Source organism: Oncorhynchus keta, chromosome 11, assembly GCF_023373465.1.
Source record: "Oncorhynchus keta strain PuntledgeMale-10-30-2019 chromosome 11, Oket_V2, whole genome shotgun sequence".
Lineage (NCBI taxonomy): Eukaryota > Metazoa > Chordata > Actinopteri > Salmoniformes > Salmonidae > Oncorhynchus > Oncorhynchus keta.
Genome location: NC_068431.1, coordinates 28,642,252 through 28,765,799, shown reverse-complemented (window position 1 = coordinate 28,765,799; position 123,548 = coordinate 28,642,252). Strand labels below are relative to the sequence as shown.

The 123,548-nt window shown below is 42.8% G+C and overlaps 2 protein-coding genes across 8 annotated transcripts; one reads left to right on the top strand and one right to left on the bottom strand.

The window, feature by feature from the left end:
- Positions 1-3,250: 3,250 nt before the first annotated feature.
- Positions 3,251-33,436, top strand: LOC118390018 (E3 ubiquitin-protein ligase CBL-like). 5 transcript variants are annotated; one of them, XM_035780131.2, is made up of 17 exons: positions 3,251-3,589; positions 3,705-3,802; positions 8,542-8,689; positions 10,046-10,293; positions 14,060-14,206; positions 14,361-14,517; positions 22,223-22,344; positions 22,576-22,713; positions 23,171-23,258; positions 23,555-23,686; positions 26,884-27,120; positions 27,383-27,499; positions 27,653-27,930; positions 28,667-28,825; positions 28,971-29,092; positions 30,879-31,058; positions 31,163-33,436. In XM_035780131.2, exons 2-17 carry the CDS (start codon positions 3,783-3,785, stop codon positions 31,477-31,479), a joined length of 2,610 nt encoding a protein of 869 aa, XP_035636024.1. In that variant the 5' UTR covers positions 3,251-3,589; positions 3,705-3,782; the 3' UTR covers positions 31,480-33,436. The 5 variants fall into 5 exon arrangements, with proteins under 5 accessions (XP_035636024.1, XP_035636023.1, XP_052385806.1 ...); XM_035780130.2 differs by having other exon boundaries at positions 3,251-3,607; XM_052529846.1 differs by having other exon boundaries at positions 3,251-3,802.
- Positions 33,437-34,341: 905 nt separating this feature from the next.
- On the bottom strand, positions 34,342-102,258 carry LOC118390020 (cell surface glycoprotein MUC18-like). 3 transcript variants are annotated; one of them, XM_035780135.2, is made up of 17 exons: positions 102,100-102,258; positions 101,356-101,498; positions 47,817-47,941; positions 47,307-47,541; positions 46,843-46,913; positions 46,658-46,745; positions 46,247-46,426; positions 45,422-45,549; positions 44,619-44,763; positions 42,248-42,363; positions 41,958-42,099; positions 41,580-41,710; positions 39,181-39,322; positions 38,491-38,526; positions 36,547-36,676; positions 36,179-36,296; positions 34,342-36,033 (listed from the first exon to the last, which is right to left on the bottom strand). In XM_035780135.2, exons 2-17 carry the CDS (start codon positions 101,417-101,419, stop codon positions 36,013-36,015), a joined length of 1,872 nt encoding a protein of 623 aa, XP_035636028.1. In that variant the 5' UTR covers positions 101,420-101,498; positions 102,100-102,258; the 3' UTR covers positions 34,342-36,012. The 3 variants fall into 3 exon arrangements, with proteins under 3 accessions (XP_035636028.1, XP_035636029.1, XP_052385805.1); XM_035780136.2 differs by lacking the exon at positions 102,100-102,258 and having other exon boundaries at positions 34,342-36,038; positions 101,356-101,545; XM_052529845.1 differs by lacking the exon at positions 102,100-102,258 and having other exon boundaries at positions 101,356-101,545.
- Positions 102,259-123,548: the final 21,290 nt, after the last annotated feature.

The following is a 123,548-nucleotide window of genomic DNA, read 5'->3' as shown; positions in this document are numbered from 1 at the left end:
ATAATAAGGCAGAACAGTTGAAACTGGAGCAGCAGCACAGTCAGGTGGACTGGGGACAGCAAGGAGCCTTCATGTCAGGTAGTCCTGGGGCACGGTCCTAGGGCTCAGGTCAGTTGAAACTGGAGCAGGAGCATGGCCAGGTGGACTGGGGACAGCAAGGAGTCCTCATGTCAGGTAGTCCTGGGACATGGTCCTAGGGCTCAGGTCCTCCGAGAGAGAGAAAGAAAGAGAGAAGGAGAGAATTAGAGAACGCACACTTAGATTCACACAGGACACCGAATAGGACAGGAGAAGTACTCCAGATATAACAAACTGACCCTAGCCCCCGACACATAAACTACTGCAGCATAAATACTGGAGGCTGAGACAGGAGGGGTCAGGAGACACTGTGGCCCCATCCGAGGACACCCCCGGACAGGGCCAAACAGGAAGGATATAACCCCACCCACTTTGCCAAAGCACATCCCCCACACCACTAGAGGGATATCTTCAACCACCAACTTACCATCCTGAGACAAGGCCGAGTATAGCCCACAAAGATCTCCGCCACGGTACAACCCAAGGGGGGCAACCCAGACAGGCCGACCACAACAGTGAATCAACCCACCCAGGTGACGCACCCCCCCCCCAGGGACGGCACGAGAGAGCCCCAGCAAGCCAGTGACTCAGCCCCCGTAACAGGGTTAGAGGCAGAGAATCCCAGTGGAAAGAGGGGAACCGGCCAGGCAGAGACAGCAAGGTTCAACACCATATAGTACCCTCAAAGCTCATCACTAAGCTAAGGAACCTGGGACTAAACACCTCCCTCTGCAACTGGATCCTGGACTTCCTGACGGGCCGCCCCCAGGTGGTGAGGGTAGGTAGCAACACATCTGCCACGCTGATCCTCAACACTGGAGCTCCCCAGGGGTGTGTGCCCAGTCCCCTCCTGCACTCCCTGGTCATCCACGACTGCATGGCCAGGCACGACTCCAACACCATCATTAAGTTTGCTGACGACACAACAGTGTCTGATCACCGACAATGACGAGACAGCCTATAGGGAGGAGGTCAGAGACCTGGCCGGGTGTTGACAGAATAACAACCTATCCCTCAACGTAACCAAGACTAAGGAGATGATTGTGGACTACAGGAAAAGGAGCACCGAGCACGTCCCCATTCTCATCTACGGGGCTGTAGTGGAGCAGTTTGAGAGCTTCAAAATCCTTGGTGTCCACATCAACAACAAACTAGAATGGTCCAAACACACCAAGACAGTCGTAAAGAGGGCACGACAAAGCCTATTCCCCCTCAGGAATCTAAAAAGATTTGGCATGGGTCCTGAGATCCTCAACAGGTTCTACAGCTGCAACGTCGAGAGCATCCTGACCGGTTGCATCACTGCCTGGTACGGCAATTTCTCGGCCTCTGACCGCAAGGCACTTCAGAGGGTAGTGCGTATGGCCCAGTACATCACTGGGGCAAAGCTGCCTGCCATCCAGGACCTCTACACCAGGCGGTGTCAGAGGAAGGCCCTGGAATTTGTCAAAGACCCCAGCCACCCCAGTCATAGACTGTTCTCTCTACTACCACATGGCAATCGGTACCGGAGTGCCAAGTCTAGGACAAAAAGGCTTCTCAACAGTTTTTACCCCCAAGCCATAAGACTCCTGAATAGGTAACCAAATGGTTACCTGGACTATTTGCATTGTGTGCCTCCCCCCAACCCCTCTTTTACGCTGCTGCCACTCTCTGTTTATCTTATATGCATAGTCACTTTAACTATACATTCATGTACATACTACCTCAATTGGCCCGCACATTGGCTAACCGGGCTATCTGCATTGTGTCCCACCACCCGCCAACCCCTCTTTTTACGCTACTGCTACTCTCCGTTCATCATATATGCATAGTCACGCTAACCATATCCACATGTACATACTACCTCAATAAGCCTGACGAACTGGTGTCTGTATATAGCCTTGCTACTTTTATTTTCAAATGTCTTTTTACTGTTGTTTTATTTCTTTACTTACCTACACACACTTTTTTTTCCCGCCGCACTATTGGTTAGAGCCTGTAAGTAAGCATTTCACCTGTTGTATTTGGCGCACATGACAAATACACTTTGATTTGAAGATACAATAGTTGTGATGACTGGTTGAGTAGTTATAAATATCACTGAAAACCCCTTTAGTAATAGTGGCTTTCATTTGCATGGTGGTATTGTGAAAGTGGGGTGTAATTTGACTTCATCACCCAATGAGGCACTACTCTTAATATGTATTCTTCAAGGAAGCAGATGTTTTTCTAAGGGACACCCTAGAAGCAACAAGGTGGTGCAAACTCCAAACATTTTAAAGGCACTGTTTCCTTCCCCAGTGTAGTTGGGAGGAACGGGGAAGACCGCATTACAACCCTTAAAGAACTACGGTTGTATGATGGCCTGGATAAAGAAGACAATATTCTCCTCATGGAACCATTCAGAGAGACAGAGAGATTAGGAGACGTGGAGGTAGTTGATGACAAGAAAATAACTGTCTTTGCCTCTTTTGAGGAGCAGGAATGAAGCCATGTTTGAGTGGTCAAACCTTGTTTTTGTCAGCTTTGTCAATTGTTAAATGTGTTATGTTTTTTAGTAAAGATGATGTAGTAGTCACCCGAGTCTTTGATCTCTTTGCTGGCGCTGGTATAACTTAATGTACAAAGCACATTCAGCTTGTCAGTATGTCTATATAGAATAGTCTGTCTCCATTCTCATTAGGAAAGTAAATAGCATTATTAATCAGGATGGGTAGTAACTGTGTGTATATATGCTCAATTAAATAATATAATTAAACACTTATCAACACAATTTTAACAGGACACAAGTCTGCTCACTGCGACAATATTAGTAGCTTATCTCCAATATAGCATGAAGCTAAAAGTGTTACAACACATCTGCAGGTACCACTTTATATAATATTTCTTACGATCTTCAAAAATGCGTTTGTATTCAACGTGTGCCTTGCGCATACATGTTTGTTGTATTCAGTGTGTGACTGTCAAACCTCAAATGGACAAAGGGTGGGCGGGGTCAAACGTTTGACTCCGCCCACATTGAGCCCGGCCCCGAATTGCACGCTGCAGTCAGGGGTACTTGGAGAGAGGGGCTAAATAGCTGGTGGGACCAACTTCCTGTAGTGTTTTTTTTAATGAATGGATTTCAAAATAAAGGGATTTTTCAAGATCTGAGTCTTAAGTGAAATCGTAGAAACGAAAGAATTATCAAATGTGTTTATCGGTTTATATACGCCGAAAATAGTGCTCACTCGGGGTTTAAGATTTTTAAATGAGGAACTGCACTGGGATTAAATTATAACTAGAAACTATCTTGCCTAATTGCTTTACTGGCTTGTGCCTGAAGAGTGAAATTTGATTGACAAGGAGTGGTTTATTTCATATGCATGTCCCGTGGGCTATCAACATATCTAGTGTTCACTATCACAAACGTCAACGGTCTACGATACGACCATTACTCAGTAGACCTATGCACGCCATTGTTTCGTTGTTATTCAAATATGTTAGGTGCTTGAACCAACTACAAATCGGGTTCCATGAGCCTTTCTTGGTAGTTGAGACGTATTATGTGCGCAGCCAAACTGACGTATGATGTAACATGCAAGTATTAGTTTACTAGATAAACTGCTTTGATAAAAATCCGTACATATGCTTTCTTTACTCAGGTTGTTTCAGGTCAAGCTTATGGTGCATAGCCTGCTCTACCTGACGCGGTGCAGAGACTATTGGAAAAGGTTGGATAGATGTTTGAGCACTGTGCAAGGTGAGTTGGTGTTTTAGAATGTAGCCTGGTAGGCTTTTATGTTATTTGTGTGTCACTGGTGGCACCTTAAATGGTGAGGACAGGCTCATGGTAATGGCTGGAACAGAATACATGGAACGGTATTAAACACTTCAAACATATGGTTTCCATTAGAGGTCGACCGATTATGACTTTTCAACACTATACTGATTATTGGAGGACCAAAAAAAGCCGATACCGATTAATTGGACGATTTTTCTATATATATATATCTTATATATATTTATATATATATTTATTTATATATTTATATTTATATATATTTTTATATATTTATATATATATTTATTTATATATTTATATATATATATTTATTTATATATTTATATATATATATTTATTTATATATTTATATATATATATTTATATATATTTTTATTTATTTATATATTTATATATATATATATTTTTTATATATATATTTATATATATATATATATATTTTAATTTTTTAAATTTTTTATATATATATATATATATATACATACATACATACATACATACATACATACATACATACATACATACATATATGGCATCCATAAGTCTAAATATTGCTGTTACATTGCACAACCTTCAATGTTATGTCATAATTACGTAAAATTCTGTCAAATTAGTTCGCAACGAGCCAGGCGGCCCAAACTGTTGAATATATATCCTGACTCTGCATGCAATGAGAAATGACATAATTTCCCTAGTTTAATATTGTCTGCTAACATGAATTTATTTTAGATTAATATGCAGGTTTAAAAATATATTCTTCTGTGTATTGATTTTAAGAAAGGCATTGATGTTTATGGTTAGGTACATTCGTTCAAAGATTGTGCTTTTTTCGCAAATTCGCTTTATGAGAAATCATCCCCCGTTTGGCGAAGTTGGCTGTCTTTGTTAGGAAGAAATAGTCTTCACACAGTTCGCAACGAGCCAGGCGGCCCAAACTGCTGCATATACCCTGACTCTGTTGCACAGAACGCAAGAGAAGTGATACAATTTCCCTAGTTAAAAGAAATTCATGTTAGCAGACAATATTAACTAAATATGCAGGTTTAAAAATATATACTTGTGTATTGATTTTAGGAAAGGTGTTGATGTTTATGGTTAGGTACACATTGGTGCAACGACAGTGTTTCTTTTGCGAATGCGCTTGTTAAATCACCCGTTTGGCGAAGTAGGCTGCGATTCAATGATAAATTAACAGGCACCGCATCGATTATATGCAACGCAGGACAAGCTAGATAAACTAGTAATATCATCAACCATGTGTAGTTAACTAGTGATTATGTTAAGATTTATTATTTTTTATAAGATACGTTTAATGCTAGCAAGCACCTTACCTTGGCTCCTTGCTGCACTCTCATAACAGGTAGTCAGCCTGCCACGCAGTCTCCTCGTGGAGTACAATGTAATCGGCCATGATCGGTGTCCAAAAATACAGATTGTTATGAAAACGTAAAACTTCCCACAATAAGTTTGATCCAAGTTAAACAATTTAAAGGCAAAGCTACCAAATACTAATTGAGTATATGTAAACTTCTGACCCACTGGGAATGTGATGAAAGAAATAAAAGGTGAAATAAATAATTCTCTCTACTATTATTCTGACATTTCACATTCTTAAAGTAAAGTGGTGATCCCAACTGACCTGAGGCAGGGAATTGTTACTTGTATTAAATGTCAGGAATTGTGAAAAACAGAGTTGAAATGTATTTGGCTGAGGTGTATGTAAACGTCCGACTTCAACTGTATTTGTATTATTGCTCTTTATGTTTTCCCCGATACTGTATTGCTTCACTTTATATGTGGGGAGGTTGATCCTATAGTGGAAGTTTCTCTTCATTGGGTTTGTCACAGCGGCAGCTCATACATTGCAAACCCTTGTCCCCATGCCGTTTGCTGTCTCTGACATGGTTTTTCACTGGATGGAGATGTGGTGCTCGTTCCTCTTAGGGCTTGTATGTTAGTGAACATCAGATATCCCATTTGGGGCTATTGCCCCTTGTGCCCAAATTGGAGATAGAGAGGGAAAATTACCCCATGTCCACCAGGTTATACTGTGGATTTGAAATGGTCTTCCGGCAGGTCATGTCGTCCTCAGCACTTAAGTGGATCCACTGCATGCTCCATTAGTGCAGGAGTGCACCACTTGAGGGTACTGTATATTTGAACACACTGCCTCGACTGGTAGGCGAGTACTGGTCATGTGGAAGTTGCCAGTTGTTAACACCTGCAGGAGGAGTTGTCCAATATGTTGGTCTTCTAACAGGTGTCCTCAACATAAACGCATCCACTACATACTTGTTAAGGTTGGCCTCCCGGGTGGCGCAGTGGTTAAGGGCGCTGTAGCGCCAGCTGTGCCATCAGAGACTCTGGGTTCGCGCCCAGGCTCTGTTGTAACAGGCCGCGACAGGCCGCGACCGGGAGGTCAGTGGGGCGACGCACAATTGGCCTAGCGTCGTCCAGGTTAGGGAGGGCTTGGTCGGTAGGGATGTCCTTGTCTCATCGCGCACCAGCGACTCCTGTGGCGGGACGGGCGCAGTGCGCGCTAGCCAAGGTTGCCAGGTACACAGTGTTTCCTCCGGCACATATTATTCTATTCTGCCTCAAAGCCAAGAGTGACTCCCATGGGCTCATAGACATATGTGTTACAATGTATGTAGGAAGCAAAACAAGTTGACAACAGGCTCTGACAGTCAAGCCAGCAGTGTGTGCTGGCTCTAGTCCACATCTACCCTCAGAGAGAGTATGGCTTCCGGGTTGGATGTGCGCTGTGTTAAGAAGCAGTGCGGCTGGTTGGGTTGTGTATCGGAGGACGCATGTACCTTCGTCTCTCCCGAGCCCGTATGGGAGTTGTAGCGATGAGACAAGATAGTAGCTACTACAACAATTGGATACCACGAAATTGGGGAGAAAAAGGGGTAACATTTTTTTTTTTAAAGGTTGTTACCGAGTGTAGCACTGGCTTTTGGCCCTGTTAACCTCACTAATGGAGGACGAGTCATCCTGGGTGGTCCAGGTACTACTGAGCATGTGCAAGAAAATTGCCGCACCCTCAGCATGTGACTGATAACCTTTGACCCAGACTTCCTTGGCTGCTACAGGAGTACTGAGTGACCGCCCAAGAGGGTAGACTTTTGATGCCCACAGGTGAGATGTGATAAGCTCCAGTACAGTAATGGAGAAGTGCACCTTGAGGGTTCCCGGCTCTTTGAACACACTGTCTCGTCTGGTAGGCTTTTTGTGCATATTCGTTTTTAGTTCTTCACCAATGTGTTGGTGTGCCGCTCCTTGTTCAATGGAATGTAAGTTATTGTAATGGAGGCCTAGTCAAAATGCTGGATGAGAACATTACGTTTGGAGGGCAGCTGTACCTCCTCCATCTGTACACTACGAACCTTACTGGTCAGCAAAAGATGAGACCTCTTTCTTTAGCCAGGCTGAGAGCAGGACATACTCTCTCTGAGGGTAGATGTGGACTAGAGCCAGCACACACTGCTGGCTTGACTGTCAGAGCCTGTTGTCAACTTGTTTTGCTCTTGAATGCTTTATCCAGAACACCATCCTCTACAGTTCCTACATACATTGTAACACATATGTCTATGAGCCCATGGGAGTCACTCTTGGCTTTGAGGCAGAATAGAATAATATATTGCACTGCAGCACTTGGAATCCTAAAAAGTAGGTTAGGTGACCCAACAGCTGCCAACACAGACATAGTGCTGTCGTAGTCCTCCTTTGTTAGTGATTTTGTAACATGTAAAATATGTGGAACATACATCTTCTTCCTTTTTTACAAGGCACATAACTACAGTACATCCAAACCAACAATTATGACTGACAACACATCTTTGTTGAATTACTGAACTCAGTATATATAAAAATGTATTTCTCATTATAAACTGGGTGGTTTGAGGCCTGAATGCTGATTGGCTGACAGCCGTGGTATATCAGACTGTATACCATGGGTGTGATGAAACATTTATTTGTACTGCATTAATTATGTTGGTAACCAGTTTATAATCGCAATAAGGTACCTTGGGGATTTGTGGTATATAGCCATGGTATATTGGCCAAGGTCTGTATCCAGGCACTCCGTGTTGTGGTATATTGGCCATATACCACACCACCTTATTGCTTAAATAAAGCATGAAGAATGTGCCTACGTTTTTGTCATTTGGTATTTTTTACATTTTTTTCTTGTTTTGATTGCATTGTAATGTTTGTATTCATTAAAAACGTAATTGTCAGAAGTGCATTGTTTCATGGGTTTCAAAATTACTTTTATTTTGACATTTGAAGATCATTCCAAGCCGGAAGTTAGCCAATTCACTCTACAGGCAAAAAAAAAAGCTGAAACATAGGAAGAAAACAGACAGTAGTTACTTTCCTATTTCGCTGAATGTCTGAAGATGTACGCCTTTGTATTTACCTGTATCCAAAGATAACAGACGGGTCAGAAATAAAATAAAAAACAGGCAGGAGATTGAGTTATGCAAACCCCTGTCTTTTCCGGCGAAATGAGAAGGCGGATGAGGACTTTAAATTAGCAAGCTCACGATGTTCTTCGTCTAGCAAGGTTTGTGTGATTATTACTCTTTTTATCAGATAACAATAGAGACAGTAATCACGTCAGTTGTCTGTAAATACGTGCCCAGAATTGTCATTCATTGACCGCCTCGGGGTTCTCCCCCGGCCGGCGACAGAAGCATGGCAGGAAATCCGAGGAGGGGCGCAGGTCTCATCGGATTGATGAAGGACGCATTTCAGCCCCATCACCAGCTTCTCCAGCCTCACCAACCTGCAGTGGTAGACAAGAAAATGGTGGAGAAATGCTGGAAACTTATGGATAAGGTAGGTAACAAGCCATCTCATTTCCTCTCTGGTCTTATGGGAAGTGCATTTAAATTGCAAGAATACTTAACATGTGAAATGCCAGGTTTACTGTAATGTCCATAGTGTAGCAATAACAAAACAATAGGTCACAGAATATAGGAGAGATACAGTTTGACAGTCTTTTTTTCTAAATGAGGGGAACAATTACCCCGACTAATCATGTAAATACTATTTATTCTGCAAAATGAAGCAAATGTTTTCAGACATTAGTTATTTTTCTTCATAAAATGGTATCCAATACGTTGTTCCCACAAATGGCCCGAATTTCACAAATTATGCTAATTAGGCAATATTTAGTATTTTGATTTCAACAGTGTACAAGTTGTCTTTGGCAGGAAGACTCTTGGCTATTGAGTTTCACAACTAAGTCTATTTTCAAATGTGTGATTGAACTATCACGTGTTTTTTTTCAATATTGATTTTTTGCTCACTGACTCCGTACCTGATCCCTGTGTCAAATGGCCTATTCAACCAGAACAACAATACCAAATTATTTTGTCATGTTTTATATATTTGTCATACAATCGTGTAGGCCTATCATTTGAGGTTGTATATGTTCCCTTTCCTACTACTGGTGTGGTAAAAATATCAACACTTACATTTTTGAATTGTATTTTCTCAAAAACAAAGATGAGGACTACTTGGTGTACTGTCATTAGACAATTGAGACCATAACAAGGGACTGGCAGGCCTGGTTGAATGAACCAGTTGAATTACAAACATCATCCAGACTGTAAATAATTGGTTTAACCACAAGCAGGAGCCACAATGTAAACGTTGAATTCTCCACTTGAATGTAAATCACCAGGTCACTCATACCCCAAATTTACTCTCACACTGTGTATCATGATATGCTTATTCTGTCTCTACATTCAAATATCCATCTTCCCCATTCATGCAGTTGGCCCACACAAGCAATAGAACATATTATCATAAATCATAAAGGCAGAACAAAACAAGTGCATCTGTATCCTGTGTCGTTGTTTTAATTCCATCCCAGTGTACGCATGATATTACTAGTGACACTTTCAGTTCTTGTAATTTCTAGAGCCAGACTTGCTCTCCTAACCACTTACCTTGAGCAATTATTATGACCCAAGACAGTTTTTTTTTGTCTTGACAAAGATCAAGTGTTGACACAGCCCATCCATAGACAGATGTAGAGCAGAGAATGTAAGCTTTCAAAAAAGCAATAAAGGGGTGGGGAAAAATAAACATCTGAGAACCCATTGTTATATGACCAGTCATTCTGGTATGCGGGACTGCTTTCTCCAGTTTCCTCCGACCTCGTCTCACCCTCCCTTTCCCACACAGGTGGTGCGTCTGTGCCAGAACTCGAAGGTGGCCCTGAAGAACAGCCCCCCATACATTCTGGACCTACTGCCAGACACCTACCAGCACCTCCGCACCATACTGTCACGCTACGAGGGCAAGATCGAGACGCTTGGGGAGAATGAGTACTTCCGGGTGGTGATGGAGAACCTGACCAATAAGATCAAGCAGACCATGAGCTTGTTCAAGGAGGCCAAGGAGCGCATGTATGAGGAGAACTCTCAACCCAGGTAAAATGGAGGGGTATATTGCGCCTGCTGATAGCCAGTCTGTTTCTGCTATAGCCAACATGTTGTTTCTTCAAGGCAATAGTTTATAAACCAAACCAAAATATAAATGCAACATTTAAAGTATTGGTCCCATGTTTCATGAGCTGAAATAAAAGATCCCAGAAATGTTCCATATACACTAAAATGTTATTTCTCTCAAATTGTGCACACATTTGTTTACATCCCTGTTAGTGAGAATTTCTCCTTTGCCAAGATAATCTATCCACCTGACAGGTGTGGCATATCAAGAAGCTGATTAAAACAGCATGAACATTACACAGGTGCACCTTGTGCTAGGAACAATAAAAGGCCACTCTAAAATGTGCAGTTTTGTCACACAACACAAAACCACAAATGTCTCAAGTTTGAGGGAGTGTGCAATTGGCATGCTGACTGCTAGAATGTCCACCACAGCTGTTGCCAGAGAATCTAATGTTCTTCTATCTACCATAAGCTTCCTCCGTCATTTTTGAGAATTTGGCAGTACGTCCAACCGGCCTCACAACCACAGTCGATGTGTATGGTGTTGGGTGGGTGAGTGGTTTGCTCATGTGAGCAGAGTGCCCCATGGTGGCGATAGGGTTATGGTATAGGCAGGCATAAACTAGGCACAATGAACACAATTGCATTTTATTGATGGTAATTTGAATGCACAGAGACACCGTGGCGATATCCTGAGGCCCAGTGACGTGCCATTCATCCGCCGCCATCACATTTTTCAGCATGAACGGCCCCATGTCGCAAGGATCTGTACACAATTCCTGGAAGCTGAAAATGTCCCAGTTCTTCCATGGCCTGCATACTCACCGGACATGTCACACATTGAGCATGTTCGTGATGCTCTGGATCAACGTTTACGACAGCGTGTTCCAGTTCCTGCCAATATCTAGCAACTTTGTACAGCCATTGAAGAGTGGGACAACATTCCACATGCCACAATTAACACCCTGATGAACTGTATCCGAAGGAGCTGTGTCACGCTGCATGAGGCAAATGGTGGTCACACCAGATATTGACTAGTTTTCTGATCCACACCCCTACCTTTTTAAGGTATCTGTGACCAACAGATATATATTCCCAGTTGTGAAATCCACAGATTAGGCCCAAATTAATTTATTTCAATTGACTGATTTTCTTACAATGCATTCGGAAACTATTCAGACCCTTCACTTTTCCCACATTTTGTTACATTAGCCTTCATCTAAAATGGATTAAACATATTTTTTTCTACATACAATACCCCATAATGACAACGAAAACAAGTTTTTAGAAAGCTATAAAAAGCATACCTGATTTACATAAGTATTCAGACCCTTTGCTATGAGACTTGAAACTGAGCTCGGGTACATCCTGTTTCCATTGATCGTCCTTGAGATGTTTCTACAACTTGGAGTCCACCTGTGGTAAATTCAGTAGATTGGACATGATTTGCAAAGGCACACACCTGTCTATACAAGGTCCCACAGTTGACAGTGCATAGCACAGTAAAAACCAAGCCATGAGGTCTAAGGAATTGTCCGTAGAGCTCCAAGACAGGATTGTGTCGGCACAGTTCTGGGGAAGGGTACCAAATAATTTCTGCACCATTGAAGGTCTCAAAGAACACAGTGGCCTCCATTATTCTTAAATGGAAGAAGTTTGGAACCACCAATACTCTTCCTAGAGTTGGCCACCTGGCCAAACTGAGCAATCGAAGGATAAGGGCCTTAGTCAGGGAGGTGACCAAGAACCCGATGGTCACTGACAGAGTTCCTCTGTGGAAATGGGAGAACCTTCCAGAAGGACAACTGTCTCTGCAGCACTCTACCAATCAGGCGTTTATGGTAGAGTGGCCAGACGGAAGCCATTCCTCAGTAAAAGGCACATGACAGCCCGCTTGGAGTTTGCCAAAAGGCACCTAAAGGACTCTCAGATCATGATAAACAAGATTCTCTGTTCTGATGAAACCAAGATTGAACTCTTTGGCCTGAATGCCAAGCGTCACATCTGGAAGAAATCTGGCACCATTCCTCCGGTAAAGCATGGTGGCGGCAGCATCATGCTGTGGGGATGCTTTTCAGCGGCAGGGACTGGGAGACTAGTCAGGCTCGAGGGAAAGATGAACACCGCAAAGTACAGAGAGATCCTTGATGAAAACCTGCTCGGGACCTCAGACTGGGATGAAGGTTCACCTTCCAACGGGACAACGACCCTAAGCACACAGCAAAGACAACGCAAGAGTGGCTTCGGGACAAGTCTCTGAATGTCCTTGATTGGCCTGGACTTGAACCCGATCAAACATCTCAGTAATGCTCCCCATCCAACCTGACAACTTGAGGATCTGCAGAGAAGAATGGGTGAAACTCCCCAAATACAGGTGTGCCAAGCTTGTAGCGTTATACCCAAGAAGACTCAAGGCTGTAATCGCTGCCAAAGGTGCTTCAACAAAGTACTGAGTAAAGGGTCGGAATACTTATGTAAATGTAATATATTTTTTTAAATATAAATATAAATTTGCTCATACATTTCTAGAAACCTGTTTTTGCTTTGTCGTTATGGGGTATTTTGTGTAGATTGAGGAGCAAAAAATAATTAATGCTAATGTAACAATGTGGAAAAAGTGAAGGGGTGTGAATACTTTCCGAATGTACTGTATATGAACTAACTCAGTAAAATCTTTTAAATTGTGGCGTTTTATTTTTGTTCAGTATAGTTGTTGATTGTATAACCAGGTGAGGTCAAAATTAGCGCAACGGCTAGAACCCAACTTGAAAAGTAGGCCTAGGTGATCCTATCAGATGTTTCCTTTCTTGTTGCCAAGATTACTGGTATGTCTTGTTTTCGGTGTGGTTTCTCATATGATGTCTTGGTTTTTTTAGTTAATGTGGGTCGTTACACTTCCCCGCAAGTGGTAGAAATGTTTAAGCGCAGTTAAGCTTCAAAACAGGAACCCCTCCCCCCCCCATAACCCTGGTGGGAGATGCTTTGTTATCAGTGTTTTGAATCTCCATGGTGGTTTGTGACAGGCAGAGTGCTGCATGCTGACTACGATTTCCAAGAAACTACCTCACACCTCAAACCAATGTTCCATTAATTAGGCACGTGTTATTTGAAGATATTTTTTGCCATTTTAGCCACAACAAAAAATACTAGAAAATAGGAATTGGGCATTTATTATTTAGTTGCAGGTCATGTTGCATAAAGGAAAGTGGGGATGTAAGAACCGCCTTAAGCTAAACAAACAGCTCTTTTTAGGGTATATTTCCTCTACTCAGAAATACATTGCTAAAACCCATCCTGTTTACTTTAGTTTCAGTTTAGCAATCATAAATATCTCATTCTAGTGCTGTGGAAGCAATGATGCTATCAGGGATTCTTCTAACTCACAAGTAGCACAAAAGCATGTGCCATTATAAGAAACTGACATGCTAGTACTCATACCACATGCAATAGTTTGGTCATAAATAAGCTTAACATACACATTGATTAGTAGTTTGGTGTTGTGTGCCTTTGCATTGGGTTCTCAGCAGATGACACTTATAAGAAGCTCATCACACATTCTTACAACTGAATGATTGTATACCAACCCCAACTCAAAGCCATCCAGTCCTGAAAGACTAGACTTATACTACCTAGCCTTAAATGTTTGACCTGGGGGTACCAAAGTCAAGAAAATACATTACTATTGGTCAACTTCAGGGATGAGGTTTGTCTGAGGACGCTAAGATGACATGCCTTTTCTTCATAGGCGGAACTTGACCAAGCTGTCGCTGATATTCAGCCACATGCTGGCTGAGCTAAAAGCCATCTTTCCCAATGGCCTATTCCAAGGAGACAACTTCCGCATCACCAAAGCAGACGCCGCCGAGTTCTGGAGGAGGTCTTTTGGTGACAAGTGAGTTTTTTTGGGGGGGCTCCGTTATCTTATAAAATTTCCTTAGTTGGGATGCCATATTTAAAAAGGGGTTAAAATGAAACAAACGCTCTAACTAAAAACATGCCTGGGGATAATTACTACTTTGTATCACTAAACCCTCTCCTCTCTGTAGGACCATTGTTCCATGGAGGATGTTCCGCCAGGCTCTTCATGAGTTCCACCCCATCAGCTCAGGCCTGGAGGCCATGGCTCTGAAGTCCACCATCGACCTCACATGCAACGACTACATCTCCGTCTTCGAGTTTGACATCTTCACCAGGCTCTTCCAGGTAATGATTTCTCAAACGCAAATAATGATGGATGGGTTTTAATAACTTTTCCAGGTGCCTAAAGCACTTTAGATTGAATGGTGGAAACTCAACTCATCCACTACCAAAATAGTTGTACACCCCTTCCACCACCAATATGTAGGGAATCTGCTTTCACTGCTCCCAATTCCCATTGCTGACCCACTCATTATCATAATACTTTGGATAAGAGCATCTCCTAAATGAATACAAAGTGACTTACATTAAGTCAATTCAGGACCACTTACTGTAGCAGTTATCGCATTCATAAGTAATGAACTACCTTTCATGCAGTCAAAGTTCTCTGAGGAGCCAAATGTTTACAGAGCTCAACTGCTGTGTAGATAGTTAATTGTAGAAGCTAACAAAACATGGGTACCTTTTATTCCATCAGAGGCAATAAAGACGTTTGAGTACAAAGCTAGAGATAGAGCAGCTATCATCATTTAGGGTGGGGTGGTTAAAGTACAGTCCGTACGTCCTCTATTGGATGTCTCTCAACTGGGCGGGGCCTTTACAGTAGTTCCTTCGACTTTGTGTGCACAGAGGCTACAAGTGTTGGCACAGTCTGTCTGGGCAGACAGAAACCAAAATTACTTCCTCAAATTAGCCTTGAGAATTGAGCTGGAGCAGAGTTGCCTGTATGTTTAGTTTGTAGTGCAGCAGTGGTTACCGGCCAGTGGACAAAAGGAACACCTATGTGAGAAATGCGATTCATTGACTACAACTCAGCGTTCAACACCATAGTGCCCTCAAAGCTCATCAATAAGTTAAGGAACCTGGGACTAAACACATCCCTCTGTAACTGGATCCTGGACTTCCTGACAGGTGGTGAGGGTAGGTAACAACACATCCGCCACGCAGATCAACAACACTGGAGCCCCTCAGGGGTGCGTGCTCAGTCCCCTCCTCTACTCCCTGTTCACCCGTGACTGCGTGGCCAGGCATGACTCAAGCACCATCATGAAGTTTGCAGACGACACAACAGTGGTAGGCCTGATCACAGGCAACGATGAGACAGCCTATAGAGAGGTCAGTGACCTGGCCTGGTGGTGCCAAAATAACAACCTTACCCTCAACGTAATCAAGACAGAGGAGATGATTGTGGACTACAGGAAAAAAAGGCCCGTGCACGCCCCCATTCTAATTGACGGGCTGTAGTTGAGCAGGTTGAGAGCTTCAAGTTCCTTGGTGTCCACATCTCCAACAAACTATCATGGTCCAAACACACCAAGACAGTCGTGAAGAGTGCACGACAAAGCCTTCTACCCCCAAACCATAAGACTCCTGAACCGCTTATCAAATGGCTACCCGGACTATTTGCATTGTGTGTGTGTGTGTCCCCAACCCCTCTTTTACGCTGCTGCTACTCTCTGTTTATCTTATATGCATAGTCATTAACTATACACACATGTAAACTACTGTCCAAAAGTTAGGGTTCACTTAGGAATGTCCTTGTTTTTCTTTCAAAAACATTTCTTTGTCCATTTAAAATAACATAAAATTGATCAGAAATACAGTGTAGACATTGTTAATGTTGTAAATGACTATTGTAGCTGGAAATGGTAGATTCTTTATTTTTTTGGGGGGCATACAGAGGCCCATTACATGGGCGTACAGAGGCCCATTACATGGGCGTACAGAGGCCCATTACATGGGCGTACAGAGGCCCATTACATGGGCGTACAGAGGCCCATTACATGGGCGTACAGAGGCCCATTACATGGGCGTACAGAGGCCCATTGCATGGGCGTACAGAGGCCCATTACATGGGCGTACAGAGGCCCATTACATGGGCGTACAGAGGCCCATTACATGGGCGTACAGAGGCCCATTACATGGGCGTACTGAGGCCCATTACATGGGCGTACTGAGGCCCATTACATGGGCGTACTGAGGCCCATTACATGGGCGTACAGAGGCCCATTACATGGGCGTACAGAGGCCCATTACATGGGCGTACAGAGGCCCATTACATGGGCGTACAGAGGCCCATTACATGGGCGTACAGAGGCCCATTACATGGGCGTACAGAGGCCCATTACATGGGCGTACAGAGGCCCATTACATGGGCGTACAGAGGCCCATTACATGGGCGTACAGAGGCCCATTACATGGGCGTACAGAGGCCCATTACATGGGCGTACAGAGGCCCATTACATGGGCGTACAGAGGCCCATTACATGGGCGTACAGAGGCCCATTACATGGGCGTACAGAGGCCCATTACATGGGCGTACAGAGGCCCATTACATGGGCGTACAGAGGCCCATTACATGGGCGTACAGAGGCCCATTACATGGGCGTACAGAGGCCCATTACATGGGCGTACTGAGGCCCATTACCAGCAACCATCACTCCTGTGTTCCAATGGCACGTTGTGTTAGCTAATACAAATGTAGCATTTTAAATGCTAATGGTCATTAGAAAACCCTTTTGCAATTATGTTAGCACAGCTGAAAACTGTTCTCCTGATTAAAGAAGCAATGAAACCAGCCTTCTTTAGACTATTTGAGTATCTGGAGCATCAGTATTTGTGGGTTCGATTACAGTCTCAAAATGGCCAGAAACAAAGAACTTTCTTCTGAAACTCGTCAGTTTATTTGTGTTTTGAGAAAACAACACTGTGCACTACTCCCTTCACAGAACCGCGCAAACGGGCCCTAACCAGAATAGAAATAGTGGGAGGCCCCGGTGCACAACTGAGCAAGAGGACAAGTACAGTCGTGGCCAAAGATTTTGAGAATGACACAAATATTAATTTCCACAAAGTTTACTGCTTCAGTGTCTTTAGATATTTTTGTCAGATGTTACTATGAAATCCTGAAGTATATAATTACAAGCATTTCACAAGTGTCAAAGGCTTTTATTGACAATTACATGAAGTTGATACAAAGAGTCAATTTTGCAGTGTTGACTCTTCTTTTTCAAGACCTCTACAATCCCCCCTCGCATGTTGTCAATTAACTTCTGGGCCACATCCTGACTGATGGCAGCCCATTCTTGCATAATCAATGTTTGGAGTTTGTCCGAATTTGTGGGGTTTTGTTTGCCTACCTGCCTCTTGAGGATTGACCACAAATTCAATGGAATTAAGGTCTGTGGAGTTTCCTGGCCATGGACCCAAAATGTCGATGTTTTGTTCAACGAGCCACTTAGTTATCACTTTTGCCTTATGGCAAGGTGCTCCATCATGCTGGAAAAGGCATTGTTCGTCACCAAACTGTTCCTAGATGGTTGGTAGAAGTTGCTCTTGGAGGATGTGTTGGTACCATTATTTATTCATGGCTGTGTTCTTAGGCAAAATTGTGAATGAGCCCACTCCCTTGGCTGAGAAGCAACCCCACACATGAATGGTCTCAGGATGCTTTACTGTTGGCATGACACAGGACTGATGGTAGCGCTCACCTTGTCTTCTCCGGACAAGCTTTTTCCTGGATGCCCCAAACAAACAATCAGAAAGGGGATTCATCAGAGAAAATGACTTTACCCCAGTCCTCAGCAGTCCAATCCTTGTACCCTTTTCAGAATATCAGTCTGTCCCCAATGTTTTTTTCCTGGAGAGAAGAGATGGTTTTGGCGCTTGCTGCACTTTCTTGGGTGCCCTGAAGCCTTCTTCACAACAATTGAACCGCTCTCCTTGAAGTTCTTGATGATCCAATAAATGTTTGTTTGAGGTGCAATCTTACTGGCAGCAATATCCTTGCCCGGGAAGCCCTTTTTGTGCAAAGCAATGTTGACTGCATGTGTTTCCTTGCAGGTAACCATGTTTGACAGAGGAAGAACAATAATTCCAAGCACCACCCTCCTTTTGAAGCTTCCAGTCTGTTATTCAAACTCAATCAGCATGACCGAGTGATCTCCAGCCTTGTCCTCGTCAACACTCACACCTGTGTTTAGAGAATCACTGACATGTCAGCTGGTCCTTTTGTGGCAGGGCTGAAATGCAGTGGAAATGTTTTTTGGGGATTCAGTTCATTTGCATGGCAAAGAGGCAATTAATTACAATTCATCTGATCACTTTTCATAACATTCTGGAGTATATGCAAATTGCCATCATACAAACTGAGGCAGCAGACTTAGGAAATGTATATTTGTGTCATTTCTCAAAACTTAGCCACGACTGAACATTAGTGTCTAGTTTGAGAAATCGATGCCTCAAGTCCTCAACTGGCAGCTTTATTAAATAGTACCCGCAAAACACCAGTCTCAACGTCAACAGTGAAGAGGCAACTCCGGGATGCTGGCCTTCTAGGCAGAGTTCCTCTATCCAGTGTCAGTTCTTTTGCCCGTCTTAATCTTTTATTTTTATTGGCCAGTCTGAGATGGATTTTTATTTGCAACTCTGCCTAGAAGGCCAGCATCCCGGAGTTGCCTTTTCGGGTACCGTTGACGGGTACAATTTTAATGAAGCTGCACATCTTTTTGTGCATATGGAAAATGTCTGATCTTTTTTTCAGCTCATGAAACATGGGACCAACACAGCTCATGAAACATGGGACCAACACATTGCATGTTGCATGTATATTTTTGTTCAGTGTTATAACCAGATGCAATCATTTTCTGTTAGTGAGAAGAGCAAAAACCTAATTTGATCTATTTCCTGTTTGTTCTTTTTCCACGATCATTGCAGTTTAAGTTCTACAACTCTTCTGATGGTTTCATACTCTTAAAATAGCCATTAGGCCTACAACAATTTAAGATGGGCTACCATTTGTCCCATCTCTCATTTAATTGAACCCACTTCACAGTAGGAAATAGATAATCTATTTTAAAGTATTTTGGTCTATGCTGTCCAATCCAAAGCGCAGTAGAACAGACTGATTTTTTTTCTGAGTAGAGAATGTTTCAGAATTTATGGGCAGTGCAGCTTAATTAGGTTCTGGAAAAAGTAAATGCAAAACATAATTGAATTTGATTGATCTGTTTACAGGTGCACAACAATTTAATTGTTTTTGTCTTTCATAAACTGTCAAGCTACAGCAAATGTAACTGCAAAAGAAAACATTTTGCCAACACCTCCGAAGGCATTTAATCAAGTTTGCCATAGCTATTCCCTTTAGATACTACCAAAGTATACAAAAAATAAGGACCTTCTTGTCACCATAAAAACTGAAGGGTGTTTTTCAGGCAGAGTTGTTATGCTTGTTCACGGATACAGTTTGACGACAGGTCTGATTTTATAAACAGAAAACATGCGTGTTCATGGCATGTGCCAAATGTATAAATCTCAATATTTAGTGTAAAATGTACACAACGGTTGTAAATGAGACTGGGTGTGAAGGCGTTTTGTTCTCAACCATCACTACTAGAGGTCGACCGATTAATCGGAATGGCCGATTAATTAGGGCCGATTTCAAGTTTTCATAACAATAGGAAATCGGTGTTTTTGGGCTCCGATTATATATATATTTTTTTTATACCCTTTATTTAACTATGCAATTAAGAACACATTCTTATTTTCAATGACTGCCTAGGAACTGTGAGTTAACTGACTTGTTCAGGGGCAGAACGACAGATTGTCAGCTCAGGGGTTCCAATCTTGCAACCGCACAGTTAACTAGTCCAACACTCTAACCATTGCACTCCACGAGTAGCCTGCCTGTTACGCAAATGTAGTGGAAGCCAAGGTAAATTGCTAGCTTGCATTAAACTTATAAAAAACAATCAATCATAATCTCTAGTTATAACTACTAATCCAGTTTAGCAGGCAATATTAACCAGGTTGAATTGTGTAATTTCTCTTGCGTTCACTGCACGTAGAGTCAGGGTATATGCAACAGTTTGGGCTGCCTGGCTCATTGCAAACTATTTTGCCAGAATTTTACGTAATTATGACATTCATTGAAGGTTGTGCAATGTAACAAGAATATTTAGACTTAGGGATGCCACCCGATAGATAAAATATAGAACGGTTCCGTTATTTCACTGAAATAATAAACGTTTTGTTTTCGAAATGATAGTTTCCGGATTCGATCATATTAATGACCAAAGGCTCGTATTTTTGTATGTTATTATGTTATAATTAAGTCTGATTTGATAGAGCAGTCTGACTGAGCAGCAGCAGGCCCGTAATCATTAATTCAAACAGCACTTTTGTGCGTTTTGCCAGCAGCTCTTCACAAGCACAGTGTAACGGATGTGAAACGGCTAGCTTAGTTAGCGGTGTGCGCTAAATAGCGTTTCAATCGGTTACGTCACTTGCTCTGAGACCTTGAAGTAGTAATTCCCCTTGCTCTGCAAGGGCCGCGGCTTTTGTGGAGCGATGGGTAACGATGCTTCGGGGGTGGCTGTTGTCATTGTGTGCAGAAGGTCCCTGGTTCGCGCCCCGGGTATGGGCGAGGGGACGGTTTAAAGTTATACTGTTACATTGATGCTGTTGACCCGGATTACTGGTTGCTGCGGAAAAAGGAGGAAGGTCAAAAGGGGGGGTGAGTGTAACGGATGTGAAACGGCTAGTTTAGTTAGCGGTGTGCACTAAATAGCGTTTCAATCGGTTACGTCACTTGCTCTGAGACCTTGAAGTAGTAATTCCCCTTGCTCTGCAAGGGCCGCGGCTTTTGTGGAGCGATGGGTAACGATGCTTCGTGGGTGACTGTTGTCGTTGTGTGCAGAAGGTCCCTGGTTCGCGCCCGTGTATGGGCGAGGGGACGGTTTAAAAATTATACTGTTACAACAGCACTGTTTGACTTCAAGCCTATCAGCCTAATGGCTGGTGTAACCAATGTGAAATGGCTGGCTAGTTAGCTGGGTGTGCGCTAATACTGTTTCAAACGTCACTTGCTTTTAGATTTGGAGTAGTTATTCCCCTTGCGCTGCAAGGGCCGCGGCTTTTGTGGAGCGATGGGTAACGATGCTTCGAGTGTGGCTGTTGTCTGTGTTCCTGGTTCGAGCCCGGGTAGGGGCAAGGAGGGGGACGGAAGCTATACTGTTACACTGGCAATACTATAGTGCCTATAAGAACATCCAATAGTCAAAGGTATATGAAATACAAATGGTATAGAGATAAATAGTCCTATAAATACTGTATTAACTACAACCTAAAACCTCTTACCTTGGAATATTGAAGTCTCATGTTAAAAGGAACCACCAACTTTAATATGTTCTGAGCAAGGAACTTCAACGTTAGCTTTTTTACATGGCACATATTTTACATGGCACACATTTTTACATGGCACATATTACTTTCTTCTCCAACACTTTTGTTTTTGCATTATTTAAACCAAATTGAACATGTTTCATTATTTATTTGAGGCTAAATTTATTTTATTGATGTTTTATATTACGTTAAAATAAGTGTTAATTCAGTATTGTTGTAATTGTCATTATTACAAATGTAAAAGAATCGTCAGATTTTAATCGGTATCGCTTTTTTGGTCCTCCAATAATCGGTACCGGTATCGGCATTGAAAAACATAATCGGTTAGCCTCTAATCACTACACATCAGCTTCAACTAGAAATCAATTGATCATTAAGGCATTGAGGAGATTTTAGAGCTGGGCTGAAACAAAATTATGCACGCCCCGTAGTTCTCCAGAACATCGTTGGTGACCACTGTTGCCGTGAATATCAGGTGAAGAACACAAGTTCTTCTTTGTTAACTAGGATAAAGATTTGTTGTCAATACAAAGACAAGCTGTTGTTGCTTAAGGGTTCTGACTGTGGTGTGTGTGTGTGTATTGTGCAGCCGTGGTCATCTCTACTGAGGAATTGGAACAGCCTGGCTGTCACACACCCGGGGTATATGGCCTTCCTCACCTACGACGAGGTTAAGGCCCGACTGCAAAGGTTCATCCACAAGCCTGGCAGGTGAGACACACACACACACACACACACACACACACACACACACATACACACATACACACATACACACATACACACACAATGACACATACACACAATGACACATACACTTGACGCTGAAGTAAATATTTTGACATGTACACTTGCATTCAAAAAAACATCACAGACCATCCAAGTACATCAACATGTACACAACTTCTCTCACACCACACATCTTTGGTCTGCCTCTGTCAGTTATATCTTCAGACTGAGTTGCACTCGGCTGGGCCAGTGGGCCATTGGCTACATCACTGCAGATGGGAACATTCTGCAGACCATCCCCCATAACAAGCCCCTCTTTCAGGCCCTCATTGATGGATTCAGGGAGGGATTGTGAGTATGACATATGTAACGGATGTGAAACAGCTAGCTTAGTTAGCGGTGGTGCACGCTAAATAGCGTTTCAATTGGTGATGTCACTTGCTCTGAGACCTTGAAGTAGTGGTTCTCCTTGCTCTGCAAGGGCCGCGGCTTTTTTGGAGCGATGGGTAACGATGCTTCGTGGGTGACTGTTGTTGATGTGTGCAGAGGGTCCCTGGTTCGCGCCCGGGTATGGGCGAGGGGACGGTATAAAGTTATACTGTTACACATAGTTAAGATGAAAGAATGACCAAATACTAGCTTTTCTGGTTCAGTCAAGGCGTTTGTAAAATCTGTTGTGTGACGTTTCCTCTGTAGTTTGTAGTCAAACTGATTTCAACCTCTTTCAATCATCACATAATTGCTCATTTAATTAGCCTCTGGCTTCAACTGGCCATTGAAATGTTTAGACTTTTTGCTCGCTCTCCAGCTACCTGTTCCCAGACGGCCGGGCCCAGAACCCAGACCTCACAGGGCTGTGTGAGCCCTCCCCACAGGACCACATTAAAGTCACACAGGTCAGACACATTCTCACATCCACTAAGTTCATAACATTCACTACAGGTCGTAATTCAGACTTCAGATGCACTTGTGACTCAAACTTTTGCCTAATGTAATTTTCAATTGCTTACAATGCCCTAAACATACATTTGTGTACTTGTCAGAATACTGTCTGTTTAGATGGATGTTTCCTAAAATCAGAATTGGGCCAGAAAAATATTTGTCCTATTGAAGTATCTCATACACTGAGATGACAATTCTGATGTATCATTTACTTGTGTGATACTCATCCTTTCTCTTCTCTGTGCTACAGGAGCAGTATGAACTCTACTGTGAGATGGGCTCCACATTCCAGCTATGTAAGATCTGTGCCGAGAATGACAAGGATGTGAAGATAGAGCCCTGCAGCCACCTCATGTGCACCTCCTGTCTCACTGCCTGGCAGGTATTTCCCAGAATTATGTCATCTTGCAAGAGTGTCTAATGTTTCACATTCATTTTGTACATTTTATTGGTCGGAAGTGCTGAGAATAGACATTTTGCTCCTACTCTGGGTAAAATGAGAAAAAGAAACCCGCACTCTGCTCTTTAATAAGCTTTATGTATCGGTTCCATGGCCTTCGTCAGAGCTTTTGAGTTTTTTAAAATTGGCACCCTCATGTAGACCTAGCCCCACCCACATCCGTTCCACCCATAAAATTGGGTTTGAGTTGAGGGAAAACAAATAAGTGCTACCAAATATAACAATATGCATTTCATAAATATTTAAATAAAGTGTGTACATAAAACGTATTAAAGATGTCTGTAAAACCACAATGAGGACATCGACCTACCAAGCAAATTTTCATAAATCGCTGCGTACAGCGCAAGAAAAACATCAAGAGTAATCTGAAATAGGGGAATAATTCATGTTCACATTTACAACATAACATACATCATTAAGACCTTCAGGAAATAATGTCTGGAGAGTGAAAATCCCAAAACATTCTCCTTTGCTCAGAGTATTATTTTGATCACCTCCTCTGCCTCATATCTTAACTTTGTCTATGCCACAAAATCTAAAGGTAGAAATGTAATGTTTTAGGTCATTAAAATGTACTGCGACTGGATAATCCCTGTCGTTTCTCCTGATTGAACTTATGTTCACAGATTCTCTATGAGAGAACGAGAGGTTATACCTACATAGCACATCCTACTCTTATGGGTAAAACTAAAAGCAATGCATGAAGCTTCTTTAGTCAAAGGCTAAAAAAAATAAAGAGAATACTCAAACAACACAATGTAACTCCAAGTTAATTACACTTCTGTGAAATCAAACTGTCCACTTAGGAAGCAACACTGATTGACAATAAATTCCACATGCTGTTGTGCAAATGGAATAGACAACAGGTGGAAATTATAGGCAATTAGCAAGACACCCCCAATAAAGGAGTGGTTCTGCAGGTGGTGACCACAGACCACTTCTCAGTTCCTATGCTTCCTGGCTGATGTTTTGGTCACTTTTGAATGCTGGCGGTGCTTTCACTCTAGTGGTAGCATGAGACGGAGTCTACAACCCACACAAGTGGCTCAGGTAGTGCAGCTCATCCAGGATGGCACATCAATGCGAGCTGTGGCAAGAAGGTTTGCTTTGTCTGTCAGCGTAGTGTCCAGAGCATGGAGGCGCTACCAGGAGACAGGCCAGTACATCAGGAGACGTGGAGGAGGCCGTAGGAGGGCAACAACCCAGCAGCGGGACTGCTATCTCCGCCCTTGTGCAAGTAGGAGCACTGCCAATAGCCCTGCAAAATGACCTCCATCAGGCCACAAATGTGCATGTGTCTGCTCAAACGGTCAGAAACAGACTCCATGAGGGTGGTATGAGGGCCCGACATCCACAGGTGGGGGTTTTGCTTACAGCCCAACACCGTGCAGGACGTTTGGCATTTGCCAGAGAACACCAAGATTTGTAAATTCGCCACTGGCACCCTGTGCTCTTCACAGATGAAAGCACTGAGCACATGTGACAGTCTGGAGACGCCGTGGAGAACGTTCTGCTGCCTGCAACATCCTCCAGCATGACCGGTTTGGCGGTGGGTCAGTCATGGTGTGGGGTGGCATTTCTTTGGGGGGCTGCACAGCCCTCCATGTGCTCGCCAGAGGTAGCCTGACTGCCATTAGGTACCGAGATTAGATCCTCAGACCCCTTGTGAGACCATATGCTGGTGCGGTTGGCCCTGGGTTCCTCCTAATGCAAGACAATGCTAGACCTCATGTGGCTGGAGTGTGTCAGCAGTTCCTGCAAGAGGAAGGCATTGATGCTATGGACTGGCCTGCCCGTTCCCCAGACCTGAATCCAATTGAGCACATCTGGGACATCATGTCTCGCTCCATCCATCAACGCCACGTTGCACCCCAGACTGTCCAGGAGTTGGGAGGATGCTTTAGTCCAGGTCTGGGAGGAGATCCCTCAGGAGACCATCCGCCACCTCATCAGAAGCATGCCCAGGCGTTGTAGGGAGGTCATACAGACATGTGGAGGCCACACACACTACTGAGCCTCATTTTGACTTGTTTTAAGGACATCAAAGTTGGATCAGCCTGTAGTGTGGTTTTCCACTTTAATTTTGAGTGTGACTCCAAATCCATACCTCCATGGGTTGATAATTTTGATTTCCATTGATCATTTTTGTGTGATTTTGTTATCAGCACATTCAACTATGTAAAGAAAAAAGTATTTAATAAGAATATTTCATTCATTCAGATCTAGGATGTGTTATTTTAGTGTTCCCTTTATTTTTTTGAGCAGTGTATTTAGGATGCATCATAAGCTGCCCTGACCAGTTAAGAGTTCAACAGGTGTCTTGATAATAGAAAGATTCAGCGAGTCAGTGTTTCCTGTGTCACATGCAATTGCTTTTGAGTTGTTCAGAATGTTTTGATATTTCATCAATCCATAAATAATCTAGACCTACTTGTAAAAGTATCGCTTGCACTTTTGACAATTTCACAAGACATGTTTTATATGATGTGCCTAAATACTTAACCACTTGATTATTTAATTACCTACATGTTATTTAAAGTTATCCGTTTGGAATGCAACATGTTATAAAAAAAAATCTAAAATCTCTAAATTGGGCATGCCGAAAAGTAGTGCAATTGAAGGCATATATAGTGCGTGTGTTAACTTTGATAGTGTTGTATGCAACATTATCGCCAAGTGACTTGATGCCTACTGTGCCAAAGTGATTTAGAGTTGTTCAACGGGAGTGACAACGAGTGTGTGTTGATAGCAATAATATTGTGAAAATTAACTTTTAACCATATAAATTTGATTAAAATAAATGTTGTGCATGTTAACATTAGGCGATAATTAAGAGTCGGTAAAGTGATTGTCAGGCAAAAATGATAAAACATTTTACCATTACATTTGATGTATAGAGTCACATTCACTGTGGTCTGAAGCATGCTATATAGAATTCACGCTGGCGATGCCGCATGTCTAAGCAGTGTCTTATCATCCTAAAACTTACTCTTGAGCTGGGAGGTTTTTTTCCTTCTTAAAACAGGTTCACAGGATTCCTTGGACCTTTTCTGAGATGCTTTGTGGATATCAGCCCTTTGCCCGATTTTATTTTAAACTGCAGTATTGCTCTCTCCCAGGAATCGGAGGGGCAGGGCTGTCCGTTCTGCCGCTGTGAGATTAAAGGCACAGAGCCCATCGTGGTAGACCCCTTCCACCCCAAGAACAGCAGCAGCGGGGCCTCCTTTGCCAGCTTCCAGGGGCCCTACGGGGTGGAAGGAGGGGGCTCCCTGTCAGTCTCCCCCAGCAACGACGAGGACGATGACGACCGCCTGGAGGATCCCCACCTCATTATGAGCAGGCTGGCCTGCACCAAGGCAAGACCACCAGCCACCATCTATGACCAGCTAGGCTTTGTCATGTTCTCTCTATTTCTCCTACACACACCATCTCACATCATCATTGTGTCCTTGTGGTAAAAGTGAAAAGACGATCTATAAAGACTTGGTAATTTTCAGAATTCGCCAATTAGATACACCACCCAGTAAATCAACAACTAAAAAACCATCTCCCTCCATCTTCATGTTTTAGAAACAAGCTCACGTATTACTTGTTTTGATGTCTCCCCTGTGTTTTCAGGTGGAGCGCCCGCCCTCCCCTGTGACGCCCCTGCCCCCCGTGCCCCCCAGGCTGGACCTGCTGCAGCAGAGGCCCCCCAGCTCCCCAGGGGCCCCGGGCCAAGGAGCAACAACCAAGGCAAGTGGAAGACCTAATCAAATTCAAGCTTTCTTTATGTATATAATGGTGTGCCAATGCATGTCATGTGATTTTTACATTTGACTATTTTAGCAGACACTCTAATCAAGAGAGATAGTATTGCATACAGTCATTAATATCTGCTCTCCCCAGATTGCAGCCCTCCACAGAGACAAACCTTTGCCCCTCCCTCCTGCCCTGCGAGAGTTACCCCCACCTCCCCCACCCGAACGCCCTTCTCCCCTTGGACCCCCAGAGGGCCGGCTTCAAAGGAGACCTCTGCCAAGCACCCCTCCAGAGCCCAACTGGGCCTCCAACTACATGGTTCCCCGGCACGTAGCCAAGGCCCCCCCACAGACCAACGGACCCAGTGACAGTGACTGCATCCACAGAGCAAAGCCCCTAGCAGCTATCTACTCCCTGGCAGTCGGGTATGGCATTTGTATAGAATTTGATAAAATGTGGTATGGATGTAATGTAGATGTTCAATAGAGAGAAGTTACTCTTGCCCTGAAGAGTTATGGGAAATGCTGATTTTCATTCTAGTCCAGCACTTAAACAATATATTTAAAAATATATATAATAAATAAATAAAGGTCAAATATATATATATTGTTTAAGTGCTGGAAGCCTAGTGGTTAGCGTGTTGGACAAGTAACCGGAAGGTTGCAAGATCGAATCCCCGAGCAGACAAGGTAAAAACCTGTCATTCTGCCCCTGAACAAGGCAGTTAACCCACTGTTCCTAGGCCGTCATTGAAAATAAGAATTTGTTCTTAACTGACTTGCTTAGTCATTGAAAATAAGAATTTGTTCTTAACTGACTTGCTTAGCAAGTCAGTTAAGAACAAATTCTTATTTTCAATGACGGCCTAGGAACAGTGGGTTAACTGCCTTGTTCAGGGGCAGAATGACAGGTTTTTACCTTGTCTGCTCGGGGATTCGATCTTGCAACCTTCCGGTTACTTGTCCAACGCACTAACCACTAGGCTTCTTGCCACCCCAAATGTAATGGTGTCCTTCCATTCCTGACGTGATTGGTTGAATCAGAGGCTCTCTGGGACTTAGCTTGTCTATATACCCTGTAGTAACTCATGGAGTGACTGATTGGTAATTCATTGTGTTGTATGTATTACCTGGCTCAGTCTGTCTTGCTCTCTGTTGTTAGACCTCAACAGGAGTCTACTGGTGAGAAGTCATCTGGAAGTGATGAGGAGAATGAGTACATGAGCCCCACCTCTCTCCCTGCAGCAGGACCCTCCTGGGCCATGGCAGGTGCTGTCGTGCCCTCACCACCACCGTTCCAACCCACTAACCGCGACTCACGGTGAGTGCTCAACACTGTCACTATGAGGTGACCTTGTTGATTATGATCAGTACAGGGTCCTGACTAAGGTTTTTCTGATGCCCCTCCCTCTGCCCTTTATCTTCTTCCATCCCTACCTCTCTCTCCCCTCCCCCTTCTCTCCTAGGACTGTGGCGTGTGATGTGGACTGTGAGGACCCTCAGGTGTATGAGTCCATGTGTAACATCCAGGCTACTGCTACGGAGCCCCTCCCCCCGCCCTCCCTGCCCCAGCAGCCACCAGAGTCAGGTACATGGAGATGGATGAAGGATCTCTATTCTCACTTTTCTGATTGCACATGAAGTTACATAAGTCATCCCCTTTGTACAATCAGAAAACCATCATGAAACTTGAATCACACTGGCGTCTTTTGCATGTCTACACCTGCCAAGAAACATACTATTTCAATGAATGTGGCCACAATCCGATTACAGTTATGTATCTCAGCAAGTGGAAAATGCACACTACTGTTCAAAAGTTTGGGGTCACTTGGAAATGTCCTTGGAAGAAAATCTATTTTTTTTTTGTCCATTATAATAACATCAAATTGATCAAAAATACAGTGTAGACATAGTTGTAATTTACTATTGTAGATGGAAACAGCTGATTTTTAATGGGATATTTACATGAGGGGGTACAGACGCACATTATCAGCAACCATCACTCCTATGTTCCAAAGGCACGTTGTGTTACCTAATCCAAGGTTATCATTTTAAAAGTCTAATTGAGCATTAGAAAACCCTTTTGCAATTATATTAGCGCAGCTGAAAACTTGTTCTGATTAAATAAGCAATAAAATGGGCCTTCTTTAGACTAGTTGCGTGTCTGGTGCATCAACATTTGTGGGTTCGATTACAGTCTCAAAATGGCCAGAAACAAATAACTTTCTTCTGAAACTCGGCAGTCTATTCTTGTTCTGAGAAATCAAAGCTATTCCATGCAAGAAATTGCCAAGAAACGGAAGATCTTGTACAACGCTATGTACTACTCTCTTCACCGAAGAGCGCAAACTGGCTCTAACCAGAATAGAAAGAGGAGTGGGAGGCCCCGGTGCACAACTGAGCAAGAGGACAAGTCCTCAACTGGCAGCTTCATTAAATAGTACCCGCAAAACACCAGTCTCAACGTCAACAGTGAAGAGGCGACCCCGGGATGCTGGCCTTCTAGGCAGTTGCAAAGAAAAAGCCCTCTCTGACTGGCCAATAAAAAGAAAAGGTAAAGATGGGCAAAAGAACACAGACATGGGACAGAGGAAGATTGAAAAAATGTGTTATGGACAAGTTTCTAAGTTTGAGGTGTTCGGATCACAAAGAAGAACATTTGTGAGACGCAGAAAAAATTAAGATGCTGGAGGAGTGCTTGACACCATCTGTCAGGCATGCTGGAGGCAATGTGATGGTCTGGGGTTACTGTGGTGGTGGTAAAGTGGGAGATTTGTACAGGGTAAAAGGGATCTTGAAGAAGGAAGACTATCACTCCATTTTGCATCACCATGCCATACCCTGTGGATGGCTCTTAATTGGAGCCAATTTCCTCCTACAACAGGACAATGACCCAAAGCACACCTCCAAACTATGCAGGAACTATTTAGGGAAGAAGCAGTATTCTAACGGAGTGGCCAGCACAGTCATCGTATCTCAACCCTATTGAGCTGTTGTGGGAGCAGTTTGACCGTATGGTATGTAAGAAGTGCCCATCAAGCCGATCCAAGCATGGGGTGAAATCTCTTAAGATTACCTCAGCAAATTGAATGCCAAAGGTCTGCAAGGCTGTAATTATTGCAAATGGAGGATTCTTTGACGAAAGCAAAGTTTGAAGGACACAATTATTATTACAATGGAAAATCATTATTTAGAACCTTGTCAACATCTTGACTATATTTCCTATTCATTTTGCAACTCATTTCATGTATGTTTTCATGGAAAACAAGGACATTTCTAAGTGACCCAAAACTTTTGAACAGTAGTGTATATCCTGTGTTCAGGGTATTCAAATCACTCTTTTTATCCCTTCAATCCTGTTGTTCACCCTCCAGACCACCTCATCCCTCCCCCTGCGGTTCCCCTGCACCATATGGTAGAGGAGATGGAGGATGAGTATGACTACCCCCGACCCCAGGCTCCCCCAGCACCCGCCAGGCGTACCCTCTCTGACGTCACCGGCACCTCGGCCGCCTTCAGCTGCCTATCAATGGACAGCCCTACCATAGATGCCTGTATGTAACTCAGCATTAGTTTTCAGTCCTTTTCCTCTCTTGCTTTGTCATGTTAAGAGTTATATTTATCAAACACTACGAACATGTTCTTTCCTCTCTCCCAGCTACGTTTTCATCAGGTCAGGACTCCAAGTGCCCCCCTATGCCCCTCCCACGCCGGGTCAACTCAGACCACCGGCCCTGCCCCCTTACCCCAGAAGCCCTGCTCCCCGCCGCCAGTCCATCAGCTGGCTACCGAGGGGGGCCCGTTCCCGGTGTGGCGCTACCCATCAACGGGGAGATAGAGCATCTGATGAGCCAGGGCTACTCGTTCCAGGACATTCAGAAGGCCCTGATGATCGCCCAGAATAACCTGGAGACGGCTAAGAACATCCTGCGCGAGTTTGTGTCCATCCCCTCCACGGCCCACATCCTCACGTAGCAGCCTCAACACCACACCCTATATCCTTTACCCACTGTGCCATAATGGATAGCATTTTTACTGTGCTGGTTGTGACCGGTCTGGAAGCACTGTAAATTGTAAGGGGAAGAGGACTCGTTCCCATGCACAGGCATCTAAGTAAGAGGGAGAATGCTTGACGTGGCCTCTGTATGGCCAAGCTTTTGACCCTTGTATGGTTGTTTGTGCTTGCCTCCAGTCTTATTGTGCGGCTCTAAGCATTTCCTTGTTTCTGAGTGCAAGGTAGAGTAAGCCGAAATTCACACGGTGTGCTTAGGCTGCAGTAAGGAATAGTTATGGACTTATTGTGCAGCAGCAGTAACTGTTGTTGGGGCATACCTGATTCATGATTCCCACTCCCTCTTCACCCTAATGGTGACCATGTTAGTTTTGATTGTGTCATAGTCGTACATACAGTTTGTAGCTAGATACGACAGGTGGAGACTAAACCATTTGATTCTGTGGTTTGTGCTAAAGCCAATGAATGTGAACATTTTAGTTGGATTGCAGTATTACAGGGCTCCATGTCATGCATTTCACTGTAATTGCAGTAGGTGAAGTAACTATTTTTTTTTTAAGTAAGCAAAACTCCAAATTGCTTTAGTTCCTGGTTTACTTATAATATATAAGCCTGAATGACGTGTACGTAATCTCAGAATGTATTCAGTGTAGTGCTAACATTGACTGGTGAACTAATGTAACATTTCTGATGTCATCATTCACTGTTAGGCCTTATTGTTAATTCTGTGAATAGCTTATATTTTAAAGTGAGTGTCCTTTTTTTAATGTCATACTTAAAAATAAAGGGAGTATATCTGCATTTTGCTCTCTGCTAATCAGTGTGCAATTTGACTTCTGCTTGTAAGGGTTTGTTTTTTCGGATCCATACTATTCATTTTCCAGACAATATATTGATTGGGCAGAGAAGACAAAGTGATCCAAGTCATGTATATACCATGATATTTAGTGAAATTAAGTACTTAATTGGCACTACCTCAGACTTGCTTTGCTGCCTCTGGGAAAGAACACTTTGTACAACGTTCTTGTTTATACGTTACAAACAGAATATGGCCCCATCTTAAGGTGGCTCAGTATGTGTTTTGAACTAATGTATTTTCTTTGTACCTACGTTGATTAGGATTGTTTTTTTTCTCCCAATGATGTGGCTTCGACACATTTGAGAAATCTGTTATATATATATATATATATATATATATGAATAATTTAAATCTCTTTCCTTTTGAATTTGAAACCCCGTTGAACATGGAGTTTTTGTCATTGTCTTCTGGACTCGGGTACAACAGACTGAACAATGTGCAGTAATATGCCAAGGTTATTTGGGGACTCACACCAGAAATGTTAGGTGTTGGATTCAAAGCCAAATATTTAAATACAGGTTTAAATCACATTATTAGTTGTAAAGAATGGCCATGATATTTCTGCATCTTTTTGTTTCGCTTGAGTTCAATACTGTTTTAACTTATTTCAAATTGTGATGTACTTTGACTGCAATTCCTTGATCATCAACTTAAGTGCCACTCCTTGTAAAATCATTTGAGAATTGACTTCATGCCTCTGCTTTCCACTGTGTCGCTCATATGTGGACTCACCACAAGAGGACGCTCTGTCATAAGAGATTGCTGTGGTCTCATAAGCCACACTAGTCATTGCTCAATAGTTGCAGAATTTACTGATGTACGGAAGCACAGTCGGTGCTTTGTCGTTCGATCGAAGATAACAATGTGAAATTGTATGTTAGAATTCATTGTGCGCCTCACCTGTACATACAGAGAGAACTAACAACTTTTTTCATTGCCTTATTGCATGTGTAGTTAAAGTATTTTATTTATTCATTTGAATGTACTCAGCATTCATTATGTTGCCATGTGTTCATTCCTCAGCCATTAAAGATTTTAAAAATAAACAATATTTTCTTTAACATTTGATTGGCATATTTTATAGAAAATGTTAATACTGTAAGATATAGTCCATGTAGCTCTTGTTACAAACCTAATAACTAGCCTACTAATATTGTTTTGCACTTTGTCTAGGGGTCCCAGGCCTAGTTACATGGTCTGTCACCTGAATGAATGTGCACATTTGTGATTAATCAGCAATTTGAGGACCGTGCTGGTCCTCACTAACCCCCCCAATGTGCCCAGGAGACAGCGACTTACTGAGTTCAGGGCCAGCTCTGTCTTGTTTTGCCTGTATAAGCAGATTATTATTAGTTCAGATGGTGACAAAACATATCTGTACAAAAAGGAAAAATTCTAAAGGCATGGCCAAACAAAACCAACAACCTCACGGCTTGCAAGCTGGGACAGACTGACGATCACCTTAATTGCCAGTACCTGATGTGTGCTTAACCAGGCTCAGCACCAGGACAAGGTTGCCTCCTGGGGGAATGTAGTGTGGAAGTGTAACCGTCTGTCCTAACACTAACCTCCTGCCCAATATCATACTACTAGAAGAGAACAGTTTCCAGTCTGGTAACTGGAAGAGCATGCTGTTCTAACATATCTAGACTGTGTTGAACATCCTCTTCTTCCCACCAAGCCTGCACTCTGGAAATCTGAAGCTATTGTGCTACTCACTCCAGGAGACAGCATAACAGTGGTTAGATGGGAGAACTCACCCCTTTCCCCTGTCGATCACATTCTGGGTCTCTGTTATAGACCATAGTGAGGTGTAGTGTGTCATGATCAATTTTGTCTGTTGTGAATTAAATCTATCAGTGGAAATATGTATTTTCAGTCATGCTTTAGCCATTGAAATGAACTTGTAAGTTTGCATTTCTCTATGAACTTTTATTTAAATATTTAGTGTAAAGAATGAAAAAGATCAAATGTAGCTTTTTTATTTGGCATTTTCTTGCAAAAAATAATTATAAAAAGGCAAGCATCAAATCACAAGAACTGTACTTATTTTACACACATTTGCAAGATCAGACCATTATAAACCAATAATGAACTGTGCAGGTCCAAACATTCCTGTCCAACGGTAGCTGTTTCATATAGTCAACAAAAACACACTCAAAGAAAGCGGTTGGGGTGGGAGGAAGCCGGTAGAACTGTCCCCTCAAGAAAAGTTTCTGTTTTCTGAGCCAACTGCACAACAAGCTGTTTTTACTGTTGGTGGTGGCCAACAGTGAACCTTTTTCACATAATGATGAATGATGGCCAGTCATCCACATACTGGCATCAAAAAGCGTTTCCCGTGTTGGGATCTGTCTTTGGGCAACATGAATGTAATTCAAACAGTGTTATTAAGTCCAGACCTCTTCCTTCCTTAAGCATCAGAACACTACACTACAACACAACTAAACCAGACTGAACATAAAAGGCACACAGTTGAGAGCAGTGTCTTTACTGGAGTCATACTACCAAAAGTCCACTATCTGCAGTCCTATGGCCGGATGTAAGCAGGCTGAACAAAATGGGTCATTTCAACTAAACATAATGACCACTAAAATATTACCTTGAAGGCAATATTTGGATCACAACATACAGTATTTGTACCAATTGAACTCTCCCCTTTGTGTACAATATCAAAAATCATAATACCTTTAACATATCATTCTGTAAATGATGCACGTCAGGCAGTCTTTGCGCTAGCAACAGCTTCTTCCATGCACATAACTTACAGTAAGCATCCAAAATGTATCACACACAAAATGAGCTTCAGGTCTCCTTGGCCCTCACCCAAATATAAAGAAATAAACAGCAAATCATAAAATAAGGAAACATTTCAGTGTATCTTACATCAAAGTGAGACAAATTTCCACAGGCACTGCAGATAACACAATAGGCCATTTCAAAAAAGACAATCGAAGGCCACAGCTACAAACGGTTCTTATGCCACGATTATTTACAAACAGTACAAGAGCTTGACAGTAATTCACAAGAGAATTATTCTGAAATTATGAGTTTTGCTGAGAAAATGTTGACGTGGCGTTTCTCCACGAACATATTGGTTGTCATTTATGGCCAGAGTACCTCCATAAAACAATGTAGAATCGCCAAATCAAGGACCATGGATGGATAGCTAAAGTAAGTGACACCATAAACTTATAATACCATACCAAGTCTGAATTTGAAAGGTCTGTGTCAAAATATCTTAAATAATGAAATATATATATATAATATATACAGTTTATAAAGTCTATAACGCACAGTTAATGAACGTCATCATCGTACACTTGAAACCGGCAAACGAGAGAGTAAAAAGGCTTCGGGGAAACAGTGTAAAATTACAACGGGTAAAATGGAGCAATCAAAACATCCTCCAAACACCTTAAAATCAGTTGTGTGTGTTCCTGTGTGGTTTTGGCCAGATTTGGTGAATACTGCTGAACACAAATGTGGGGAAAGTGATTGATTGGTTAACTCCTAATTAGAGTCCTAACTAATTTTACCCAAGGCTTCCAGTAGTCTAGCCTTGGCTTGTGGGTGGATTTGGTGGGGTGGCGAAGAGCTTCGGCTGGCTACGTCAGAGCTCAGCCCTCTGCATATATCACTTCCTCAGGTCCATGTACTTTACTCCAGGGAAAAGCACACAGGGAAAGAGGAAAGGGAGAAAAAACACCAACAAATGTCAATACAGTGGGCAATGCAAGATTCAAGAAAGACAGACAGTAAGCTACTTCTGTTTAGCGTATAGCTTTCATATTCATAGTTACCTGGTCGTTGGGGCCATTCTTGTCACCGTTAACGCCCTTCAGAAGAACAGCCTCCTCGGTTTTGGTGTCAGTCTTCATCTCTACCACAATGCCATCTTTTTTGGGGTTCTCCTTAGTGCTGTGGATAGAGAGCACAAACTCAGTTTCCTCTCAATACTCCTCTCCAGTGAGGACAGTATCACATTATTGGAGGCAGAAAGAGTCAATTATGGATGAACATATGGAATACATTTACATAACACTTTTTCAAGTGCTCAGAGTGCTTTACATTGTAATTCACCCTCATTCACTACCTATGTGTAGCACCCACCTTATAGAATTAGACACAAAACCTGGCCCTAGACCAGTTGTTGAAGTAGAAAACTCACATTTCCTGCTTGCCAGAGCGGCCACAGGGGATCTTGCCCTTCTTGTGGAGGAAGTAGAGCACACTGCCCAGGACGGCCAGCAGGAGGACACAGATGATGACGACCACGATGATCACACCATTTCCTTCAGCTATACACACAGACAGACAGGGAGAGGGGAGGGAAAACTCAGGTTAATTCTTATACCTGATCATGGAGAATCATCCGGACATGATATGTGTAAACATTTCCTGGTTACCTGTGCTGCCTATACATGTGTGACCAGTGACCCATAACCCCATGTGAGAGTGCCCCTAGCATACAAAACAAGTGAAAACATCCCTTGACAGACAACATAAGGCCAAAATGACTCAGATTTGTCTACATCAGCAGTTATCAAAGCAGTTGTGACAACTTTTTACATCAGCAATTGTCACAAAGTGTTTGCAGTAAATAACCCGGCCAAGACCCGAAAGAGCTAGTAGAAGCAAAATCAGAAGCATAGTGGCCAGGAAAAAAAACAAGAAGGAAGAAACACAGAGAGGAACCCAGCTCAGATAGGAAGCCCATCTTCTTCTAGTAGGACAAAACATAGGAAGATGTGGAGGATAACCACTAGCCAGGACAGTCCACTCAGTAACACATTACATTTTTTCCAGGGAGTCCTGGGATCCAGGTTGTAGAACAGTGTTAGAGTATGATGATATTGGTCATGATTTATGGGTCAAGTCATAAGAAGCAGATGGGAAACAGATCAAGGGCTCAATTCAATCCACATCGCAGAACTTCAGCTTTACAGGGTGATTGAAATTTAAAGACAATGTTCCTGCTTTAGCAGTGACTGCATTCACGGTAAACGCTGCATATGTCAGCACAATCGGAAATGACCCTTAAATTTATATGCAGAATCAAAAATATTAGTTAAATGTTGATATTTGGTTGGGTTGTCAACAAAACAATTTAATATAACTTTTGTATTACAGTAAATAGCATAACGTTAAGGCTATCTTACAAACGAATGTAACGTTCAACCTTAAAATGTGTAACACATCCATGGCCACATGTTTAAGTTACTATAACTATACATTTCTTATTAAGTAATCAGTAAAGTGTGCATGTTCGAGAGAGCATACATCGCAGGGTTGTAGAGATCGTCACAATTACTGTAATAATGTGAAACAGCCCTGGCCTGCCCCTCTGACAGAGCCATTAACACTTCAGTGCAATCCCCCCAGGAGGAAATTAGTTAGTGCTCCACCCTACCAGAACTACTAACTCCTCTCTTTAAACATGGAGTAAGCCCTTGTTAAAAGGAACAATATGGGTTTATGAGAACTTCTATTGCAGCAGCTCAATAAAAGCAGTGAGACAGCGTATTAACTTCCCCCAAATTTAACTCAATATATGTGCTTTTGGCACTCAACCACTTCAAAACATTTCTTGAAATGCTAGACAAACTGTAAAAAACATTAGGTGTTGGACATCCTTATATTTTCCTAAGTGTTGTCTTGTTCTTTTTTTCCTATTTTTCTGTCACACAATTTTCAATGTACCCACAGGCGATGAGCAGAGCCAATTCTCCCGCCTTTTCCTGCAAACACTATGCCCGTATGAAAATCATGAATTATTTAGTTGCCTTGTTGGCTAATCCTTCATGGTCTGGATTGGTGTGGATTCAGAAATTATTTTTTTAAAAGTTGAGAAAAAGCAAAGAAACAATCTAAAAGCGCTTCTCAACTGGATCAGAGTGATTCAAAGGTCAAGAAGAAGAGAAACAGTGCTGGAGCGTTATCCATAGTGACATGGGTACGAATCCCACCCCACAAGTTCATGCTGTTTCCTTTCTATACTCCGTACTCCGTCTAACTTCCAACTGTCTAGGGTTAGGGTTATCCTCCTTGCGTGATCAAACACGCTCCTGTTCTAATCAGCAAGAATACAATAATAGCAAGATCTCTGTCTTACCAGGTGTGTAGGGTGCAGTTGAAGTGACCATGGGAACTGTGGACAAGCAAAACAACACTTAAAATGTAAGAGGTTCCCATCATCAAATATATTTCCACATAATATGCCCATATACAGTATTCCATACATTCTAAATACAAAACATTAGGAACACCTGCTCTCTCCATGACATCAGGTGAATCCAGGGGAAAGCTATGATCCCTTATTGATGTCACTTGTTAAATCCACTTCAATCAGTGTAGATGAAGAGGAGGAGACATGTTAAATAATGGGTTTTAAGCCTTGAGACATGGATTGTGTATGTGTGCCATTCAGAGGGTGAATGGGCAACACAAAATATATAAATGCCTTTGAATGGGGTATGGTAGTAGGTGCCAGGTACACCGGTTTGAGTGTGTCAAGAACTGCAACGCTGCTGGATTTTTCACACTCAACAGTTTCCTGTGTGATTCAAGAACGGTCCACCACCCAAAGGACATCCAGCCAATTTGACACAACTGTGGGAAGCAATGGAGTCAACATGGGCCAGCAACCCTGTGGAATGCTTTCGACACCTTGTAGAGTCCATGAGGCTGTTCTGAGGGCAAAAGGGGGTATAACTCAATATTAGGTGTTCCTTATGTTTTGTACACTCAGTGTGTATGCCTATATATTCCTATGTAGTGTATAGTATATGGCAGGGTGGCTTACTGGCACTGATGCTGAAAGACTTTGCCTCTGTGCCCATCTCGTTGGTGGCATTGCAGAAGGCTGTGATGTCAGAGGTCACTTTGATGGACACCAGGCTGATTGTGCTGTGCTCCGTGGCGCTGGTCAGCACCTCGCGCCAGCTCTGTCGACACACAAGCATACACACATGTCATGTCACCAGTCACACCAATATGCATTGGAACAGACACACCAAGAAAATTAGATGTTAATGTTTTAAAATCATACATTCATGCCATGTACAGTTGAAGTCAGAAGTTTACATAAACTTTAGTCAAATACATTTAAATTCAGTTTTTCACAATTCCTGACATTTAATCATTTTAAAAATTCCCTGTTTTAGGTCAGTTAGGATCACCACTTTATTTTAAGAATGTGAAAAGTCAGAATAATAATAGGGAGAATGATTTATTTCAGCTTTTATTTCTTTCATCACATTCCCAGTGGGTCAGAAGTTTACATCCACTCAATTATTATTTGGTAGCATTGCCTTTAAATTGTTTAACTTGGGTCAAACGTTACGGGTAGCCTTCCGCAAGCTTCACACAAACAGTTCTATTTTTGTTTCATCAGACCAGAGGACCTTTCTCCAAAAAGTATGATCTTTGTCCCCATGTGCAGTTGCAAACCGTAGTCTGGATTTTTTATGGCGGTTTTGGAGCAGTGGCTTCTTCCTTGCTGAGCGGCCTTTCAGGTTATGTTGATATAGGACTCGTTTTACTGTGGATATAGATACTTTTGTACCTGTTTCCTCCAGCATCTTTACAAGGGCCTTTGCTGTTGTTCTGGGATTGAGTTGCACCTTTCGCACCAAAGTACGTTCATCTCTAGGAGACAGAACGCGTCTCCTTCCTGAGTGGTATGATGGCAGCGTGGTCCCATGGACTTTATACTTGCATACTATCGTTTGTACAGATGAACGTGGTACCTTCAGGCATTTGGAAATTGCTCCCAAGGATGAACCAGACTTGTGGAGGTCTACAATTTTTTTCCGGATGTCTTGGCTGATTTTCCCATGATGTCAAGCAAAAAGGCAGTGAGTTTGAGGGTAGGCCTTGAAATCCATCCACAGGTACACCTCCAATTGACTCAAATGATGTCAATGAGCCTATCAGAAGCTTCTAAAGCCATGACATCATTTTCTGGAATTTTCCAAGCTGTTGTTTTCCAAGCTGGCACAGTCAACTTAGTGTATGTAAACTTCTGACCCACTGGAATTGTGATACAGTGAATTATAAGTGAAATAATCTGTCTTTAAACAATTATTGGAAAAATGACATATGGAATGCACAAAGTATATGTCCTAACCGACTTGACAAAACTATAGTTTGTTAACAAAAAATCTGTGGAGTGGTTGAAAATGTAGTTTTAATGACTCCAACCTAAGTGTATGTAAACTTCAGACTTCAACTGTAAATATGCCCACATAATCTATAAATACAAAAGTATGTGGACACCCCTTCAAATTTGTGGATTTAACTATTTCAGCCACACCTGTTGGTAGACCAAAATTGGCAGTATAATGACCTTAATGAACAGCTCAGTGACTTTCAACGTGGCACAGTCATAGGATGCCACCTTTCCAACAAGTAAATTCATCAAATTTCTGTCCTGCTAGAGCAGGACAACTGTAACTGCTGTTATTGTGAAGTGGAAACGTCTAGGAGCAAGAACACCTCAGCCCAGAAGTAGTCAGCCACACAAGCTCACAGAACTGGACCGCTGAAGTGCGTACACATCGTCTGTCATCGGTTGCAACACTCACTACCGAGTTCCCAACTTCCTCTGGAAACAACGTCAGCATAAGAACTGCTCGTCGGGAGCTTCACGAAATGGCTTTCCATGGCCAAGCAGCGGCACACAAGTCTAAGATCACCATGCTCAATGCCAAGCTTTGGCTGGAAAACTTATTGTTATTTTATTGTGTTACTTTTTATTACTTTTTCCTTATTATTTCATAAATATTTTCTTAACTCTTTCTTGAACTGCACTGTTGGTTAAGGGCTTTTAAGTAAGCATTTCACAGAAACCTGTTGTATTCGGCGCATGTGACAAATAAAGTTTGATTTGATTTGAACACCATCGAACACCTTTGGGATGAATTGGAACGCCGACATCGAGCCAGGCCTAATCGCCCAACATCAGTGCCTGACCTCACTAATGCTCTTGTGGCTGAATGGAAGCAAGTCCCCGCAGCAATGTTCCAACATCTAGTGGAAAGCCTTCCTAAAAGAGTGGAGGCTGTTATAGCAGCAAAGGGGAACCAACTCCATATTAATGCCCATGATTTTGAAATTAGATGTTCGATGAGCAGGTGTCCACATACTTTTGGTCATGTAGTGTACGTTAACTGCCCAGTGCTCTGCCAAGCCCTGTTTTACCTGGCTGCCAGTGACAGTCCAAGAGATGGTGGGCAGGGGGTGTGCATGTGCCTCACAGCTCAGGTTCATCCACTTCCCAGCTCCCTCCTCCATCTCCACCTCCCTGTCAGCATCCTTCATCTGGGGAGCACCTGGGGGACATATTATAGACCCTGCTAAAGACCGCTTGTTAGGTATGAAAACATCTGATCTGACAAACTCAGTGTTTCTCAATCTATTCCTGGTGGGAACCCCAGGGTGGAAGCACATTTTTGTTGTATGCCTTTACAAATTACACCTGATACAACTAATCACCAAGGAGTGATAGTGTTGGGCTAAAGCAAAGATGCGTACCCCCTGATGGGGGAATTCCTCAGAAATGATGGTTTGGTGACTAACCCTGGACGATGATGTGGACAGAACCAGAGGTGTGCAGTCCAGGCAGAGAAGGAACAGTCACCTCACACACATACTCTCCTGCTGTGTCATAGGTGGCATCCTGCAGAAACAGCATGTGGCCTGTGCCAACCTTCTGCCCATTCTTCACACAGGAAAAAAAATAGACTAAGTCCACAACTGAATAACAACACATGATTAGCTACATTTGGCAAGCGACATGTTTATGTCAGTCTTATAATTGTGTTGCATTTAAAGCACTAAGTTGGTGCTTATTACAGGGTGCATTGTACCTTGAACCAGACAGTGAAGGTTTCCAGAGAAGACAGAGCGTTGCAGGTAGCAGTCAGACTCTCTCCTTTGAACATGATCTCTGAGTCTTTGGGCACCACCAGGGCTGGGTCCAGATCTGGAGAGAGAAACATGATGTGAAAAAGAAACATGGCTAAGTGACATGCTGGTGTGTGGTCCATGCAACCTTATTCCAATCAAATGTTTTCTTGATTTGAGTTACACCACTGCAAATCATAAAATGTATCGACTGTGAAAATGTTGACATCAATTATATGATCATAGCCCTTTCCTGCAATCAAATTACCTAGTGGAATCATGAGTGGAATGTTATTCATATTTTTCATAATTTCATAATTAATAAACATTTGTTTTTTTTACGCTGAAAATCCGGTGTTTCTATGTCCAACAGTTTTGTTATATTTCAGTGTTCAGTGATGTACAGTGTCGGTCAAAAGTTTGGACACACCCACTCATTCAAGAGTTTTTAAAATATTTTTCAAAACTATTTTATACATTGTAGAATAATAGTGAAGACATTAAAACTATGAAATGACACATGGAATCATGAAGTAATCCAAAAAAGTGTTAAACAAATCAAAGTATATTTATATTCTTTAAAGTAGCCACCCTTTGACTTGATGACAGCTTTGAGCACGCTTGGCATTCTCTCAACCAGCTTCACCTGGAATGCTTTTCCAACAGTCTTGAAGGAGTTCCCACATATGCTGAGCACTTGTTGGCTGCTTTTCCTTCACTTTGCGGTACAACTCATCCCAAACCATCTCAACTGGGTTGAAGTCGGGTGATTGTGGAGGCCAGGTCATCTGATGCAGCATTCCATCACTCTCCTTCTTGGTAAAATACCCCTTACACAGGCTGGAGGTGTGTTGGGTCACTGTCCTGTTGAAAAACAAATGATAGTCCCACTAAGCCCAAACCAGATGGGATGACGTATCGCTGAAGATTGCTGTGGTAGCCATGCTGGTTAAGTGTGCCTTGAATTCTATATAAATCATTGACAGTGTCACCAGCAAAACACCCCCACACCATCACACCTCCTCCTCCATGCTTCACGGTGGGAACCACACATGCGGAGATCATCCGTTCACTTAGAACCAAAAATAAAAAATTTGGACTCATCAGACCAAAGGACAGATTTCCACCAGTCTAATGTCCATTGCTCGTCTTTCTTGGCCCAAGCAAGTCTCTTCTTATTGGTGTCCTTTATTAGTGGTTTCTTTGCAGCAATTGGACCATGAAGGCCTGATGTGTCTGTTACTTGAACTCTGGGAAGCATTTATTTGGGCTGCAATTTCTGAGGCTGGTAACTTTAATGAACTATTCCTCTGCAGCAGAGGTAACTCTGGGTCTCCCTTTCCTGTGGCGGTCCTCATGAGAGCCAGTTTCATCAAAGCGCTTGATGAATTTTTACTTCTGCGCTTGAAGAAACTTTAAAAGTTCTTGAAATTTTCCCTATTGACTGACTTTCATGTCTTAAAGTAATGATGGACTGTTGTTTCTCTTTGCTCTGTTCTTGCCATAATATGGACTTGGTATTTTACCAAATAGGGCTATCTTCTGTATACCACCCTTACCTTGTCACAACACAACTGATTGGCTCAAACGCATTAAGGAGGAAAGAAATTCCACAAATTAACAAGACACACCTGTTCATTGAAATGCATTCCAGGTGACTACCTCATGAAGCTGGCTGAGAGAATGCCAAGAGTGTGCAAAGCTGTCATCAAGGTAAAGGGTGGCTACTTTAAAGAATATGAAATGTATAATATATTTTGATTCGTTTAACACTTTTTTTGGTTACTACATGATTTCCATGTGTTATTTCATATTTTTGATGTCTTCACTATTATTCTACAATGCAGAAAATACTAAAAAGAAAGAAAACCGTTTGAATGAGTCGGTTTGTCTAAACTTTTGACTGGTACTGTATATTAAGTGTAATATTGGGATGCACACTAAATTAAATACATTTCAGCTCTATAGCTGACATGGTACAGTTGTCTTCTTTTTTGTAAGCCCCTAAGGTGTATATACTTTTGTTTCAAAGTAGATTTGTTTAAGACTACCAAGAAACACTCTGTGTCACCCTGATTTAGCCCACTGAAATAAAAGGTTAATGAGGAGTTCAGTGATGCAGTGACAGTGAGTGAGTGGAAGACAACAGCAGAGCTGTCTATCTTGGTAATCAAATTATCGATGGTGTGAAACTCAGTCAAGCAGCTGACGGACATTGATACTCTTAGTATAAATCTCAGAGAAATTCAACTACTTCCAGTCCAAACCAAAAGAGCATAAATACATGTGTGTGCATGCACATGTTTCAGTGTGTGCGTGTGTTAGCTAACTCACAGTGGACAATGAGCTGCACGTCTCCCATGACCTCCTCGTAAGTGTCCAGATCCAGTGAGCGGCACTGGTAGACCCCACTGTCCCCACGCGTCACCTCCCTCAGCACCAATGTGTCATCGCTGGCCTCCAACGCTGTCTCCTGCTCCTGAGAGGGGACGACATCAGGTTTACACAGGTCATATTACAAGATCTACATTTAGGCTAATCAATCTTTGATTTTGGGATGAACTATCCCTTTAAGTCACACCCAAACAACAGCTGAATTAGTCTGGTTACTGTGAGCTACATAAACCCTTTAACATGTTCCCGTGACCCTCTAAATGTTTATTTATTTACCTTTATTTTACTAGGCAAGTCAGTTAAGAACAAATTCTTATTTTCAATGACGGCCTAGGAACAGTGGGTTAACTGCCTGTTCAGGGGCAGAACGACAGATTTTGTACCTTGTCAGCTCGGGGATTTGAACTTGCAACCTTTCGGTTACTAGTCCAATGCTCTAACCACTAGGCTACCCTGCCTGACCAAACCATGCCTCTATCCACATCCCAGTCTTGAGACCCAACAGGGGAACCCCCCCAAATGTGTTGTTGTGGTCAAATGAACACACAGGAATGAGAAATGTTGATCTCCAGTCAGTCACAGACCTTGAAAGGGTCTAAAGATTTATCCCAGAGCCACAGGGTCAGACATGATGAGCTCCTGTTCACAAGGTCTACACTTCTACTCCAACACTGCATATAAAAAAACATTCACAGATAAAAAAACATATAAAAAACATTCACAGAAAGGAGGGCCCTTCTTACTTGTTGTCGGTTGAACGTGAAGGGCGGTGGGGGGTTGCCATCACCTTGGCAACGGATCTCCACAGTGTCCCCCTCTTTGACCAGGCCCTGGGGGGATTCCTTCCACAGCTCGACAACGGTTGTGGGGTCTGCGGGACAAAACCCATACATCAACGTGGCTATGCAATGCCTGGTAGTCACTAGGCTAATCAGCTTTACAAGCCAGTCATTTACTCAGCATTGACAACAGCAGAGTTTGTGTTTTGTCATTGCTGTCATGGTATGCAAAATTGGTTCAAACAACACTAGATATATTGAGAAAATATTGTGGGCTAAAATTGAAGAGCGCCAAAGATGGGTGGGTTTGGGTTACATTAGTTGGCCTACTACTTTGACAGCCCAGAAGCTGTTGACATGTTCGAGGTAGGCTGATATAATTTCATAGGCTTTAACTTGGGTGTTGTAGAGAGATACATCAGTGACCATCCTACTAGTTTCATGGTAGGGACAGTCATAAAAACAATTGGAGAGCACCATTAACACACTGAAGTAGTATTAGCTTTAGCATTACAGTCAATTGATTATTTTTTATTTAACTAGGCAAGTCAGTTAAGAACAAATTCTTATTTACAATGATGGCCTAGGAACAGTGCCTTGTTCAGGGGCAGAACGACAGATGTTTTACCTTGTCAGCTCGGGGATTTAATCGAGCAACCTTTCGGTTACTGGCCCAACGCTCTAACCACTTGGTTACCTGCTGCCCGAAAGCATGCTGAGTCAGCATAAGTTGTGTGGTTAGAAATAGCATATCTGGGGTATAAGATATGGAGTTAGTTGGGTCCTTACAGTGCACAGTGATGTTGATGCCCTTGGACTCAGCCGTCCTCACAGCTCCTGGGACGTAGTAGCTGACCTCACAGGAGAACAGGACATCCTTGTCCTCTTTGGCAACTTTATATTGCAGCTCACTCTGGACCGTGTAGAAGCCACTGGACTCACGGGTCACCAGAATTACCACATTGATCTCTGGGAGGGGTGAGAAAACACTGATTTAGCTACCATTACAGGCTGGTAGATAGATGATATCCGGAAACAATTCTTCATGTAACGACAACATGTAGTATTTCAGTGACAGTTGTGAGTATCACCACATGGAGTCAAAACAAGATAATTGCTAGTCCATTAGTGAGAGTGGCAGTGAAGATGTTAAAACTGCTCTAAGATCGGTTAATTTGTATTGGTATTCCTGCTACTTACGGCCATCCGTGGGGGTCAGTGGGCTGATGCCACGGTACCAGGTGATGTTGGGTCTGGGGAAGCCATTCCTTGCCTCACACGACGCAATCTGTACACACACAGAGAATAAGATTGCTTGTTCAATGGTGCTTTCATGGACTGAGAGCTAAATTGAGATGTACTCAATTGGACTGCCTAATGCCTACCCTTGATGGCAGCTCGTTGGTCACAGAGATTCCAGCATGGACACCTTCAATTACTGGGGCCATTGGAGGATCTGGAATATAATATAAAATGGTATTATCAATGCAAACAAGCATTCTATCAATAACCACTGAAACACATGGTAATGGGCAGAGCATGTACTCATACTGTGTGTGCTGTAACCAAATCCTCTATCATTGGGATAACAAGAAATTCACACACAGAGATGAGTTGGGGCTCCTGTGTGGCTTTCAATGCCAGGGTTAAGGGTTAAATTCCCAAAGGGGACAAGTAGGAGAAAGAAGTATGAAAATGTATGCACTCACTACTGTAAGTCTCTCTGGATAAGAGCTTCTGCTAAATGACTCAAATGTCAAATGGTCAGTAAAGAGATGAATTGGATCAAGTACAAACAGATCTGGACCCCCCCCCAGGCTTGGAAGAGATTGATGCTCCAATGTCTTACCGAACACCCTGAGGTGAGTCTTGCCTTCTCCGTTGCCTGCAGCCATGCCGTTGACCTGGCAGAAGAACTCCCTCTCGTCAGTCAGCTGGACATCCTGGATGGTCAGCAGCACACCCTCCTTGTCCCCGATGTTGGACACCGTGATGCGGCCTGTGAAGTCTGTACCATCGTCCACTATCTGCTGTGCATTGTCACCGTAGTAGATCCGCTCCCGGCTACTGCTACTGGGATTCCTCTGTAGGGAAGGAGATAAAAATAATAATAATAATTTGGGCGGTGCTGATATTTGTTCTGTTATACACTTGTACAAGCGAAAGGGCCACCAGGCATAGGTTGAGTTAATTTAATTCAATCTAGAAGATGAACTAGGTTGAATGGCAAAAACACCTTGCACCGTACATTGAAACAAATTGGTGTTTGTGTGAGATACATAGAAAGAGAGAGATAGACTGAGGGGGTGGCTGGGTGGGTGAGTCAGGGGGGTGCAGATAATGGTCCAGAAGTACTCACCACAAACCACTGGATCATGAATGCTCTGGGCTGCTCACTGAAGACGTACTGGCAGGGGATGCCTGCTGAGTCGCCCAGGTACACCTCCACACTCTCCTCCATGGTCATGTCCACCTTGGCCCAGGCTGCAAAGAGCAAACACAACAACCCAGTCAGTATCTTGTCTCATCAAGGACCACAACAACATATCTGGCAGGCAAAAAGCAGGCTTTGAATATTCATGTTTTAGCATTCAGTTCAATGTTTTATCTCCAAAAAAGTGATTTCAAAATACTATTATTTATTGCCACTTTTGTTCCATACTATAATGACACACAGGCAGTGTGGGAGCCAGAATGTTTACTCTATTGCAAACTGATGGATCATCTATGGATCAGTGGGACCAGTGTTTTAACCGCTCTAACGGTGTGAGAACTAGACTCTGGAGCTGGCTAGCAGAGGGGAGAGATGTTACAATGTGTGGAATGTGTGAAGCAGGGTCCACCCTGGTCCCTCCAGCAGCACTGGGCAGTGTCCAGCACTTAAGCGAGTCAGCCGCCAGCACATAGAAAAGGCTTGATTTACACACAGATTGATGAATTACTGCAATGTTCCCTGTTAACCTGCAACAGAGCCAACAAACTAGCATAAAACTGTCCCATAAGAATCGTCATGGGAACCACCAGACACAAGACAGAGTTTGACCTATAACAGTTATAAAGACAACTGTTTTTATAGGATGTGGAATCTAGCACTATTCTTGCCAGATCTAGGAAGTTGTGTAGGGTCACAGAGCTACCCAAAGAAAAGTTCTATGGGTTGCTATTGCAGGGTTTTGTAATTTGAAGTAACAATGAAATATGCAATAGTAATTGAATTGTGTTATAATCATGTTTCAGACTCATGTCTGTTTTTTTTTTTATTGTTTTTTTTATTGTACCTTTATTTTACTAGGCAAGTCAGTTAAGAACAAATTCTTATTTTCAATGACGGTCTAGGAACAGTGGGTTAACTGCCTGTTCAAGGGCAGAACAACAGATTTTGTACCTTGTCAGCTCAGGGATTTGAACTTGCAACCTTTCGGTTACTAGTCCAATGCTCTAACCACTAGGCTACCCTGCCGCCCCTGGTTTGAAGGTCCCTTAAAACATTTGCTGGTAATGTCAAGCTTCTTCCCACGACATTGGAGCTGAGCCACACAAACACTGTCTGAGACAGGCTTAAAATACGTGTTGTTTTTGTTTACCACATTGTTATTGTGTTCTCCAGTAGGTAGCCTCCTCCACCCAGATCTCTACAGTGATACCCTGTCTGAGCCAGACAGACGGAGACATGCCCCAAATGAAGCCTCCCATTCATGGTGGAGAGATATCCTTGGTGCAACAGCAATCCAACAGACTGACTTGTCAGATATGACCCCTACTCTGTTCTCTCCCTCTCTACCCCTTACATTCCCCTCTTTCTGGCTCAAAGACATATATCTAGCCTGATCCTAGTCCACTGGGGCCCCATGCCCCTCTACACCCCCTATTCTTCTAATTCTTCTCTCTCTCCATCTCAACCCTACCCCCCCACCCCCCAACCCTCTCTTGCCTTTATCTTCACTTCAGCATGGAGAGAGGTGTAGAGACTTGAGAGAGGCTTCCTGTTAATTGGTAACGTGGGAGATGGGGGCTGGTGCTGGTGGGGTGCCGTGAAGAGCAGACATTGGCAGGGGTTAGGGGGTGAAGTTGGTACAGTGAGTAGTCTAAGAGTAGGAATGCCAATGTCAAAGACTAGGGGGGCCAGGGGGGGTCCTGGGTGAGCAAGAGGGAATGGAATTGGAATCGGCCTCGTTCATTGTTTGTATGGTGTGTGGGCAGAGGGTGTGTTGCGGGGGCGTATGTGTCTGAGTATATCTGTCTGTGTCCAGGCCCATAAGCCACAGAATGTTGAAGATTTGCACTTTCTGGAAGTATTTTCAAACTTGTTTTGTATATTCAGATCTGTCATTATAGATCACACAAACACACACGCGCAAGCGCACACACACGTGCAAGTGCACACGCACACACCCCTTATTAAACTCACAGTCACATACCGGTGATCCTATTGAGCTCTCCCACCAGCATTGTCAGCCTGCTTTTCCCTGACTACCCCTTCTTTATCCCATCCACAGCGCAATGCAACCAGTCTGCTCTTTGTGTCCATTCTCTGTCTCTCCTCTGGTCTCTCTCTCTCTCTGTCCTTTGCTATGAGCTGTGAGGCTCAAGGCTGTGTTCAGCCAGCCGTGACCCTAAGACGCACACGCCATTGTGCTCTTCAGAATGCATTTTTCCATCTCAGAGGTTAGAGGGAGTTTGTTATGTACGGCAGCAGCGTAGCCTAGTGGTTAGAGCGTTGGACTAGTAACCGAAAGGTTGCAAGTTCGAATCCTTGAACTGACAAGGTACAAATCTGTCGCTCTGCCCCTGAACAAGGCAGTTAACCCACTGTTCCTAGGCCGTCATTGAAAATAAGAATTTGTTCTTAACTTGCCTAGTTAAATAAAAAGGGAGAAAAAAATGTACCTCCTGAACTGTGGTGGTTTAGCTCATGATGGAACAGGAGAGGAGGTGAAGTTGATGTAAAAGATTGTGTCTCTTGGGACTAATCCGGTTAACATGGGGACAGAATATCTACTCATCTGGAGATTTGACTCCAAAGCCAACACGAGCTGCCTTATCTACAGACACACCAGCAGAATACCTGACCTATAGACATGGGGCATCACAGCTCCCCAGCCAGAGTGTTAACCCTGTTAACACAGAGTCTGCTGGCTGACGAACACTCCACCAGTCTGGAAACAGCCACAGGATATTTGGACGTGTTGACAGGGCCTGTAATGAAGCCCAAAACTGCTAGGCTGTCACAGAGGCGGAGGGGGTGTTTGTGTGCATGTGTGTGTATCGAGGAGAATTACAGTTTGTCCCGTTCTTAAAGAATGTTGCCCATTGAGTCCAACCTGCATTGTTAACGGATGGGGCCTTGTAGACTATAGCACTGAGACAATGGGAAGTGCTGCCTGAATTGTTTGAGGGGAGTCTTGCATACAGTCGGTCATTATGCAGACAATAGCATCAGACGCTAATCACAGTAGTCACAACATTAGCTTATGTGCACCGCCTCTCTCTCGCTGACAAAGCAGATCAGCTTGGGTTGAAGGCCCAGCTGAGCTCCACTAAAGCTCCAGCTGTTCCTTGTCATCCTCTTTATCCATGGCAACAGACCCACCATGCCTCTGCCAACAACACACATAATCATCTGTAACATGAGAAATTAAAGTTATTTAAATGGGAGATATAGCATAATCCCTACATGTCTAGGCAGGCATGAAATGGTGCCCTATGTATGTTGTGGCTGATAAACAGTGCCCTATGTATGTTGTGGCTGATAAACAGTGCCCTATGTATGTTGCGGCTGATAAACAGTGCCATATGTATGTTGTGGCTGATAAACAATGTATGTGGGGGTAGGCCTATAACGTTTATGTGCCTAGGGTCTCATGTTGGTTTTTCTTGGCCCTGACTCCCTGAGCCTGTTTCTGCTTAGAGGCCTTGCCTGCATCAACTCCTCATATAGATCATGGACACACCTTCCAAAGAGGAGTTGTTGTGCTCAGGCTTTCTATTGATTCCTATTGACGTGTGATCCACTTAATTCCAAAACATTGTTCTAACACTCACATCTTTAGAGTCACCAAAGCCTATCCAGGCAATGGTGATTCCTTCTGTCGTTCTTCAAACTCCAGGTGTTCTATGTGGTGTGGTTTGAAAATGGCAGCCCTGGTAGTTCTAAACCATCTCAGGGAGTCAAAGGGGTCAGTCGGTGGGGTTGGTATGTAACCTGGGCTGACAGTTAGGCAGTGCTAACCCTCTCAGAACTATGAACAGCACCCCCTGGTTCCTCTGAAACACCTGGGGGAGTCCACATAGTACCCACCTGAGATCAAAGAGAGCCTGAGCTCTGCTCTGCAATCTGAGTGCTGTGTGATGCACACACACATTGTGAAAGTACATATCCCTAGACTGGAGTAATAAGACCCCTTGACCTACTGAGCTCCCCTGGCTTTGTGAACTACACTCTGGCACAAATCTCCCCAGGAGGGGCATTCATTCAGATGGCAGCAAAGAGAGGGTTAACGTCAACTCTTTCCAAGAGAAAATACTCGAAGTGGTGGTCTACATCAAACATGTAAATCCCTCAAAGCGGGCAGGCCGCCGTGTGTGCACATGAACTTGACACACAGAATCCCCTTGCACAGGCAGGCAAGCACATTTGCAGCCCCCATGCCAGAGCCAAGCGAACACACACTCCAACACAGCACAAACATACACTCTCTGTCACACACACCAAACATCCTTCTCAGTCACACCCCTTACAGAAAAACCACATGATTTTACATAGAAATCACATTTTCACATTACATCATGTGAAAATCTGTTTTTGGAACATTTCACATGTGTAGTTTCATGTTATCACGTTGCTTAACACATTAACGTCACATAAGATCATGTGATCACATGAAAATGTGTTTTTGGAACACTTCACATGTGTTTATGCAAGGGACACCACAAACAGACTCTTTTTCACAACTTAAATGTAAACATCAACCTCGACGTGCACATAAGCCCTTGTCACGAACCTGGGTGTCAGTAAAGGGTTTATGCAATGACGGTTAAACCGTGGAATACCTTGCAATGACGGTTGAACCGTGGAATACTATGCAATGACGGTTGAACCGTGGAATACCTTGCAATGACGGTTGAACCGTGGAATACCATGCAATGACGGTTGAACCGTGGAATACCTTGCAATGACGGTTGAACCGTGGAATACCATGCAATGACGGTTGAACCGTGGAATACCTTGCAATGACGGTTGAACCGTGGAATACCATGCAATGGCGGTTGAACCGTGGAATACCATGCAATGGCGGTTGAACAGTGGAATACCATGCAATGGCGGTTGAACAGTGGAATACCATGCAATGGCGGTTGAACAGTGGAATACCATGCAATGACGGTTGAACAGTGGAATACCATGCAATAACGGTTGAATAGTGGAATACCAAGCAATGACGGTTGAATAGTGGAATACCTTGCAATGACGGTTGAACAGTGGAATACCATGCAATGACGGTTGAACAGTGGAATACCATGCAATGACGGTTGAACCGTGGAACCATGCAATGACGGTTGAACCGTGGAATACCATGCAATGACGGTTGAACCGTGGAATACCATGCAATGACGGTTGAATAGTGGAATACCATGCAATGAGGGTTGAATAGTGGAATACCATGCAATGAGGGTTGAACCGTGGAATACCATGCAATGAGGGTTGAACCGTGGAATACCATGCAATGAGGGTTGAACCGTGGTTGAACCGTGGAATACCATGCAATGACGGTTGAATAGTGGAATACCATGCAATGACGGTTGAACAGTGGAATACCTTGCAATGACGGTTGAACAGTGGAATACCATGCAATGACGGTTGAACAGTGGAATACCATGCAATGGCGGTTGAACCGTGGAATACCATGCAATGGCGGTTGAACAGTGGAATACCATGCAATGGCGGTTGAACAGTGGAATACCATGCAATAACGGTTGAACAGTGGAATACCATGCAATGACGGTTGAACCGTGGAATACCATGCAATGACGGTTGAACCGTGGAATACCTTGCAATGACGGTTGAATAGTGGAATACCTTGCAATGACGGTTGAACAGTGGAATACCATGCAATGACGGTTGAATAGTGGAATACCATGCAATGACGGTTGAACCGTGGAACCATGCAATGACGGTTGAACCGTGGAATACCATGCAATGACGGTTGAACCGTGGAATACCATGCAATGACGGTTGAATAGTGGAATACCATGCAATGAGGGTTGAATAGTGGAATACCATGCAATGAGGGTTGAACCGTGGAATACCATGCAATGAGGGTTGAACCGTGGAATACCATGCAATGAGGGTTGAACCGTGGAATACCATGCAATGACGGTTGAATAGTGGAATACCATGCAATGACGGTTGAATAGTGGAATACCATGCAATGACGGTTGAACCGTGGAACCATGCAATGACGGTTGAACCGTGGAATACCATGCAATGACGGTTGAACCGTGGAATACCATGCAATGAGGGTTGAATAGTGGAATACCATGCAATGAGGGTTGAACCGTGGAATACCATGCAATGAGGGTTGAACCGTGGAATACCATGCAATGAGGGTTGAACCGTGGAATACCATGCAATGAGGGTTGAACCGTGGAATACCATGCAATGACGGTTGAATAGTGGAATACCATGCAATGACGGTTGAATAGTGGAATACCATGCAATGAGGGTTGAATAGTGGAATACCATGCAATGAGGGTTGAATAGTGGAATACCATGCAATGACGGTTGAATAGTGGAATACCATGCAATGACGGTTGAATAGTGGAATACCATGCAATGACGGTTGAATAGTGGAATACCATGCAATGACGGTTGAATAGTGGAATACCATGCAATGAGGGTTGAACCGTGGAATACCAAGCAATGAGGGTTGAACCGTGGAATACCATGCAATGACGGTTGAACCGTGGAATACCAAAACACAATGGCGTGCCAATGTGTTTTGCTACTTGTTACGCATATTCAAATGTGTTCCTGCCTTCAACAAATATTGCGGATCCTAATGATTTTTAAACAGCTGTAATTACTCCCGGTGGGTTAGTAACGTCTTAAGCCTCGACATTGCTTCTTGCCCGTGGCGAAGCCCTCCTCCTTGAAGGAGCAAAATAATGTTTTATTTACACTTCTAACTAACATGCTCCACTGTGAACGATGGGTTCCAGGCCTCATCAATATCAAACCCCCAGTGTTTCTGAGGTCAGACATGCATGTTGGTTAACTATCAGTGGGTGCTTATAATTAAAGGTCATGGATGTCCATAATATGTTTGAGTAACATTTTTAAGGTTGTTTAAGTGTAAATTGGTTGACATCTTTGATAGGCTTACATCATTCATCTTTAAACCTTGACTCTGAATAGACTTTCTTCTCCAGCTTCTTGGTCCTTTTGGCTTTTCTCAACATTTTGCAAAGCATAGTCTCCCCAGAGATCATAAATATAGCCACAGGTCATATGATCCAAAAAGGGTCTGATAAATGTATGGCAGTCAAGAGTGACATTCATATGCGTTTCCAGGTAGACGACCCGAAGCTGATTAAGGTGATTCTATCTTGAATTAAAATCACAAGGAATGACAGACAAGCTTGACTGACATTAAAGCAGAAAGGTCAGGTGTCCCATTGCAAAGATACAACATATCAGACGTTGGCTTGTGATGTTATTACAACCCTATAAATAGAATCCCTGCTTCACGTCAGCTCTCACAGAAACCTGACAAAAGAGATCCTTGTGTCTGCCCTCAGGCCAGTGGTTAGCAACATAATAGCTACTCTCAGAGAGGTCCAGGAGGAGAAAATAAAGGGTGGTCCAGAAGGAGAAAATAAAGGGTGGTCCAGAAGGAGAAAATAAAGGGTGGTCCAGGAGGAGAAAATAAAGGGTGGTCCAGAAGGAGAAAATAAAGGGTGGTCCAGGAGGAGAAAATAAAGGGTGGTCCAGAAGGAGAAAATAAAGGGTGGTCCAGAAGGAGAAAATAAAGGGTGGTCCAGGAGGAGAAAGCAAAGTGTGGAGGTGAGGAATAAATCCCACTGGCCTTAGGTGGCTTTATCTTTACTTTGGAATAAGTATTCTATGCATTTTTGGCAGGGAATACACTGAAAACCATCATTTGGACAAGATATAAAGAGCACTATGATTTTCAATACAACCTTGCCAATAATCTGACTCCAACCCCTCTAGCACTTCTCCACTATTCCCAGCACACACACACACACTGCTGTCTGCCTGTGTGTGATGCTACATCAACCAACTAAACCCTCTTGTCCTGACAGAACTCTCAGCCCACTTCTACAAGTCACACAACAAAGGCCCATCTGCATTTACCCGTTCTTTTATCCCATCGATCAGACGTCAAGATGCTGTCAGCCAGGCAGAGCCACACCCGAGACGAGGATCAACCAGCAGCATTTCTGCAGTCCTCTGAACCCCCCGCAACGAGGGCTTAATGCCCTCAAAGAGAATAGCAGAGTGATCACACGTGCACTACAACGTTAATAAGGGTACCCCCAACCCAACCCCCCCATTCTCAAACTCCCAGCTGTCAGCTAATGAGAGCCTTGGCTAGTCTGAATTCTAATCTTTTATTTTAAAGGGATTCTTTAAATGGGACTTGAGATAAACCTGTTTTTGTGGATTATGGATTTTTCACTACCTCATCACATGCGCTGCTGTTACTGTTTATTGTCTATCCTGTTGCTTAGTCACTTTATCCCTACCTACACTGAGTGTACAAAACATTAGGAATTACTTCCTAATATTGAGTTGTACCCCTTTTTGCCATCAGAATAACCTCAATCCGTCGGGCCATGGACTCTACAAGGTGTCGAAAGTGTTCCGCAGGGATGCTGGCCCATGTTAACTCCAATGCTTCCCACAGTTGTGTCAAGTTGACTGGATGTCCTTTGGGTGGTGGACCATTCTTGATGCACACAGGAAACTGTTGAGTGTCAAAAATCCAGCAGTGCTGCAGTTCTTGACACATTCAAACCGGTGCACCTGGCACCATACCCCGTTGAAAGGCACTTAAATATTTTGTCTTGCCCATTTTTAATATTTTTTACTTTATTTAACTAGGCAAGTCAGTTAAGAACATTCTTATTTTCAATGGCGGCCTAGGAACAGTGGGTTAACTGCCTTGTTCAGGGGCAGAACGACAGACTTTTTACCTTGTCAGCTCGGGGATTCGATCTTGCAAACCTTTCAGTTACTAGTCTAACGCTCTAACCACTAGGATACCTGCCAGCTCATTCACCCTCTGCATGCCACACATACACAATCCATGTCTCAATTGTCTCAAGGCTTAAAATTCCTTCTTTAACCTGTCTCCTCCCCTTCAACTACACTGATTGAAGTGAATTTAACAATTGACATCAATAAGGGATCATAGCTTCCACCTGGATTCACCTGATCAGTCTATGTCATGGAAAGAGCAGGTGTCCTTAATGTTTTGTACACTCAGTGTATATGTACATATCTACCTCAATTACCTCGTACCCCTGCACATCGACTTGGTACTGGTACCATGTGTATATAGCCAAGTGGGGCTGGGAGATATGGTCAAAACATCATATCACGGTATTTTTTAAAAATATGACGGTATTTTATGTTTTTGAAATTTGCTTTGAGTAGTACATGACCCTTGGGTGGCAACACATACATTCTAAGTGATCGTTTTATACCGTTCAATTCAACCCAAAGAAATGTTCAGCATTTTCATCAATTTCTGCATTTCCTGCACTCTGAGATCATTTCCACATTGCCACGTAGGGCTGCACGATATGGGCAAACAATCTAGGCCTTGTTTTAAACAAATGTTGCAATTGCGATTTGACTTGCAATGTAGAGCAAAACACTGTGGTGAACTGTTGGAATCATAGAAATAGAATGCTTATTCTCATTCTAAAGTTAGAATATAATAGTGGGCACTTTGAATACAGTGTTGTTTGACATGACAACAAATGAAAATGCCAGGGAAGAGTTATTGTGAAAGGGTATGAACTAAAGTGTTGATAAGTGTTTCCTAGGAGACCCTATAATCTTTGGCTACATTGAAGTTTTTTTCTCTTAGCTACTTCATGTAGCTAACATATTCATGCTTTGCGTATTCCTCTTTGATTTATAAGATACAGTTGCATAAACAGCATGCTAATTTAGGTCTACACCATCAATGGTATTATCAGGCTGTATAGCTAATTACTTTTGCGCTGACACATTTAGGCAGTGGTGGGCCGTCAGGGCCAGCAAGGCCTTCTCTGCTGGCCTAAACATCATCAGAATATAATTTAAAAAATATATATTTTCCCACAAATATGTATTAAATTATTCCCCAGAGTAAGAGTTACAATCTTAATTTCATAGCGTTCCTCTTGGTTGCACTGCTTCCAGCCCCAGGTTGAGATTTGGAGGGCTGGTCTTTATGTTAGATCTTTTATCCAATCATATTCAGCCATCATGTGTTTCCAGGGGTCTAAAATCTGCCCTCAGGCCTTCAGAATCAACAGTGCGGGCGCTTGTAGCTTAAAGTGAATGGAAATTAAAATTTAGTGTCAACCAATCAGCTTTGGAGTTGGCTATTGTACACCTGCTGGCTGGCTCCAGTGTTACACAGGAGCCAGCTAGCAGGCGTAGTGCGTGCACGTCTTTTGATTGGATTACCAATATTGAGAGGCAAGTCCTATATGGGCAGGTCTCAGAACTAGGAAACTGAAATTTATCAACAAATTAATTTGCGTACTACTAAGCTGTTTTTTCAACCCACAATGGTGGAAGGAGAAGATATCGATTTGGTCGAGGATATAATTATAACGCCATTCTCAAGACAAACTTTTCAAGAAAATTTAGACATTGTCAGGAGAGGTAGACGCCGACGCTACAAAGCCTGTCACAGGCGGGAAAGGGGTTTGTTCGCCACTTTCAACTATGAATGACTCACAGGCTCCGAGAAGCACTGCAAACTGTACTGCTGGGAATGCCTATTATTTGCAAGTGATCGATTTGGTGTTTGGAGCCACACTGGCTTTGCAAACCTGAGTTGTCTAACCAAGGCAGCAACGAGACAACAAAGTACGGCTGGGCACTTACAAGCAATGGTGCTTTTGAAAACTTTTGGGGACACCCGAGTGGATCTACAGCTCAACGAACAAGCGCGCAGGGCAACGAAGCTGCACAATGAAAAGGTACTGTACTCTTCCCCTGCAATTCTCTGAATAAAAATGTCAATTTCAAGGTGACGCAACGCCTGGTTATACTGCGTTTCTGTCTAAATGTATAGTGTCTAGTGCCATGGCATCATAATGATGGTAATAAGAGGTGGATTAATTCAGGTGGGACTGTGTAGGACTTCACTGAATGCCCAGGCCCCAGAACCACGGCACGCTACTGCATTTAGGCTAGCGATTAGCGTTGGTGGCTAACACGATTTCGGCCCAACTTGCTAAGAAAAGACTAGCTGTTTGCAGATGTAAGAAACACAAACAAATAGTGTAATTATAGAACGCTAGTGGATTTATACTGAGAAGCAAAGTGAAAACAGCATCGTTGTCATCAAAATTGTTGTATGTACTGCTTTGACCATGCAGACTGAATGCAAGTGTCTCGTGGTCAAGGAACAACAAATGCGCTGCATTGTTGGGAAAGGCCCGTAAATTAGCATTTCACTGCTAGTCTACACCTGTTGTTTACAAAGCACGAGACAAATAAAATGTGATTTGATTTGAGTAGATTAGTTATTTTTGTGTTTAAATTAAGTTAAGATGTGCAGTTTTAGAGGTACACAGTCCCAAAACAAACTGTGCTTTGGGAGACAGGGCCTGATTAGGCTTTCGAATGGCTCGATTTGGACTGAAATAGTAGCTCAAGCTCGACAGGAGAATTAAGTGTTGTAAATGTTCTGAGGTTTGGCACGGGAAAGGTTTGTGTGTGAAATCCTACTGCCTGGAGCAGTTTCAGCTGCCTACCAATCCCAAGCCTCGCTCCCCACCAGCAAGTGAAAAAACAACTGTTGGTTTCCTCCGCACACCCCTCAGTGTATTATACTCTTCGTCCCCAGTTCGCACTGTCATCTCTCTAAAGCACTGTTCACAGCAGCCACAAACAGCCTAGCACTAAACGACAGGACTAGAAGTCCTACAACGACTTCTGTTTTCACAACCAAGTACCAACTGCCCATGTTGCCCATTGAAACAGATTCTCAACTCCAGGAACAAAAAACACAGCCTCCTTTACCTCGACTAAATCCACTACCTGTCAGACAAAGTCAAGCTCAATGACATATCAACTGTTTTCATAACTCCAAGCCACGGACTTTCATATCAGAATGTTGAGTGCTTTCCCTTTCCTATCTACTGTATATCTAGATTTGTGATTGGGACTAAATCCTCTGTGGAGGGAATAATAATAACAGCTCTTTATTGACTGAGTGCCGTGCCAAGACCTTGAGAGGTCTGCTGGGTGTCCGCTGGGTGACCCGTGTCACGCTGTGCCGGGAAAGAGGACAGAGTAGTCCTGGATTAGATAGAGAGGTGGAGTTCACGCTGACATGGGCAGCTGCAACAAAGGGAACATCTGTCAGATTCACATGCTAAAGATAGGCACAGCTGGGGACAGGGAACTCTCTTATTGACACCTGCCGCCTGGCCATTTGTCAAGTGATTTAGTGGGAAACGGTAGAGGGGGGATTGGGGGTGGTCAGAGGGGGAACAGAGGTGCGAAAGTAGAGGAGAGGCAGTAGACCACACACAATGACACACTGTTCTTTAACAATTTTTGATGTATCCTCTCCCAAGCCTGCCCCACCTGTGCCCATAACAAATCTTGCATTTCCTTTCCCCCTCATTCAGAGGGCTCAGTTCTGAAGTTTCTCTGCAGAAGTCTGGGTCATGGAAACTGTCTCTGGGTAATGTCCCTGCTGGGATGTCAACAGCAGGTGCACTGGTGCCTTTAACTGGATATGCCTTTTGCACCTTAGGCCATAACTTTGATTTAAGAGCAACTTTATGTAGCCTTCTGTTTTGTAGCATTTGCATACATAATGCATAGCTGCTGTTCTGTTTGAGTATGTCCTTACGCAGTCATAGGATAAGGGCTAGTCATTATATATCCTTTTCAATACTACTGAACTCATGAACAAATTCAGTCTATCAGTCTTGTTGAGTTAATTCAGCCTGGTTTGAGTTACGCCAGTGAGTACACCTGTTCCTATTATTCTTTAGTTTCACACTCAAAGACTCTTTTCTTCAGTACTGCAAAAAGTCAAACTTACATTGGTTCCCATGTATTTATTGGGGATCCTCATTAGCTGCTGCCTCTTCCTGGGGTCCAAAGATATATATATATATTTATTTAACCTTTATTTAACTAGGCAAGTCAGTTAAGAACAAATTCTTATTTACAATGACTGCCTACCCCGGCCCAATTGTGGCCACCCTATGGGACTCCCAATCACAGCCGGATGTGATGCAGCCTGGATTCAAACCAGGGACTGCAGTGACGCCTCTTGCACTGAGATGCAGTGCCTTAGACCAGTGCGCCACTCGGGAGCCCAAAGCACTTACATTACATATAAAACAAAAGCTAAACTACATCATATAACATTATTACACCATTACATTTCTACAATAAATGTTTAATACCACCATACAACAATATCACGATGTATGCATGTGTCTGTACCTTTGTGTATCTCTTCACAGTCCTCATTGTTCCATAAGGTGTATTTTTACCTGTTTTTAAAATCTGATTCTACTGCTTACATCAGAACTGATTCTACTGCTTGCATCAGTTACCTGATGTGGAATAGAGATCCATGTAGTCACGGCTCTATGTAGTACTGTACGCCTCCCATAGTCTGTTCTGGACAGTGGAGAGACCTCTGGTGACATGACTTGTGGGGTATGCATTAGAGGTCGACCGATTATGATTTGTCAACTCCGATACTGATACCGATTATTGGAGGACCAAAAAAGCCGATACCGATTAAATCGGCCAATTTTTTTATTTGTAATAATGACAATTACAACAATACTGAATTAACACTTATTTTAACTTAATATAAAACATCAATAAAATCAATTTAGCCTCAAATAAATAATGAAACATGTTCAATTTGGTTTCAATAATGCAAAAACAAAGTGTTGGAGAAGAAAGTAATATGTGCCATGTAAAAATGTGTGCCATGTAAAATATGTGCCATGTAAAAAAGCTAACGTTTAACTTCCTTGCTCAAAACATGAGAACATATGAAAGTTGCAGGTTCCTTTTAACATGAGACTTCAATATTCCAAAGTAAGAGGTTTTAGGTTGTAGTTGATATAGTATTTATAGGACTATTCCTCTCTATACCATTTGTATTTCATATACCTTTGACTATTGGATGTTTTATAGGCACTATAGTATTGCCAGTGTAAGGCTGTTCTGAGCCAACTGCAAGTCCCTCTTTGTGGCACCTAACCACACTGCTGAACAGTAGTCTCGGGGAGTCAAAACTCGGGCCTGTAGGACCTTCCTTGTTGATAGTGGTGTTAAGAAGGCAGAGTAGCAATTTATTATGGACAGACTTCTCCCCATCTTAGCTACTGTTGTATCAATATGTTTTGACCATGACAGTTAACAAGCCAGGGTTACTCCAAGCAGTTTATTCACCTCAACTTGCTCAATTTCCACATTATTCATTACGAGATGTAGTTGAGGTTTAGGGTTTAGTGAATTATTTGTCCCAAATACAATCCTTTTAGTTTTGGAAATATTTAGGACTAACTAACTGCAGCTCTTTGTGTTGCAGTCATTTCAATTGGTGTAGTAGCTGATATAGTGTTGAGTAGTATATAGTTGAGTCATCCGCATTAATAGACACACTGGCTTTACTCAAAGCTAGTGGCATGTTGTTAGTAAAGATTGAACAAAGTAAGGGGTCTAAACAGCTACCCTGGGGAATTCCTGATTCTACCTGGATTATGTTGGAGATGCTTCTATTAAACAACAAAATCTGTGTTCTGTTAGAAAGGTTACTCTTTATCCACATTATAGCAGGGGGTGTAAAGCCATTACACATACGTTTTTCCAGCAGCAGACTATGATCGTAAAGGGGGCTTTACTATTCTTGGGTAGTGGAATGACATTATCTTCCCTCCAGGCCTGAGGGCACACACTTTCTAGTAGGCTTAAATTGAAGATGTGGCAAATAGGAATGGCAATATCATCCGCTATTATCCTCAGTAAGTTTCCATCCAGATTGTCAGACCCTGGTGGCTTGTCATTATTGCGACAACAAACATTTTTTTCACCTCTTCCACACTGACTTTACGGAATTCAAAAGTACAATTCATGCCTTCCATAATTTGGTCAAATATACTGTACTTGGAAGTGTAGTGTTTGTTGCTGGCATGTCATACCTAAGTTTGCTTATCGTGCCAATGAAAAACTCATTAAAGTTGTTGGCAATATCAGTGGGTTTTGTTATGAATGAGCCATCAATGAATGATGAGCTGAGTTTGCCTTTTCCCCCAAAATTTCAATTAATGTGCTCCAAAGCTTTTTACTATCATTCTTTATGTAATTTATTTTTGTTTCGCAGTATAGGTCATTTTTCTTTAGTATAGTCACATGATTTATTATTTTGCAGTATGTTTGCCAATCAGTTGGGCTGCCTGACTTATTTGCTATACCTTTTGGCTCATACCTCTCAACCATACAATTTTTTAAATTCCTCATCAATCCAAGGGGATGTAACAGCTTTTACATTCATTTTCTTAATGGGTGCGTGCTTATTAGTAACTGGAATAAGCAATTTCATAAATGTGTGAAGTGCAGCATCTGGTTGCTCCTCATTGCACACCACATTACAAAACCTATTTGTATGAAGTTTGTGGGGTCACCTGATATGATAATGGGATAATGGGAGAATTTCCAAAATCCTGGTAAAAATAAATAAATAAATAAATAAATATTTTTATCATTAAAATCATTAAAATCGAAAAGTTAAAATTCAATCAGAGATCGTGGATCAGGCCGCACTTGACCTTTGCACTTGAATCATTCACACTGTCAGAACAACTCAAAAACTCCCCACTTTATGCTCTCTCTCTCTCAAATGGACGTTAGCTGTGAGGAACGAGGTGCCCATGCATTTACTTTTGTTCGCTCCATGTCGGGGGATGCTCTTTACGAGGACATATTGTTCAGTCTCATGATTCCCGAACATGAAACGGCTCAGGTGATGTTCAGTGCACTGCGTGGCTATATTGACGAAAAACAGATTCCATGGGATCGAATGGTGGGCTATTGCACAGATGGGGCTCTATCACAGGAGGGCGGGCAGGCCTCTGCACAATCTAGTTATGAATGTGTCTCCCTCTGCTATATGGACAGATTGTATGATACACCCACTGAGCTATAATGGATACATAACTGGCGGCAATAGAGCTGAGCGCAGAACTCTGAGATATGCAGCAGGTAACTTTGATTGTAAACTTATAAGGGCACAGGGTGAGACCCAGATGCAGACACTGGAGGCAGACGATTTGAGTCTCTGATATTTATTAGTATCCAAGGGGCAGGCAAGAGAATGGTTGTGGACAGGCAAAAGATCATAACAAGGTCAGAGTCAAGGAGGTACAGAGTGGCAGGCACACTCGAGGTCAGTGCATGCAGTATGGTCAGGTAGGCCGGTTCAGGCAGGCAAGGGTCAAAACCGGGAGGAGTAGCAAAAGAGATAAGAAAAAGAAGGCGCACGGAAAAAACACGCTGGTTGACTTGACAAGACGAACTGGCACAGAGAGACAGGAGAAACAGGGATAAATTCACCTGGGAAAATAAGCGACACCTGGATGGGGTGGAGACAATCACAAGGACAGGTGAAACAGATCAGGGCATGACAAAACTACATCGTGCACGCCTGTTTGCAGAACTATGTGGAGATATGGGATCAGAGCATGACAATGATCTATTTCACTTCGAGGTTTGGCGGGTATCAAGGGGGAGTGTTGGAAAGATTTTTTAAATTGAGAGACAAACTGTTGTCATTCGCAATGGATGTAAAGAAAAACACATTTCTATGTAATGAAAAGAAAATACGACTCCTTGCCTATGTAACAGACATATTTGGGAAACTGAATGAACTGAACGCAAGCATGCAGGGGAAATACAAAAAAAGATATACAGATGAGTGACCGAATCTACGAAATCCATTTGACTGTGATCCTGCCTCAGTTGACATGCCGGTAAGTGAAATCGAACAGTTGGTATGTGACCGAATGCTGCAGACAACGCATTCACGGGTCACTATGGAGGAGCTTTTGCTCTGGCTCCGAGCATTAAAACTCATAGTATGGCAAGATGGCGCGGGAGGAGATGGCTGCCGTTTTAAGGTCTCCTAACCAATTGTGTCAATACGTCACCCCGCTCCTCCGCTCTCTCCACTGGCTTCCAGTTGAAGCTCGCATCCGCTACAAGACCATGGTGCTTGCCTACGGAGCTGTGAGGGGAACGGCACCTCAGTACCTCCAGGCTCTGATCAGGCCCTACACCCAAACAAGGGCACTGCGTTCATCCACCTCTGGCCTGCTCGCCTCCCTACCACTGAGGAAGTACAGTTCCCGCTCAGCCCAGTCAAAACTGTTCGCTGCTCTGGCTCCCCAATGGTGGAACACACTCCCTCACGACGCCAGGACAGCGGAGTCAATCACCACCTTCCGGAGACACCTGAAACCCCACCTCTTTAAGGAATACCTAGGATAGGATAAAGTAATCCTTCTCACCCCCCCTTAAAAGATTTAGATGCACTATTGTAAAGTGGCTGTTCCACTGGATGTCATAAGGTGAATGCACCAATTTGTAAGTCGCTCTGGATAAGAGCGTCTGCTAAATGACTTAAATGTAAATGTAAATGTGTCATTATGTTTTTTTTCTCCGCGATATTTGTCAATTATTTTGTACATAATGTTTCTGCAACCGTATCTTACGGCAGGAAAGAGCTTCTGAACATCAGGACAACGATCACTCACCTCGCGTTAGACAAAGATTTTTTCAACAACAACAACAAGCAGGACTCACACGATATTCTCCAAACACCCCACAGGGAAGACATCCCAATTATTCGCAAAAGGAAGTGATGCAGAGGAAGAGCCGGATGCCTCGTCCAGACCCACAGAAGGCGAGTAGGAAAGCTGCAGTTACCGTCAATCTTACTCGCCAATGTGCAATCATTGGACAATAAACTAGACGAGGTACGATCACGAATATCCTACCAACGGGACATCAAAAACTGTAATATCCTATGTTTCACCGAATTGTGGCTAAATGACAACATGGATATTCAGCTAGCGGGACAAATACTGCACCGGCAGGATAGAACAGCACACTCCGGTAAGACGAGGGGGGGGCGGTCTGTGCATATTTGTAAACAACAGCTGGTGCACGAAATCTAAGGAAGTCTCTAGATTTTGCTCGTCTGAAGTAAATATTGTGATAAATTGAAGGCCACACTACTTGCCTAGAGTTCTCAGCTATACTTTTCGTGGCTGTTTATTTACCACCACAAACAGATGCTGGCACTAAGACCGCACTCAGTCAGCTGTATAAGGAAATAAGCAAACAGGAAACCACTCACCCAGAGGCGGCGCTCCTAGTGGCCGGAGACTTTAATGCAGGGAAACTTAAATCAGTTCTACCAAATCTCTATCAACACGCTAAATGTTCAACCAGAGGGAAAGAATTCTAGATCACCTGTACTCCACACACAGAGATGCGTACAAAGCTCTCCCTCACCCTCCATTTGGTAAATCCGACCACAACTCTATCGTCCTTATTCCTGCTTACAAGCAAAAATTTAAGCAGGAAGCACCAGTGACTCAGTCTATAAAATAAAAGGTCAGATGAAGCAGATGCTAAACTCCAGGACTGTTTTGCAATCACAGACTGGAACATGTTCCAATGACATTGAGGAATACACCACATCAGTCACTGGCTTTATCAATAAGTGCATCGAGGAAGTCGTCCCCGCAGTGACTGTACGTACGTACACCAACCAGAAGCCATGGATTACAGACAACATTCGCACTGAGCTAAAGGGTAGAGCTGCTGCTTTCAAGGGGTGGGACTCTAACCCGGAAGCTTATAATAAATCCCGCTATGCCCTCCGACGAAGCATCAAACAGGAAAAGCGTCAATACAGGGCTAAGATTGAATCATACTACACCGGCTCCGACGCTCGTCGCATGTGGCAGGGCTTGCAAACTATTACAGACTACAAAGGGAAGCACAGCCGAGAGCTGACCAGTGACACGAGCCTACCAGACGAGCTAAATCACTTCTATGCTCGCTTCGAAGCAAGTAACACTGAAACATGCATGAGAGCATCAACTGTTCTGGATGACTGTGTGATCACGCTCTACATAGCCGATGTGAGCAAGACCTTTAAACAGGTCAACATTCACAAGGCCGCTGGGCCAGGACATGTACTCCGAGCATGACCAACTGGCAAGTGTCTTCACTGACATTCTCAACCTCTCCCTGTCTGAGACTGTAATACCAACATGTTTCAAGCAGACCACCATAGTTCCTGTGCCCAAGAACACTAAGGCAACCTGCCTAAAAGACTACCGACCCGTAGGACTCACGTCTGTAGCCATGAAATGCTTTGAAACGCTAGTTATGGCTCACATCAAATCAAATTTTATTTGTCACATACACATGGTTAGCAGATGTTAGTGCGAGTGTAGCGAAATGCTTGTGCTTCTAGTTCCGACAATGCAGTAATAACCAACAAGTAATCTAGCTATCAACACCATTATCCCAGAAACCCTAGACCCATTCCAATTTGCATACTGCCCAAACAGATCCACAGATGATGCAATCTCTATTGCACTCCAAACTGCCCTTTCCCACCTGGACAAAATTAACACCTATGTGAGAATGCTATTCATTGACTACAGCTCAGTGTTCAACACCATAGTGCCCTCAAAGCTCATCACTAAGCTAAGGAACCTGGGAATAAACAGCTCCCTATGCAATTGGATCCTAGACTTCCTGACGGGCCGGCCCCAGGTGGTAAGGGTAGGTAACAACACATCCGCCGTGCTGATCCTCAACACACGGCCCCCTCAGGGGTGCGTGCTCAGTCCCCTCCTGTACTCCCTGTTCACTCATGACTGCATGGCCAGGCACAACTCCAACACAATCATTAAGTATGCTGATGACACAACAGTGGTAGGCCTGATCACTGACAACGATGAGACAGCCTATAGGGAGGAGGTCAGAGACCTGGTCGTATGGTGCCAGGACAACAACCTCTCCGTCAACGTGATCAAGACAAAGGAGATGATTGTGGACTACAGCAAAGAGATGATTGTGGACTACAGCAAAGAGAGTACCGAGCACGCCCCCATTCTCATCGTTGAGGCTGTAGTGGAACAGGTTGATAGCTTCAAGTTCCTTGGCGTCCACATCAACAACAAACTAACATGGTCCAAGCACACCAAGACAGTTGTGAAGAGGGCACGACAAAACCTATTTCCCCTCAGGAGACTGAAAAGATTTGACATAGGTCCTCAGATCCTTAAAATATTTTACAGCTGTACCATCGAGAGCATCCAGACGGGTTGCATCACTACCTGGTATGGCAACTGCTCGGCCTCCGACCACAAGGCACTACAGAGGGTAGTGCGTATGACCCAGTACATCACCGGGGCCAAGCTTCCTGCCATCCAGGACCTCTATATCAGGGGGTGTCAGAGGAAGGCCCTAAAAATCGTCAGACTCCAGCCACCCTAGTCATTGACTGTTCTATCTGTTACCGCACAGCAAGCGGTACCGGAGCGCCAAGTCTAGTTCCAAGAGGCTTCTAAACAGCTTCTACACCCAAGCCATAAGACTACTGAACAGCTAATTAAATGGCTACCCAGAATATTTGCACCCCCCATGGCTGCTACAACTCTGTTATCATCTATCCATAGCCACTTTAACAACCCTACCTGCATGTGCATAATTATCTCAATTACCTCCATACCAGTGCCTCCACACATTGACTCTGTACCGGTACCCCCTGTACATAACCCCGCTATTGTTATTCACTGCTGCTCTTTAATTATTTGTTTTTCTTATCTTACTTTTTTCATTATTTTACATTTTTTAGGTATTCTCTTAAAACTGCATCGTAAGTAAGTATTTCACTGTAAGGTCTACTACACCTGTTGTATTCGACGCATGTGACAAATAACATTTGATTTGATCATCTCATCTCTATAGAGCTGCATCCTATGCTGTCTGTCAAAATCACTGTTTGAGTAGTTCTTATTTATAGTAGTAATTAAGGCATACTTTTATGACAAGATGAATACCACCTATCCATCACTTAGATCGTGTATTTTCAGGTAGAGATACTGTACTTCGCAAAGCAACTGCACTATCCCTATCAATCACACGTCTTCTATCTCTTCTCTCCCCCTCCGTGTCTGCCACACACAGACCTAATCTATGGATTTCACATAACTGGGCAGGGGCGCAGCCATGGATGGGCCTGAGAGGGCATAGGCCCACCCATTTGGGAGCCAGGCCCACCCACTGGGGAGCTAGGCCCAGCCAATCAGAATGAGACTTTCCCCACAAAAGGGCTTTATTACGGACAGAAATACACCTGATTCATCAGCTGTCCGGGTGGCTGGTTTCAGACGATCCCGCAGGTGAGTAAGCCAGATGTGGAGGTCCAGGGCTGGTGTGGTTACACGTGGTCTGCGGTTGTGAGGCCAGTTGGATGTACTGCCAAATTCTCAAAAAAGACATTTGAGGTGGCTTATGGTAAAGAAATGAACATTCAATTCTCTGGCAACAGCTCTGTTGGACATTCCTCCAGTCCACATGCCAATTGCACACTCCCTCAAAACTTGAAACATCTTTGGCATTGTGTTGTGTGATAAAACTGCACATTTTAGAGTGGCCTTTCGTTGTCCCCAGCATAAGGTGCACATGTGTAATGATCATGCTGTTTAATTAGCTTCTTGATATGCCATACCTGTCAGGTGGGTGGATTATCTTGGCAAAGGCTAAATGCTCACTAACAGGGATGTAAACATTTGAGAGAAACTTTTAGTGCTTTTGGACATTTATGGAATCTTTTTTCAGCTCATGAGACATGGGACCAACACATTACATGTTGGTCCCATATTTGTGTTCAGTATAGTTGTTTTTAAACAATGCCAATTGCATTTATAAACAACTATACTGAGTCTGCATTATCCTTTTAAATGTTTTGAAACATTACTACAAGATGTTTTAACTGATAAGTCTCATATGTCTTTGTTAGTATAAGAACGTTGTGTGACTAAGCCTAAAACATACATGTAGGACATACAGTACTAATACGTCGTCCACATTTAGACGGACTGCAACAGCGTCAGACATTAATCACGTCACACAGTGATAAGTGGACATGCCAACATCTTACTGAATGTAGGCTACATGTATATGCATCTCCTAAGACCTGGGCTTGATTTGTATGTGTATTCTGATATGTGTACTTAAGAGACGTGTGAAGCCGTTCATAAGTTTGACAAGGCGGGCTTGAGTGTGTGATTAAGTGCCACACTCCCTCAGTGTGCCCTGACCCGCCGCAACAAAACAAGACCTCCCTTTAAGTCCTGTTGTCAGGAAAGACAAGCCAGATATGAAATCTGGGAGACCGCTGGGAGGAAACTCAAGATCAGTTACATGGAGCTGCTCTCTCTAAGTCCCAAAAAATTGTAAACTTATGTTTTACCTTTGCTGTTCAAGCAGCATGCAAATCTATTTTCATTCCAAATGATAAAAGACACAGAGGTAAAACACATCAAGCAGCTATGACATGAAACCAAATAAACTGATTGAAGTTGTCAGTTCTCATTGGAACTTAGAAGCATTGTATTTCCAAGCAGTGAGTGCTTGCATTGCTAAAGACAAATGGATACAAAGCGTCTGGTGACCACAAAGTATTGGTCTCTGCTGTCAAAAATGCACTATTGAATGTATCACACTATTTTCAGGTCTCCCCAGAGATGTTTGATCAAAAACAGGTTATTATTTTTGTTGTTCATTTGAAATATCACATTTCCTGGCTCTGGCTGGGCCACTCAAGGCCACTACCAGTTTGAGATCCTGAGTGCTCTGGAGCAGGTTTTCATCAAGGATCTCTCTGTACTTTGCTCTGTTCATCTTTCCCTTGATCCTGACTAGTCTCCCAGTCCCTGCCGCTGAAAAACATCCCCACAGCATGATGCTCCCATCACCATGCTTCACCGTAGGGATTGTGCCAGGTTTCCTCCAGACGTGACACTTGGCATTTAGGCCTAAGAGTTCAATCTTGGTTTCATCAGACCAGAGAATCTGGCTTCTTATGGTCTGAGTCTCCTTTAGGTGCCTTTTGGCAAACTCATAGCGGGCTGTCATAGCGGGCTGCCTTTTACTGATGAATGGCTTCCGTCTGGCCACCCTACCATAAAGGCCTAATTGGTGGAGTACTGCAGAGTTGGTTGTCCTTCTGGAAGGTTCTCCCATCTCCACAGAGGTACTCTGGAGCTCTGTCAGAGTGACCATCAGGTTCTTGGTCACCTCCCTGACCAAGGCCCTTCTCCCCCAATTGCTCAGTTTGGCTGGGCGGCCAGTTCTAGGAAGAGTTTTGGCGGTTCCAAACTTCTTCCATTTAAGAAAAATGGAGGCCACTGTGTTCTTGGGGGCCATCACTGCTGCAGAAATGTTTTGGTCGCCTTACCAAGATCTGTGCCTCGACACAATCCTGTCTAGGAGCTCTACGGACAATTCCTTCGACCTCATGGCTTGGTTTTTGCTCTGACATGCACTGTCAACTGTGGGAACTTATATAGACAGGTGTACTGTGTTGTTATGTGTTAATAACATTTAGACTATGTTACCCAGCAGGCTATGCGGGCGGGGCAGGTGGTTGAAGAATGCCTTGCATAGCTAAACAAGGAGTTTTCTAACTGAAGTATATGTGTATTAAAAGTAGTTGACAAACATAACATGGTGTCAGATTGGTAGTCACTATGATGAGACAGAGAAAAGAAAGGAGTAACTCTGCAAATGTCCGCGATGAAAATTGAACATTCTACCACAAGTCAAGTGAAGTGAGTAGTCGAAGATGCTAGCTTGACAGAGCGAGGGCAACGAGCCGCAGCAGCGAGAGTGACAGCAGTGAGAGGGAGGCTGGGCTGCATTGGAATCTGATTGACGAGCAAGTTGATGAGCAACATACTGAAGTAAGAGAAATTGACACTGTTCCTGTTCTCCGTCATGGATAGGCTTAGTCCTCCTATTCTTATGCAGTTAGCAGGCAATCTAGCTGACAATTGGAAACGTTTCAAGCAGAGATTCAATATCTACATAGCAGCCAGTGGTGCAGGGGGAGATGATGACAAATTGAAAGCTTACATTTTTCTGCATGTTATTGGAGAGGACGCATTGGACATTTACAATAGCTTTCAGCAAGATGAGGCAAACTTGACATTGACTGTGCTAATGGCTACATTTGAGGAGTACTTTGTACCAAGCCAGAACGTCACGTTTGAGAGATACAAGTTTCTCACGATCAGAAACAGGGAGTCAGTTTTGACCCGTATTTGGCTGTGCTGAATACACTGAGCAAAACGTGTGAATTTGAAAATCTGAAAGACTCCCTAGTGAAAGACAGGATAGTCTGTGGCATACTTGATAATGGAATCAAGGAGAGATTGCTGCGTGAGCAAGATGTAACTTTGGATAAAGCAGTGAATGTGTCGAGCAGCTGAAAGGACCAGAGCACAAGCTAAAGAGCTGCGCAGGGATGAGACATCTGTACATGCAATAAAAAGAGAGGAGCACCACACACAACGCCTTACAAAACAAAAACAAGCAAGAGAGAATTCAAAACACTACATGTGGAAAATGTGGATTTGTCCACAAGCCAAAAAATTGCCCTGAATATGGCAGATGTAAAAAAAATAATAATAATCTCAAAATGCTGCAAAGCTGAGGCTACAAAGAAAAAGGTTCACACAGTCAAGGAGGATATTGAAGAATTCTTACTTGATTCTGTGGAAATATGAAATACAGTAAAAGCTGAATGGATTGTGCCATTGACTGTGAATGAAACTATAATACCATTCAAGCTTGATACTGGAGCACCTGTTGTCGCTGGATGACTACAAAACAATGAAGGTGAAGAGCAAAATACACCCGGTGAAAATTAAGGTTACTGGTTATACTGGGGAGAACATACCAGTCAAAGGAAACTGCATAGTAACTTTACAGCACAAAGGAAAACCGTTCAGAGCACAGCTGATGATCGTGGAAAAGAGTGTACAGCCTATTCTAGGAATCAATGCATGTGAAAAGCTCAATTTGTTGAAAAGAGTGTATGTCGTGACATCACAGACTGAAAATGACCAAGTATCGCTACTGGCTGAGGATGAGGATGTCTTTGAGGGTCTTGGATGTTTACCAGGAGAACACAATATGTACTGATTACAAAATTACTCCAGTTGTGCATGCATGCAGAAAAGTTCCATTTGCACTGAGGAAAAAGCTCAAGGAGGACCTCGGACGCATGGAAAAGATGGACGTCATCACAAAAATGGATGAACCTACAGACTGGGTAAGCTCACTGGTTATTGTGGTGAAAAATAACAGGCAGGATAATCGCAGGATATGTCTAGACCCGAGAGATCTCAACAAAGCAATCAAGAGAGAGCATTTCAAGTTGCTAACCAGAAAAGAGATAATGTCGCAGTTTGCTGGAGCAAAGTGGTTCATTAAGCTTGATGCCATATCAGGGTTCTGGCAAATGAAGCTAGACAATACAAGCTCAAGGCTATGCACATTCAACACACCTGAGGGCAGGTACAGATTTCTTCATCTACCATATGGGATTCTCTCAGCTCCAGAGGTCTACCACAAGACAATCCACATGATCTTCGAGCACATTCCAGGGGTGGAGACCATGATGGATGACATCATCGTCTGGGGGTCCACAAAAGAAGAACACGACGCGAGAGTGAGACAAGTGCTGGACCTGACACGGAAAGTCAAACTAAAACTAAACAATGACAAATGCGAGTTTGCTGTGAAAACACTTACCTTCATGGGAGATGTATTTGTAAGTCGCTCTGGATAAGAGCGTCTGCTAAATGACTTAAATGTAAATGTGAATGTACTTTCAGAGGATGGAGTCAAACCAGCCCCAAGGAAAACATCAGCCATCAACAACATGGAGCGCCCGAAGAACAAGGACGACGTGAGACGCTTCATGGGCATGATCACCTACCTTGCACAGTCCGCTCCACTCAGATGACTTCTGGAACAGAAAAATGAATAGGAATGGTCCCATGAACAGGAAAACTGCTTCAAAAACCTAAAGAAGACAATCACAGAAGAGCCAGTGCTCAGGTTTTATGATCCAGAGAAAAGCACAAGTGTTTCTGCAGATGCGTCACAGTTTGGCCTGGGAGCAGTTCTTCTGCAACAGCATGACGACACAACCTGTCGCTTATGTGTCCAGAGCCTTGGCAGGCGCAGAGACAAGGTATTCACAAATAGAGAAAGAACTACTGGCGAGCACATACGCTTTCAAAAGGGTTCACCAATACATCTACGGACGAGACTTCAAAGTAGAAACCGACCACAAACCATTGGTGTCAATCATGTCTAAGCCACTGAATGATCTTCCAATGAGAATCCAGAGAATGTTGATCAGACTGCAAAAGTATGATTTGAAGATGATCTATACCCCGGGAAAGTTCATGTTCGCCGCCGATACTCTTTCTCGAGCAGTCGACAAGAAAGAGAGCTTTGACACATAGAAAAACACTGGGATTCAGGCCTACTCTCGACATGATCATAGCATCACTTCCTGTGTCTTCTGAGAGAATGGAGCAGATCAAAAGGGAGACTGCAGCTGACGAAACAATGACAGAGTTGATAGAACACTGATAGCATGGCCCGCACAGATAAACAACTGTCCAAGGAGAATACAGGATTACTGGATGTGCAAAGCAGAGCTCTCAGTTGCAGATGACATAGTGTTCAAAGGCAACAAGATCGTCATTCCCATGACACTACGCAAAAAAAATCTACAGAAAATACAAGAGGGCCATTTGGGTGAGGAAAAATGCAAACGACGAGCACGAGAAGTAATGTACTGGCCAAGAATGAACCAGGAAATCAGCCAGACCACTACTTCATGTGAACTGTGTTTGACCTACAGGCCAAAGCAGCAAGCACACCCTACAAAGTTGGAGTTGACCTTTTTTGACTTCAATGGCAAAAGTCACAAATGTTGATGGAATGTCGCATCAGAACCAACCTACCCATCCATGAGGACTTGCTAACACCCAGAGGTGCTCACAAAGTCAAACTCGCGAAGGAAAAACAGAAAGACAAACAAAAACAGCGACATGACAAAAGCGCAAACACTTACCTGAACTGAAACAGAAACCTGGATGCAGCAAGGGTGTGTGCATAGAGAAGTTGCAGCGCGATTCTATGAGATCCAGACGGAGCACAACTGAGACGAAACAGAGTGGATCTAAGGCTTCAGCCATTCACTCAAGGAACTGAGGATCATCAGGAGGATACTGCTGAAGCGTCAAATGCCTTTAGAAATGGACAATTCAGTCAGAACACCCTGACTGACAACAAACGCTGTCCAACTGTTTCAGGAAGCACTTTAGCAGAATGACCAAAAAGGACTGTCAGAGCCCCTGAAAGGCTTACTGAGAATTGCTATTTAAAAAAAGTTTTTAAAAAAAAGGGTCACCTGGACTGAATGTTTTGTTTAGTTGAAAAGAAATAGAGCCACAATAGAGTATTGTTAGACAGACTATATTTAGTAAAAAAAAACAAAAGAACATCACAATATGTGTATTGCCTCAAGTGATGAGAGACATGTAAAACAAAAAAAATGGGGGGGAAAGTAATGTGTGTTATTGAAAATTGAGTGTTATACAGGTTGAGTAAACAAATGTTATGTGACGTGTAGTTACATAGAAAAGTAGTTTTCTTTTAAAGGAAGGAAGATCTGTTGTTATGTGTTAATAACATTTAGACTACGTTACCCAGTAGGCTATGCGGGCTGGGCAGGTGGTTGAAGAATGCCTTGCATGGCTAAACAAGGAGTTTTCTAGCTGAAGTATATGTTCATTAAAAGTAGTTAAACCTACACCCCGGTTTGTCATTATATAAGGAACAAACATAACATGTGGTCCTTCTGTAGCTCAGTTGGTAGAGCATGGCGCTTGTAACGCCAGGGTAGTGGGTTCAATTCCCGGGACCACCCATACGTAGAATGTATGCACACATGACTGTAAGTCGCTTTGGATAAAAGCGTCCGCTAAATGGCATATATTATTATTATTATTATATTATGTGCCTTTCCAAATCATGTCCAATCAATTAAATGTACTCCAATCAAATTGTAGAAACATCAAGGAGGATCAATGGAAACAGGATGCACCTGAGCTCAATTTTGAGTCTCAAAACAAATTATACTTATGTAATTAAGGTATGTTTTTTTCTATATAAATTAGCCCCCCCCCCCAAAAAAAAAAAATACTGTCTTCACTTTGTTATAATGGAGTAGTGTGTGTAGATTGATGAGGATTTTCTTTTTTTAAATACATTTTATAATAAGGCTGTAATGTAACAAAATGTGGAAAAAGGGGTTTGAATACTTTACGAATGCACTAAGTTCCACTTCCAGGCTGCTCCTCTGTGTCTAGGCCTAAATCTGTTAACACCACCTGCCTCAGTTTATTATAACATTTCCTGAACACTTCAAAAACTTTCAACTTAAATGGAACTCTGAAGAAAAACAGACACACTTGGAGAGCAAATGTCCTCTCAAGTTTACTCCAAACTGGCTGAGTTGAGAGTAGTTTTGTGCACAGAACCTCTGAAGCACCCCTGAACAGTTGCCTACATAAACTCCATTAGTAACGCCATACTATACAACACATTACCAAGTCTGTCATAACCTAAAGTGGTTACTAATATGGTTACATAAAGTCTTCTCTAAAAGCTAAGTTTTAGTGACTCCACCTCACACTTAGTGACATGGACTCCATAATGTAATTGGAAATACACTAGGATACATTATCAGTAAAGGGTCATGGATGAGCTCTGAACTGACTAACTCAGGGAAACCTTCACGAAGGCAGGTGGCTTTGCATCTGAGAGACAGTGTGCGGCTAAATCCTGAAAAGAATAAATTATTTTCTTCATCCCATTTCATTATTTCCTTTCCTTCAATTTTGTCACTATAAGTCTGTTTAGGTCCAAATAGTGTGGTATTTCTGCTGGTATTTTATCAATTACTTCCCTAGGATGAGTGGGATGAATGAATGCATATTTTGATTATAAGATGTAAGATTCCGGTTCCCCTTGGAAAATCAGCTGCACTGGATGGATAAGAGGGTGCATTGTCCCATATTCATCGACGCGTCACATGCTAAATGTCACCAAATGCTGGATGGAATACCTACAGGAAAGGTCTAAAAAGAACCACACAAAACATGTCAGCAAACATTGTGGAACTGGAAGCCTGTCTAGAATGAATGTATTCACATACTCATACAGATTTTAGGGAGACTTCAATATACACTACCGGTCAAAAGTTTTAAAACACCTACTCATTCAAGGGATTTTCTTTATTTGTACTATTTTCTACATTGTAGAATAAGACATCAAAACTATGAAATGGCACATATGGAATCATGTAGTAACCAAAAAAGTATTAAACAAATCAATATATTTTATATTTTGTGATTCTTCAAATAGCCACCCTTTTCCTTGATGACAGCTGTAATGGTATTCATTGTCTGAAGAAGAGGAATCATCGGACCAAAGCGCAGCGTGGTAAGTGTTCATGCATGTTTTATTAAAACTGAACACTATAACAAAAATAAACAAGAGAATAACCAAAACAGTCCTTTAAGGTGAAAACACTAAACAGAAATTAACTACCCACAAAAACCATGTGGGGAAAAGCTACCTAAGTATGGTTCCCAATCAGAGACAACGATAGACAGCGGTCGTCCCTGATTGAGAACCATACCCGGCCAAAAACAAAGAAATACAAAAACATAGAAAAGGGAACATAGAATGCCCACCCAAATCACACCCTGACCAAACCAAAATAGAGACATAAAAGCTCTAAGGTCAGGGCGTGACAACAGCTTGGCATTCTCTCAACCAGCTTCATGAGGTAGTCACCTGGAATGCATTTCAATTAACAGGTGTGCCTTGTTAAAAGTTAATTTGCGGAATTGATTTCCTTCTTAAAGCGCTTGGGCCAATCAGTTGTGTTGTGTTTCCAGAAAATAGCCCTATTTGGTAAAATACCAAGTCCATATTATGGCAAGATCAGCTCAAATACGCAATGAGAAACGACAGTCCATCATTACCTTAAGACAAGAAAGGTCAGTCAATACAGAACATTTCAAGAACTTTGAAAGTTTCTTCAAGTGCAGCCGCAAAAACCATCAAGCGCTATGATGAAATTGGCTCTCATGAGGACCGCCAAAGGAATGGAAGACCCAGAGTTACCTCTGCTGCAGAGGATAAGTTCATTATAGTTAACTGCACCTCAGAAATTGCAGCCCAAACGTTTCACAGAGTTCAAGTAACAGACAAATCAACATCAGCTGTTCAGAGGAGACTGTGTGAATCAGGCTTTAATGGTTGAATTGCTGCAAAGAAACCACTTATAAAAGGACACCAATAAGAAAAAGAGACTTGCTGGGCCAAGAAACACGAGCAATGGACATTAGACCCGTGGAAATTTGTCCTGGTCTAGAGTCCAAATTAGAGATGTTTGGTTCCGACTGCCGTGTCATTGTGAGACGCGATGTGGGTGAACAGATGATCTCCGTATGTGTATTTCCCACCGTAAAGCATGGATGAGGAGATGTTATGGTGTGGGGGGGCTTTGCTGGTGACACTGTCTGTGATTTATTTAGAATTCGAGGCACACTTAACCAGCATGGCTTCCACAGCATTCTGCAGTGACACACCATCCCATCTGGTTTGGGCTCAGTGGGACTATCATTTGTTTTACAACAGGACAATGACCTAACAAATAAAAGAAAATCTTATTTTTCACATGCGCAGAATACAACAGGTGAAATGCTTACTTTACAAGCCCTTAACCAACAATGCAGTTTTTAAAAAACAAGTAAAAAATAACAGTAACAAATAATTAAAGAGCAGCAGTAAAATAACAATAGCGAGGCTATATACAGGGGGTACCGGTACAGAGTCGATGTGTTGGGGAACCGGATAGTCAAGGTAATTGAGGTAATATGTACATGTAGGTAGAGTTAAAGTGACTATGCATAGATAATAAACAGAGAGTAGCAGCAGTGTAAAAGGGGGGTACAATTCAGAAATGCTGGGTAGCCATTTGATTAGCTGTTCAGGAGTCTTATGGCTTGGGAGTATAAGCTGTTAAGAAGTTTCTTGGACCTAGACTTGGCACTCTGGTACCGCTTGCCATGCGGTTGCAGAGAGAACAGTCTGACTAAGGTGGCTGGAGTTGTTGACAATTTTTAGGGTTTTCCTGACACTGCTTGGTATAGAGGTCCTGGATGGCAGGAAGCTTGGCCCCAGTGATGTACTGGGCCGTACGCAGTGTAGTGTAGTGTCTTGCGGTTGGAGGCCGAGCAGTTGCCATACCAGGCAGTGATGCAACCCGTTAGGATTAGAGGTCGACCGATTATGATTTTTCGACGCCGATACCGATTATTGGAGGACCAAAAAGGCTGCTGCCGATTATTGGAGGACCAAAAAGGCCGATACCGATTAATCGGCCAATTTTTATTAGAAGTTTTAGGTTGTAGTTATTATAGGAATTATAGGACTATTTCTCTCTATACCATTTGTATTTCATATACCTTTGACTATTGGATGGTCTTATAGGCACTTTAGTATTGCCAGTGTAACAGTATAGATTCCGTCCCTCTCCTCGCCCCTAACTTGGCTCGAACCAGGAACACATCGACAACAGCCATCCTCGAAGCAGCGTTACCCATGCAGAGCAAGGGGAACAACAACTCTAAATCTCAGAGCGAGTGACGTTTGAAACGCTATTATCTAGCTAGCCATTTCACATCGGTTACCCCAGCCTAATCTCGGGAGTTGATAGGCTTGAAGTCATAAACAGCTCAATGCTTGAAGCATTGCGAAGAGCTGCTGGCAAAATGCATGAAAGTGCTGTTTGAATGAATGCTTACAGCCTGCTGGTGCCTACCATAGCTCAGTCAGACTGCTCTATCAAATCATAGTCTTAATTATAACATAATAACACACAGAAATACGAGCCTTAGGTTATTAATATGGTCGAATCCGGAAACTATCATCTCAAAAACAAAACGTTTATTCTTTCAGTGAAATACGGAACCGTTCCATATTTTATCTAACAGGTGGCATCCATCAGTCTAAATATTCCTGTTACATTGCACAACCTTCAATGTTATGTCATAATTACGTAAAATTCTGGCAAATTAGGCGGCCTGAACTGTTGCATATACCCTGACTCTGCATGCAATGAACGCAAGAGAAGTGACACAATTTCACCTGGTGTCATGGCTGGCTGAAGGACTGGACCAAGGTGCAGCATGGTAAGCGTACATTTTCTCTTTATTAAAAATGATGCCGACAAAACAAAGAACAAAACCAAACTGTGAAGCTTTGGTCTATGTGCCCTGAACAAAGTCAAAGTTAACTTCCCACAAAACAGGTGGGGGAAAAGGGTACCTAAGTATGGTTCTCAATCAGAGACAACGATAGACAGCTGCCTCTGATTGAGAACCACACCCGGCCAAACACATAGAAATAGAAAACCATAGAACAGACTGCCCACCCAAATCACACCATGACCAAACCAAAATAAAGACATAAAACGCTTTCTACGGTCAGGGCGTGACACCTGGTTAATATTGCCTGCTAATATATACTTCTGTGTATTGATTTTAAGAAAGGCATTGATGTTTATGTTTAGGTACACATTGAGGCAACGACATTCCTTTGTCGCAAATACGCACCACATCGTTTATATGCAACGCAGGACATGCTAGATAAACTAGTAATATCAACCATGTGTAATTATCAAGTGATTATGATTGATTGATTGATTGTTTTTTATAAGATAAGTTTAATGCTAGCTAGAAAGTTACCTTGGCTTACTGCATTCTCGTAACAGGTAGGCAGTTAGAGCGTTGGACTAGTTAACTAAGGTTGCAAGATTGAATCCCCGAGCTGACAAGGTAAAAATCTGTCGTTCTGCCCTTGAACAAGGCAGTTAACCCACCGTTCCTAGGCCGTCATTGAAAATAAGAATGTGTACTTAACTGACTTGCCTAGTTAAATAAAGATTAAATAATGGTGTAAAAAATTATATATATATATATATATATATAAAAACGGCCAAATTGGTGTCCAAAAAGATTTCCGATTGTTATGAAAACTTGAAATCGGCCATGATAGTTTGTTGGTGATGTGGACAACAAGGAACTTGAAGCTCTCAACTTGCTCCACTACAGCCCCGTCGATGAGAATGGGGGCATTTTCTTGTAGTCCACAATCATCTCCTTTGTTTTGATCACGTTGAGGGAGAGGTTGTTGTCCTGGCACCATACGACCAGGTCTCTGACCTCCTCCCTATAGGCTGTCTCATCGTTGTTGGTGATCAGGCCTACCACTGTTGTGTCATTGGCAAACTTAATGATTTTGTTGGGAGTGGTGCCTGGCCGTGCAGTCATGAGTGAACAGGGAATACAGGAGGGGACTGAGCACGTACCCGAGGGCCCCCGTGTTGAGGATCAGCATGGCGTATGTGTTGTTACCTACCCTTACCACCTGGGGTCGGCCCATCAGGAAGTCCAGGATCCAGTTGCAGAGGGAGGTGTTTAGTCCCAGGATCCTTAGCTTAGTGATGAGCTTTGAGGGCACTATGGTGTTGAATGCTGAGCTGTAGTCAATTAATAGCATTCTCACATAGGTGTTCATTTTGTCCAGGTGGGAAAGGGCAGTGTGGAGTGCAATAGAGATTGCATCATCTGTGGATCTGTTGGGGCAGTACGCAAATTGGAGTGGGTCTAGGGTTTCTGGGATAACCTCCAGGCTGTGTAAGAGCTATTTTACCAAGAAGGAGAGTTGTTCGCTGCATCAGATGACCTGGCCTCCACAATGCCCCAACCTCAACCAAATCGAGTTGGTTTAGGATGGGTTGGACAGCAGAGTGAAGGAAAAGCAGCCAACAGGTGCTCAGCATATGTGGGAACTCCTTCAATAGTGTTGGAAAAGCATTCCAGGTGAAGCTGGTTGAGAGAATGCCAAGCGTGTGCAAAGCTGTCATCAAGGGAAAGGGTGTCTATTTGAATAATCTTAAATCTAAAATGTATTTAGATTTGTTAAAACACTTTTTTTGGTTACTACATGATTCCATATGTGTTATTTCATAGTTTGTCTTCACTATTATTCTACAATGTAGAAAATAGTACAAATAAATTTTAAAAACCTGAGTAGGTGCTCTAAAACTTTTGACCTTTAGTGTATAAACACAAACAAATTACTGAGTGCAGTAATATTTTGAATGAATGATATTACTTAATCATCAACACCCCCCCTCTTATTCCATCCTACCCCATCTCTGTCCTCTTTCTCATGATCCCCTTGTGACACACTTAAACAAAGAGGTCTTTCCCATGGGTGCCTGGGCCAATGACATGGTGGATGAATAAATGCCCTGAAACTCATAGAACGTCCACCCAGCCAGTCCATGAATAATTATCTCATGTTATCTCAAAGTTGTTCAGCCTAATTTTGCCCTTTTTCACTGCATGTGTGCTAGTCAAGAAACCATAGGGCAACCTTAGAGTTAGCAATAACATCTAACCACCACGGTGCTGCTGTTTTTTACTTTCTGCTCATGATTGCATGGCATGCAAGTGCAATCCAGGCTGCAATTACCTTTGAATCAGGGTGGGTGGTTCCTCTACAAGAGTCTGCACAACCCTCTTTGAACTTGTCCTGCTGTAGTTAGTGTCATGTTGTGCCATTTGTTCCAGTATTTAAGGATAATTTGCTCTATTACATACATAACATTTGGAATGTATTATGGTCTACCAGGATACAAGTTAATGTTGAACAAGCAAATCTATTGGAGACACTGAATGATTGAACTATTTTGACCATTTGTGTCAGATCATGGTGGATGTCCAATTTTTTACTTCTGGAAAACCGATCCCTCTGCTGTCACAAATAGTCACTTTGAAGCAACACCATTCCACAGATGACTGTAATGAATGTACTATAAGCAGCATTTGCTAATTACAGACCAATCCCATCTCTGACAACAAAGGAACCGATGGAGCATCTCATAAATTGACACCCTATCCCCAAACATTCCGTCACTAAGATACTGTATGTCAGATTCTAGGTGTCCTGCAGTCTCATTCCAATGAATAAGGTCACTTCATATCATCATTCCTAAGGGGCCACCCACAAAATACCATAACCCAAATCATCTTGTCAATGGTAAGGACAGTAGGCCTTCTTCAAAGAGCCAGTGTAAACATGAATATTTATGTGCATATGCACAGCCTTTATGCCTATCTTTAATTTTGCTGCCAAAGCTGCCATTACATACTCACTAGGGACTCATTTTAATTAGATGGGACGCATGTAAATGTATGGGATGAGAGCTGCTAGTGGCAGGAGGTTGGCATGGCACCATGCTCTGCACCGACAGCCAATTTACCAAGGGCTTAAGACGGAGCCAGCTAGAATCTAAGAAGCAGGTTAGCATGGTTATTGTTATTCTAGCCTTTACAAAACTCTTTCCTCTGGGGTTCTTGACAACTCACCGTCTTGACAACTCACCATACCCTTGCTGAATAGAGTTCTAAGTTTGGTTTGGCTGGCGATATCAAAAAGTGGGCAATTTCTGTGAGTTCTGTGACTTATTTGTTGTGTGTATGTACTGATGTATGTGTAACTGATAAACACACACACACACACACACACACACACACACACACACACACACACACACACACACACACACACACACACACACACACACACACACACACACACACACACACACACACACACACTACATGTATGTCAATTGTAAAGTCTTTTGTCTGTCATTTCTTCGTCGTTATGTGTCGGACCCCAGTAAGACTAGCTGTCGCCATTGGCGTTGGCTAATGGGTATCCTAATAAATCAAAGTTCTGCAGATTTCCTAATGTTTATTTGAAAAACTGCCTCGAGTGCAGAACTGAGGAAAACCACTGCCAGGGCTATGTTCAGATATAGAATATTCATGAAGTACAAACCTGCAATGAACCGGGGAGAGAAAATTCAGCATTTTGAGCCGAGCAACTTCTGGTAAAAATACTCAAACAAATACTGTTCTAAAATTGGAATTGGAGACTATTTGCGAATCTGATAGCACATTCAAAGGTGAAAGAAAGTGAGTCATTGGTTAACAAAAGGAACAAAAGGAGTTATCAATGACTTGAGGAATGTGCCTTTGCTAAGGTTTGAGGGTATGTTCAGAGAGATCATTCAGAGAAGAAGGTTGGCAGTTGCATTGTTCTATGAGGAAACATTACCATATCTGTTACAATATAGAGTCCAGACCAAAGATGAAAGTAGAACTTCGATCTTATGACATATTGCCTTGTTAGAATTTCACCATTCCTCAAGTGTGTCCCTTGAGCATTAAAAGGTAGGAAGCATGAGTTTTTACTAACCAAAGTAACAACATAGTGTGGTCAGAGACTTAGTAACTTAGTTGTAGTCACGATCTGGTTACTAAAAACATCATTATGTTTCAGTGTTTTCACATAATTATTCATTACTTATCTCAATGTCATATGAAAGAAACAGTGTTTCCTAGCTAGTTCCAGCTGACTAATATTAGCTACTAGCCATGCTAGCATGTAATTACATTCCAAACCAAGTGTTGGCACTGTTGAGCTACTATGTACATCCATGAAGAAGAAACCATATAAATGAATGCGAAAAACTGCAACTATTTTTTCTCCTGTGTGTTTGGTAGTGGTAGTCGAGGGAGCAAGTAAGTCTTGTAATAGTTTTCCATAATTTTTAGCTAGTGCAGCAATACCCACATAGTGCAGTCATACTCACAACGACGGGGTTACGAATAATTTGTGGTCCATAAACGAGAAGCAAACTTTGAAGTCGGAAAGGTTTGTCCAGTTGAAGCAAGCAGATTGGAGTATTGATGGCTAACCAGTGGAAGGCAGGATTTGGAATGAGACTGACTGAAACCAGGTGCAGTGCCGAGCGTGAATGTGAAGCCTGCAACCTCTATTCCCTAACGACCTTCCTGGACATCACGAGTGTCAGCAGTGATGGAGATAAACTGGGTAAATTCAATGTTGATTTACCTTAATATATCGCTATAGGATTACCTAGCTGAATCTCCCTCTGAAGGCCTCTACTTGGCTCTTCTTTGACTTTGGTAGCTAACTCAGCCATCAATCGGTAAGTCATCGCTCTCTACTTTATACCTGCTGGATTTATTTGTTTTGTTCCGTGGGTTCCTGCATGTGCTAGACTAATTGTTCCAAATATATTTATAACTAACCCCATTTGTGGTTGTTCTCTAGCTTACCACTTAGCTATGTCGATCGTGGTGGTTGGCTAGCTAGGTTAGTTAGCTGGATAGGCTAACAAGCAGGCTGAAGTAACTAACTTTAGCTGGCTGGCTTGCTGGCTAAGATAACTGAATATACTGGTAACATTATTTGATAACTGGTTAGATGGCGTCATGCATTTCCAAAACGTTTACTTTAATTTAACTGTAAGCTAGTGTTGATCGCAACTGGCTGACTCAAGCAGTGCTAACGTAACATTAGCAGGCTAGTAGCGCTAACGTTGCAAGCTGATTTGTAACAATAAATTAAGAAAGTATTTGCTTGTAAATTGTCTGACAATTAAATTGAAACTAGTAGTCATGAGTGCCAAAGATTTGGTTTAAGCTGAAGTTGTACATTTGAAGTTATTTATGTTGGAGTTTACATAATAGGGAATAGGCTGGTTGACAGGTCCTCCATATTACATCACACCCCGCAAATGTTTTGTCCAGCATGACTTAGGTATTCTTCTGTATTCTGATCAGTTTTATGTAAAAACTCAAAAAATCTCAAAGTGAGGTAACTTTGCACTAGGACTTTTGATGCATATTCTAATGACGATCCATATGTTACATGTGGTTACGTTTATGCTACCTACCCTTTAAGGACAATAGGTGAAGCTATGTACGTGTATAAGTCAAATCAAGCTCACATTACAGCCCCTTCACCGACCGCAAGGCGCGACTTTATTCCTAGTTATACAGTGCATTTGTAAAGTATTCAGACCCATTGACTTTTTACACATTTTGTTACATTACAGCCTTATTCTAAAATGGATTCAATAGTTTTTCCCCCTCAATCTACAAACAATACCCCATAATGACAATGCAAAAACTGGTTGAGAATGTTTTTGCAAATGTATTAAAAATATTTTAAAAACTTAAATATCATATTTACCTAAGTATTCAGAACCTTTACTCAGTACTTTGTTGAAGCACCTTTTGCAGCGATTGCATCATCGAGTTTTCTTGGGTATGATGCTACAAGCTTGACACACCTGTATTTGGGGAGTTTCTCCCACTTTTCTCTGCAGATCCTCTCAAGCTCTGTCAGGTTGGATGGGGAGCGTCGCTGCACAGCTATTTTCAGGTCTCTCCAGAGATGTTTGATCGGGTTCAAGTCCGGGCTCTGGCTGTGACATTCAAATGTCACAATCTTGGTTTCATCAGACAAGAGAATCTTGTTTCTCATGGTCTGAGAGTCTTTTAGGTGCCTTTTGGCAAACTCCAAGTGGCTGTCATGTGCCTTTTACGGAGGAGGAGCTTCCGTCTGGCCACTCTACCATAAACGCCTGATTGGTGGATTGCTGCGGAGTTGGTTGTCCTTCTGGAAGGTTCTCCCATCTCTACAGAGGAAAACAGGAGCTCTGTCAGAGTGACCATCGGGTTCTTGGTCACCTCCCGAAAAATGTCCTCCACCGATTGCTCAGTTTGGCCCAGACAGCAAGCTCTAGGAAGTCTTGGTGGTTCTAAACTTCTTCAATTTAAGAATAATGGAGGCCACTGTGTTCTTGGGGAACTTTCAATGCTGCAGACATTTTTTGTACCCTTCCCCAGATCTGCATCGACACAATCCTGTCTCAGAGGGCTATGGACAAGTCCTTCGACCTCATGGCTTGGTTTTTGCTCTGACATGCACTGTCAACTGTGGGACCTTATATAGACAGGTGTGTGCCTTTCCAAATCATGTCCAGTCAATTGAATTACCACAGGTGGACTCTAATCAAGTTGTAAAAACATCTCAAGGATGATCAATGGAAACAGGATGCACCTGAGCTCCATTTGAGTCTCATAGCAAAGGGTCTGAATACAGACTTTTTTTTAAATGTACATTTACATTTACAAACATTTCTAAAAACATTTTTTTGATTTGTCATGATGGGGTATTTCACTGTCATTTTTCACTGTCACTTTCAGAATCTGATTCCGGACTTTCATTCTCAGACTCATTGTCAGAATTTTAAAAAATCTCCAGAATTTCCGCATTGTCTCGTTTTGAAAGACATTGCTAATGCTACAGCTTAGCTCACTAGCTACATACATAAACAACAACACTGAATGGCTCAGAGTGGGAGTGAGCGATTACAGTTGAAGTCGGAAGTTTACATACACTTAGGTTGGAGTCATTAAAACTAATTTTTCAACCACTCCACAAATGTCTTGTTAACAAACTATAGTTTTGGCAAGTCGGTTAGGACATAGTTTGTGCATGACACAAGTATTTTTTTTTCAACAATTGTTTACAGACAGATTATTTCACTTATAATTCACTGTATCACAATTCCAGTGGGTCAGAAGTTTACATACACTAAGTTGACTGTGCCTTTAAACAGCTTGGAAAATTCCAGAAAATGATGTCATGGCTTTAGAAGCTTCTGAAAGGCTCATTGACATCATTTGAGTCAATTGGAGGTGTACCTGTGGATGTATTTCAAGGCCTACCTTCAAACTCAGTGCCTCTTTGCTTGACATCATGGGAAAATCCAAAGAAATCAGCCAAGACCTCAAAAAAAATTGTAGACCTCCACAAGTCAGGTTCATCCTTGGGAGCAATTTCCAAACGCCTGAAGGTACCACGTTCATCTGTTCAAACAATAGTATGCAAGTATAAAAACCATGGGACCACGCAGCCATCATACCACTCAGGAAGAAGACGCATTCTGTCTCCTAGAGATGAACGTACTTTGGTGTGAAAAGTGCAAATCAATCCCAGAACAACAGCAAAGGACCTTGTGAAGATGCTGGAGGAAACAGGTACAAAAGTATCTATATCCACAGTAAGAGTCCTATATCGACATAACCTGAAAGGCCGCTGGGCAAAACAGAAGCCAGACTGTTTGCAACTGCACATGGGGACAAAGATAAACACTTTTTGGAGAAATGTCCTGTTTGGCCATAATGACCATCGTTATGTTTGGAGGAAAAGGGGGAGGCTTGCAAGCCGAAGAACACCATCCAAACCGTGAAGCACAGGGGTGGCAGCATCATCTTGTGGGGGTGCTTTGCTGGAGGAGGATCTGGTGCACTTCACAAAATAGATGGCATCATGAGGTAGGAAAATTATGTGGATATATTGAAGCAACATCTCAAGACATCAGTCAGGAATTTAAAGCTTGGTCGCAAATGGGTCTTCCAAATGGACAATGATCCCAAGCATACTTCCAAAGTTGTGGCAAAATGGCTTAAGGACAACAAGGTCAAGGTATTGGAGTGGCCATCACAAAGCCCTGACCTCAATCCTATAGAAAAGTTGTGGGCAGAACTGCAAAAGCGTATGCGAGGAGGCCAACAAACCTGACTCAGTTACACCAACTGTCAGGAGGAATGGGCCAAAATTCACCCACTTATTGTGGGAAGCTTGTGGAAGTCTACCCAAAACGTTTGACCCAAGTTAAACAATTTAAAGGCAATGCTACCAAATACTAATTGAGTGTATGTAAACTTCTGACACACTGGGAATGTGATGAAAGAAATAAAAGCTGGAATAAATCATTCTCTCTACTATTATTCTGACATTTCACATTCTTAAAATGAAGTGGTGATCCTAACTGACCTAAAACAGGGAATTTTTAAAAGGATTAAATGTCAGGAATTGTGAAAAATTGAATTTAAATGTATTTGGCTGAGGTGTATGTAAACTTTCGACTTCAACTGTACAAGCATTTCGCTACACTCGCATTAACATCTGCTAACCATATGTATGTGACCAATTAAATTTGATTTGATTTTGATTGACTGCCAGCAAGCACCACTTGTATCAATAAATCACTATCAGAAAATATTTTGTGGGAATTATTTATATATTTACTGTTTTATTCACATGTTTTCAAGTACCGGTGACAAATCATGCATTCCCGATTCTTGCATAGATTGTAATGGGCACATATTATGTGTGTAAAATACTTTTTTGAAGGTTGTACTGATGTATGATGAGCTAAGCTAATTCCAGCTGTGTGTGGAGCCATGTTTGTTGACGTACAATGCATTCTGGGTTTCACGTAATCGTCTGTTGGACCAAAGATGTAATAACAAAATGAGGTGAGTAAGGGTTCACTCCTTTTTTGCAAACTTCCGGAATTGAATGGTGGGATGTGAACGATGGTAGACGACACACCCCCTTCAACATGCATACTATAAACAGACCAAACTCCTCGTCTTCTCTTATCATCTTTGGTTTCTGTGAGAGAGAAGAAGCATGGCAGCGGCGCAAAAACTGCCCATCGTCAGATTACTTACGATTTCTAGAGTGTTTTATTCAATTATTTCGATCAATGGTGAGCTCACCTGTGATGTGATTAATTATAAATAGTAATTGCTCATTCATATTGTAGTTTATGTCAGCCAAGAGTTCTAAAAATATGACCGCTTGTGTTATGTCAATCTTTCCTCAGATAGCACTAGGACAAATGTAGCCTACATTTTTCTGTGTTATGCTGTAGATACTTCTGTGAATGTCTGAACATTGCATCAAAAAATGAACAGCTTACATCCTGGACATAACTTTGTAAGGACTGTGTTTGTGCAAAATGTTTCTGAAAAAACTGTGTGGCCAGCTCAAAAGCTGATTGTTGCATCATTTGAAACTGGCAGTTCTAAATAAGCATTCTAATCACACCGGTTTGATCGTACCCTACAGGGACCACTGTAGAATGATCACTCACACCAGTGTGTTGGAACGTGTGAAAAGGTTCATGTCCCGCTGGTAGGATAATCCTGATCGTAGGTCATTGATTTTATTTGTCCAATTATTGCACGTTGGCCTATAGAACCGACGGCAGCGGCCGGTTGTGATACAGCCCGGGATCGAACCAAAGGGAAAGGGGGATACATAGTCAGTTGTCCAACTGAATGTATTCAACTGAAATGTGCCTTCTGTATTTAACCCAACCCCTCTGAATCAGAGCCAGGGTCTGTAGTGACGCATCTAGCAATGTGACGCAGTGCCTTAGACCGCTGTGCCACTTGGGAGCTCAAATGAAGTTTATTAATATGAAGACTCATGCAGACATAATATGCACATTTTGAGCTACTCCAGGAAGTGATGTTGCAGGCTAGCTCAGTGCTGCCTCCTCTCATTGAGTAACTCCAGTTGAAGGCTGACCGTGGTATTGCAGGCTGCCATTAGCAACTAAATTATTAGAAACTAAACTCAAATGTATTCTGTGTGTGATTATAAAATAATTGGTTCAAGGACATATATCTGGTGTATTAAAAGCAATTATTGGTACCACTTTTAATTAATTTATCTTTTTACAAGAGGATTGCCAACCAAGATCCCATTCCCTATAATGGGGGATGCTGTTTTCTGCAAACAATGACTGCAGTACAACGGTCGGCATTGAACTTCCGTGCTTCAATGAGAGGGAGCAGTCATTCTCCCCTGGGTCTAACACATTCCATTCTGATGAAAGAGATGCCCTGAATAAAACGGTTAATCTCAAGAGGGTTTTTTTCTGTTTTCTGGCACGAATAAATCAATGCTGATGAATTCCATCCAAGAGGGCAGGAATAATTCAAATCACTTTATATAGACCAACTGTTCAATATGAAAACCCACACTAAAATGAATAATCCACAGTCAGGAGATACTGTATGTATGGCAAAGCCGTCAGCTCAGGCCCGGGGTGGATACCTGCTCATGCACTGGTTGCTGGATGCCTCTTTTATATACTGTCTGTGCCTGGTTTATTTTTTAACAACGTGGCAAAGACGTCCAACCAAAATCTAAAGCCATGGGTATGTAACCATAATCAATGAAAGAGATCCACTAAAGAAACTGAATCAAAACAAACCGAGACTTTCTTCAGATCAGCACACAGCCTCTAGACCCCCTATATACAGGTCTAGATACACTTCGGATTCGGAAGACCCCCCTCCTCTAATCAAAGCCTGGATGGAGCAACCTGGGGCCCATAGAAGCCCCTACTCATTGTTTTGGTCCACCCTTCAGTGAATAACTTCAAATGGTGCAGGGGGGTGGACTGTTTTGGCACTTCCCTCGGGCCCCGTGGTCCTGTCTCACCTCATCATTGCTCAAGGGGGCTTAGCACAGCAAGGCTCAGGACCTAACTCCATGGCTCTTTGGCCTTGATCAATGAGCCTCCAGAATGAGAGGTGTCATGTTCGTCTGAGCTCCTGAATGCAGCTGTCAGGGCTGTGGACGTTTAAGGTCAATCAGAATAAATGATCCGGAAGTTTAAAGGTTCAATAAATGTTTTGGTAAAGTTGGGAGTCCCAGCACCAAGCAAAACGTATTTGGGAATGTAAACTGCATGGCTTGGCCAAAAAGGTCTACTGAGACACGGTGCAAACAGATTATACTTTTTAAGCTCTACTCTAAATCGAATATCAGTTCAAGAGTATATTTGCCACCAATACCTTTTAGTCAGTATTTCCATCAGTAATTGTATGTACACACACCCCACACAATATTATTCTTAAGCTGTATTGTTTATTTTGTGTTTCTCTTTAGTTGTAATATACAGTACCAGTCAAACGTTTGGACACACCGACTCATTCAAGGGTTTTTCTTTATTTGTACTATTTTCTAGATTGTCAAATGATAGTGAAGACATCAAAAATATGAAATAACACATATGGAATCATGTAGTACCCAGAAAAGTGTATATATATATATATATATATATATACACACAAATACATACAGTGGCACTAAAATATATTTGAACCCTTTGGAAATACCTGGATTTCTGCATAAAGTGGTCATCAAATTTGATCTCATCTTCATCTAAGTTACAACAATAGACACACAGTGTGCTTCAACTAATAACACAGAAATTATTGTATTTTTCTTGTCTATATTGAATACATAATTTAAACATTCAGTGTAGGTTGGAATAAGTATGTGATCCTCTAGGCTAATGACTTCTCCAAAAGCTAATTGGAGTCAGGAGTCAGCTAACCTGGAGTCCAATCAATGAGACGAGTTTGGAGACGTTGGTTAGAGCTGCTTTGCCCGATAGAATACTCTCACAAAATGTGAGTTGGCTATTCACAAGAAGCATTGTCTGATGTGAACCTTACCTTGAACAAAAGAGATCTTAGACCTAAGATTAAGAATCATTGACTTGCATAAAGCTGGAAAGGGTTACAAAAGTATCTCTAAAAAGCCTTGATGTTCATCAGTTCACGGTAAGACAAATTGTCTATAAATTGAGAAAGTTCAGCACTGTTGCTACTTTCCCTAGGAGTGGCCATCCCGTAAAGATGACTGCAAGAGCACAGCATGCTCAATGACGTTAAGAAGAATCCTAGAGTGTCAGCTAAAGACTTATAGATATCTCCGGAACACGCTAACGTCTTAGTTGACGAGTCTACAATACATAAAACACTAAACAAGAATGGTGTTTATGGGAGGACACCACGGAAGAAGTAACTTCTGTCCAAATAAAACATTGCTGCAGGTCTGAAGTTTGCAAAAGTGCACCTGAATGTTCCACAGCGCTACTGGCAAAATATTCTATGGACAAATTAAACTAAAGTTGAGATGTTTGGAAGGAACACACAAGACTATGTGTGGAGGGAAAAAGTCACAGCACACCAACATCAAAACCTCACCCCAACTGTAAAGTATGGTGGAGGGAGCATCATGGTTTTGGGCTGCTTTGCTGCCTCAGGGCCTGGACAGCTTGCCATCATCGACGGAAAAATGAATTCCCAAGTTTATCAAGACATTTTGCAGGATAAAGTTAAGCTATCTGTCTGCCAATTGAAGCTCAACAGACGTTGGGTGATGCAACAGAACAACGACCCAAAACACAGAAGAAAATCAACAACAGAATGGCTTCAACAGAAGACAATACGCCTTCTGGAGTGGCCAGTCAGAGTCCTGACCTTCAATTAAGATGCTGTGGCATGACCTCAAGAGAGCAGTTCACACCAGACACCCCAAGAATATTGCTGAACTGAAAAAGTTTTGTAAAGAGGAATAGTCCAAAATTCCTCCTGACCGTTGTGCAGGTCTGATCCGCAACTACAGAAAATGTTTGGTTGAGGTTATTGCTGCCAAAGGAGGGTCAACCAGTTATTGAATCCAAGGGTTTACATACATTTTCAACCTTGCACTGTGAATGTTTCCATGGTGTGTTCAATAAAGACATGAAAACATATAATTGTTTGTGTGTTATTGGTTCAAGCAAATCTCAACAAACCATTTCTGTACTGAACTCGCTTTGTGCACAAGGGCATTGTCATGCTGAAACAGGAAAAAGCCTTCTACAAACTGTTGCCACAAAGTTGGAAGCATAGAATCGTTTAGAATGTCATTGTATCCTGTAGCGTTAAGAATTCCCTTCATTGAAAGTAAGGGCTTAGCCCAAACCATGAAAAACAGCCCCGGACCATTATTCCTCCTCCACCAAACTTTACAGTTGGTACTATGCATTGGGGCAGGTTGCGTTCTCCTGGCATCCGCCAAACCCAGATTCCTCCGTCGGTCTGCCAGATGGTGAAGCATGATTCATCACACCAGTTTTGATAGCCTTTAGCCGCACCCTCATACTACTCCTCCTCTGTTCCGCGGGTGATGTGGAGGTAAACCCAGGCCCTGCATGTCCCCAGGCACCCTCATTTGTTGACATCTGTGATCGAAAAAGCCTTGGTTTCATGCATGTCAACATCAGAAGCCTCCTCCCTAAGTTTGTTTTACTCACTGCTTTAGCACACTCTGCTAACCCTGATGTCCTTGCCGTGTCTGAATCCTGGCTCAGGAAGGCCACCAAAAATTCTGAGATTTCCATACCCAACTATAACATTTTCCGTCAAGATAGAACTGCTAAAGGGGGAGGAGTTGCAGTCTACTGCAGAGATAGCCTGCAAAGTAATGTCATACTTTCCAGGTCCATACCCAAACAGTTCGAACTACTAATTTTAAAAATTACTCTCTCCAGAAATAAGTCGCTCACTGTTGCCGCCTGCTACCGACCCCCCTCAGCTCCCAGCTGTGCCCTGGAAACCATTTGTGAATTGATCGCCCCCCTCTAGCTTCAGAGTTTGTTTTGTTAGGTGACGTAAACTGGGATATGCTTAACACCCTGGCAGTCCTACAATCTAAGCTAGATGCCCTCAATCTCACACAAATCATCAAGGAACCCACCAGGTACAACCCTAAATCTGTAAACAAGGGCACCCTCATAGACGTCATCCTGACCAAATGGCCCTCCAAATACACCTCCGCTGTCTTCAACCAGGATCTCAGCGATCACTGCCTCATTGCCTGTATCCGCTACGGATCCGCAGTCAAACGACCACCCCTCATCACTGTCAAACGCTCCCTAAAACACTTCTGTGAGCAGACCTTTATAATCGACCTGGCCCAGGTATCCTGGAAGGACATTGACCTCATCCCATCAGTTGAGGATGCCTGGTCATTCATTAAAAGTAACTTCCTCACCATTTTAAATAAGCATGCTCCGTTCAAAAAATGCAGAACTAAGAACAGATATCGCCCTTGGTTCACTCCAGACCTGACTGCCCTCGACCGGCACAAAAACATCCTGTGGCGGACTGCAATAGCATCGAATAGTCCCCGCGATATGCAACTGTTCAGGGGAGTCAGGAACCAATACACGCAGTCAGTCAGGAAAGCAAAGGCCAGCTTCTTCAGGCAGAAATGTGCATCCTGTAGCTCTAACTCCAAAAAGTTGTGGGACACTGTAAAGTCCATGCAGAACAAGAGCACCTCCTCCCAGCTGCCCACTGCACTGAGGCTAGGTAACACAGCACCACCGATAAATCAATGATTATCGAAAACTTCAACAAGCATTTCTCAACGGCTGGCCATGCCTTCCTCCTGGCTACTCCAACCTCGGCCAACAGCTCCACCCCCCGCAGCTACTCGCCCAAGCCTCTCCAGGTTCTCCTTTACCCAAATCCAGATAGCAGATGTTCTGAAAGAGCTGCAAAACCTGGACCCGTACAAATCAGCTGGGCTTGACAATCTGGACCCTCTATTTCTGAAACTATCCGGCGCCATTGTCGCAACCCCTATTACCAGCCTGTTCAACCTCTCATATCGTCTGAGATCCCCAAGGATTGGAAAGCTGCCGCAGTCATCCCCCTCTTCAAAGGGGGAGACACCCTGGACCCAAACTTTTACAGACCTGCCCTGCCTATCTAAGGTCTTCGAAAGCCAAGTCAACAAACAGGTCACTGACCATCTCAAATCCCACCGTACCTTCTCCGCTGTGCAATCTGGTTTCCGAGCCGGTCACGGGTGCACCTCAGCCACGCTCAAGGTACTAAACGATATCATAACCGCCATCAATAAAAGACAGTACTGTGCAGCCGTCTTCATCGACCTTGCCAAGGCTTTCGACTCTGTCAATCACCATATTCTTATCGGCAGACTCAGTAGCCTCGGTTTTTCTAATGACTGCCTTGCCTGGTTCACCAATTACTTTGCAGACAGAGTTCAGTGTGTCAAATCGGAGGGCATGCTGTCCGGTCCTCTGGCAGTCTCTATGGGGGTGCCACAGGGTTCAATTCTCGGGCCGACTCTTTTCTCTATATATATCAATGATGTTGCTCTTGCTGCGGGCGATTCCCTGATCCACCTCTACACAGACGACACCATTCTGTATACTTCCGGCCCGTCCTTGGACACTGTGCTGTCTAACCTCCAAACGAGCTTCAATGCCATACAACACTCTTTCCGTGGCCTCCAACTGCTCTTAAACGCTAGTAAAACCAAATTAATGCTTTTCAACAGTTTCGCTGCCTGCACCCGCACGCCCGACTAGCATTACCACCCTGGATGGTTCCGACCTAGAATATGTGGACATCTATACCTAGGTGTCTGGCTAGACCAGAGGTGGGCAAACTTTTTGACTCGCGGGCCACAATGGGTTCTAAAATTTGACAGAGGGGCCGGGCCAGGAGCATTTGGAGGGAGTGTTTGGGCCGGATATACTAAAGCATTAAATGTAGTGTGTGCAAACCTCATAGCACAGTAAGAACACTACAACCCAATTTATTAACTGTCTTTCAAATGTGAAAAATAGCCCTTATCAGTTAATAAATTTGTCTCAAGGAATATGCAAGATATGGCATTTACATACTATTTCGCAGATACTGGGAGGAGGAAATGTAAATAGATTAAAATAACATACGCACTGTGATTTATCAAGATTGCGTCTGTTTTTAATAAGTTTCAATCGAAGGTGCAAAGTTAAAGAATTGTTAATTGTTTACTCCATGTGTAACTCTGTCTGTTCACACTGCTATGCTTTATCTTGGCCAGGTCGCAGTTGCAAATGAGAACTTGTTCTCAACTAGCCTACCTGGTTAAATAAAGGTGAAATTTCCAAACGCCTGAAGGTACCACGTTCATCTGTTCAAACAATAGTATGCAAGTATAAACACCATGGGACCACACAGATGTCACAACACTCAGGAAGGAGACACGTTCTGTCTCCTAGAGATTAACGTAATTTGGTGTCAAAAGTGCAAATCAATACCAGAACAACAGCAAAGGACCTTGTGAAGATGCTGGAGGAAACGGGTACAAAAGTATCTATATCCACAGTAAAATGAGTCTTATATCGACATAACCTGAAAGCCCGCTCAGCAAGGAAGAAGCCACTGCTCCAAAACTGCCATAAATAAACCAGACTACGTTTTGCAACTGCACAAAGATCGTACTTTTTGGAGAAATGTCCTCTGGTCTGACAAAGGGGGAGGCTTGCAAGCCGAAGAACACCATCCCAACCGTGAAGCACGGGGGTGGCAACATCATGTTTTGGGGGTGCTTTGCTGCAGGAGGGACTGGTGCACTTCACAAAATAGATGGCATCATGAGGTAGGAAAATTACGTGGATATATTGAAGCAACATCTCAAGACATCAGTCAGGAAGTTATAGCTTGGTCGCAAATAGGTCTTCCAAATGGACATTGACCCCAAGCATACTTCCAAAGTTGTGGCAAAATGGACAACAAGGTCAAGGTATTGGAGTGGCCATCGCAAAGCCCTGACCTCAATCCTATAGAAGATTTGTGGGAAGAACTGAAAAAGCGTGTGCGAGCAAGAAGGCCTACAAACCGGACTCAGTTACACCAGCTCTGTGCCAAAATTCACCCAACTTATTGTGGTAAGCTTGTGGAAAGCTACCCAAAACGTTTGACCCAAGTTAAACAATTTAAAGGCAATGCTACCAAATACTAATTGAGTGAATGTAAACTTCTGACCCACTGTGAATGTGATGAAATAAATAAAAGCTGAAATAAATCATTCTCTCTACTATTATTCTGACTTTTCACATTCTTAAAATAAAGTGGTGATCCTAACTGACCTAAGACAGGGAATTTTTATAAGGATTAAATGTCAGGAATTGTGAAAAACTGAGTTTAAATGTATTTAGATAAGGTGTATGTAAACTTCCGACTTCAACTGTATATACATCTATAATGTCTATGTTAATGTTTAAATGTATGCAAATTATAAAGTATTTTTGTCTGTATTGTCTTTTTCGTTATGTGTCGGTCCCCAGGAAAACTAGCGGTCGCCATTGGTGTCGGCTAATGGGGATTCAAATAAAAATCATCAGCACTATTTCAAGGCCCTATTTTAAGCCTCTGGGCTCAGCTAGCACCCTCTCTCTAAAGAACACAAAGAGTCAGTATGTTTGAGTATGTGCCGTGGCTAGCTGTCACTCATGCACTAACAGTATGGACGAGGCCCGCAGCTGCACACATCCCAGCTGCCTCTGGACCGTCACACGGCAAATCCACCTCATTTCCACAGCTGCTCACTTCTGTAACGGAGGAGTTGTGAAGAAAAGAGGGGGAAAGTCAAAAGGTATGAGCTTATGGGTACAGTATGTTCTCATGGTATTGACTTCTGTTCTTTCAGTCTTGGCCTCAAAAAAAATATTTAATTTTATAGAATATGTTTTTCCTCTGCGAGAAAGCATGGCTTGAATATAATAATTAATCTGAAGCTTTGCTGGGAGCCTGAGAGTTTGCTTTAGGATTAAGCATATTTATCCATTTAATAGACCATCCATAATAATTTACCCTATTGCTGCCCCCTGTTGGATGTCTATGGCATTACATCATCATATTGAAGTGATGATTATACTCTCATGAGCATGCAGAGTTCCCCCATCAGTAAGTGACAGGTTGATATCTCAGCCAGGGGCTCTGGTTAATGGCATTACATCTTATCTAGATGTACATGTCAGAGAACCACTAGCAACTGTGTATTATTATGCCATGAATGTTTCCATTCGTGATGAATAGTGTGTAATCTGGGGAGCTCTTCAAATAGATTTTTAGGAAGGGCTGAGTGCTCCTTTCCTCAGTAAAATAACGACTGCCAAAACTAAGGTTATATTCAGTCTTGAAAAACTCTCTCTCTCTCTCTCTCTCTCTCGTTCCCTCCCCCCTCTTTCTAGAAGAGAAAATCATTGAAGATGTGAAGAGAACATCTTCCTCTACCAAAGATGCTTAAAATATGTCCATAGAATTTCCTTCAGTCGTTTTAAAAGCTTCCTTTCAGATGCCTTCTTTAATTCAATATTTTGGGTCATCTGAGTTCAGTCTCGAATACATACTTAAAGAACTGTAATACTTCTGAATATTAAGCTGCAGGAAAAGCAGGGCTCCATTGTTGATGAACCTAGCAGTGTGCAAAGACTGGTCTCTGAGAGGGAACAGCATCCCATTGTGCTTCCATCAGCAGAGGTCAGGGGATGCTCCATCAAGCAGGAAGTGGGCTGCTCACTGAGTGGGCATAGGCCTACTGAGGCTCCTATGATGGACGGGGCCAGAAATGTACTTCCATATTCGAATAAAGGCTTAATTTGAAGTCTATTATTTCCTTAATCTGAATTAATATAAAAATGTATGCAGGGAATGGGCCAATGCGTCAAGAAATATGGAGAGATATAATGCAACCTCATAAATAATGGCAGTGTTTGTGTCATTCAAAGAAAGCCAGGCCTGATTTCTCTGCTCAGGGAGCAGCACTACTTAATTTTTTTGGGATGATTTGGTTCTCTAAAACTTGATTAGAGAATCTCCAACCTCAGGAGCCTGTTTATAGATGGTTAGTAGTGAAATGCCTTCATGTTTTGGAGTTACAGTAAAAGGCAGGAATAGATTAGGCATGCATGCTCAATATAATTTCAAGTATTTTGTTGAATTCCTCATATGGAAATGCTGTTATCTACTTTTAAGAATTTAAGATACAAGTGCCTTCAAAATGCCTATATGAGGAGGGGCATCATACTCACAACAGTCTCCGTTTAGAGGCTCCAGATGGGCCAAGGGTCTCTATCTCTAGTCAATAATCCCAAAACTGACAGCTTTACCCCATCTCCCAGGGGGATGAGGAGGAGCTGAGGATTAAGTGGAGGTGACCCAATTAAGACAAGGTTAAAAGAGGAAAAAACAGAGATTGGAGGCAAAATTAGGGATAAGGCCAGGGCAGAGTGAGTGTTGTCCTGTTGTGAAGTGGTGGAGGGAGAGGGAGAGAAGGACATGGGGAGGAGAAGAGGGAATGCCACACCATACTCAGAGATAGTTAAATGAACAGGGAGTGTCCGCTGAACTATGAGTGGAGGATTTAGTGGGTGGAGAGGAAACGTTGTGCCTTGTGACCAGCAGGGTCAGATGATGAAAACGACACTCACACACACTGTTAATGGGAGCTGCACTTAGTAAAAGCAACACTCAACCTCCACCCATCCTAGTTTAGAGTGCACAAACATGCACACACAATAATGTAGATACATACAAGTAGGCCTACTCATGCAAAGTATTTACAACACAGTGTCAGATGACCATATCCTAACTTTACATTCATATGACCACAGTAACCCAAACCTATGCATTTTCAGTCACAACTGTGGGAAAAGAATAGAGTCAAAATGTGACTAATACCTGACTTATGCCTGATATTTTATCTGCAGAACTCTGTCCTGGTCTTATGATTTTTATCAAAGCAGGCACAGTGAACACCTAACATAGTTTATACTTAAAAGAAGGCCCCTGTCCAGGAGATGAAAAACAGAGATATGCCATTGACAGCAGTCAGCTCTTGATTAAACAATGTAAACCTCTTGGTCATTGGAGAGGGATGTCTAACAGTTAGCACCATGGACTTTGGCGGTCCAACACATATCATATGATAATATTGGTAAGCAAATTATGTTTATAATGCAAAAACACATCAAGGTTTACCCAACGGGAATTCAAATCTTAGCCTATACCTAATGAATAGGCCACTTAAATTACCATTTTAAAATTGAGACTTCAATAAAATGTTCAGTTAACTCTGTCTATGGCAGGTTTTTACTCGTTTGGAAATATAGACCATTTTTAATTTCCCCAAAACAACTTCCAAATAATGAGTTGCACTTCCGTTTGCCCTTATAACATCCTCAATTCATGGACTCTACAAGGTCTCGAAAGCGTTCCACATGGATGCTGGCCCATACTGACTCCAATGCTTCCCACAGTTGTGTCAAGTTGGCTGGATGTCCTTTAGGTGGTGGACCATTCTTGATACACACGGGAAACTGTTGAGCGTGAAAAACCCAACAGCGTTGCAGTTCTTGACACACTCAAACCAGTGTGCATGGCACCTAGTACCATACCCAGTTCAAAGGCACTTACATCTTTTGTCTTGCCCATTCACCCTCCGAATGGCACATATACATAACCAATGTCTCAATTGTCTCAAGGCTTAAAAAACATTATTTAACTCCTCTTCGTCTACACTGATTGAAGTGGATTTAACAAGTGACATCAATGAGGGATCATAGCTTTCCCCTGGATTCACCTGGTCAGTCTATGTCATAGAAAGAGCAGGTGTTCATTTTACGTTGTTCACTCAGGGTTTGCTCCAACCGTTCACGTTTCAATATTTGCACACTGGCACTTGCTTCTCCGAATCTGGAAATACGCTCCAAAATCTTGCCTCAAAGTGTGTATTATGGCCAAGGCTTCGCAAAAAGTCTAAAATATATTTGGTTTTAATGTGACGGTGTTGAAATAAATTACATTTTACATTCAAAACAGCCCTCACTCAGTCGGGATGCATGCCGAAGTGCATTCAAACTCTCCCCGTTGTAAACATTTGTCAACCCCTCGAGAAAAGTTTCCCAATATCAAAAACAAAGCAAACGGGTTGTATTTGTCTTACTTACCATTCAAACTGAGGGAACAAATAAGAACAAACAACAATATGAACCAGTTCATTGGGGAATCCATGCTGTTCCTCTCGTCTTATCCAGTCTTTAGAATGAAACTGGTTCGTTTGCCGCGCAAGGAGAGCGCAAGCCAGTCTGGACTGTAGGGAAGGAAAGCGAGGGAGGGAGGGGTGAGGGCGTGGAGTTGCAGAAAAAGGTCTGTCGTCTACTCTATTGTACTGTCTGTAGGGGAACATTTTGGATTTCCAAATTCCTTCCCTTTTATATTTAGTGAGAAACACGATTTTTTTTCTTGGGAGAAAGAAACTGTATCTATTATGGATGGTAAGTTTACATCATGCCTGGAATAACACATTTTGGCCAACACGGTATCTCATTTTGCTATCTTTATGTATAGCATAGCTTTCGTCCCTCGCCTTGCCCTTACCTGGGCTCGAACAAGAGGCCCTCTGCACACATAGACGACAGCTACCCTCGAAGCATCGTTACCCACCCCGCTAACTACTTAGCCATTTCACATTGGTTACATTCACAATAGGGTGGCTGTATCACGAACTAGGACTGATAAATGAAATGAGAAAATATGATTTATATGATTATGATTTATTTAGCATGAATATCATCAGCTCATGTAATATTCCAATAAGGTAATGCCATGACATAAAATTATTTGAACAAGGAATTAACATTCTATCCTATTAACACGACCCTTTGTTCTCTATAGGTAAAGAAATATCCTACCGTAAATTGGAAGAATATTGGAAGAGATGCAATGTCCACCAATCCAGGCTGTATCACATCCGGCCGTGATTAGGAGTCCCATAGGGTGGCGCACAATTGGCCCATCGTCGTCGGGGTTTGCCCAGAGTAGGCCGTCATTGTAAATAAATAAAAGACAAATTATGTGCCCTTGTAAACACAGTAGTGGCCCCAACTCTCAACCCTAGAAAAAGGGATTCTCCGGAGCGTCTTAGCTTGCAGATCGTTAATGACCTCGGCTGTTTTCATCACTTGACTGTCACCTCCGCTAACAGCTGCAGCAGAGAGGGACTCCAGAGCAAGGCTGTCGGGCCTGGGACACAGTGCAGGGAGATATAGGGTTACAAATGGATGTAAGATCAACCCATAGGGCAGACATGAAGACCTGTACGCTCTCGTTGGTTGGCCCTTGCTACATACTCGTCGCCAAACCCACTGGCTACAGGTTATCTACAAGTCTCTGCTAGGTAAAGCCCCACCTTATCTCAGCTCACTGTTCACCATAGCAGCACCCACTCGTAGCACACGCTCCAGCAGGTATATCTCACTGGTTACCCCCAAAGCCAATTCCTCTTTTGGTCATCTTTCCTTCCAGTTCTCTGCTGCCAATGACTGGGACTAACTGCAAAAATCTCTGAAGCTGGAGACTCATATCTCCCTCACTAGCTTTAAGCACCAGCTGTCAGAGCAGCTCACAGATCATTGCACCTGTACATAGCCCATCTGTAAACAGCCCATCTATCTACATACCTCATCCCCATACTGTATTTATTTATTTATTTATCTTTTTCCTTTGCACCCCAGTATCTCTACTTGCACATTCATCTTCTGCACATCTACCATTCCAGTGTTTTAATTGCTATATTGTAATTACTTCGCCACCATGGCCTATTTATTGCCTTAACTCCCTTATCTTACCTCATTTGCACTCACTGCATATAGACTTTATTTTCCTACTCTATTATTGACTATGTTTTGTTTATTCCATGTGTAACGCTGTGTTGTTGTTTTATGCTTTATCTTGGCCAGGTCGCAGTTGTAAATGAGAACTTGTTCTCAACTAGCCTACCTGGTTAAATAAAGGTGAAATTAAAAAACAGTGGCAGTTATAGAGCTATGTTGAGCTATGATGAACAATAGATGTAACAGGACACATATGTTCTGTTTTTACATTATTTTAGGTTGTGCAGGATATCTGGTTTGGCAATATATTTTCTTTTTGGTGAATTAAACATTCAATCTCCTCAATGGTGGTATATTTAGACTTCTAAATCTAACAAGGACCACATCAGAAACAATGGTGAACAATTAGTGTTAATATTTTACTCAAGAATTTCTGCTTACAAAATGGTCTCTACAGGTACCACACTGTCAGTGTAGTTAAGGTCACCTACATCCATCACACACTCCGCATGCATTACCCCATGTGGGTGTGTTTGTTCACCTGCGGGTACAAACAGTCATCACTGTACACAGTAGGAATTGACATTGCTACCACCCCTGCAAGTGCGCCAAATCTGGTCCAGTGGATTTAGAAAGAAGGTCACAAAGGCAGCATGTAGCACAGTCCCTTGAGGCCGGGGTACAGTAAAGTCCAGACTATAGAGCAGAGAAGGCAAGTCTGAAGCAAATGAGAAAATGCCATTGATGTGGACCCAGAGCCCAAAATCATTTATTTTCTATGTGATAGAAAGAAGGCAGAAAAAGACGATTCCATGCTTACATTTAATTTTCTCTATCTCAAATTGATTGTACCATTCACTCTTGCTCTGTCTCTCTTTCTCTCTACCTGTTATAAGTAATTAAGCAATTCACTGTTAGTCTACACCTGTTGTTTACAAAGCATGTGTCAAATAACATTTAATTTGTATCAGTTTCCCATCTGTCTCTCACACTGTTGTGTCACCGGAGAGCAAACAGGGTGGGGAGAGATGGGGGTGACAGTAAGGATTTAATGGTCAAACACCATTAACACACACACAAATTACTTTACCAAGAGACAGGTGCCAGTTCAGATGATCTGCACAGTCTCGTTAAGTCTCCAAGTTGACTTTTCCAGAATGATTGTGGTCTGGAAAGACAAGCAGGACTTTTGTCGACTCAACTACAAGTGTCTCATGAACAAGTCAAGATCACTGTGACAAAGCAGGTTGTCACTTCATTAAAATGGGGTTCAAAGTACAGCTGGGCGGATACCTCATATAAATTAATTATTTAGTCTGAAACAGACAGGTTAACAAGAGGTTGAAACTCAGTCAAAAACACACAGTATTTGTGCTTTCCTGTTTCTTGGATATATTTTTGTAGAATGGTTGACAAAAAGTCATTATCTTGCTAGATTAATGTAATGCATATTCTGCAAATACCAGAATGATGACCGTTACGACTAATCATCACATTCACAAAACACATGATATCTCTATTCCTCACCCTAGTATCATATGACGAATCCACTCCCGTTGGGCTTACTGGGGTGAGGTCAGGTGCTGATGATGTGGAGGACATGAGGGAGAGATGAACCAACAGAGGATTAGGAGTAGCCCTGAGGCCCCTATATGCCGCTGCTAAATCGTGGCTGCCACTGCAACAATTATTCTTTTTTTTTGGAGGGGGGTCATTTTCAGGATGGTAAAACTTAAATGACTAAAACCAGATGTAAAGTATGTAAAAAAGATAATGGAGAAATACATGATTTAATGAGATCATCTTTCAGAACTAACAATGACCAAAATAAAAACGAGACAGAGAGATCTGAAATTCCAAAAATGTTATGGCACAGGGTCCCCATTGATTTTGTTGTTTGAGTCACTCCGATAGCATAAGAACAAGGCATAAGCCATGGCAAAATGTGTATAATTGCAGGAAATAAGCTTTAAAAGGGAAAATTCTCTCAACCCATGGCAAAATGTGTTCGAATTGCTGGTAATTAGCTTTGAAACTGCAATTTTTCTCACAGCCCCATGACAAATGTGTAGAATTGCAGGAAACAAGCTTTAAAACTGTAAAATGTTTAAAGTTAAAAGTTTTAATATCACGTGCACAAGCACAGTGTACTGCCTTTATTGCAACCTCTAAAATAGCCAAGGCAAAATTTATAGAATTGCAGGAAATTTTCTTTAAAACAGCAACATTTTGAATCTGCGGCCAAGAGGAAGGCCTCTAAAACTGTGCACTTGGCCACGCCCACTACCAAAGCCCTTGCCCTGTAACTTTGCCACATCTGCTGAAAATAAATCCTAGGGGAAACATTGCCTGAGGTGTGATTACTTTGATTACTTACTGATTACAGTCAGTCACCATGAAAATCCCTAACAAAGTTATTTGTTTCACACACCATCCAAAACAATCATGAGAAATAGTGAATGGAGAATTACGGGAGAAGAGCTGCGGGGATCAAAGTCAAGTTAAAGGCGCTTCTCTCCTGACAAAACCTGCAATCAGTACAGGGATCTTCTCTCCTACAATGTTTGATTTTGGTGGTTGGTGTCTGTCTGGTTGAATAAGACCCCCCACTGTATGGGCTTGCTAACGATGCAGCATCAGGAATGTGTATTCTTCTCCTGACAAAAACCACCTCCATTGCCACAGGCACCTGCAGATCCCACCTGGATAGTAATCTTATACCAAAACTGGAGGCGTTCTGTCGCTAGGGAATGCTGGTGTGATGATATCTATGACTGTGTGAGTGTGAGTTTTAAAAAACTGTATTGTTGGATTTTCACTTTCTACTGGGTTGATTGATTTGATGGCAAATATCATTAATTAGTGATGGGCTATGGCTGCATTTGGTGTACATTTAAATTAAAATATTATAGTAGCATACATCTTTTACACCTCCAATCTTTTTCTCATTACTCGTTGGTTCCCTCATTGCCTTGCTGTTAAATTTGGCACCACTGTAAAGCAATTTCCAAACCACAGCACTCAAGATGTAGACTGTAGATAGTTCCAGATCAGTTCTTACAACAAATGCACCACAACACCAGTTAGGGTGGAGCACCTAACCCAAAATGGCACAGGTTTTTGTTTGAAGACATTCAATGTGAGGCGGCTGGTATAAGCTAGTGATACAGAGCTAACGTGATTAGCCTGAGCATTCTCCTCCTTATTGCCGGGAGTGGTAGCTTGCACTGGCAGGTCTGGTTACACAGATTGGGAACCAAGTGTGTGTCCACGGGGGTGTCAGACTCGCCAGAGCCAAAAGCGAAGATGACATGCAAGAGCTGAGGACAATATCAAGGTCCTTTTTCCTCCCTGTTCAGATAGTCTAAGGTTATTTCTGAAGGTCTTACTGAAGGTTTTGGGTTCCTAATACCTTAATTATAAGTCATAGGGTACAAAAAGGGACCTCGACCTCTCGTTGTTCTGCCTTTAAAGGAATATTAACAAAGTCAGTCATGTATGTCATTAGCTGGATCTGTATGGTCCTGGTCCCCATGTAAGTGTCTATGTTGGGACAGAAATTCACCTCAAGGTATCACACATTTCACTCATCTCAGTTGTGGCATTTCACTAATGTTTAAGACTCGGGTTATGTTTGATCTCAATGGTAACAAACATTATGTATGCCCTCTTGAGGATACTCAATTATACTAAATTCGTTTTCCTGTAGCTTATTCAACCAAAATCTGAATTCATCCAGTGAAAATCATGTTAAATGTCTGAGTGAGTTAAGCAGCTAAATATTCATGCCACAGTATGACATTTCAAGGATCGTGATTAGGGGTTAATTAAAGTCAATTACAAATCAGTACTTATTTAATAGTTAATTCACATGACTAGTCATCAACAGTCCTGCTTTAAGACACCATTATTCAAGAACATGAGGCATAGTGCACATTAAAAGATCAAAGTGAACCCACATTGTCAGAAGATGCTTTTTAGCTAGTGGAGTATTCTCTCCAGATGGAAGCTTTGACACTACTGCTTATCGTTAATGGAGGGGAATTCAGAAACATGTGCAAGATTGTGCCAGGGGCTAAACAGCTCTAATCTAGAAGTTGGCTCATTGCAATTGAGTTTGAGTCCATGACATGTTTGTAATGATCATTGCCAGGTCTAGCTGAGGAGGCCTTTTGAATCATTGAGAAATGGTCTGATCTGCACTTGGTGTGTGTGTAAGTAGAAAGGGGTTCTCTGAGGGGGATGGGGGAGGGGTACCAGGGGACTGGTGCTAGTCTCTACATTGCTCAGTTACAATGACATGTCTTGTGCTGAAGGGGACTCTAACATCTACGCTGACTCCTTATAGCAGCCGTTGCCATGGTGACCCCACAATATGCCATAATTAACTAATGAATCACCATGGAGTACCTCAGCTCAGGCACATCCAGTTCTGGTTGGTCGGGTGAACAGAGGGGGTGGGACCTAGGCTGAATCCTAGGCACAATACTGGGCTGGGTAAAGGGAAAGGGTGGGGCCAAAGAGGCACCCAGGTGGCCACTTGGAGCCAAATATAGTGCATTCTTTTCAAATGGGATCAGGGCACCTCTTAATCATCGCTAGAAGGCGAGACACTTTACATTAATTTCTCTATCATATTATACCACTTCCTAGAACTGTCTCTTGTCATTTTTCTGTTCCCATTATATTGAGGGTAAGAGTCTAATAGCTAATAGAAATTCAGCTCAGGACGGAATGATAAGTCGGAATATGCTTTTTTAAGCTGTGATTCTACATTTTCCACAAGCACGTAGGTTCCCTATCAAAAGCTTCCTTGAATGGCCATACTAATACAAACCAGGGGCTAGTCTTGGATTTTAAAAAACATATCCTACTTTTGATTTAGATATACATGATTTATCCCTTCCTCTTGATAAAGCTGTTAAAGACTAACACTTTGTTCTAAGTTGTGCACGTGTTGTGTTCAATTGTCCTTGTAATATTTTCGGTTCAGAACTAGGGCGTAAATGTAATGGTTGTAGCCTATGCTTCAGGTCAGCCTCTAAGCTTCTTTGACAGACCTGTGACAAGGTCCCTATCCTCACACAGACCCAGACAAGGGCAGCCAATTCGGCAGATTTCACCCCCAAGCATGGCCCATGAGCATCAGCTGTTCTTGTAAAGGGGACTTTTACAGGTCGAAAACCTCAACCTTTGAAATTGTGAGAGTGCCAGAAAATGTGAATGCTATTCATTAGTTCAGCTACATACTGTCTTGTTCTATTTAGGTGATCAGGATTTCATATAGCCTGAATAAACTATAGGCAATGTTGTTCGGTGTGTCCTTGGCTATATGGGAAAAAAACACCTGTCATCTCAACAATAAGTTGATTGTGCTATTTCATTTCCCCATTCTATAATGTCTGTCCCATTGTCATTAATCTCCCGACCAATCTATGTCAATTATCTGTCCTCTTTGGTAAATTGAAAGAGCGTTGGACTAGTAGCCAAAAGGTTGCAAGTTCATATCCCTGAGCTGACAAGGTACAAATCAGTCATTCTGCCCCTGAACAGGCAGTTAACCCACTGTTCCTAGGCCATCATTGAAAATAAGAATTTGTTCTTAATTGACTTGCCTAGTTAAATAAAGGTAAAATAAAAATACAAAAATAAATATTGTAGCGACCTTAACCCAACACCTAGCAACCTCGTCAAGGGCTAACAGTTAAGGTGTTGGCTTGAAAAATCACTGGACCTCGAATTCACTACATTGGTGGCAGAAGGGGATGGCGCCCTTGAGGGACTTGGTATAGAGAAGCGTGGGGATCCCAAAAAAGGGTGTAAAGTAGTGACCTTAAACTAGTGACATCGTCAAGAGGTTCAGACCTCTTGGCGTGACGGTTAAGGCACAGATAGAACAAGGAGACAGATGTTTCAGATATTTAAATCTGAAGCATCCGGTTTAAATTTCCATTCACCACCAAATGGTGAAGAGAGGAAGCCCAGTGGTTGGCAGTGGGAGAGCATGAAGCGAGATGGAACTGGGCCGACATTCTGCAAATTCTCATCAATGAAACATTTAATCTCAATACGGTTCTGTCCCAAAACAAGAATCTGCTACGAACAGAGTGGACTAAGTTTAGTAGACTTTACTGTCTAAAAAAAAAAAAAAAAATGCATGGTTTAGAAAGAGTGCAAGGGCGAATTGAGTTATTGCACACACGTACTTCACATACTTTACTGACTTTATTGTCCCCATGGGAAAATGTTCTTGCAATGTCATGTACACGTTTAAAGTGGCATTTAAATACAAAACAAATTGACATTACAACTTTCATAAGAGTTTACATACCAATAAAAAGAGACTGGCCTGCTGGCCTTACTGGGTCGATAGGAACATTAGCCCGAGCTATTTAGGAGGGATATCACACCTGGCACAAATTGTCTAGTTCTGTTTTTCCTGCAGAGAGGTGCCCTACACATGCGCCCAGAGGGGAGTAGTTCATAGTCTAGATACAGGGGTTGGCATGGGTCTAAAATGATTTTGTGACCCTTGCGGAGGGCCCTGACCTTAAAGATCTCATCCAGGCCTGTCTGACTCCAAGTACCTTGCTTGCTGTGGTGATAATCCGTCTGTCACGGGATTCTTCTGTTGAAGGAGAGGCAGACCAAAACGCAGCGTGGTAATTTAGATACATCTTTAATAAGGATGAAAATAGAACAATATACAAAAACAAGAAATGTGCAAAACAGCCCTATCTGGTGTACCAAACACAAAGACAGGAACAACCACCCACAAAACCCAACACAAAACAGACTACCTAAATATGGCTCCCAATCAGAGACAATGACTAACACTTGCCTCTGATTGAGAACCATATCAGGGCCAAACAAGACATCCAACATAGAATGCCCACTCAGATCACACCCTGACCAAACAAAACATAGAACGTACAAAGCAAACTATGGTCAGGGTGTGACACCTTCTCAATATATTTCTCTGGCTGACAGTGGAAATGCCAAACCAACAAACAATACAAAAAGTTTAAATACTTTCAATGAAAGATTTGTAAAACAGAGTCATTATAGTACAATTAACATTAAAAGATGCCATGTTTTTGAAAAAGTACAGTCTCTGTTGACTCTTTTTGTAGATCAGGTCTGTACATTTACTCCACTGAAGCTTATTGTCCAAGAGGACACCCAGATACTTATATTCCTCTACGATCTCTATGTTCTGACCTCACCCGCACTTCTGCCCACTATGCTTAATTTGCTCCCAACGGAAACGACAGGCTGCGGTGTATCTTGGGTTAGTTATAAAATATTTGGTTGGGTTTGAGTCCCAGTCGGGGCTACTCCCCGAATTTGCTACAATATCAAACATCAGGATACCGACAGTGCACTTCCACCAGCAGAGTCTTCCAAAGCCTTCCTGTTCCTAGCACATCTTAAACATGAACAACTATTTTAGGGTGAGACAGTTAAGGCATCCAATTGTGCTATTAGTGAGAACAAGTGTTGAATGCTCTGAAGGCCTGGTGTGGGTGGATAGGGGTGGGTATATGAGGAGTGTTTAGTGATGAGAACAGGGGTGAAGGTCCTAGTTGGCAGGAGAAGGGGGCTTATTCGGTGGATGTCTGATGCCATTTTTCCACAGTGGGCTTGAAGGAGAGCAGCAGCTGTGATAAGATGGGTAAGAACAAGAAAATAGGAGAGGAGTGAAAACATAAGAGAGTGAGCTAGTGCAGCTGTCTGAAAAAGGTCTGGAAAATAACAAAAGACTATTAACGGGAAGAGTTCTGCTTGACAGAAGAACCCTATTAAATGTCTTACCTGCCAAGGTTTAAATATAAGCTTGTTTGAGCTTTATTGGTTTACTTTATCAGACACTGCTATCACCAGTAATTTGGTTAAAAAAATAGTTGTCTTTCAATATGTGAATATCTTATGCCAGAGGCCTAGAACATATTGCTGTTAATGTGGTTCTTAATTGATAAAAATGTGCAAATCGTAAAGGCCAAATATTGATAACATTGTTGCAGAGTAATTATGGTCATAAGAGAAGCATAACAGAAACAGTGCAGATATTGAGAAACAGATTCTTTAACTATGGATATTGTTACCTATATGTTAACCAGGAGGCTCATCCATGGAATACCATGGTGTCACTTAAAGAGCAAGAGGGCTTGATGTTTATTTTAATTTTATTTTTATTTCACCTTTATTTAACCAGGTAGGCTAGTTGAGAACAAGTTCTCATTTGCAACTGCGACCTGGCCAAGATAAAGCATAGCAGTGTGAACAGACAACACAGAGTTACACATGGAGCAAACAATTAACAAGTCAATAACACAATAGAAAAAAAGGGGAGTCTATATACAATGTGTGCAAAAGGCATGAGGAGGTAGGCGAATAATTACAATATTGCAGATTAACACTGGAGTGATAGATGATCAAATCAAATCAAATCTAATTTTATTTGTCACATACACATGGTTAGCAGATGTTAATGCGAGTGTAGCGAAATGCTTGTGCTTCTAGTTCCGACAATGCAGTGATAACCAACAAGTAATCTAACTAACAATTCCAAAACTACTGTCTTATACACAGTGTAAGGGGATAAAGAATATGTACATAAGGATATATGAATGAGTGATGGTACAGAGCAGCATACAGTAGATGGTATCGAGTACAGTATATACATATGAGATGAGTATGTAGACAAAGTAAACAAAGTGGCATAGTTAAAGTGGCTAGTGATACATGTATTACATAAGGATGCAGTCGATGATGTAGAGTACAGTATATACGTATGCATATGAGATGAATAATGTAGGGTAAGTAACATTATATAAGGTAGCATTGTTTAAAGTGGCTAGTGATATATTTACATCATTTCCCATCAATTCCCATTATTAAAGTGGCTGGAGTTGGGTCAGTGTCAATGACAGTGTGTTGGCAGCAGCCACTCAATGTTAGTTTTGATGCACCTGTACCTCGCCTTCTGGATGATAGCGGGGTGAACAGGCAGTGGTTCGGGTGGTTGATGTCCTTGATGATCTTTATGGCCTTCCTGTAACATCGGGTGGTGTAGGTGTCCTGGAGGGCAGGTAGTTTGCCCCCGGTGATGCGTTGTGCAGACCTCCCTACCCTCTGGAGAGCCTTACGGTTGAGGGCGGAGCAGTTGCCGTACCAGGCGGTGATACAGCCTGCCAGGATGCTCTCGATTGTGCATCTGTAGAAGTTTGTGAGTGCTTTTGGTGACAAGCCAAATTTCTTCAGCCTCCTGAGGTTGAAGAGGCGCTGCTGCGCCTTCTTCACGACGCTGTCAGTGTGAGTGGACCAATTCAGTTTGTCTGTGATGTGTATGCCGAGGAACTTAAAACTTGCTATCCTTTCCACTACTGTTCCATCGATGTGGATAGGGGGGTGTTCCCTCTGCTGTTTCCTGAAGTCCACAATCATCTCCTTAGTTTTGTTGACGTTGAGTGTGAGGTTATTTTCCTGACACCACACTCCGAGGGCCCTCACCTCCTCCCTGTAGGCCGTCTCGTCGTTGTTGGTAATCAAGCCTACCACTGTTGTGTCGTCCGCAAACTTGATGATTGAGTTGGAGGCGTGCGTGGCCACGCAGTCGTGGGTGAACAGGGAGTACAGGAGAGGGCTCAGAACGCACCCTTGTGGGGCCCCCGTGTTGAGGATCAGCAGGGAGGAGATGTTGTTGCCTACCCTCACCACCTGGGGGCGGTCCGTCAGGAAGTCCAGTACCCAGTTGCACAGGGCGGGGTCGAGACCCAGGGTCTCGAGCTTGATGACGACCTTGGAGGGTACTATGGTGTTGAATGCCGAGCTGTAGTCGATGAACAGCATTCTCACATAGGTATTCCTCTTGTCCAGGTGGGTTAGGGCAGTGTGCAGTGTGGTTGAGATTGCATCGTCTGTGGACCTATTTGGGCGGTAAGCAAATTGGAGTGGGTCTAGGGTGTCAGGTAGGGTGGAGGTGATATGGTCCTTGACTAGTCTCTCAAAGCACTTCATGATGACGGAACTGAGTGCTACGGGGCGGTAGTCGTTTAGCTCAGTTAGCTTTCTTGGGAACAGGAACAATGGTGGCCCTCTTGAAGCATGTGGGAACAGCAGACTGGTATAGGGATTGATTGAATATGTCCGTAAACACACCGGCCAGCTGGTCTGCGCATGCTCTGAGGCGCGGCTGGGGATGCCGTCTGGGCCTGCAGCCTTGCGAGGGTTAACACGTTTAAATGTCTTACTCACCTCGGCTGCAGTGAAGGAGAGACCGCATGTTTTCGTTGCAGGCCGTGTCAGTGGCACTGTATTGTCCTCAAAGCGGGCAAAAAAGTTATTTAGTCTGCCTGGGAGCAAGACATCCTGGTCCGTGACTGGGCTGGGTTTCTTCTTGTAGTCCGTGATTGACTGTAGACCCTGCCACATGCCTCTTGTGTCTGAGCCGTTGAATTGAGATTCTACTTTGTCTCTGTACTGACGCTTAGTTTGTTTAATAGCCTTGCGGAGGGAATAGCTGCACTGTTTGTATTCGGTCATGTTGCCAGACACCTTGCCCTGATTAAAAGCAGTGGTTCACGCTTTCAGTTTCACGCGAATGCTGCCATCAATCCACGGTTTCTGGTTAGGGAATGTTTTTATCGTTGCTATGGGAACGACATCTTTGACGCACGTTCTAATGAACTCGCACACCGAATCAGCGTATTCGTCAATATTTTTATCTGATGCAATACGAAACATGTCCCAGTCCACGTGATGGAAGCAGTCTTGGAGTGTGGAGTCAGCTTGGTCTGACCAGCGTTGGACAGACCTCAGCGTGGGAGCCACTTGTTTAAGTTTCTGCCTGTAGGCAGGGATCAACAAAATGGAGTCGTGGTCAGCTTTTCCGAAAGGGGGGCGGGGCAGGGCATATGCATCGCGGAAGTTAGAGTAACAATGATCCAAGGTTTTACCACCCCTGGTTGCGCAATCGATATGCTGATAAAATTTAGGGAGTCTTGTTTTCAGATTAGCTTTGTTAAAATCCCCAGCTACAATGAATGCAGCCTCCGGATAAATGGTTTCCAGTTTGCAAAGAGTTAAATAAAGTTTGTTCAGAGCCATCTGTGTCTGCTTGGGGGGGGATATATACGGCTGTGATTATAATCGAAGAGAATTCTCTTGGAAGATAATGCGGTCTACATTTGATTGTGAGGAATTCTAAATCAGGTGAACAGAAGGATTTGAGTTCCTGTATGATCAGATGATCATGTACAGGTAGAGATATTGGTGTGCAAAAGAGCAGAAAAGTAAATAAATAACAACTGTGGGGATGAGGTAGGTGAAAATGGGTGGGCTATTTACAGCTGCAGCGATCGGTTTGCTGCTCAGATAGCTGATGTTTGAAGTTGGTGAGGGAGATAAAAGTCTCCAACTTCAGCGATTTTTGCAATTCGTTCCAGTCACAGGCAGCAGAGTAATGGAACGAAAGGCGGCCGAATGAGGTGTTGTCTTTAGGGATGATCAGTGAGATACACCTGCTGGAGCGTGTGCTACGGATGGGTGTTGCCATCGTGACCAGTGAACTGAGAAGGTGGAGCTTTACCTAGCATGGCCTTGTAGATGACCTGGAGCCAGTGGGTCTGGCGACGAATATGTAGCGAGGGCCAGCCGACTAGAGCATACAAGTCGCAGTGGTGGGTAGTATAAGGTGCTTTAGTGACAAAACGGATGGCACTGTGATAAACTGCATCCAGTTTGCTGAGTAGAGTGTTGGAAGCAATTTTGTAGATGACATCGCCGAAGTCGAGGATCGGTAGGATAGTCAGTTTTACTAGGGTAAGCTTGGCAGCGTGAGTGAAGGAGGCTTTGTTGCGGAATAGAAAGACGACTCTTGATTTGATTTTCGATTGGAGATGTTTGATATGAGTCTGGAAGGAGAGTTTGCAGTCTAGCCAGACACCTAGGTACTTATAGGTGTCCACATATTCAAGGTCGGAACCATCCAGGGTGGTGATGCTATTCGGGCATGCGGGTGCAGGCAGCGATCGGTTGAAAAGCATGCATTTGGTTTTACTAGCGTTTAAGAGCAGTTGGAGGCCACAGAAGGAGTGTTGTATGGCATTGAAGCTCGTTTGGAGGTTAGATAGCATAGTGTCCAATGACGGGCCGAAAGTATATAGAATGGTGTCGTCTGCATAGAGGTGGATCAGGGAATCGCCCGCAGCAAGAGCAACATCATTGATATATACAGAGAAAAGAGTCGGCCCGAGAATTGAACCCTGTGGCACCCCCATAGAGACTGCCAGAGGACCGGACAGCATGCCCTCCAATTTGACACACTGAACTCTGTCTGCAAAGTAATTGGTGAACCAGGCAAGGCAGTCATCCGAAAAACCGAGGCTACTGAGTCTGCCGATAAGAATATGGTGATTGACAGAGTCGAAAGCCTTGGCAAGGTCGATGAAGACGGCTGCACAGTACTGTCTTTTATCGATGGCGGTTATGATATCGTTTAGTACCTTGAGTGTGGCTGAGGTGCACCCGTGACCGGCTCGGAAACCAGATTGCATAGCGGAGAAGGTACGGTGGGATTCGAGATGGTCAGTGACCTGTTTGTTGACTTGGCTTTCGAAGACCTTAGATAGGCAGGGCAGAATGGATATAGGTCTGTAACAGTTTGGGTCCAGGGTGTCTCCCCCTTTGAAGAGGGGGATGACTGCGGCAGCTTTCCAATCCTTGGGGATCTCAGACGATATGAAAGAGAGGTTGAACAGGCTGGTAATAGGGGTTGCGACAATGGCGGCGGATAGTTTCAGAAATAGAGGGTCCAGATTGTCAAGCCCAGCTGATTTATACGGGTCCAGGTTTTGCAGCTCTTTCAGAACATCTGCTATCTGGATTTGGATAAAGGAGAACCTGGAGAGGCTTGGGCGAGGAGCTGCGCGGGGGGCGGAGCTGTTGGCCGAGGTAGGAGTAGCCAGGCGGAAGGCATGGCCAGCCGTTGAGAAGTGCTTGTTGAAGTTTTCGATAATCATGGATTTATCGGTGGTGACCGTGTTCCCTAGCCTCAGTGCAGTGGGCAGCTGGGAGGAGGTGCTCTTGTTCTCCATGGACTTCACAGTGTCCCAGAACTTTTTGGAGTTGGAGCTACAGGATGCAAACTTCTGCCTGAAGTAGCTGGCCTTAGCTTTCCTGACTGACTGTGTGTATTGGTTCCTGACTTCCCTGAACAGTTGCATATCGCGGGGACTATTCGATGCTATTGCAGTCCGCCACAGGATGTTTTTGTGCTGGTCGAGGGCAGTCAGGTCTGGAGTGAACCAAGGGCTGTATCTGTTCTTAGTTCTGCATTTTTTGAACGGAGCATGCTTATCTAAAATGGTGAGGAAGTTACTCTTAAAGAATGACCAGGCATCCTCAACTAACGGGATGAGGTCAATGTCCTTCCAGGATACCCGGGCCAGGTCGATTAGAAAGGCCTGCTCACAGAAGTGTTTTAGGGAGCGTTTGACAGTGATGAGGGGTGGTCGTTTGACTGGGGCACCGTAGCGGATACACGCAATGAGGCTGTGATCGCTGAGATCCTGGTTGAAGACAGTGGAGGTGTATTTGGAGGGCCAGTTGGTCAGGATGACGTCTATGAGGGTGCCCTTGCTTACATAGTTAGGGTTGTACCTGGTGGGTTCATTGATGATTTGTTTGAGATTGAGGGCATCTAGCTTAGATTGTAGGACTGCCGGGGTGTTAAGCATATCCCAGTTTAGGTCACCTAACAGAACAAACTCTGAAGCTAGATGGGGGGCAATCAATTCGCAAATGGTGTCCAGGGCACAGCTGGGAGCTGAGGGGGGTCGGTAGCAGGCGGCAACAGTGAGAGACTTATTTCTGGAGAGAGTAATTTTCAGAATTAGTAGTTCGAACTGTTTGGGTATGGACCTGGAAAGTATGACATTACTTTGCAGGCTATCTCTGCAGTAGACTGCAACTCCTCCCCCTTTGGCAGTTCTATCTTGACGGAAGATGTTATAGTTGGGTATGGAAATCTCAGAATTTTTTGGTGGCCTTCCTGAGCCAGGATTCAGACACGGCAAGGACATCAGGGTTAGCAGAGTGTGCTAAAGCAGTGAGTAAAACAAACTTAGGGAGGAGGCATCTGATGTTGACATGCATGAAACCAAGGCTTTTTCGATCACAGAAGTCAACAAATGAGGGTGCCTGGGGACATGCAGGGCCTGGGTTTACCTCCACATCACCCGCGGAACAGAGAAGGAGTAGTATGAGGGTGCGGCTAAAGGCTATCAAAACTGGTCGCCTAGAGCGTTGGGGACAGAGAATAAGAGGAGCCGGTTTCTGGGCATGGTAGAATATATTCAGGGCATAATGCACAGACAGGGGTATGCTGGGGTGCGGGTACAGCGGAGGTAAGCCCAGGCACTGGGTGATGATGAGAGAGGTTGTATCTCTGGACATGCTGGTTGTAATGGGTGAGGTCACTGCATATGTGGGAGGTGGGACAAAGGAGATATCAGGGGTATGAGGAGTGGGACTAGGGGCTCCATTGTGAACTAAAACAATGATAACTAACCTGAGCAACAGTATACAAGGCATATTGACATTTGAGAGAGACATACAGCGAGGCATACAGTAATCACAGGTGTTGAATTGGGAAAGCTAGCTAAAACAGTAGGTGAGACAACAGCTAATCAGCTAGCACAACAACAGCAGGTAAAATGGCGTTGACTAGGCAACGGGGCCGACAGATAAAACAAACAAGCAGAATGGAGTACCGTGATTAATGGACAGTCCAGCGTGCATCAGCTATGTAGCCAAGTGATCACTGTCCAGGGGGCAGCGGTGGATGGGGCAGGGGAGCTGGACTGACGAGTGTTATCCAGATTAAAAAACTAACAATGACTAAATAGCTTGTAGCTAGTTAGCTGGTTAGCTTCTGGAGGTTCTTGAGTGTGTTCTAAAAATTAAAAATAATAGCGATTCCGTATCACATTGGGTGAGGCAGGTTTCCGGAAGGTAGAAACAGATTTTTTTTTTTTAATCGGGAAGAGATAGAAAGTACATATGAGCCACTGAGAGTTTGGGACGCGTCGATGCAGACGGTTAGCAGGCCTGTGCTAACAAGCTAAGAGTTAGCAGGCCGGGGTAAACAAGGTAGTAGTTAGGGGACCTGGGCTAAACAAGCTAGCATTTAGCAGGCCGAATTAGGAGGCAAGGAGATAGCGAGGGCTAGAGAGTTAGCCTTTGGGGGACGTCGCGATGGGGTGAGTCTGTTTATTCCTCTTCATGCGGTGACATCGATAGACTGGTTGTGGGTCCGGGTATTGTAGCCCAGGAGTATGCTACGGTGGCAGCACAGGGGCTCTGGCCGGGCTAGCTTCAAGCTACGTGGGTGGAAACGCTAGCCAGGAGTAATCAACCAGGGTTGCGGTTTAGCTCGATAGCTAGTTGTGAAGATCCAGCTGAAAAAAAATGTTCCGTTTGCGGTGGGAATCCGGGGATAAAAAAATAAATAGGTCCGTTATGCTCTGGTTAGCGTCACGTTGTTCGAACTGGCGAGAGCTTTCCGAGCTAAAGGTTAGCTGATGACCGGTTAGCTGAAGACCGCTAGCATAGCTGGTAGTTAGCTGGCTAGGTTCAGTTGAGGGGTTCCGGTTCCGAATTAAATATAAATACTTTAGGAAAAAGTAGCTACATTGGGTGAGGCGGGTTGCAGGAGATTATTTGGAAGCTTAGGTTTAGCAAAATGTTTTTAAAGATATGCGAAGAAAAAAAAAGTAAAACGAAAAAGAGACGATATATACAGAGAGACGATACGACAGGACGACTTACTGCTACGCCATCTTGGATTCCAAGAAGTCATTTGAAGAGGGTAACACCATATCCTGTACTCCAAATGGAGGCATTTGGTTGACTGGCTTGCTTGAGTCTGTACACTACCACATATTTTTGGAAAGCCTAGTAGAAGGATACAAATGGTGGGGAAAACACAGTGGTGGGTGCAAAATAGCTCTCTCTTCCAAGACACCATTACGCACACACAGCTGGGATGAAGGAACATGACTGATGTTTTTCACACCTCCACAGAAGCCATATATTCAGGCTGTGTGATGATTTGATAAGGGCCACGGTTGACTGCTGTTCCAGAGCAGACAGGATGGGGGTGGAGAGGAGCATTAAGCAGTCTAATAGGGGATTTTTTTGGGCACTACCATATGACCGTCCTCAGGGCATGGGACTCACAATGAGATACAAGACGTCCATTAGCTAAAGCATGCCGTAGTCTCTCTCAACATGGACTAGGATAATAGATATGTGTTAATGAATAACTGCCATACATATATTTCCATGCACATACATACTCTGTTTTTAATGGCAATCATGAGTTCTGTATTTGTCTACAATTTTAGCGAGCTATCATTAAGTAATACTTTGATAACATCATTGAATTCCCCTTGGTGATAAAAATAATTCCTTAACAATCTGTCATGTACTATACACCAGCTCTGATGTATGGGAGGCATCAGAGGGAAATAATACCATACAGTGAGCTCCAAAAGTATTGGGACAGAGAAACATTTTTTGTTGTTTTGGCTTTGTACTCCAGCCCTTTGAAATTATACAATGACTACGAGGTTGAAGTGCAGACTGTCAACTTTAATTTTAGGGTATTTTCATCCATATCAAGTGAACCGTTTAGAAATTCCGGCACATAATCCCCCCATTTTAGGGGACAAAAAGTATTGGGACAAATGAATGTGGATGCTACCATGATTACGGATAATCCTGAATGAATTGTAAAGAATGATGAGTGAGAAAGTTACAGAGGCATAAATATCATACCCCCCAAAAAAATTCTAACCTCCCCTGTTATTGTAATGGGCGAGAGGTAAGCATGTCTTGGGGGTATGATATTTGTGCGTAACTTTCTCACTTATCAATATTCACAAGTCATTCAGGACTATCCGTAATTATGGTAGCATCCACATTAATGTAGAAGTGCACAAAATCATCTGAAACACAACCAAAGCAAACAGAAAATTCCCAAGCTTGATGCAATCATTGCATGCTTGGAATATGGGACCAAATACTAAACTTTTACTACTTTAATAAACATAAGTGAATTTGTCCCAATACTTTTGGTCCTCTAAAATGGGGGGACTACGTACAAAGAGTGCTGTCATTTCTAAACGGTTCACCCGAGATAGATAAACAAACCCTCAAATTAAAGCTGACTCGGTTTTAACCTCAGTCATTGTAACATAATGAACTACACATTCTAGCATCTAGGCTATAGCCCATAGCACTACCATTTTATAACTCCATAAAGGGAAATATAGTATTGTTTCTAACAAAGATATCTACATATATTTTAGTATGTTGTGTATCCCTGGAATTAAATCAGAATCCATGCAACCATTACAGTTTGTAAAGCACAGCTTGTCCAAAAAAAGTGGTCTCTTTTTCTGCACGGAATTAAATATTACCACAAACTTTTTAAAACCACGTTTACCTTTATTTCGAATAAACAATTCAACACAATCGCTTTTTTGTCTTTTAATAATACTCAGACATAGTTTACAAATGAAGCATTTGTGTTCAGTGAATCAGCCAGATCAGAGGCAGTAGGGAGGACCAGGGATGTTCTCTTGATAAGTGTGGGAATTGGACAATTTTCCTGTCAAAAGGTAACGAGAACTTTTGGGTATCAAGGAAAAAGTAATGAGTAAAAAGTACATTATTTTCTTTGGGAATGTAGTGAAGTAAGAGTAAAAGCTGGCAAAAATACGAATATTAAAGTAAAGTACAGATACCCCAAAAAAGTACTTAAGTAGTACCTTAAAGTATTTTTTACTTAAGTACTTTACACCACTGCTAGTGATAATGCATTTCCTTGCATTATGCCTGGGATGAAAACAACTTGCCATTGGCTCAACTTACCCCAAGGCAAACATTTGGACTATTTAAGACCACACAGCTAGGTTTAGGACCCTGTATTGAAGCCTATAGAGACCCCAACTGATAGAACAATCTTAAAAATCTGTGTTTTAGGTCTAACTTGCTTACCACTTCTTTCGTGTGGTTTCTTCCCTCACATACTCCATGAAATGATGGCCTCTTCCTAGATATTTTGTAAAATTATACATTTTTGTGTATGGTTTCCAAGAAACAAGAGTGGCTCAACTTAGCTTACCCCTTGGGTTCAACTTACCCCACTCTACCCTACAGGTAACAACTCTCTAAAAACAATGGGAACTGTCTTGTCTTTGGCATCATTAAACTGAAGACTTATAGTTTCTATCAAAGATTTTCTGTAATTAGTATTACGCGATTAAACTGATTAATCATGTAACTGTAATTAACTAGGAAGTCAGGGCACCAAGGAAAATATTCAGATTACAAAGTTATAATTTCCTAATAACTTTTCAGATATTTTATATCTGATCAATTAGTCTTCGAATTAATGAATTATTTACTTTACCTCACGTTAGTCTCATTCCAAATGTTGTAAATTGTTGGAAATGTGCACAAATCCAGTCTTCACTATGAGTCCTCCATACATCAATTGTCTTAAATAATTGATTTACTAACTAAGCAATTCATATAATTGCATAAACAAACAATCAAAGTAAATATGGTTCCAAGAAATTATAGGAGAATGTGCCCTAGTGGGCTAAACCAGCATGGCGGCTTGTTAGACAAAAGGAGGAGTGGGGTTCACCTGAGAAGTCACTACAGAGTTGATAATTATAACAATTGAAATACTAATCCTTTGCACATGAACGCTCACTCATTCGGGAACAATTGCAATCAATATATATATTTACGCTCAGTGTGTCATCTTGATCGCTGTTGAAAAGTTTATTTCTTTTGTAGAATTGTCCATCTCTCTCTCTGTCGTGGTTACAGTGAATAGTTCAGAGTGACATTCATTCATGTTGTTGTAGAATGGATGTTTCGGCGGTTGTCGTTCTTTGCGTTCAATGAGCTGCAGACTAGTAATTAATATCAAAGACTTGTTCTTATTCTGTCGGTATCGATAGTCTAAGAGTTTAACCACGTGGTATGGTTAAAAGATTCAGCAATGGTCTGCAACCTTTGTCCCCTCTTAATGGAGAAAAACATGGTCTGGTTGAGGAATTCTCAAGATTGGGGTTTTATTCGGAATTGCAGAAAAGGGCCTGTCCCAGGATACCCGTCCCTAACTGGGCTCATGGGCGGTCCTCATTAAACAGTTCGGTTTACTACATTAAACAGTCCAAAATCACATAACACAATTTTACAAACAGTACCATCCTCACTCATTCATCTTATACAACAATTAGATGTAAACCTCATATCTGAGGTTATGGTAATGTCGCCTCAAGGTCTCCCATGAGCTTCACCAAAATGTAACAAACCGACCAGTTCGTAGCTGGATTCTTCACCGATCTTTTATACCTTCTCCGGAACATAAATGTTGTTCGGACCTCAAGTTCTGCGAGATGGAAGAAATTCCTTTGTTCTCTATGAAAATTCACTCTGTCTCTATACTGTGTCCATGAGGAGATAATCTCTTTGAGGAATTTAAGACCTCTCTGCCACAGCAGCCTAGTTGTAGGAGGCAGGGAGAGGCAGGGAGAGGGGGATGGGGCTTGCTGTGCACAATGAGGGCAACGTCATGACAGAACCCAACACCAATTTAATTCAACATTCTGCCCAAGATACATTTTCTCATGCTATTATCATTTGTGAGTTTATGGCTTGACATTTGGGATATCCTGCAGTACAATTGCTAATGGTGTTACCACTTGAATGGTGTTGCTGGGTAAGTAAGTGAATACATTACATATATCAAATTACTCATTGTCTCTTAAAGCACAGAATGCTAGAGGGTGACATAAGTGTGCAATATCTCACAGTTTTGCTTAAAGAGAATATTGGCCAATGTCTAGCCAGGTAACACCAGGAGTAGACAATTTAAATTAATGCTAAAAGGAAATGTAACAGCCCTCAATATGCCAATGCAAAAACAGGATAATATGGACATGACAGTATGAGGGAAAAAATGATATGATTAAGAGTATGAGATAACTATGATTGGTGATAAACCAACTTCTGTTAAAATGTAATTATTAGTTAGAATATATATTTTTTATTTATTATCTATTATTATTTTTTTCTTTGACAATCTTATTTCTTTCACAGCAATCAATGTTGAAGCAGTCACCATCACAATATCTGAGCTGTTGTATATTGCTGGCTAAAATGATGTCTTTGAGATGGGAGTGTTACAGGTAAGGAAGCGCCTGTAAAGGTCAATACCCAGAAAACACTGGACGTTGGGCAAGATGGCGGAAGTGGACACTGAGCTCGAATTAAGCAGCGCGTCGAGTTAATTTGGTGAAGACGAATGTTCTGAATGGACAACAGTAATATCGAAAACTGGAACAAAAAATAAATTGTCTAAAATTGGAGTTGCGGATACATGTGTAAATGATAGTGAATCACTTCTTGTTGGGATAGGTTTGTTGAGTAAATCAAATCAA

Excerpts from the sequence above, each read along its gene's own strand:
- LOC118390018 (XM_035780131.2), top strand. The coding sequence starts at position 3,783 with ATGTTTGAGCACTGTGCAAG. Across the intron at positions 23,259-23,554 it reads ACCACATTAAAGTCACACAG|GAGCAGTATGAACTCTACTG; the intron begins GTCAGACACATT and ends TCTGTGCTACAG. Across the intron at positions 27,931-28,666 it reads ATCTACTCCCTGGCAGTCGG|ACCTCAACAGGAGTCTACTG; the intron begins GTATGGCATTTG and ends CTCTGTTGTTAG.
- LOC118390020 (XM_035780135.2), bottom strand. The coding sequence starts at position 101,419 with ATGGATTCCCCAATGAACTGGTTCATATTGTTGTTTGTTCTTATTTGT. Across the intron at positions 45,550-46,246 it reads CATCAACATCACTGTGCACT|ACCCCACAACCGTTGTCGAG; the intron begins GTAAGGACCCAA and ends TTTGTCCCGCAG. Across the intron at positions 39,323-41,579 it reads GGACTGTCACTGGCAGCCAG|AGCTGGCGCGAGGTGCTGAC; the intron begins GTAAAACAGGGC and ends GTGTGTCGACAG.